The sequence below is a fragment of the Capra hircus genome, chromosome 4 (assembly GCF_001704415.2).
Source record: "Capra hircus breed San Clemente chromosome 4, ASM170441v1, whole genome shotgun sequence".
Classification (NCBI taxonomy): Eukaryota; Metazoa; Chordata; class Mammalia; order Artiodactyla; family Bovidae; genus Capra; species Capra hircus.
This window is the reverse complement of record NC_030811.1, coordinates 113,664,592-113,808,770: the sequence shown is the minus strand read 5'-3', so window position 1 is coordinate 113,808,770 and position 144,179 is coordinate 113,664,592.

Below are 144,179 nucleotides of genomic sequence, written 5' to 3'. Positions count from 1 at the left end.
GGAAAGGACACAGAAACAGGGCCATCCCAGGTGCTGGGTCCTTCCCCAAGGGATGCAGAACTGCCACACTGCAGTTCTTTTCAGTACTTTGAAAACACATGCAGAACATCTAAACTTCTCTATTTTAAATTTAGGAATGTACACACATGGGGTTCATTTATAATAAAATATTGAATGTATTTAGAGCAAAATCACAATATTACAACAAGAAGCCTTATCTGATTGATGGCTATAATAACTGAGGGGAGTGCTTGCACTGCAGGCCAAAGCTTCCTCTCATGCTTTGTTTGATATGTTTTCTCTTGTTAGCTTTTGGGGAACAGGGGAATGTTGAGATAGTTGCTGGTGTTAAAGGTAGTTTATTTTAAGTTAACCATTTATTTATGGCATTGATTTTTAATTATCTCAAAATATGATCATTATAGAGATATAACATACAGAAAAGCAAGTATTAATATAACAGGAAAATATAACTGAATCCAATACTCCAGAAGCAAAGATATGTATATAATTTCATGTTTCATCATGAATACTTAATTATGTGTATATACTTAGGTTATTATAACTATTTAACTAAAGTGGCATCTCTTACTCTACTGTATACAATTGGAAGATACTTTATAATTTGTTTTCATTTATGGAATATTCTTCTGTTTTGAGATATGTTGATAAAATTTGTGAATGACCAAGAATATTTTTATTTAACTCTTGTGGAAAATATATATTTTTTAATTTTTAAGATTATAAAATAATGTGATAAGTAATTGAGAAATGCATTCAACTATTGCTAGAAATTCTATTTTGGGGTCCAATGTTTAGAATTACTTAGAACAATACCTTAGAATTATTTATATATAGGTAAAATTTAAATGCTAAAATTTATATATAAATGCTATTTAATTTTAGCCAAACTACTGTAATGATCTAAGATATAAAATTATAGTATAAATTTATAATATAATTATATTGATGGTATTAGCATAGTAATATCAGATATAATTGAAGAATGCTAGATATTTAAGTTAAAAGTCATCACTATATTGTTATCTATATATTAATATTTCAAATAAGATTTTTCGGTGAATGTATTGTTCATGTATTTTCTTGATGTCTTTATACTGTTCTGTTGTTTTCTAGATTCATGGGATTCAATATAATCAAGATTATAGCTGTTTGTCTTATATATGTTTTGTTTCTGTTTGCCGTTTTCATCCTTTCTAAAGATGGTTTTGTTGGTGCTTTCTATCATGTCCCTAAAGAAATTTTAAAAATATATATATTTAGCCCAATCTACAAGTTTTGAAATTCAGTGTTGGTAACATGCTTTCAAAAATCTTGCTTGTGTCTAGTGGTCATGAATTTCTAACTGTTTTTAAACAGTCAGTTTTAAGATTAACTTGGTGCTGTCTGCACTGAACTGTGTGATGAGCTTCATGTTCTAATTGTTCCTACAGCATTTCAGAATAATTTATTAGCTTTTGGTCTGTTTGGAATGTAATGATGATTATATGGGTAGTTTTTGCATACACAGCTCTATGTCTGTTCCTGGAGTAAATATTTGACTCCATCTATTTTGGAAGCAACACAAGATATTTTGGTGATTGAACTTTAATCATGCCTAACACCAGTTAAAACAGTTTCTTTGGAAAATGTTTACTTCTGAAACTTCCAAGGTATCTTTCATATTTATTTAACCAGTTAAACCAGAAAATCATTTTGTTTGAATTTATTATAAGTATTATGGGGATATCTCTCACATGGTTTTAGACTGAGAACCAGAATGTATTGCTCCTCTGCCATTTGCTATCTTAAATAGGAGCAACAATAAGAAGAAAGAATAATGCCTTAGAGATGCTGCAAAATTAAATAATTTATTGCTTATCAGTCACTTCAGTCACTCAGTTGTGTCTGACTCTTTGTGACCCCATGGACTACAGCATCCAAGGTTTTCCTGTCCTTCACCACCTCCTGGAGTTTGCTCAAACTCATGTCCATCAAGTTGGTGATGCCATCCAACCATCTCATCCTCTGTCGTCCTCTTTTCCTCCTGCCTTCAATCTTTCCCAGCATCAGGGTCTTTTCCGTTGAATCAGTTCTTCACATCAGATGGCCAAAGTATTGGAGCTTTAGCTTCAGCATATGTCCTTCCAGTGAACATTCAGGACTGATTTCCTTTAGGTCTAACTGGTTTGATCTCCTTGCTTGTTTGATCCAAGGGACTCTCAAGAGTCTTCAACACTACAGTTCAAAAGCATCAATTCTTTGGCACTCAGCTTTCTTTGTGCTCCAACTCTCACATCCATACAATGTTTATACAAACGTTAATAAGATTTTCAGCAATGCTGGATAAATTCAATAGCAAAATTTTCATACTATGCATTAAATTAATAGATTTTGAGTCCTCTGATGTAAGAAAATGATATCTCTCAATACAATGGTCATAATTCATATATCTGATTATATATTGCAAGCACTTTGTGTTTTAAAATATAATTTTAATCACCATGTGTTTGTATGTCTATGAAACATCGAATCTTTTTTCATTACACTTTTGAACTAGTTATTTAAGTACAATGTTTATTTAAATGGGCCAAAGTACTAACTCTCATTATTTATGATTTTCTTTTAACTATTTCCTCAAGATTGTTAGATACACTATTACATTTTAAACTGCTAATATCTTCTTCTTTTTTGTGTTTCTTATTTTTTTTTAATTTTCTGCTTAAACTATATCATAATTTCAAAAAAATGAGATAATAATGATATAAATCACAGAAATATGGATATAAATGAGTTATAGGATTTGATCAAACAGAAGGAAAATTATAGTATGATCTAATAGCTAGTTTTGGTGAACTTAGGGAAAAATAGGCCTGGTCATGCACCAATGGTGGCAATGTAAATTTATATGTTGGTAATGCTCAGACTTTTCTGCCAGTTTTATAATACACATTTTTTCACATTATATATTTCTGAAATGAACATCATATAATAATTGAAAGCATCTTAAAATGTTTTATTCTATTCATTTAAACTAAAAAATAATTTCTTGCTAATGCAGTCAATAAAGGGTAAATTGTATCCTACAGAACTTATGAAAATCTTCCTTTGCCACTGCCTGATAAGATCAGGAATAGTCCAATCACAGAGCAACTGTGACTTTGTAAAATGCAGTATACAACATTTTCCCCATTAATATGTCTACTGTGCGTTTAATATTTGTGTGTTTTTTTCATTTACATACAAATAAATATGGCATGTAACTTAGTATTGCTTGCAGTTCAAAATAATGACAATTCATGGAATTAAATAGATGGCATCAAATAGAATCACAAAATGTAACTGATACTAGGCATGGATGTCTACTTCCAAAAGAGTGGGTTTGAACCCCTGCCTTACATCCTACATTTAAGGATGTGGAGAAAAGAGAACCCTCTTACACTGTTGGTGGGAATGCAAACTAGTACAGCCACTATGGAGAACAGTGTGGAGATTCCTTAAAAAACTGGAAATAGAACTGCCATACGACCCAGCAATCCCACTTCTGGGCATACACACCGAGGAAACCAAAATTGAGACACATGTACCACAATGTTCATTGCAGCACTGTTTACAATAGCCAGGACATGGAAGCAACCTAGATGTCCATTGGCAGATGAATGGATAAGAAAGCTGTGGTGCATATACACAATGGAATATTACTCAGTTATTGAAAAGAGTGTATTTGAATCAATTCTAATGAGGTGGATAAAACTGGAGCCTATTATACATAGTGAAGTAGGTCAGAAAGTAAAACACCAATACAGTAGATTAACACATATATATGGAATTTAGAAAGATGGTAAAGAAGACAGCAAAAGAGACACAGATATAAAGAACAGAATTTTGGACTCTCTGGGAGAAGGCGAGGGTGGGATGATTTGAGAGAATAACATTGAAACATGTATATTACCATATGTTAAATAGATCACCAATCCAAGTTCTAGGCATGAAACACAGCACTCAAAGCCGGTGCACTGGGACGACCCTGAGGGATGGGATGGGGAGGGAGATAGAAGGGGTTCAGAATGGGGGACACAGGTACACCTGTGAATGTGCATAATATATTTAGTCACTGCTGCTGCTACTGATGCTAAGTCGATTCAGTTGTGTCTGACTCTGTGCAACCCTATACACGGCAGCTCACCAGGCTCCCTCGTCCCTAGGATTCTCAAGGCAAGAACACTGGAGTGGGTTGCCATTTCCTTCTCCAGTGCATGAAAGTGAAGTCTCTCAGTCGTGTCCGACTCTTAGCGACCCCAGGCTGTGACCCCTGCAGCCTACCAGGCTCTTCTGTCCATGGGATTTTCCAGGCAAGGCTACTGGAGTGGCGTGCCATTGCCTTCTCTGTCTTTAGTCACTAGAGAAATACAAATGAAGATTACAAAGAAATAATACATCACATACCCTCAGTTCAGTTCAGTCACTCAGTCGTGTCTGACTCTTTGAGACCCCATGAACCACAGCACGCCAGGCCTCCCTGTCCATCACCATCTCCCAAAGTCCGCCAACCCCATGTCCATCAAATCGGTGATGACATCCAACCATCTCATCCTCTGTCATCCCCTACTCCTCCTGCCCTCAATCTTTCCCAGTATCAGGGTCTTTTCCAATGAGTCAGCTCTCCGTATCAGGTGGGCAAAGTATTGGCATTTAAGCTTCAACATCAGTCCTACCAATGAACACCCAGGACAGATCTCCTTTAGGATAGACTGGTTGGATCTCCTTGCAGTCCAAGGGACTCACAAGAGACTTTTCCAACACCACAGTTCAAAAGCATCACTTTTTCTGTGCTCAGCTTTCTTTATAGCCCAACTCTCACATCCATACATGACCACTGGAAAAAACCATAGCAATGAACAGTATGAAAAGGAAGAAATATAGGACACTGAAAGATGAACTTCCCAGGCCAGTAGGTGCCTGATATGCTGCTGGAGATCAGTGGAGAAATAACTCCAGAAAGAATGAAGGGATGGAGCCAAAGCAAAAACAATACCCAGTTGTCGATGGGACTGGGGATAGAAGCAAGGTCCGATGCTGTAAAGAGAAATATTGCATAGGAGCCTGGAATGTCAAGTCTGTGAATCAAGGCAAATTGGAAGGTGGTCAAACAGGAGATGACAAGAGTGAACACTGACATTAAGAATCAGCGAACTAAGATGGACTGGAATGGGTGAATTTAACTCAGATGACCATTATATCTACTATTGTGGGCAGGAATCCCTTAGAAGAAATGGAGTAGCCATCATAGTCAACAAAAGAGTCCAAAATGCAGTACTTGGATGCAATCTCAAAAATGACAGAATGATCTCTGTCCTTTTCCAAGGCAAACCATTCAATATCACAGTAAACCAAGTCTATGCCCTGACCAGTAACACTGAAGAAGCTGAAGTTGAACAGTTCTATGAAGACCTACAAGACCTTCTAGAACTATCACCCAAAAAAGATGTCCCTTTCATTATAGGGGACTGGAATGCAAAAGTAGGAGGTCAAGAAACACCTGGAGTAACAGGCAAATTTGGCCTTGGAGTACAAAATAAAGCATGGCAAAGGCTAATAGAGTTTTGCCAAGAGAACACACTGGTCATAGAAAACACCTTCTTCCAACAACACAAGAGAAGACTCTACACATGGACATCACCAGATGGTCAACACCGAAATCAGATTGATTATATTCTTTGCAGCCAAAGAAGAAAAAGCTCTGTATAGTTAGCAAAAACAAGACTGGGAGCTGACTGTGGCTCAGATCATGAACTCCTTATTGCCAAATTCAGACTGAAATTGAAGAAAATGGAGAAAACCACTAGAACATTCAGGTATCACCTAAATCACATACCCTAGGATGACTGCAATAAAGGTAATAGAAAATAACAAGTTATAGCTGAGGATGTGGAAAAGTTGGAGCCCTCATTCTTTCTGAGGGATATGTAAAATGTATTAGCCTTTTTGAAAATCTTTTGATAGAACCCAAAAAGTAAAACACAGTTACCCAGAAATATGACTCAGAAATTTTATTACTAGCTATATACCCCAAATATAAACATATGTTTTATATAAACATATGTACATTGTTGTACGTATCAGAAAGACTCAGAAACAACCTAAATATTCATCATTTGATGAAATGGATAAACAAATTTGGTGATGCAAACAATGGACTATTACTCATCCATAAAAAGGAACAACATACAGATACAGACATAACATTACCATAGGTAGAACTCAGGCTATATAATTTATCATGAGTGTCAACTTTAACAAATGAAGTTGAAAGCTGAGCTAAAAATGTGGTCAACACCCCACTTAACTGAAACATTCAAGTAACCCTATATATGTGAAACTGAAAGATATAAATTAGTAGATTGCTAAAGTAAGTTTGGGAAAGTGATATCTAGGCTTCAAAATACTCAACTCTATATGTCTTCATGTATCCAGAATAATTAGAAATTCCAAAAGATTCATCTCATTGATTGATAAGATTACATGCAAATTAGCTAGGAAATGTTCACCATTTTTGCCAGAGTTGTAAATATCCTAGTTTACAGAGGCTTTTATAATTGGGCTTGTTGGCATTGTTGTTTAATCGTCCACTTGTGTCCGACTCTGCCTCTTGAGAAATCTGTATGCAGGTCAGGAAGCAACAGTTAGAACTGGACGTGGAACAACAGACTGGTTCCAGATAGGAAAAGGGGAACATCAAGGCTGTATACTGTCACCCTGCTTATTTAACTTAAATGCTGAGTACATCATGAGATGTACCCCACAAGCTGGAGTCAAGATTGCCGGGAGAAATATCAATAACCTCAGATATGCAGATGACACCACCCTTATGGCAGAAAGTGAAGAGGGACTAAAAATCCTCTTGATGAAAGTGAAAGAGAAGAGTGAAAAAGTGGGCTTAAAGCTCAACATCCAGAAAACGAAGATTATGGCATCTGGTCCCATCACTTCATGGAAATAGATGGGGAAATAGTGGAAACAGTGTCAGACTTTATTTTGGGGGGCTCCAAAATCACTGCAGATGGTGACTGCAGCCATGAAATTAAAAGACGCTTACTCCTTGGAAGAAAAGTTATAACCAACATAGATAGCATATTCAAAAGCAGACACATTACTTTGCCAACAAAGGTCCATCTAGTCAAGGCTATGGCTTTTCCAGTGGTCATGTAGGGATGTGATAGTTGGACTGTGAAGAAGGCTGAGTGCTGAAGAACTGATGCTTTTTGAACTGTCGTGCTGGAGAAGACTCTTGAGAGTCCCTTGGACTGCAAGGAGATCCAACCAGTCCATTCTGAAGGAGATTAGCCCTGGGATTTCTTTGGAGGGAATGATGCTAAAGCTGAACCTCAAACACTGTGGCCATCTTATGTGAAGAGTTGACTCATTGGAAAAGACTCTGATGCTGGGAGGGATTGGGGGCAGGAGGAGAAGGGGACGACAGAGGATGAGATGGCTGGATGGCATCACTGACTCGATGGACGTGAGTCTGAGTGAACTCTGGGAGTTGGTGATGGACAGGGAGGCCTGGCGTGCTGCGATTCATGGGGTCACAAAGAGTCGGACACGACTGAGCAATGGAACTAAAATGAACTGTGTCTGACTCTTTGTGATCCCATGGACTGTAGCATGCCATGCTTTCCTGTCCCTCACCATCTCCAAAAGTTTGCCCAAGTTTATGAGCATAGCATTGGTGATGCCATCCAGCCATATCATCCTCTGACGCCCTCTCCTTCTTCTTCCCTCAATCTTTCCCAGCATCAGGGACTTTTCCAGTGAGTTGGCTGTTCATATAAAATGATCAAAGTAATGGAGCTCCAGCTTCAGCATCCATCCTTCCAATGAGTATTCAGGGCTGATTTTCCGTAAGATTGGTTTGATCTCCTTGCTATCCAAGGAACTCTCAGGTGTCTTCTCCAGCTTCTTGGCATACCCTAGCTAAAACATACCATATAACATCTTGTTTCTCATGACACATTCAAACCACAGAAATATCAAAGAGCATGTAGTTCAGTGTTTCAATTCTGAAAGAATCATTTGGCTTTTGTTAGTGATGGTGGTTGTGTTTGTTTAGTAAATATTAACTTATCCCCATCCTTGTCAAAGCAGTTATAATTCTTTAAGGATGAAGATTGCTTGCAGTAAGATTGGTCTCTTTCCAAACATGTATCTGAGATTCATATTTCAGTGATTCAGGCAATATGAACTCAGTCAATAGATCATATTCGTTTGAATCAAGAAATAATTTTTGTCTAATTAAATGAAAGGGTTAAATTATATGTATTTTTATTAGATAAATCTCAAAGTGTATCTTGAGTAAGTTGTAAGGGTACCTATGGTTCTGCAATAATAAGATATCCTTCTAAACTTGAGCTCTCTCTGTTCTTCAACTATAGGAAAATTCACTGGAAACAAACAAAATACATAAGTATATTATTTATAACATGAATAGAACAAATTATTTCTATCAGTAATGTGCAAGGTTAGTGTAATAATAATGTTTTTATTGACTGATAACATTATATGAGTCTCATGTGCACAACATTATTTCTGGTTCTGTTTACCAAAAATTGGGTTTCCATCCATCAGTGTACAGTTAACCCCTATACGCATTTCACCCTCCTCCACCATCCTTCCCCTCTGGTTACCACTACTCTGCTCTTTCTATATGTTCATCTTGGTTTGGTTTGTTTTATTTTCATTTATTTTATTTACATATGTCTGCATGTGTGCATTTATTTATTTGTTATATTCTTAAATGTAAGCATTTTCAAGGGAAAATGATGCTAATTTTTTATTAAGAATTATCTGACATTACACCTCAGCCTTTTGGCTAAGATCAATAATTATGTGACATATTTAGATATTTTATTTGTAAATCTATCAGGTTCCTTTTGATACACATTATATCCTTTAAAATCTAATAAATCATTTTCCTTTATGATACTACCTTTTTATTTTTAAAATGGACCACTAAAGCCATTCAAAGTGTAAGGTTAAATCAAGCCAAGGGAAACAAAGCAAGCTCTTACACTTAAGAAATATTACTGGTATATATACTATCATATTTAGCACATAGAATACTACGTTTGCATATTAAATGTTGATACTGCAGCCATGAAATTAAACGATGCTTATTCCTTGGAAGAAAAGTTATGACCAACCTAGATAGCATATTCAAAAGCAGAGACATTACTTTGCCGACTAAGGTCCGTCTAGTCAAGGCTATGGTTTTTCCTGTGGTCATGTATGGATGTGAGAGTTGGACTGTGAAGAAGGCTGAGCACCGAAGAATTGATGCTTTTGAACTGTGGTGTTGGAGAAGACTCTTGAGAGTCCCTTGGACTGCAAGGAGATCCAACCAGTCCATTCTGAAGGAGATCAACCCTGGTATTTCTTTGGAAGGAATGATGCTAAAGCTGAAACTCCAGTACTTTGGCCACCTCATGCGAAGAGTTGACTCATTGGAGAAGACTTTGATGCTGGGAGGGATTGCGGGCAGGAGGAGAAGGGGACGACAGAGGATGAGATGGCTGGATGGCATCACTGACTCGATGGACGTGAGTCTGAGTGAACTCTGGGAGTTGGTGATGGACAGGGAGGCCTGGCGTGCTGCGATTCATGGGGTCACAAAGAGTCGGACATGACTGAGCAACTGAACTGAACTGAACTGAACCATTTCTAAACATGTTATCCTTTTATGTTTTAAATATCTTTAGAAAAGAATAATTATTTATTATACATATAAGAATACCAGAAGAGGGGGGCTCGTTATTGGAAATATTTAAAAATATATAAAAAATCTTAGATTCAGGAGATTCTCAAAGTCTATGTGATCTTCTCCTCAGTCCTTTATTTTTTTATTTTTAAAATTGTTTTCCTTTGGAGTCCATTACCCTTATACTTTATTGTTCTTTTAAATTTTTATTGGAGCATAGTTTCAAAGCAACTATTGGAATGCTGCATTGATTTCTACTAGACAGCAAAGTGAATCAGCTATACATATACTTATATCCTGTCTTTTTTGGGTTTTCTTCCCATTTTGATCACCACAGAGCATTGAAAGTTCCCTGTGCTGTATAACATGTTTTCATTAGTTATCTATTATATAGACAGTAAAAATACTGTATGTATGTCAATCCCAGTCTCCCAATCCATCCCACAGTCCTTTACTTTTTGACATGAGAATCTGGTTCATCATATAATAGCATGATGTTGTTTATGGATCAAACTACGGAAGTAGCTATAAGTGCTATCTGTAATTGCTCTCTTTTAAAATTCATTTGACGGTTTTGATTTACCCGGGTTGCTCTTACACTAACAGCTTACATTAATTAATTAACTAATCTTATGCTTCCTGAATTCTTATAAATACACGTAAAACAGTAATTGCATTAGAGTAGACTGCCTTTAAAATACAACTGCCTGCTTTCTTGTGCAGCTTTAAGAATGACCACACAGGGACATTCATTTCCATTCTTCCTCCTTTTTCTCCTTTGTAGACCCAGAGACTCTGAATCATTTACCTGAAATCTCCATATATGACTGGCATGAAGTTTACACTATGAGTTTGGGTCTATAAGGCTTTTTTTAATTTTAAGATAATGAATTTCTTATGTTTCACTTAGAGTTCAGCTCAGCTGTGGCTTCAATACCCCTTACTTTTCTTACAGACACATTAGAAACTAGTAAAACAGAGGAAGAAATCCTGACCTTCAGTATATTATGGGTGTCACTAACACCCAACTCAATATTTTGTTTGTAAATATTGATTAAACCACACATATTGTGAAAATATGAAATGTTCTTTTTTAAAGAACAAAGCAGGAGGTATAACTCTCCCAGACTTCAGATAATACTACAAAGCTATAGTAATCAAAACAGTGTGATATTGGCACAGAAACAGACATAGGGATCAATAGAACTGAACAGAGGTGCAGAAATTGACCCACATACCTACAGACAATTAATCTTCAACAAAGGGGACAAGACTACACCATGGAGAAAACCTAGTCTCTTGAGTAAGTGGTGTTGGGAAAACTGGATAGTTACATGTAAATTAATGAAGTTAGAACTCCCCTTCACACTATACACACAAAAAATAAACTAAAAATAGCTTAAAGACTTGAATATAAGACAAGACACCATAAATCTCCTAGAAGAGAATATAGGCAAAACACAAATCATAGCGAAACTTTCTTACATCAGTCTCCCAAAGCAATAGAAATAAAAGCAAAAAGAAAAAAATGATACCTAATCAAACTGATAAGATTTTGCATAGCAAGGGAAACCATAAACAAAGTGAAAAAATAACCTACAGAATGGAAGAAAATATTTACTAGTGATGTGACTAACAAGTGCTTAATTTCCAAAGTATACAAACTGCTCATATAATTCAGTAACAACAACAACAACAACAAAAAAAACTCAATCAAAAGACAGACATTTCTTCAAAGAAGATATATTGCTGGTCAAAGAGCACAGAAAAATATGCTCAGCAACAATGATTATTAGAGATCAGACCAAAACTGCAAGGTACCGCCTCACACTGGCCAGGAGAGTGGTTGCTAAAAAGCCTATAGATAATCAATGCTGAATGACTGTGGAGAAAAGGGAACCCTCCTACACTGCTGGTGCAAATGTAAACTGGTGCAGCCACTCTGGTGAACAGTGTGGAGGGTCCTCAGAAAGCTCAAAAAAAACAGAGCTACCAGATTGAGGAATCTTACCCCTGGACATGTCTTCAGATAGAACTACAATTCAAAAATATACATACATTCCCAGGTTCATTGCAACATTATTCACAATAGCCAAGACATGGAAGCTACCTAAATGTCTATCAATAGATGCAAGAATAAAGAAGATGTGGAATGGAATATTAGCCATTGAGAACAATGAAATAATGCCATTTGCAGTGATGTGAATGGACCTAGAGATTATCATACTAAGCAAAATCATACTGAGAAAGACAAATATTATACAATATCACTTATATGTGGAATCTAAAATATGATACAAATAAACTTTGATGAAACAGAAACAGATGCATGGCCTTGTGAGAACAGAGAGAACAGACTTGTTGCCAAGGGGGAAGGGACTGGGGAGGGGTGAACTGGGAGTTTGGGATTAGCAAGTGCAAATTATTTTATACAGAATGGATAAACAACAAGGTCCTACTGCATAGCACAGGGAACCATATTCATGTGCTGTGATAAATCATAATGAAAAAGAATATACAAAAAATGCATATATGTATAACTGGATCATTGTGCTGTACAGCAAAAATTAATACCACATTGTAAATCAACTAAGCCTAAATAAAAATTTTTAAAAATATATCTCTTTTTAAATTTTCTACTCTGGGAATAATATGACTGGTTTTTATAGAACTAAGCATTCACTTAGCAGATGACCCAGCAATTGCACTTCAGGGCATTTATCCCAGTATGATGAAAAACAGTGTTCACTCAAAATCTTGCACACAAATGCTCATAGCATTTTTCATCATAGTAGGTTAAAAAAAAAAAAAAAACTGGAGCAACTTAGATGTCTCTAATTTTGACAACTGATTAAACAAACTGTGGAACATCCGAGCCATGGAATACAACTCGACACTGAAAAGCAACGAGCCAGTGATCCACACAGCAGCTTGGATGGATCTCAAAAGGTTTATTCCCAGAGAAAAGACTCAGTCTCAAAGGCTTCTTATTGCTTGATTTCATTTATATAATGCTCTGGAATGACAGAATCATAGAGATCAGAAGCCTATTAGTGGTTGTCAAGGCTTAGGATGTAGACTACAACAGAAGCAAGTCTGTTGACAAATGAACAGCCTGAGAGGTACTTGTGATGGGACAGTTCTGCATGCTGATTGGTTAGACTCACCTATACACAATAAATCTGCATAGAACTACACACATACACACACGCGCACAGAGCTCACACTCGTCGCGCATGCACACAAGTGTATGTGAAAATCAATAAACCGTGAATGAGCTCTGTGAACTGAAAACATTTATTACCCACAAGTTGAGGCTTTTGGACAGACTAAGGCAGGGTTTCTAAGCACCTCCTAATATGGTTTAAAAGAGTAGGGAAAAGAGACTGGCTTTGGGCTTTCATGGAGGCTGGGGATGGCACTGGGATGAAGGTTCCTGCCTGTGAATAAAGGCTTGAGCAGTGGGGGAAAGCCCCTCTGGCCTTCCCACCACTTTGCTTAGGTGTTGCCAGAAAGGAGAGGCAGTGGCGCCTGTAAGTGGTCAATCATCAAAATTAGATTCCAAGTCTTTATGGATTGATTTCAGACCCTCATTGTCAAAACTTTCTAAAGTGGTGTTTCACAAGTAGGCTTCTCTTGGTATCTGTAATAACAATTCTTGTGGGTTCTTTCTTTACACAGTGTTTTTTTCGGCTCCAAAATCACTGCAGATGGTGACTGCAGCCATGAAATTAAAAGACACTTACTCTTTGGAAGAAAAGTTATGACCAACTAGATAGCATATTCAAAAGCAGAGACATTACTTTGCCGACTAAGGTCTGTCTAGTCAAGGCTATGGTTATTCCAGTAGTCATGTGTGGACTGTGATGAAAGCTGAGCACCGAAGAATTGATGCTTTTGAACTGTGGTGTTGGAGAAGACTCTTGAGAGTCCCTTCCCTTGGACTGCAAGGAGATCCAACCAGTCCATTCTGAAGGAGATCAACCCTGGGATTTCCTTGGAAGGAACGATGCTAAAGTTGAAACTCCAGTACTTTGGCCACTTCATGCGAAGAGTTGACTCATTGGAAAAGACTTTGATGCTGGGAGGGATTGGGGGCAGGAGGAGAAGGGGACGACAGAGGATGAGATGGCTGGATGGCATCACTGACTCGATGGACGTGAGTCTGAGTGAACTCTGGGAGTTGGTGATGGACAGGGAGGCCTGGCGCGCTGCGATTCATGGGGTCGCAAAGAGTCAGATTCGACTGAGCGACTGAACTGAACTGAACTGAAGAAGAAGCTCATTAATTAGTTCTCCCTTCACTTATGACTTTAAGGAAGGGCAAGTGATCACTTGGATTTTTTGCTGGGATCTAAAGATAGAATTTAACGGAAGAAACCAACTATGGAGGAAGGGGGAATCAAGAATAAAAGGGAAAGAAGGAAAAAAGGAGCAGAGGTGGAGCTCTCTCCGTCTCTCCACCTCACCAAAAAGGAAAAAAAGAAACAAAAGAAAGGAAAGGAAGGAGTGGGGAGAAGCTAGTTGCCCCTTTACTGTAGGTGAGCACCCGCATCTCTTGGGCCACACCAATTACAGGATGCTCTGAGCTCCTCAGACATCTCCTCTGGGTGGCTTGGACTCCACCCTCCTGCAAGTTCTGAAAGTCTCCAAAACATGCATTGGAAAGAGCTACCACACTGAAAGTATTTTTTCTTTTTTTTTGAACTCTGTGGGAGAGGGAGAGGGTGGGATGATTTGGGAGAATGGCATTGAAACATGTATAATATCATATATGAAACGAATCACCAGTCCAGGTTCAATGCATTATACAGGATGCTTGGGGCTGGTGCACTGGGTTGACCCAGAGGGATGGTACTGGGAGGGAGGGGGGAGGGAGGTTCAGAATGGGGAACACACGTACACCCATGGCGGATTCATGTTGATGTATGGCAAAATCAATACAATATTGTAAAGTAATTAGCCTCCAATTAAAATAAATAAATTTATACTAAAAAAAGAAAATTTTACTTTGTTCTCATAGTTCATGCCTGTCACTTTTGAATATGTTATTTTTAAATTGCTAAGTTAATAGTGTCCACAGCTGCAAAATAACAGAGATAAACAAGCCTCTATAAATTACAGCAGTCAGGAAACACCACAAAGAGATACTATTTTTGCTGATAGTTGAAAAAGTTCCCTAAGTGACACCTGATGTGTGTCCTATTTGAGAAGACATATCACCCTCCCTTTTTCCTCCTCAAATATTTTGAAACAATGGCCTCCAACTGTCAAGCCTGCTCCTTCATACAAGTCTTTAGCTAGAATATTGTGTTCTCCGAGAAAACCGAGGACAGTTCATTATAAAAGGGCACAGGTAAAGAAATAAAAACTAAAAACAAAAAACAGGAAAAAAATGGAAACTTTAAATGTAAATAAAAGTACACAGGTAAAGGAATATAAAATGTACTTGATTTTTCAAAATAAATCAACTTACTTTGAAAAGGAACACATACAATCCTGGTGTTGACCAGACTTAGAGAAATCACAAGTCATTGCCAAGCTGAGAAGGAAAAGTCCCATTTGTTACTGCTTTAAGGTTAAGAGATCCCCTCTGTGGCTAGCTCTGAAGAGAATGCACCACACAGTAATTCACCAAGAGAAATATCCTGACCATGCATTTTGTTCCTCGTGTCATCCTGCCTTCATGTTGAGAATTGAATTTGGGCTTCTAGAAAGCAGGATAAGAAAATACTCTGAACATTTCAAATTGTTTCTGTTATTGAAATAAGGCTTTAGATGGAAGAGACCATTTGATGAGTTATTTGCTGCATGTTTGCATCAGTGAAAGAATTTGGAGTTCTGAACAGAAATCCTCCTCACCCAGTCTCTTATCCACATAGAAACATCCTCTGAAGTATGGAGTACAGCAAGCTTTTAGTGGCACAACTGACAATCAGCTGGAGGAATGTCTACCAGCCAAGACCCACTGATGCTTTTAGCTAAAAAGGGAGGTCCAATGAGTGAAGACAGAACAGGGCACTGCTGTCCCCCACAGAGAAACACAGAGGTTGCCTCACCTGTGACCAGCCATCCACATGCTCTCAAAGGAGCAGGATTCCAGCCAGAGAAAGTTGGCTGTTTAGTGAGTGTAAATCAGTAGAATCACCAATAGCTTTATTTTGTTTCTCCCAACGACTGTCTCTTGTTACTGATTCTCACTTTTCTGGAGGTATCGTTCATCAAGCAGATGCAACTGCACTTAATAAAAAGGTTTCAAAACAGCAGGAACAAAAAGCAGGTGCAACCTCTAACACTTCATGGTAAGATCTGGGCATATAAATAAGTATTAGATAAACTCATGATATTCACAAGCTTACCAACCAGTGGGAACTAGGCACCAACCTCCTAGAACAGAGCACACCTTCCAGAGAAGACAGTAACAAACAGTAATTTACTAGATTCTTGATGTTCAAGCTGGTTTTAGAAAAGGCAGAGGAACCAGAGATCAAATTGCCAATATCCGCTGGATCATGGAAAAAGCAAGAGAGTTCCAGGAAAACATCTATTTCTGCTTTATTGACTATGCCAAAGCCTTTGACTGTGTGGATCACAAGAAACTGTGGGAAATCCTGAGAGAGATGGGAATACCAGACCACCTGACCTGCCTCTTGAGAAACCTGTATGCAGGTCAGGAAGCAACAGTTAGAACTGGGCATGGAACAATAGACTGTTCCAAATAGGAAAAGGAGGACGTCAAGGCTGTATATTGTCACCCTGCTTATTTAACTTATATGCAGAGTACATCATGAGAAACGCTGGACTGGAAGAAACACAAGCTGGAATCAAGATTGATGGGAGAAATATCAATCACCTCAGATATGCAGATGACACCACCCTTATGGCAGAAAGTGAAAAGAAACTAAAAAGCCTCTTGAGGAAAGTGAAGGAGGAAAGTGAAAAAGTTGGCTTAAAGCTCAACACTCAGAAAACAAAGATCATGGCATCTGGTCCTATCACTTCATGGGAAATAGATGGGGAAACAGTGGAAACAGTGTCAGACTTTATTTTTGGGGGCTCCAAAATCACTGCAGATGGTGACTGCACCATGAAATTAAAAGACGCTTACTCCTTGGAAGAAAAGTTATGACCAACTAGATAGCATATTCAAAAGCAGAGACATTACTTTGCCGACTAAGGTCCGTCTAGTCAAGGCTATGGTTTTTCCTGTGGTCATGTATGGATGTGAGAGTTGGACTGTGAAGAAGGCTGAGCACTGAAGAATTGATGCTTTTGAACTGTGGTGTCAGAGAAGACTTTTGAGAGTTCCTTCCCTTGGACTGCAAGGAGATCCAACCAGTCCATTGTGAAGGAGATCAGCCCTGGGATTTCTTTGGAAGGAATGATGCTAAAGCTGAAACTCTAGTACTTTGGCCACCTCATGCGAAGAGTTGACTCATTGGAGAAGACTGATGCTGGGAGGGATTGGGGGAAGGAGGAGAAGGGGACGATAGAGGACGAGATGGCTGGATGGCATCACTGACTCGATGGACAGGAGTGTGAGTGAACTCTGGGAGTTGGTGATGGACAGGGAGGCCTGGCGTGCTGCGATTCATGGGATGGCAGAGAGTCGTACACTACTGAGCAATTGAACTGAAGGAAAGTCACCCCACCCAGAGCAATCACTGCTGCTGCATCTGTACCAATGGACTGTCCATCTGCCTGTTTATAGCACACTCTGAACCCCACAGATCCCTCCTAAGTAGTGAATAAAGAAAAAACAGAACCAGGTCAGGTATGTTAAAGAAGACTGTCCTAAACTCAGAATGTGTAGAAGACCATATTGTGGGGGATAAAATAATAGTGACATGAATAAATTACTATAAGAAATTGAAGAAAGTAAAATTCCTTGAAACCCAGTATTGCATAGCATAGAAGGAACATCACAGTATGGAATAGTTGATTTTTAGCTGAAAATAAGTAGAAAGTAGGGGTGACATTTTAGGTGGGATTAAGTTTAATTATCTTTAAATTACCATGTAATCTAGTCATTTAGATTCAGTGACTTAACTATATCAGCCTAACCTTCAGGGTACTTCATTCTCATCCTCTATTTTATTCCAGAAAGACTGGCTTTCATAGCTCAGGCAGTCCTGCAGTCATGTGGATTCCCTTTTCCCCCAGTACCACCTCATCTTTGCCTCTTTAAGCTGATTTTATGTCTTCCCTTAATTTCAAACTATCAAGACCCAGCTGACTATGAGGTCATTTTTTGGTGAAGTTTAGTTGATGTATAATATTATATAGGTTCCAGGTGCACAGTACTGTGAGCTATAATTTTTAAAGTGTGTACTCCAATTAGAGTTACAAAATTTGGCTATATTCCCCAGATTGTACGGTATATCCTTGTAGCTTACTTTATACACAACAGTTTGTATCTCTTACTCCCTTACCCTTGTTTTGCCCCTCCTCCTTCCCTCTCCCCACTAGGAAACACAAGCTTACTTTGTTCTCTAAAGCTGTGTCTGCTTCTATTTTGTTATATTCACCATCTTGTTTTATATTTATTATATCCCACATATAAGTAATATGATAAAGTATGTCTTTCTCTGACTTATTTCACTTAGCATGAAGCCCTCCAAGTCCATCCATGTTACTGAAAATGGCAAAATTTCATTCTTTCCTATGACTGAGTAGTATCTATTGTTACACAATTTTTATTTTTCTTGTATGCTGCTGCTGCTGCTGCTAAGTCGCTTCAGTCGTGTCCGACTCTGTGCAACCCCAGAGATGGCAGCCCACCAGGCTCCCCCGTCCCTGGGATTCTCCAGGCAAGAACACTGGAGTGGGTTGCCATTTCCTTCTCCAGTGCGTGAAAGTGAAAAGTGAAAGGGAAGTCACTCAGTCGTGTCCGACTCCCAGCGACCCCATGGACTACGGCCCACCAGGCTCCTCCGTCCATTGGATTTTCGAGGCAAGAGTGCTAGAGTGGGGTGCCATTGCCTTTCTCCGATTTTTTTTGTATATATATATATATATACACACAATTTTTATATACAATCTTTACACACTCATCTGTTGATAGACAGTTAAGTTGCTTCCATGTCTTGACTATTGCAAATAGTGCTGCTACAAACATTGAGAGGCATGCATTTTTTCAAATTAGTGCTCATGTTTCTTTTGGATACATATCTAGGTGTGGAGTTCCTGGGTCCTGTGATCTTTTGAGAAACCTTCATATTGTTTTCTGCAGGAACTGTACCAATCTACGTTCCCTTTTCTTCACATCCTCACTATTACTCGGTATTTGTGTTCTTCTTGATGACAGCCACCCTGTCAGGTGTGCAGTGATGGTTTTGATTTGCATTTCCCTGATGACCAGTGATATTGAGCAGCTTGTCACGTGCCTGTTGGCTATCTCTACATCTTCTTTGAAAAATATCTATTCAGATCCTCTCAGTATTTAATTGGGTTGTTTTCTTGGCATTGACATGTATGACCTTTCTATGTATTTTACATATTAACTCCTTATTAGTCAGGTGATATCATTTATAAGTATTTTCTCCAATTTAGTAGCCTGTCTTTTCATTTTGTTGATAGTTCCCTTTGTTAAGCAAAATCTGTTAGGTTTAATTAGGCCCCATTTGTTTATTTTTGCTTTTATTTCCTTTGCTCCAGTAGATCCAAGAATCTCCTAGAGGAAAGGGGGCAGAACACTCTTTGATATTTGAGATCTTTTTTTATTTCTCCAAGTGGATGACATCCACTCCACTCTGCACCATTGTTGCACTCAGCTTCTTACATGTTCCCGGAAAATAAAACATTTGTTTTACAGTGCAGAGAGTCATACGTTTGTTATTTTATGGACTAGAGTGTAGACACTTAATGTCAAGAATTTGCTATATTTTCATGAAATATTTTCTCATATCCTTGAATAAGCTAGATCATATATTTGTGAATATATTAGTAGCACATCTGCCCTATATATTAATATAATATCTTAGGATAGGACATGCAAAATTGAACTAGGAAACATTGAAAATACAGTTCAGAAGCTCAATTTCACATGCATTATATAATGCTCAAGTACTAATTAGGGGGGTAACTATCTCCTCTCATTCTTTTTAACTCCTCCCACTGAAATCTGCATTTTATATATTTGTTTCAACAAGATGTTGCTAAATTAGCTGGATTTTTTTGTTTTCAGAGTTAACTTCTTCCTGCTATTGAAACTAACCACTTCTTTGAAAACAGCAGTATTTATAAACCTAATTTCTTGTCCTATAATTATTACCTCAAAATCAGAAAGTTATTAACTGTAATTTAAAAAAATCTTAGATCATTTGACAAAGCAGTATAGTTTCTCTTATTGTCTATCTATATGATTTAAATCATATGTAATTTAAATGTCATATTGAACCAGGGTATCTTCCCAGCCCAGGTCATGGCAACCCAATATTATTAATAAGAAACATTATTAACAGCATAGATATTCACTCAATCAAATATTTCTTGATGACTTATAATAAGCACATTTTAAATTGCTTTATCATTACAAAGAAACATGAGAAAGATTGAGCCTCGTGTCAATTCATTTCAAGAACATGCAAACAGCAACATATTCCATGTTTTGTCAACTAATAAATTCTCCTGTGCAAAGGAGTTAATTTTGCAGTCTGCCAATCTTACATAAAACTGCTATGATTTTGAAAAAATTAAAGGAATGCTTTACCAAAATAAACTAGAGGAATTTCCCTGGTGGTCCAGTGAGTAAGTGGAGAAGGAAATGGAAACCCACTCCAGTATTCTTACCTGGAGAATCCCAGGGACAGAGGGGCCTCGTGGGCTGCCGTCTATGGGGTCGCACAGAGTTGGACATGACTGAAGCAACTTAGCAGCAGCAGCAGCCAGTGGTTTAGACTCTGAGCTTCCACTGTAGGGGGTGGGGGTGGGTTTGATCCCTGTTCTGGGAACTACGATCCCACATGCCATGTGGTACAGCCAAAAAAAAGTAAAAAATGTGTAATAATTGGGACAATTAAATAAGAACATTCATTTATGGATAGTCAGAAAACCCAAGGAGACCCTGCAGGTTTAGCAGTGTTTGTATTTTACTGAAACAGGATTTGAAATGTAGACTAAGCCAACATATTTGTATAATTTCAAGCAGTTACTCTATAATAAGTGTTTCCAGACACTTAAATCATTAGTAAAGGATTAATAAGGTCCCCTTAGGGACACTGACATTCCCATCACTTGAGAATTGTGTTTACACTGATGGGTGGGGGTCAGGGAGATATTCTTGGTCAAACTACACCACCAACAAATTTTGTTTTCTCTTAAGGATCTTTGCTAAAAGTAAGCCACACACACATACACACAGTTATCAGTAGTCAGATATAAAATAAATATGGCTTGATAAGGCAGGGTAGACAAGGCTAGATCTGGAGCCCTCACTGAATAGACAATGGCTCTATATCTGGTTTCCTTTATCATGCCGCTGGAAGAGGCTGGCTGGCCCATAGCATGGAGTAGACACTCTCACTACCCACAGCTCATAGAAGAGGGAAGTGAAGGAGTTCAGGAGGTCAGGATGGCTGCAGACCAGGAGTGGCATTACAGTCCTGCACCTGGGAAGGGAAGGCCCCGTGGGTCTTCAGAATCTCGGCAGTGGAGCCAGCAAGGTGGGCTCGCAAATATGCAAAATTCTCACAACAGTCTCCCAAACAGATGAGGGAGAAAGCCACTCCATCCATGTGTGGGGTTACCAGGCTGGCAATGAAGCTCAAGTGTCAGCCTCCTCATTTCATTTGCTCCTTTCAAGACCCTTGAATGCCCACAGCACTTGCTCACAAGTTTATACACATATTTGTACAAGATATTTTAACTGAAATTCCTTAAGATTGCTGCCCCTTACATTTCAGTAGATGTAGAACGGTATTACCGGAGAAGGCAATGGCAACCCACTCCAGTACTTTTGCCTAGAAAGTCCCATGGATGGAGGAGCCTGGTAGGCTGCAGTCCATGGGGTCGCTAAGAGTCAGACACGACTGAGCGACTTCACTTTCACGCATTGGAGAAGGAAATGGCAACCCACTCCAGGGTTCTTGCCTGGAGAATCCCAGGGACAGAGGTGCCTGTTGGGCTGCCATCTATGGGGTCGCACAGAGTCGGACATGACTGACGCGACTTAGCAGCAGAACGGCATTACGGTAGATTTGGAGCTCTACTAAAGGATACAACAAGATGCATGCAGCCCAGTGTATTGCTTCTGTGGTTCACCATTCTTGAATGATATTCTTGAACACCTAGGTCTCTGCTACCTGGCAGGAAGTGCAGTAAATTCCAGCAAGGTCTTCTCTCTGTGGATTTCCCTGACATTGTGGCAGGTGGGGCAGGGCCATTTATATACCCACAGCCTGGCAAGTGGGTGGTAAAGAATGTGATGTAAGGTTTGCAAAATACAGATATAGATTCTTATGCATTTGAATTTTTCCATGTCTTACAAGTTGTATACAGAAGAAAGTTGATGGAGAAGCTTCCTAACTTAACATAACCCTGAAACTTATACGACTTTGAAAAAAGAAGACTCCAAACTATCATTAATATTTTTTGATCAATCATGCTTGGAAAAGCCTCAATTATATTTTATTATATCTGAAAAACACATTGTCTTCCAAATAATTGCATATTATATGCAACTAAAATGAAGAAAAATTTTAAGTGTTTCAAGTAGTTTTGTTGATGAAAATATATTACTTGTCCAGATTTTGTGATATTTGTACTATTTGTCATCTTCTTAAATTTTGTGATTCATTGTGATATATTTTCTAACCTAAATTCATATTTATTTTTTTCACCTAAGATTTTTATATATGTGATTTTGTATTCTTTTCCTTAAGGAAGTCATCATAACTTCCTAAGTTTCAGTTCCCACAAAAACTGGATTTTCACTTTGACTTCCATGGTTTGGAGTAGAAATATGAGACAAAATAAAATCTTTCATTTGTTATTGTTTTTAGTGATTAAGATAAAAGTTGTGGACATGACCATGAAGACAATAACTAGGAATTGGGAGAATTCTGGAAACTTCCATGACCCCTTTGGAAGGACAGAAGTTTTTGCAGGAAGTATCTCATAGATGATAGGAACATTATTCTCAGCTGTGATTGCAGAGACAGTGGCACCGAAAGTGCATGTTTCCATCAGAGATTCACATTAATCCGGGAGATTGGTAGCTAGGATATTTGGGAAAAATGGGGTGAAGGTGGAATGCTATGATTTAGGAGAAGAAATAGCAAATGGTCAAGTTTGGGGCCAGATGTCAGATAGTCTGGAATATTCTGGAAAGAGAAGGTTCTGCAGTGTTAGCAACAAGACACTTTTAGACATTTTTGAGGGTGTGTTATGATTATCTGCACCTCTGGAATAAATTCTGCCCAGAAGTGCCAATTATAATGTCTCAAAATATTTGCCTTTCCCCCTCATGGGGCGCATGTGTGAGTCTTGCAGAAGTTATACCCGCTCAAAACAGAAGGAAAAGCAACTCGTTTTTTAAAATATAAACTTATAAAGAAATCAGATGCATTGAAGATTATTCTACAGATGTTTTCATACAGTTTAGTTTGAAAATGTTCCTAGTTATAACTAACTAGTCCTCAGCCACATTTGATCAGGGTGAATAGAGAATGAACTACTCATTAAGCAGTATTTTTACATGACAGAAAATTAGCATAACTTATCTTTTTCCTCCCCTTTTTTTAGTTTTTGGCCCAAGCTCAATACTTTATTTCACTCCCATCTGCTTATTTCCTTTGATGTTCTCCATAATAAGTGACAGTCACTTAGGTCTCTCAGCTCTCATTTGCACAAATAAAACCTGACAGAACTTTCATAAAATAATGTCAATACTATATCAAATTTCTCTCAACATAGGCCCATGCAGCTGCAGCAACTGCCAGGAACAAAAACTGCCTTCAACCATAATTTATACAATCAGAGACGGAGTGAAATGTTGTCCTTAAAAACAGCCCAGATACTCTAAAAACAGGATGATAAATCACCAACTCGTTGTTGACTTCCTTTTCTTCTTTTGCAGTCATTGGGAAAGTTCCGTTGTTTTTATTTGTTTCTTTCTTTGCCTTTTGCCCTGCTTCTGGGTAGTTTGCTTTATAAACATGATAGGTATTTGTCGAGATACACTCTCGAAACTAAATGACCAGATGGAAATAAATAAGCATTTGGATAGATTAAAATGTATTTATTTTTCTGTAATATGAAAAAAATTCCACAAATATTTTTTAGTATTTTAAAGTTGAAAATGACTCACTGCATAGAACATTCAAAAGAACTTAGAAACCAAGTCAGAAACGATAATATTCTCTCTTTGCAACAGTGAAGAAGAAGCGTGTGGACCATAGTACAAAAGCTGATGTTTGACCTGCAAGAAAGAGTTTGTTAAGAGCTGATCACTCTTTTATTCTCTATTTTTATTTGTGAGGAGAATTTGTGACTCTAGGATTATTTAAGTATCAAAATTAGAAGCTACAAACTTATCAAAATGGGAGTGAAGTGAAAGTGTTAGTTGCTCAGTTGTGTCCAACTCTTTACGACCCCATGGACTGTAGTCCACCAGGCTCCACTGTCCATGGGATTCTTCAGGCAAGAATCCTGGAATGGTAACCATTCCCTTCTCCAGGGGTTCTTGACCCAGGGATTGAACCCAGGTCTCCCGGAAGTTCTTAGTAAAATGAAATGGACGATACAGCTTCAAGACGTGGAGAATTGCAGCCTACAGTAGGAAGGAGGTCACAGGCGATGCTCTCTGACAAAGTCAACGTCACTGTTACTTCCACACTCAAGTGAATGTTAGGCCAGGATGGTGAGAAACTCAAGAACCAGGGAAGAAGTTCTAAGCATACTACAGATGTGACACAGCTATAGAAAAGAGACACTAGTGTGCAGGTCAACCTGGAAAGGGGAACGCATTTCCAGGAAGATGGGGGACACTGAGAAGTGGATGTGGAGAACTTAAATCTGAGAATCAGCATTGTCCATAGAATCAAAAGTAGGTTCAAGAAGTGGTCTAGAAATGCACTTCCTAAATGGTTTATGGAACACTCTCTTTTCCTAATAGTTTATAGAGTATTAGTCTACTGCAAAAATAAATTTAGAAAACTTGGTTGGTTTAAACAAGTTAGACATGATTTTCTTTTACAAGATTTATCAGAATCTTTAACACAGTCACACTGTGACATTCCTAATATACTGATTGTGTGTAAACTTCACATCTCTGACCACAGAGACCCTTTTTACAAATGCCTGTGAAATCTTCCAGAACTATTAGTTGAGTGCACAAAATCTGGAAAATCTAGAAACATCATTACATTACAATTTAATATTTGGTTTAGACATCAGTCATAAAATAGTGGAAGCAAACTGAGCTAGAATATGTTTAAAAAAACAAATTTAGTAAAATTCTACTAAGATTCACCACCACTCACCTACTGTATCTACATTTTCTTCTCAGGGACACAGTCTATTCAAAGGGCAAGAATTTCGCTAAAGAAGAATCACAAAACTTACTCTTGAGAACTAAGACAGGATGACTTTCATTTCCAAGCATCCTGACAGAGTTGACCAGGGTTCTGGGCTTGCTAAATCCTCAGGGGCAAAGTTCTCCATATCAAAGAGAGGCCAGGGGGAAAAGGATATCTGTAGACAGCATGCATACACCTGGGGCCTCCCTCAAGGCCCTCAGAAGTCATGGTTTGCAGCGATGATTTTTTTTTTTTTTCCTGATTTGGACCATGCAGAGAATTGAGGTCTTGGTTCCTGGTCAGGAGTGCTCTTGGGCTGGTTGGTGTGAGGCTTTATGGGACAGTGAGTCAGTCGTTAAGCCTTGGACAGCTAAGGTAAACAAAAATGGAAGAAAAAAATGGTACATCGTAGTTTGAAAAGTTAAAAGTTCAGGAGAAGCATCTCCTCAGAGCAAAGCTCAGTGACTCCTGGTACAACACTCCTGCCCTGCCTGGAAGTTGATCTGCCCAAGATAATTGAAACAAAGCTTTTTCTTAAGACACAAGGGGAGTTGCAAGGACTCTTGTGGATGCAAATGCTATACTAAAAGCCCACTGTCTTTTTTTATTGGAGTATAGTTGATTTACAAGTTGTGTTAGTTTCAGGTGTCCAGCAGAGTGAATCAACTATGTATATATACACACATATATCTGCTCTATTTTAGATTCTTTTATCATATAGCCATTACAGAGCATTGAGTAGAGTTTCCTGTGCTATACAGTAAGTCTTTATTAGTGTGTACATATCAATCCCAATCTCTCAACTTACCACTCCCCTCCCTTAACCCTGGTAACCATCATTTTATTTTTTACATCTGCAACTTTATTTTTGTTTTGTAAATAAGTTGTACACTTTTTTTTAGATTCCACATAAGAGAGATATAATATTATATGCATACTAAGAGTCTATAGTGTGCAGAGTTCACATATGCATGCTTTCTTCCACTTGTTTCATAAGAAACTCTATGAACAAGGACAGGATTTTTTATTTTTAGTTCATGTCTTTTATTAATCCACACACAGCTACTTGTCTTCTGATTTGCTGAAGCAACAGGTCAGACGACATTTGCCTTGATAATGGCTGTCAGAGTGGCAGTAAAGCTCCTGCACTGTATTCTTCTGAAGGTCACTCCAAGGAGAAAGGACAGAGTCTGCCGTTCTCACCCACCTAACAGTGTTTCTGGACAGCCAGGCTCATCTTTCTGTGATGCTTATCTCCTTGGGAGGGGGTAAGACTTCTTCCTCTTCTAGGCACCTTAACACTAGCACTTCTTAAAAACTTATAACCCTACCCACAAGGGCTCAATACAAGAAGCAGACTGGATCCCTTTGAGTGTCCTGGTCAAAGCATAAACATCTTCCCATTGCTTCCCAAGGAGATCAGTCTTTGCTGAGAAGGAGGAATTTTCTTCTGATACTAAATCTTTGCCTCTAACTTTTCTATTATATCTCAGGTTCAACCTCAAGGGTGTTGGTGTTCTTGTAGACTTTAAATGAAAGTTGCGTCTTGGCAGTGGTTCCTCCCAAGTTGAGGGAAACGAAGAGATGGACTAGATCTGGGGACACAGCAGAGGGCAATGGGTGGGTTGCTGGCCAAAGAGCTGGACAGAAATTTTATATAAAAGTCTCCCAATAAATGATTAAACATGAACATACTGAAAGGACAGTAGCATTATCTCATTGTTCCTGGAACACTAATGAATGTAAATACTTTGGCACTAATTTGTATGCTGATGTGCACAGGGTTTAGGGTATGTCTCATTCTTTTAATTTTTCTCTCTTTCTGTGATTTACATTCTCCTCAGTGAACAGCCTTCCCCTCCTCCTGAGCAGAATGTGCACACTCCATCCCACTGTGTGTCTGTTCTTTAAGAGCCTGAAACTTGTGATAAAATGCCCTGAATGCTGTACCCCAAAGAGCTCTCTTTTTAATTGAGTCTGAAACATAAATAATAAAAATATCTTTAATTCTGGAAAAGGATGACAATAGGAGGGAATTAATGGTAGGAACAAATAACAAGAAATGGGATTTATTAGTGCTAGAGTTTAGAAATTGTCAAGCAGAACAGTGCTGCTAGATATTTATATAAAACACCCTCTGCTGCTGGAGTTGTTGGTTGTTTTGGCTTTTGTCTTCAACTCGTAAGTCTGTCAAAAGAGAAGGATGTGAGAAGACATGAGGAATGCCTCTGAAAGTCACTGGGCTCAGCAACCCATCCTGGAAAGTGCAATTAGAACTGATGTTTGTTTATACATATATATGATGTATGTATATAATATGTCACTTTTCCAGGTTATCCTATCTATAGACCCTGGCAAATCTCTTTAAGTAGAAGCACACACACACTTGCAAACAAAAAACCTCAAACCTTTCTCTGTTTTTTCAGATATTTTTAGGACTATTTTACCTGGAGAAACTATAAAGGTTAAGTGGGCACTACTCCCAAGTTATAGTCTTGGGAGGTTTTGAAATTAGCAGTAGTTTCACAGCGCACTGTCATTAGCCAGAGAGCATCAGTACCATATACACCCTTTCAGGAGAGGGTTTGATAGCGTAGGACAACTGCCTTTGAACGTCAAAGGCCCAAAACTGGCATCAACTGCCTCGACATGACTGCATCCCCAAAGCTGCAAGGTCTACAGCATGAGCAGATGACAGAATGGCTCCTTCTGCTTGAGAGAGCCTGGGGTCTCAGAAGGAACCAGCACTCAAGTTCTCAACAGCTGGAAATGCACTCAGACTGCAAATTCAGAGAGGAAAATGAAATGAAAGTAGCACAATTACCAAAATGAACCAAGAAATGGGAAAAAGTACTTTATATGCCTGTAATTTTCCTCCCAGAAAAGAATTAGAAATGTTCACGTCTGCTTTCTTTGATTGCATCAAATGTTATAGCCATTGATTTACAATCATAGTGATGTACTTGCGGTGTCCTTCTACAAACTGGGGAACAGATACATGTCAAGGCCACTTCCGGAGGACTACTCTTTATGGCAAAACAGGAAGTATGCTTGATGACAAGAAAGGAAGTGCAGAAGCCCAATGTAGCCCATTCTCCAAACTGGGAAGAAATAGTAAAAGAGGAGGGAAACACAGATATTAACCAAGAAATGATAAGTAGAATGTGGAACATTTATCTGAAGTAATACTATAAAGTAATGAGAATGAAAGAGATACAGCTATATTTATCAACATAAATCAGCCTCCAAAGGGTCAAATGAAAGATGTCAAGCACAAGAGATGAGTCACAAGGATGACTCAGTTTACAGGAAGTGCACATACAAGCAGAATTAATTCTTAAAATGAAAAGTCACCATTGGGGTTGCCTGAGGGGTGGGAACACATTTCCAGGAATCTGAAGTGGGCTTTCTTGAAGTGAGCAAGGTTGTTTCTTGGCCATGTGCCAGTATTGGTCACATGACTATTTGCATTTTATAAAAATTCATTAATATGTGTATTTTTGATTTATGAACCTGTGTTTATATATACACACAGCTTATATATACATATCTTGGAAGAAAAGCTATGACAAACCAAGACAGCATATTAGAAAGCAGAAACATTACTTTGCTAACAAAGGTCCATATAGTCAAAGCTATGGTTTTTCCATTAATCGTGTATGGATGTTAGTTTTCCAACAAACTGTGGAAAATTCTTAGAGATAGGAATACCAGAACATCTGGCCTGCCTCCTGAGAAATCTGCATGCAGGTCAAGGAGCAACAGTTAGAACGGCACATGAAACAATGGATTGGTTCCAAATTGGGAAAGGATATTGTCAAGGCTGTATATTGTCCCCCTGATTATATAATTCTATGCAGAGTACATCATGGAAAATGCCAGGCTGGATGAAGCACAAGCTAGAATCAAGATTGCCAGGAGAAATATCAATAACATAAGATATGCAGATAACATCACCCTTAGGCAGAAAGTGAAGACGAACTAAAGAGCCTCTTGATAAAAGTGAAAGAGGAGAGTAAAAAGCTGGCTCAAAACTCAACACAGAAAAGCTAAGATCATGGGATCTGGTCCCATCATTTTATGGCAAATAGATGGAGAAACAATGGAAACGGTGACAGACTATTTTGGGGGGCTCCAAAATCACTGCAGATGGTGACTGCAGCCATGAAATTAAAAGACGCTTGCTTGTTGGAAGAAAAGCTATGACCAACCTAGACAGCATATTAAAAAACTGACAAAGGTCCATATAGTCAAAACTATGGTTTTTCCGTTAGTCATATATGGATGTGAGAGTTGGACCATAAAGAAAGTTGAGCACTGAAGAATTGATACTTTTGAACTGTGGTGTTGGAGAAGACTCTTGAGAGTCCCTTGGACTGCAAGGAGATCAAATTAGTCTATCCTAAAGGAAATCAGTCCTGAATATTCATTGGAAGGACTGATGCTGAAACTGAAGCTCCAATACTTTGGCCACCTGATGCGAAGAACTGATTCAACAGAAAAGACCCTGATGCTCGGAAAGACTGAAGGCAGGAGGAGAAGGGGATGACAGAGGATGAGATGGTTGGATGGCATCACCGATGTGATGGACATGAGTTTGACCAAGCTCTAGGAGTTGGTGATGGACAGAGAGGCCTGGCGTGCTGCAGTCCATGGGTCGCAAAGAGACATGACTGATCATCTGAACTGAACTGTGCATTATATATATATGTGTGTATACACAGTTATATATGTACACAGCATACACGTGTATACACAGCAGATATACATAACTGTGTACATACACACATACACACACACATATATATATATACACGTACCCTGATGTGTGCATAACACACCAATGAAATTTACAATGGAAGATGTTTTCCTCTTCATGAAGGTTTTATTTTATTAGAATCGCAGTAAATTTCTTATTAGAAATGGGATTTGCCCTATCACACACAAAAAGCATATGACCCACTTACATAAGCTTAAGCCAAATACATTGTACTTCCCAGAACACATGCTTTCAAAATTGATATTCAAATGGATTTCACAATATCTTAACTATCTAAATGTTTAAACAGATGATAGAATTCGAGTGTGAAACATTCAGCAAAAATTTAAAAGAAGTAAACATAGATAAATAGGACCCATCTCTGAGGAAAGATTAAGAGTGTGAAGATGAATAACTTCCCTGTGTATCCTATATATTTTTTTAATTGAACGATTTTGTATAAACCCACTGACTCAACCACGGCTATTAATAATAAGCGTCTGCTTTTCTCAGTACAATATATGAATGATCATCACGTCATCAGGAAAGATGGTTCCTTTGAGACGAAGACAAAGGAAATGGAAATAAATGTTACGAGCAAAGATTAAGTGATTTGGGCTTTTTGACAAATGGAAAAGTAAGTGAAAGATTTAATTCCATCTTTAACTTTAAATGGGTGATTACATGACCAACAAGTTGTCAACCTTCTTGTGTTTCCAAAGAAGTGGTGGGAGAACTTGTTTAATGTTGAAGCTTAAACCTGGCTGCAGTAGGAGAAATGGCCTGTTTGGTAACTGTGAGAGAGAGAATCAGGCTTCTCAGGTGGCGCCAGAGGTAAAGAACCTGCCTGCCAATGCAGGAGACTCTTACAAGACACAGGTCTGATCTCCCCCTTTGGAGGAGAATACTCCCTCTGGTATTCTTGCCAGAAGAATCCCATGGGCAGAGGAGCCTGGCAGGCTGCAGTCTCTAGCGGCACACAGAGTCAGACATGACTAAAGTGACTTAGCACGCAGCACAAGACAGAGAAAGGATCATATAAATAATTTCCAGGATTTCTGCAGGTAGGTCCACGATTGGTCCAAGAGACTGGAAGCCCTACTCCATGATCAGCACCCTGCCCAGGTAGTCCACAGGCAAATTTGCACCAGAATATTTGTAAAATTTCAACTTTTGCATAAAACTCCATCAAAATTGTGTCATATTATATAATATGTTCATTTATTGTAACATATTTCAAGTAATTAGTTTGATATTTTTTGTTTAGAAAACTTTGGAAAGCATAATAATTAAAGAAGATGTACCGTTCTTATTTTACGATACTCAGACTCTAAGTTTGAGAAACACTGGCTTGAATAATATTCATTTCCTAAAGGAAATATTTAGAAAAATAGCTTCTCATAAAGTACTGTTTTGTGAACAATCAGAGTAATGTTGCTGGAATTTTTTATATGTCAATATGAAGAACTTTATCTCATAAATATCTTTAAAAAGATGTGAAATTATACAAAATTTGGGGTACAGTGGCAATAAATATAAATTTCAGCTGACTCATACCTACGTAGATTTTCCTGCCATGACTTCCCCAGTGTGAAATGCAAAGGGTACCTCGTCTGTTACCACTTGTCCATACATTCTCAGAGGAACAGGAGCTCAGTCTGAGCCGCTTATTCAGTGAGTGCGAGTCAGTGGATTCATCCAACAGCTTTGTTTTTGTTTTTTTTTTCCTTACAACTACTGTCTTTTATTACAGGCTTGCTTGTTCTCAGTTTTCTGACTCTGGATTACATAACAGATAATCCCTTAGTCCCTTTGGACATTTTCAAAAGTTAATGAACAATGTCACTTTCTGATAGCAAAACATCTCAGTTCAAGTAACATCAAGCCTCTATTTTATGACCATGCCTCTTTGCTCAGCTCAGATCACACTCAGCCTTGAAACCTGTGATTTGAAAGATAATACCATTTATTCTACTGATTCCTTCCCTGTGATGTAAAGTGATTATTACCTAGCTCACAAAAAACAGTTTGAGAACCATAAATTTGGAGGAAACTTTGTGTGTATTAACATTCATGCTTTTGGCAATGAGTTGTCAAAAGTAATCATTGACATACCTGGCAAAAAGCACACTAGAATAAGGGGTCAACTAGCAACTACACTTGCAAACTACCACACAGTTGACCTCATCTCACACGCTAGCAAAGTAATGCTCAAAATTCTCCAGGCCAGGGTTCAACAGCACGTAAACTGAGAACTTCCAGATGTTCAAGCTGGATTTAGAAAGTGCAGAGGAACCAGAGATCAAATCACCAATGTCCACTGGATCATCAAAAAAGCAAGAGAGTTCCAGAAAAACATCTATTTCTGCTTTATTGACTACACCAAAGCCTTTGAATGTGTGGATCACAAAAAAAACTGTGGAAAATTCTTCAAGAAATGGGAATACCAGACCACCTGACCTGCCTCTTGAGAAATCTGTATGCAGGTCAGGAAGCAACAGTTAGAACTGGATGTGGAAAAACAGACTGGTTCCAAATTAGGAGGAGAACATCAAGGCTGCATATTGTCACCTTGCTTATTTAACTTCTATGTAGAGCACATCATGTGAAATGCCAGGCTGGATGAAACACAAGCTGGAATCAAGATTGCCGGGAGAAATATCAATAACCTCAGATATGCAGATGACACCATCCTTATGGCAGAAAGTGAAAAACTGAAGAGCCTCTTGATGAAAGTGAAAGAAGAAGTGGAAAAATTGGCTTAAAACTCAACATTCAGAAAACGAAGATCATGGCATCTGGTCCCATCACTTCATGGGAAATAGATGGGGAAACAGTGGAAACAGTGTCAGCCTTTATTTTGGGGGGCTCCAAAATCACTGCAGATGGTGACTGCAGCCATGAAATTAAAAGACACTTACTCTTTGGAAGGAAAGTTATGACCAACTTAGATAGCTTATTCAAAAGCAGAGACATTACTTTGCCAACAAAGGTCCATTTAGTCAAGGCTATGGTTTTTCCAGTGGTCATGTATGGATGTGAGAGTTGGACTGTGAAGAAAGCTGAGCGCCAAAGAATTGATGCTTTTGAACTGTGGTATTGGAGAAGACTCTTGAGAGTTCCTTGGACTGCAAGGAGATCCAACCAGTCCATCCTAAAGGAGATCAGTCCTGGGTGTTCTTTGGAAGGAATGATGCTAAAGCTGAAACTCCAGTACTTTGGCCACCTCATGAGAAGAGTTGACTCATTGGAAAAGATTCTGATGCTGGGAGGGACTGGGAGCAGGAGGAGAAGGGGACAACAGAGGATGAGATGGCTGGATGGCATCACCGACTCGATGGACGTGAGTTTGAGTGAACTCCAGGAGTTGATGATGGACAGGGAGGCCTGGCGTGCTGCAGTTCATGGGGTTGCAGAGTCGAACATGACTGAGCGACTGAACTGAACTGAACTGAACGAATCATTCAAACTCCAATTATCTTATATAAATAGATAAATACAAGTTTACTTTTCATAAGCTCCCCTTGAATTGCGGTTTGCCAATCATCTGTTGTGAATCATATTTAAATATAAAATGGACTTGCCTTTCAATTCCAAAGGGTTGAAAATAGCGCAGAGAATTTATTGGAGTCTGAAAGATGAAACTAGGTTCCCCACCCACTCTGTGTGTGACAGGCTGCAAGTAATCCATTGCTTATATTCTTGATCCTCTCACCTTTAAGGAAAATAATACAAAGACCATCTTAAGGGGGAATAGCACTGAAACATGTATACTATCATGTAAGAAACAAATCACCAGTCTATGTTCAATACAGGATACAGGATGCTTGGGGCTGGTGCACGGGGATGATCCAGAGAGATGATATGGGGTGGGAGGTGGGAGGGGGGTTCAGGATTGGGAACTCATGTGCACCCGTGGCGGATTCATGTCAATATATGGCAAAACCAATACAGTATTGTAAAGTAAAATAAAGTAAAAATAAAAAGTAAAAAGAAAAAGAAACAATGTTAATAGGAACTGTAAATTATCCCGTCAGTGACTCACATAACGTAGGAACAAAACAAATGATTTCTATGTTTTTTATTATTACCGTTATTTTTATTTGCATTTCCTCAAAAAGTAGTCCAAGATATGATCTTCTTAAATGTTTGCATTGCATTGATGTTAGCAGTTGGAGGACATATTTTATCTCCTTTAGATCAGGAAGGGTTATTTCTTGTTCATTAATGTTACAAATAATTATTAAGTAATTTATTTTGTCCGACATTCTAGTAAGAAATAGAATTTACTAGGGTTTTTGTTGATAATATGTTTACACTCTCAATATTAACAATAAAGCCTTTTATCTTAAATGTGTAGATCAAAGAGATTTTTCAGAAAACCAGAGTTACATCCCTCAATTTGAAACAGAAGCATGGAAACCTCAGAAAGATTAGCTGAAAACTAATTAGAATCAGGCATCTTAAATGTAACAGAAAATAAAATATTTCTTGGTAGAAATCCATAAAGATTCATCATAAGGATATAAATGAAGAAATGTTGAATAATTTAATTGCACTGAAGCAAATAGATAAATAAAACATGGATCCTGCTATGTGTCAAGAACTGTATAAACACCAGTTTTCGTATTTGTATAATAGACTGCCTGAGCTTTTGAGCATAGGAGATGTGTATTTTTCAAGCTTTGAGCAATAGAGTTTTAGTTTGAGTTTGTTTCTTAAGACATTACTCAACATTCTATCTCACTAGCAACTTTCTGTTAAGTTCCTGTAAGATGGATTTTTTTTTTTCCTTTGGATACTAACCTGCGTAGTTTCATCAGCTACTTATAGCCTTTGGGACCAACCCACCATCCAATAGAAAGTTCATGATCCAAAATCTTAAATTATCATTTTGATTGTTAGAAAAAAAGGTAGCAAGTTTTGATAGTGTTGCAAACTAATTTCACAACAAACATTTGAGCATCTTCTGTTTGCTGGAGCTTGTGCTAATGTATCACATTTCATTTTCATTATATATATTCTTTTTCATAATTTACTTAAGCCATTTCCAAACTTGTTCATATGTTACCGTGAAGAAAATATTGGTTCTCATTTACTTTAGTGTAGCTTATCTGACACTTTGTGATTTCAGTTATTTATATATGAATATCCATTGTACTTTTCCCATTAAATCTCAGTGTACCAGTAACAGTAAAGTGGTCTTGGAAAACAATTTTTGATAACTTAATTTCATAATAAGGAGGCTTTGAAGAATGAAGGAGACATATAGCTCTTTTACAGTATTGATTATGGGTGCATTGCATTGCCCAGGCAGTTATCTTCTACATTTATTGAGATTCTTTCTGACACAGTTTGAGGTGTAGGACTGCCTCCTTGGGGAAGAATATATATAAGAAAATTTCAAGGATAGAGTAGAAATTCAAAGAGCCATTTTCACATATATGCATGTCTCTTTGAAAAAAAAATAATTCCACAAAACTATTTTAAGATTAAACTGAAGGAAAGCACTTAGAATAATATTGCAGCCATTATAAATGGCATTGTAACCTGCATTTTCAAAGGCAGGCATTTCTTCTTAGAGCAGGAATCTTTTTAAAGGGGTCAAGTCAGAACCACAATTTGCCATGGTCCTGCCATTACTAGTTCCATGGCAACCTCAGAGAAACCTTGCTATCCCCGGGAAAAGGGGAAAGCTTTTATAAAGTAGAAATAGTCAGTTCCTTTTAGTGAATGACTTTCCATTCGGCTGGCTTTTTTTTTTAGCTGCTGTTGGGTTTTTGTTGTTTGTATTACCTGTTTGCTATAAATTTTCTCTAAACAAATTATAAGGCCAGGAATAAAACCTTAGAGGAAATCTAAAGGCTATAGAGGATCATTTTTATTTACAAATGCATAGCTCTAACTTGAAATTAAGACATGATGCTATATTAAAGTTAATTTTTAAATTGACAATTAACTTTGGAAATCACACAGAAAACTTAGCTCTGTTATTACAAATTTGAAACACTCTGTTCCCTACATAATTGAGTGAGTGAAGTCGCTCAGTTGTGTCCAGCTCTTTGTCGTCCCATGGACTGGATTGTAGCCTTCTAGGCAGGAACGCAGACAAGTGTTCCTGCCAGGCAAGAACACTGGAGTGGGGTGCCATTTCCTTCTCCAGGGGATCATCCTGACTCAGGGATCGAACCCGAGTCTCCTGCACTGCGGACAGACTTTTCACTGTCTGAGCCTTTTCCAATAAAATTATTGCTTTTTTACTGTGACTTTTGACTCTTTCAGTTCCTTAGCTGTGTAAATATTGCATTATGAATTTTTGTACAGCTTTGGATGAGTATGTGAAAACCTCAGGATATCACTCCCTCAATCTTTAAGCCTGCTTTTTTGTAAAACTGTGTACTATATGGTTTAAATGGAATGGTAAGTATGCCACTCACCACACAGTAGGTTTTCTATACATGTGGAATCATGTCTCTGATTATAGAAAGCATGTAGCACAGAAAAAAGCATTTTATACTGATAACAGGGAAAATGTTTCCGAGTAATCTACCAGAAAATAATCTTATAGAAAATGGTGTTTTCCCCCTGTTTAAGAAAAGACATGAATCTATAATCTGTTTCAAAATAAATTAACATCTATCTAAAATAAATGATTGATATTTTAGTTTAAAATTGTTTTTACTTTGAATTTATTTGCAAATTAATTTCTGTGTAAACATATGCAGTCCTTATTTGTGACGCTTATCCCACGTGTGTGTGTGTGTGTGTGTGTGTGTGTGTTATGAGGGGAAAATGTTTTTTGAGGAATAAATGGGAGAGAGTGAGGGTGGTAAATTTTGTTTGATATCAGTATAATTTTCCAATATTTGGAGATATTGAAATAGCACATACCAGTCTAATACCGTAGTTTTTAAAAAAATGGTATGAGTTGTTACCAAGGGTGAGAGGCAAGGGGACAATATACGTGTTTGGGATGAAGGGATGTGAACTACTATGCATAAAACAAATGAGGACAAAGATATATTGTTCAGCAAGGTAAATACAACCATTGTTGTATAATAACTTTAAATGGAATATAATCTATAAAAATCTTGAATCACTAGAGTATATACCTGAAACTAATATAGTAAATAAACTATCAGTTCAGTCACTCAGTCATGTCCAACTCTTTGTGACCCCATGGACTGCAGCATGCCAGGCTTCCCTCTCCATCATCAACTCCAGGAGCCTACTCAAACTCATGTCCATCGAGTCAGTGATGCCATTCAACCATCCTCATCCTCTGTGGTCACCTTCTCCTCCCACCTTCAATCTTTCCCAGCATCAGGGTCTTTTCCAAATGAGTCAATTCTTCTCATCAGGTGGTCAAAGTTTTGAAGTTTTAGCTTCATTGTTAGTCCTTTCAATGAATATTCAGGACTGATTGCCTTTAGGATGGACTAGTTGGATCTCCTTGCTGTCCAAGGGACTCTCAAGAGTCTTCTTCAACACCACAGTTCAAAAGCAACAATTCTTCAGCACTCAGCTTTCTTTATATTGCAACTCTCACACCCATGTGTGACTACTAAAAAGCCATAGATTTGACTAGATAGACCTTTTCTTGGTAAAGTAATGTTTCTGCGTCTTAATATGCTGTCTAGGTTGGTCATAGCTTTTCTTCCAAGGAGCAAGTGGTTTTTTTTTTTTTTAATATAATAAGAAGCAGTATGTACACATATTATTAAAAAAAATCCCAAACATATGACAGACACTAAGAAATAGATATTAGATCTAAGGGAAAATTCCACAAGACAGAGACTATCACAGACATTCTTCCAGTCTCAAAAGAGAAGTGGTAGAAATGTTTACAGAAACAGAATAGCCTAAGAAAACCACACACTTGTTCAGAAACTTAGAAGGTCCAGTTCAGAGAGTTGATGACTTGGTTCTCTACAGTGTGGCTGCTGCTAAGTCGCTTCAGTCGTGTCTGACTCTGTGCGACCCCATAGACGGCAGCCCACCAGGCTCCCACATCCCTGGGATTCTCCAGGCAAGAATCCTGGAGTGGGGTGCCATTGCCTGCTCTGCTACAATATGGAGACTCTACATAAGCACAAGTCATGAAGAAGAGGAAACTTCAAGATGAAAGTCATGCAGTTAAACATGAAAACTTCTACCAGAAACAGTAACTCAACCAGTTAGTTATAGCAGAATCAAGTTACCTATTGAATTTTACTTTTATTAAGAGCAAAAGAAATTATCAAAATCAAAAATTCTTCCTTTAGTGTTTATTTTACAGTGAAATAAATTATAATACTCAATATGATGTCCAAAAAAACTAATCATGATGCTTTGTCCCAGATACTGAAGCATTTCTGAGTCTCTATCAAGACTCTTTCACTTACTGCCAACATAAAATTAGGGTCACTGTGAATCTTACTGAGTCTTGCTCTTTTGATCTTGATGTGAAACTAAAAACCAATTAAAATCTTGGGATTGGCAACACTTTCTTTGGACATGAAATGCACTAACTCTAAAGAAAAAGTGATAAATCAAATTTTATTCAAATTAAATCATCTGCTGTCTAGAACACACCATTAAGAAAACAAAAAGTCCATGGGTTTATTTCTAGGCTGGCTTTCTATACTATTCCATTGATCTATATTTTTTTATTTTTGTGCCAATATTGTACTGTCTTGATGACTGTACCCTGGTAGTATAGTCTAAAATCAGGGAGCCAGATTCCTCCAGCTCCATTTTTCTTTAAGACCACTTTAATTGTTTAGGATCTTTTATGTTTCCATACAAATTTAAACAATTTTTGTTCTAGTTCTGTGAAAAATGTCATTGGTAATTTGATAGAAACATTGAAACTGTAGACTGTTTGAAGTAATATAGTCTTTTTTGCAATACTGATTCTTCTAATCCAAGAACATGGTATACCTTTCTATCTGTTTACGTCACCTTTGATTTTTTTTTTTGATTTGACAAAAGACTTACATCCATAATATATAAACTTACAATGAGATAGCAAGAAGACAAATAATCCAGTTAGAAAAGATGGGCAAAAAATTTGCAGACACCATCAGAAAAAGCGATATAAAAATGGCCAATAAGTATATGTAAAAATGCTCAATGAGATGATTAGATGGCTTTACTGACTCGATGGACATGAGTTTGAGCAAGCTCCAGGAGTTGGTGATGGACAAGGAAGCCTGGCATGCTGCAGTCCATGGGTTGCAAGGAGTCAGACATCACTGAGCAATTGATCTGAACTGATCATTGACCATGAGATTGAATTAAACCATATGACCTATGATTGCATACATCGGAAGAATTAAAACTGAAAAGAGAGTAGCTTAGAGATGGATGAACTTGCATGATTCTCACCTTTCCTTTCAAAAATTCTTTTACTCCCTGCTCATATCTGAGCTGGCTTCTCCCAAGGGATATTTGCACACAATCCTCGTTTCTGCTCAGTTTCTTGGGTAATCCAGCTAATATAGGAGAAGTCATAACTCAGACTAACAGGAAGGGATTTTAGAGCTGAATTAAACCCTGTCTGATAGTAGGCCAGAGCCCTTACCAGGTAATAACCTGAGTACATAGTGTTTCCATAATTATTCAAGTTTTAATCTATGAGTAACTGTAATATGGTACAGATACAAGCAGATGGTAAGAAATTGAGAAATTCATGGCTACATCATTTTTTTCTTTTTTGGTTAGGGTGTGATGATAAACTAAGAACTGTGAAATATAATAGAAGTTTGATAGTGCTGTATTTTTAGACACCTAGAATGATAGGCTCAGATCAAGTAATTGACAAGCTAATCAATCTAATCAATATTTTAAGCTAATCAATCTAATCAGTGCTCTAAGCTCTGAAAGGCATAAAGGGGCACGTTCCTTGTGGCTTTTCTGAACTCAGACTAAACATTTGGATGTTGCAGGGCTGCAGGAGGCAAGTGGTTTTCCATACTGAAGTCAGTGCTGTGATTAAAAATGAGCAAGGCTCTAAGTTTTGGGACGCAGATATTACGGTGAAGGGCCATGAAAATCTGGAACTCTCAAATGGGAAGGACCTCTCTGGCCACCCTTCTGGCCCCTTGCCTCCTCCTCAGAGGACCATAGCCCCCCTTATACGGAAAGTAACCTCACCTGCTGAAGGCACTGGTTCTCTAGCTGCCTCTCATGGGCCACTGCCACACCACAATTCAGCAGAACCTAAAGGTAAACATTTCTCCACACAGCCTATATGGGTAAAGAATTGCAGGAGTTGGTTAATATGTGCTAGCAGGAAGCAAGGAATTACATGAGAAAGTATTTCTGGAGCAAGAGGGTTGTCAAATACGAGGTTCCATGGGGAAAAAAAAATTTGACCTGGGATGATTCACACCATCTGTGGAACTTGATGTTCTGACAAAAATACTTAAAGCTGATTCTGATAATTTTATGGGGACACTCGCTTAGGGCCTGGACAAGAAAGTGGACTCTTATGAATGAACTTCCCTAAGAAACGGCAACCCACTCCAGTGTTCTTGCCTGGAGAATCCCAGGGATGGCAGAGCCTGGTGGGCTGCAGTCTATGGGGTCACACAGGGTCAGACATGACTGAAGCGACTTAGCAGCAGCAACACAATACTGAAAAGGAATAAAGACATCCAAGTTGGTGAGTACGTTAGATTTGGAGACTTTTGTAGGCATTACCTAAAACCTGTTTCCTCTGTGAGGTTGCAGAGACATTAACAAATCAAAATATTCATGGGTTCAAGCTAGAGGGCAGCTGACTGGGGTCTTGCTCAATTTATATAATCATTTAAGAGATGGCAGTCAGAAAGACCTTAGCTGCCACAATAAAAGCATTCAGTCCCTCATGCAAATTCCAGACATAATTTAGATTGCAACATTGATGGAAAATGAAATTCGTTGATTAAGGGGGAGCTCAGATCTTCTTTAGTAAGAGTTCAGCAACACCACCACAAAATTATGTAGTAATTATTCCTTTAGTCTTTCTCCAAAGAGACTTATGGCTATTTGTCAACTGTGTATTGGGTTCACAGACACACTCCTGAACTTTCAGATTGTTTATTATGAGCTTGAAGCTAAAATTTATCTCAAATGTTTGAAACCCTGGATGGATCCTCTGGCTAGACTGAGAGCTAAGAAGCCAGTTGACAAATCACTTTTTAGCTTGAATGTGTCCCATAATGTGCAATACATAGGATCATTCATCTACTCTGTGGCCATCTCTCTAGTTCATAGGTGTATAACTGAGATAGATGCCCTTAGCAACAGAGAATAGTTATGTTGGTTCATGGTCTGGAGCATGCATAATGGGGCTTTCCTTATGGTTCAGTGGTAAAGAATATGCCTTCCAGTGTAGGAGATGCGGGTTTGATCTCTGGGTCGGGAAGATCTCCTGGAGAAGGAAATGGCAAGCCACTCCAGTATTCTTGCCTGGAAAATTCCATGGACAGAGGAGCCTGGCTGGCTATAGTCCATGGGGTCCCACTGCACACAGGAAGAGCAAATCTTTGCCCACTGAGATAGTGACTCAGAGGCATTACTGCCTACTGGAGGGATTGTGGAAATTGTACCTCCTGGGAAATTTTTAAAGATGGTTGGTGTCTTAGTTTCGGCTGCTCAAACACAATATCATACACCAGATGGTTTAAAGAATATTTACTTCATACAGTTCTGCAGTCTGGGAAGTTCAAGGTCAAGGCACCAGGAGATTCAGTGCTGAATGAGGGCCCCCTTCCTGCCCTGCCAACAGCAGCAAGTCTTACAGCTTCACATGGCATCATGACTCTTCCCTTTCTTGCTACAAGCACACTCATTCCGTTCATGAGGGCTCCACTCTCACGACCTCATTTATTCTTTTATTTTCTAATTTTTTGGTCACTCCTGTTAGGGAAATTAAATAGTCTTGTTTAGACTTTGGAGACAAAGCAGAGCAAGTCTCTGACCTTGCTTCTGACCTGCCTGGACGCTGCCCTGACTGTGAGTGTCCTGACTGCCTGCCGTGAGTGCAAGCCTTGCAGCACTGAAGATAAAATAAGGAAGGAATCATGAGATTGCTGAGCCCTGGGAGGGAGTTTGGCCAACCAAGTACCAGAGTTAACAACATTCCCAGTTTTATAAGACAAAACACACAGCATTAACATGAAACGAGAGCTGCAATTTGCTCACAGATTGATGATGATATCAGTTTGCTTCCTGGGGTTGTAAGTGGAACTGCAATTTTTGAAGTCTCACCCACAGAGAGGATGTGCTGCTGGGACCTTTTCCCAGCTGGGAATCCAGACGTGCTGTGACAGGGACTCACCACTGCCAATTGAGTCTGGATGTTGGTCAAAACCCAGTTTGGTGATGTATCCTCTGCTGTTTCTATTTTTCTTTTCTTTCAATGTCAACATATTGAAAGTAAGCTAAATAATTCTCTGATAAATATTTATATTACTTGTATAGAATGAGTGGCTTACTTTGTTAACAAATCCTTTGAACCTGAGACAAAGTGAAAACTTTCTGCAAAACAATGCCACAAAACATGTGGAAACTTAGTTCCGTGACCAGGGATAGAATCTGTGCCCCCTGCAGCGGAAGACATATACATATAACATTTGCTATATGTACATTTTCTTTTTTTAATGTAAATTTATTTATTTTAATTGAAGGTTAATTACTTTACAATATTGTATTGGTTTTGCGATACATCAACATGAATCCGCCACAGGTATACATTTTCAATTTGTACAAATATAGCAAGTAGGTTAGAGAAGAATGTATCATCTTTTCACAATCTTGACATGCAGAACTTTTTATTGTTCAATGAATGTGTGTGTTCATTAGGCGCTCAGTCATGTCTGACTCTTCGGGGACCCCATGAGCTGTAGCCTGCTGTACCCTCCTCATGGAATTCTGCAGGAAAGAATATGCGTAGCCATCCCCTTCTCCAGGGGATCTTCCCCACTGAGGGATCTTGAATGGATCTCTTGAATTGCAGGTAGATTCTTTACCATTTGAACCACTAGGGAACCTCTGTTCAATGAATATTTGTTAATTGTTTTTTCAAATTTTGTCTTAGACACTTTTTTATGTTTGACCTAGCAGTAATTGAGAGTATTTCAAAATCTCCCAGATGATGTTGAATCGCCAGTTTCTTCCCATAGTTCTATTAAATTTACTTTGTTTATTTTAGGGTCACTCTAAAGATATAAACAACACAGTCATTATGGTGAATTGAAACCTATATAATATGCAAGCAATCTGTCTTACATTATGTCATAAAATCCACTTGATCTCCTTCCTGCCTTCAGCTGCTATTTTCCTGGAAAATATTGTTATACCTGTACTTTCAGCATTTCTATGTCCAATGTGTTATTCTTCTAGGAAGAGCATGCTATATTTATTTTCAGTCTGACAAGTTGTATTCTTGAACTGTCAAATTTTGTTTATTTGAATTTACGGTAAAGTTTGTTATCTCTGGAATTTTATCATCATACATTTGTTCTTTGCATTTGCTTCTCTTTTATTATGCTCTTGTTCTTTCTCCTATGATTTTAGAGAACAGCTATTGAAATACAACAAATACACAGATAAAGGCACTATCTTAAATGTGCAGCCTAATGAATTTCTACCCCGTTGAAGAACAAGAATATGTCAGTCTGGTGAAGCCTCTGCATATTGTATCCCAACTCTAAACTGTGTATACTTTGCAAAGATTTTTGTTGGTTAATATATCCTGATGTTCACCAATGATAGGTAAAATTTTTCTTTGTTTAAAATTGTATAAATATAATATATGCAATTTCTTCTTTTGTACCTGGTTTTAACTCAACATTATGTTTGAGTATGTGCCCTTTCTGGTACATGTAGGCATGATTCATTCACTTTCACTTTTTAATACATTATAATTTATATATACATTCTACTGTTGATGCACATGTATTGTTATCAGTTCTGGCCTCTTATGAACAATACAGTTACAGACATTGCTGTACATGTTTTGGGTTTTACCAGTTTACACTCTCATATATCTTTGCCGAATCATCTTGCCAAACACTTTCAGGCAGGACGGTAAAATAATCCTTTTTACATCTTATTTGGAAATGTGAGGTCTCTTGAGTCAAGTATGATTCCAGCAGCCTTTAGCTTAGGGCTATTTTTCACCCATCACTAAGTCAACATCCTTCCTTATACCTTGCCCAATGTTCCCTCAATTAGTCCCCTGGATTGCAAGGAAACCAAACCAGTCAATCCTAAAGGATATCAACCCTGAATAGTCATTGGAAGGACTGATGCTGAAGCTGAAGCTCCAATACTTTGGCCACCAGATGTGAAGAGCTGACTCACTGGAAAAGACCCTGATGCTGGGAAAGATTGAAGGCAAAAGAAGAAGGGGGTGACAGAGGATGATGAGATGGCTGGATGGCATCACCGACTCAATAGGCATGAATTTGAACAAACTCTGGAAGTTAGTGAAGGATGGGGGGCCTGGCATGCTGCAGTCCACGGGGTTGCAAAGAGTCAGAAACAATAAATGAACAACAACAACATCCAAGTTGGTTGGAATGTGAACCAAACCATCTCTGGTACTGACGATTTTCTTCAACCCTATAATGTGTGTTGTTGTTTTTTTTCTTCTCCTGGTATCAGTTTTCTCCCATGCAAGTGCTGAATTATCAAACGGAATCTAGAAGATCTTGAGCACAAAAATCCATAATGTTTGATTTTCAATTATATTTTTAAACAGCTGTTGGTCATAAATATATTGCATTTAGAACCAAAAGTCTTGCTGATATCTTTGATTTGATTGTATAGATTGTCTACAGAATAATTTGAATTTTCTTTTAAAATTTTCCATAAAAAATGATGAAACACTGGTTTATTTCATGTTTAAACAGTTTTTTTTAAAATATTTCTAATAAACTTGCTAAGATTTCCAGAATATTATTGAATATTGCAAATAAAAAGATTTATTAAAGACTACAATTCCATTCATCATTTCTTACTGAACTTTGTGTTTACTATAGATTATTCTGTACTGAATGCTTTTCAGGGTAAATGCAATTTTCTATCCCCAGTTTGCTATCAAATATCTTTCATTTGAATAGTTATTAAAAACATTTAATGCCTGTATCATGGTAAATTGTATTCTATAAAACCTTAAATTATTTTTTGGAATCTGTCCTTACTCTATCCTTTCTTGTCTTATTTTTTTTTTAATAAACAGTCCCTTTGAAATTTTTCTATGTATTGAATATTCTACTCACTTAAACTCTTAAATCTGAGAGTAATCTTTCATTATTTTTGTAAAATTCCCAGAAATTTTTATTGAATTCTATTTTTACACAATTAACTTTTTAAACTACAATAATTTAATCACATATATTTCAGATATTCTCACTGTATCTTTTATATCTTAGATTTTTTACATACATATATTTAATATAAAAAGGAGTATGTCAAGGCTGTATACTGTCACCCTGCTTATTTAACTTATATGCAGAGTACATCATGAGAAACGCTGTGCTGGAAGAAGCACAAGCTGGAATCAAGATTGCCAGGAGAAATATCAATCACCTCAGATATGCAGATGACATCACCCTTAGGGCAGAAAATGAAGAGGAACTAAAAAGCCTCTTGATGAAAGTGAAAGAGGAGAGTACAAAGATTGGCTTAAAGCTCAACATTCAGAAAACGCATCTGGTCCCATCACTTTATGGGAAATAGGTGGGGAAACAGTGGAAACAGTGTCAGACTTTATATATTGGGGCTTCAAAATCACTGCAGATGGTGACTGCACCATGAAATTAAAAGACGCTTACTCCTTGCAAGGAAAGTTATGATCAACCTAGATACCATACTCAAAAGCAGAGACATTACTTTGCCAACAAAGGTCCGTCTAGTCAAGGCTATGGTTTTTCCTGTGGTCATGTATGGATGTGAGAGTTGGACTGTGAAGAAAGCTGAGCGCTGAAGAATTGATGCTTTTGAACTGTGGTGTTGGAGAAGACTCTTGAGAGTCCCTTGGACTGCAAGGAGATCCAACCAGTCCATTCTGAAGGAGATCAACCGTGAGAATTCTTTGGAAGGAATGATGCTAAAGCTGAAGCTCCAGTACTTTGGCCACCTCATGCGAAGAATTGACTCATTGGAAAAGACTCTGATGCTGGGAGGGATTGGGGGCAGGAGGGAAAGGGGATGACAGAGGATGAGATGACTGGATGGCATCACCGACTCGATGGACGTGAGTCTGTGTGAACTCTGGGAGTTGGTGATGGACAGGGAGGCCTGGTGTGCTGCGATTCATGGGATCGCAAAGAGTCGGACACGACTGAGCAACTAAATGGAACTGAACTGATGATATTTGTATATGCATATTATGCTCATAGCGGTCAGTTCATAAATTCTTTCTGTAAAAAAATTTAATCTGTTGCTTGATCCAGTTATTAAATGCTTAATTCCAGCTATTGTACTTCATTTCTGGTAGTTTTTTCTTGTTCTATTTTGCGTTCTTATGTGTTTCATCATAGAATATGCTTTTCCACTTGATTCTCAGTCCTTCTTATATTTCTTCAATTATTTAAAGCAGTTTTATTTCATGGTACCTTTTATGTTATGTTCTTTTTATAGATTGTCCTATATCCTGATATTCCTGGAATGAGCATATTCCTGTTATTTTGTCTCTGATGAGTTTTGTTCCTGAAGAATCTTTACTTTGGCATTTTCTCTTTTATTTTACTGTTGTTGTTTGTTAACTCATTTTCAGTGGAGGATTTTTTGGTTGATTTGTTTGTTTATGTCATGCAAGACCTTTTGGCATCCCTGTGCATGTTTCTTCTCAGAGAAGTGTTGTTTCTGTCTCTCCGCATTACTGACATATAGTAACAAATACATTCACTCTTTCCAGGTCATCTGGTATCAACTGAGTATCTGGTATCAATTTAGACAATAACCATGAATACTGTATAATGCAATGATTTTAATTTCCTATGTGATTTATTTTTATTTTTTTGAATTTCTTTTAATAATCTTGGGCAGAAACATTGTGTATAGCCATGTATCTAGACTAGTAGAAATGGTTTGCTAGTTCCCCCTACACTGATGGAACAGCCCTGCTAGGTCCCAACTCAATTCTCAAGCTTTGTGCTTTCTTTGTTCCAGAGGTGTCCTGCTTCACATGCTTAGCGAGGTAGCTTTCAATTTCCACTCACTTAATATGGCCTTGGGAATATCTTAGTCTATGTCTACTTTTTGTTTATCCACAGTTACTCATGCTTTATCTGAAGGTTAAAAAAATTATGACAAAATGTTAGATTTATCATTCTGTGTTTATGTCTAAATTCAAACATGGGAAAATATTTATACAATAGCACATTTAGGAAGCAAAGAAATGATTGACAATCACTGCTTCAGCCATTCCCATTAAAATATATGATCAGAATTCACCACTGTATGGAGAGTGAATGGACAGTTGTTCTGTAGCTAAGTTGTGTCTGATGCTATGACCCCATGGACTGCAGCATGCAGGCTCCTTTTTCCACCACTATCTTTATTTGTATGGTAGGAGGACACAAACTTTTACGAAGCAATCAAATGCCAGGCATTATTGGTTGTATATTACTTGCTTTAATTAGGAATGGCTCCGTTAATCCGTATCCCCCTGTGAATAATGACCCTGAAGCACAGAGAAGAGCAATTTCGAAATAAGCTGTACTAGATAACTCACATTACTTATTTCAAACTTATTTTAAGTTTGTTCTAAGAAAATGAAAAAACTCTGACAGAAGAAATAGTGAGTGGTTTGCACTTGAGTTTCCCCAACACCATCATTACACATTTGAGGACTCTGTATTCCATCATTTTAAGTTATGGAATGGCACACCTGATATACCCACAGTAACTCATGACTCCACTCTTCATCAAAAATAAGCTGTTATGGAAAGTTCCATAAATTCAGCCTGTAGAATGTAGAAGGTTTCATTAAGTAAGATTTGGTGTGGGAATAACAGAGCTTTACTCATAAATACAATATGGATAAAATGAACTCTCCCAAGAAAGAAATAAATCAACTCTTAATTACATTGATGCAGTGGATGATACCATCTCATTATTAAAGAAGAAAATCAGTGTATACAAAAAATGTATTTTCATAATTTATAAGTACATATGCTGCTGAATTTTTAAAAATTTGTCCTGTTTAAAACCATAAAACAAATCTTTTATTCCTCAGTCTTTTGCCACAGAAGCAAACATCTCATTGAGTCCTTTTTATATGTGGAGACTAGAGGGATCTGGAACCATGTGTCAGAAATACTTTCCCTCATTTTAAATATATTGATCCTGTTACTCTGGTGACACTGATTCCATGAAGGGGTTGTTTAAATGCAGATAATTAGTTGTTGAGCCATACAAGCAAACCAATTGTCTCAGACTTTTAAAATGATACAGAAACTTAAATTATATTTTCTCAATAGAAATGATAGCTCACCCAGCCCTCTATGTCAAAAGGTTGGTTTAGAATTGGTGCTATAAGGGAGGCATTTCTTCATTTGTTTTGACCCTTCTAAAATTTGTTTCAAAAATGTCTTCCTGACTTTGATTTTCAGGTAAATTTCAATGAGAATCCATGCTGGTCAACAGTCCTCCTTGCCTGCCTGTAGGAGGCAATAATATACCCAAGAGTATAAACAAACCAAGGAAGAGTGTGGGAAACCTTCTTTCATTCTCTTTAGAAGGAAGCAGAGGAAGCTCATTAATAAATAAATGATGCCACAAGGGTTCTTATTCATCTTCTGTCATGTAATCCTACGAATTTGAAACATGTTTTATTTGGTCTTTGTTTTATTTAATGAAAAAGAAACCAGACCCAGAGACATTAGATAATTAGCTCAAGTTTAAACAGACATAGCTGGGACTTAAGTTCACTTTTGATTATAAAACCAATTATCTTCTCCTTCTAATATTATTTCTTGTATGTGTGTGATTTTCTTAATAAAAAAATAAATAGAAAGAGTGCAAATTTCTCTATGGTAAAAACGTGCTTCTACCTGGCAAAATAAAATGTATGATGCATGTGTGTGTGTTAGCCACTCAGTCATGTCCAACTCTTGTGACCCCACAGACTGTGGCCCACCAGGCTTCCCTGTCCATGAGATTCTCCAGGCAAGAATGCTGGAGTCGGTTGCCATTCCCTTCTCCAGAGGAACTTTCCAACCCAGGGATCGAACCCTGGTCTCCTGTATCACAGGCAGGTTTTTTACTGTGTGAGCCACAGGGAAGTCCTATATGATGCATAAGTTACTCAGTAATTTCCCATTCAAAAATAATCAAAGTACAGCAACAGAGACAACATGTTTTTGTCATTTGCTTTTTGGGTGGGATTTTAGTGGTCATTATGTACCATCCGTTCTTCAAATCGTTTTTACCTGTTAATTCATATACTCTACACTACACTTCCATGGGCTAGCCACTATTTAAAATCTTGGAAAATATTAGAACTTTTAAAAAGATTTTAAAATAAATGTTTAAACTATATACTTTTATGATATTCCAAATACATTTGAAATATTATAACTTTTCAAAATATTTTAAATTGGAAACATAAATTTATTTTTTTTAATTTTTATTTATTTATTTATTTTTTAAATTTTAAAATCTTTAATTCTAGCCCTTTTTAAAATGGAGAACTTGAGGCAGCATTGAGAGTGGGATTGGGCCGTGAGCCCAGAGCTTGTGACTTCGGTCTGGAGTCAGGGATCTTACACAGAACATTATCAGTTTCTCGCATTTATGGTTCACTGACTTTATATTTCAGTTCAGTTCAGTCACTCAGTGCTGTCCAACTCTTTGCGACCCCATGGACTGCAGCACGTCATACTTCCCTGCCCATCACCAACTTCCAGAGCTTGCTTAAACTCATGTCCATTGATCGGTGATGCCATCCAACCATCTCATCTTCTGTCATCCCCTTCTCTGCCTGCCTTCAATCTTTCCAAGCATCAGGGTCTTTTTCAATGAGCCAATTCTTCACATCAGAGGGCCAAAGAATTGGAGTTTCAGCTTCAACATCAGTCCTTCCAAAGAACACCCAGGACTGATCTCCTTTAGGATGGACTGGTTGGATCTCCTTGCAGTCCAAGGGACTCTCAAGAGTCTTCTGTAACACCACAGTTCAAAAGCATCAATTCATCGGCACTCAGCTTTCTTTATAGTCCACTTCTCAAATCCATACACGACTACTGGAAAAACCATAGCTGTGACTAGACTGACCTTGGTTGGCAAAGTCATGTCTCTGCTTTTTAACATGCTGTCTAGGTAGATCATAGCTTTTCTTCCAAGGAGCAAGCATCTTTTAATTTTATGGCTGCACTGACCATCTGCAGTGATTTTGGGACCGCAAAATATAAAGTCTCTCACTGTTTCCGTTGTTTCCTTATTTGCCATGAAGTGGTCGGACCAGATGCCATGATATTAGTTTTCTGAATGTTGAGTTTTTAGCCAACTTTTTCACTCTCCTCTTTCACTTTCATCAAGAGGCTTTTTAGTTCTTCTTCACTCTCTGCCACAGGGGTGGTATCATCTGCATATCTGAGGTTATTGATATTTCTCCCAGCAATCCTGATTCCACCTTGTGCTTCCTCCTGCCTGGCATTTTGCATGATGTATTCTGCGTATAAATTAAATAGAGAGAGACAATATACAGCCTTGACGTGCTCCTTTCCGGATTTGGAACCAGTCTGTTGTTCCATGTCCAGTTCTAATTGTTGCTTCTTGACCTGTATATACATTTCTCATGAGGCAGGTCAGGCGGTCTGGTATTCCCATCTCATTCAGAATTTTCCACAGTTTGTTTTGATCCACACAGTCAAAGGCTTTGGTGTAGTCAATAAAGTGAAAGTAGATGTTTTTTTTGGAACTCTCTTGCTTTTTTGATGTTCCAGCAGATGTTGGCAATTTGATCTCTGGTTCCTCTGCCTTTTCTAAAACCAGCTTGAACATCTGGAATTTCACAATTCATGTACTATTGAAGCCTAACTTAGAAAATTTTGAACATTACTTTGCTAGCGTGTGAGAGGAGTGCAATTGTGCCATAGTTTGAACATTCTTTGGCATCGACTGACTTTATATTTACTTATGAAATATTTTGTAAACAGGTTTTACAATTATTTGTAGAGTAATCTGTTGAGACATTAACTGAATGCTTGTCTGCAGTAGAGCTAAGTGTATAGAGTTACATACCTTCCTTTTCAGCAAATGTGATTCTCTTTGTATTTATCCTATTTGGGATTTATTGAGTTCCTTGGGTCTGTAACTTAATATATGCCATCAAATTTCAGATATTTTCTGTGTTTATGTTTTCCATTACTTTTTCCTGTCAATTTTTCCTCCTGCTCTATTTCCCATTATTCACAAGTTGGAACAAGTCTCTAAAGTTCTGTTCATTTTTCTTCAAAGTTTTTCTCTCTTGATTCAGATTAGATAATTTCTATCAGTATTTATTTAACTTTACTGATTCTTCCCCCTGATATCCCAATTTATTGCTGCAGCTATATAGTAACACCTTCATCTCAGATTTTATATATTTCAATTTTGGAATTCCCATTTTTTATACTCTCCATCCCTACTTGCTAACTCATTGTAAACAAATGTTCAATTATTTATGTAAATGTACTTGTATTTCTTTATTGAAACAGATTTATAGTAGCTGCCTTGAAGTCTTTTTTTTTTAATGTAACGTAGGCACAACTCAAATATTATCTTTATTAAAATTTTTCCCCCATGAGTATGGGATACAGTTTCCTGTTCCATCACAGTTCTTGCATTTTGGGTGAAAACTGGACTCTGATAACATATTATAGCAATTTGGCTTCCCAGATGGCTCAGTGGTAAAGATTCTGCCTGCAGTGCAGGAGACCCAAGTTCAGTCCCTGGGTTGGGAAGATCCCCTGGAGAAAGGAATGGCTATCCACTCCACTATTCTTGCCTGGCAAATTCCATGGATAGAGGAACCTGGTGGGCTATTGTCCAAAGAGTTGCAGAGAGTCGGTCATGAATGGGTGACTAACACTTAACAGTAACCATCATCTCTAATCTGTTTTCCTGATAGATCTTGATTATCAAGATCTATGCATGGCTTACAAAGCCATGTGCAGGTGCCAATGTTTTTGTTAAATTTGTTTTAGTTTCATTTGTTTATTTGTTTTAAAAATTTTAGCACATCCTTCTCGGAGGGTTGTTTATGGATCTGCATAGTCCAATGATCAACCATATTTCAGTATAGATTATACTACAGTACTGGATCAAGTGACCTTGCTGCTACTACTGCTAAGTAGCTTCAGTCATGTCCAACTCTTGGCGACCCCATAGACGGCAGCCCACCAGGCTCCCCCGTCCCTGGGATTCTCCAGGCAAGAACACTTGAGCGGGTTGCCATTTCCGTCTCCAATGCATGAAAGTGAAAAGTGAAAGTGAAGTCACTCAATCGTGTCCGACTCTTAGAGACCCCATGGACTGCAGCCCACCATGCTCCTCTGTCCATGGAATTTTCCAGGCAAGAGTACTGGAATGGAGTGCCATTGCCTTCTCCATCAAGTGACCTTAGGGAACAGCAAAAATAGTTCACAGTTATCCAGCTAAATGTTTACTTCTAAAAATTTTCATGCTAATTGTTGTGCTTTGTTTTCACTATCTAAAATGGGTAACATCAAAAATTATTCTCAAGAAGTTAGCCAAGTCGTTTGGAGGACTTGTGGTTGGTTACAAGACTACTGACAGAACAAATGTTATGCAGTCCTGCTCAAAATTAAATCTTTTAAAGGAAAAAAGTTGCATCTTTTTGTAGGTCTGAAGATTTGGTATCACCTGCTCTCAGCACTGTGAAGGAAGAGGTCACTGATGGCCTGATCTCAGTGCTGGGCTGCAAGGCTTCAGGTAGGAAGGACAATGAGGTGTTTAGACTCCATCATTTCCTTTCCTCCTGCTTCTCACTGTTTTCTCAATCCACCACTTCTTTAAAAAGGACTGAGATTCTATTATCACATATTTATCTCCCCAATTTGCTCTCTAAAGCTACCACTTTTCTTTTGTCATCTGCTTTCTTTCTTTTCTCTTCTTGATCCTTAGCAGTCTCTTTGAACTTTCTAGTAGATGTAGAGCTCAGTTTTGAGAGACTTATTTGCCTTGCCTAGAAGAGCCATCCCACATTTAAGGACAGGAAGGGCAGCGCTGAGGAGATACCCCTCATCCAAGGTAAGGAGCAGCAGCTGTGCTTTGCTGGAACAGCTGTGAAGAGATACCCCAGCCCAAGGTAAGAAAAACCCAAGTAAGATGGGAGGTGTTGCAAAGGGCATCAGAGGAAAGACACACTGAAACCATAATCACAGAAAACTAGTCAATCTAATCACACTAGGACCACAGCCTTGTCTAACTCAATGAAACCAAGACATGCCTGCAGGGCAACTCAAGATGGGCGGGTCATGGTGGAGAGGTCTGAAAGAATGTGGTTCACTGGAGAAGGGAATGGCAAACCACTTCAGTATTCTTGCCTTGAGAACCCCATGAACAGTATGAAAAGGCAAAATGATAGGATATTGAAAGAGGAACTCCCCAGGTCAGTGAAAGTGAAAGTGAAAGTGAAGTCATGTCCGACTCTTTGCGACCCCATGGACTGTAGCCTATAAGGCTCCTCTCTCCATGGGATTCTCCAGGTAAGAATACTGGAGTGGGTTGCCATTTCCTTCTCCAGGGGAATCTTCAGAACACAGGGATCAAACCCAGGTCTCCTGCATTGCAGGCAGGCACTTTAACCTCTAGGTGCCCAATATGCTACTGGAGATTCGTGCAGAAATAACTCTAGAAAGAATGAAGGGATAGACCCAAAGCAAAAACAATACCCAGCTGTGGATGTGACTGGTGATAGAAACAAGGTCCGATGCTGTAAAGAGCAATATTGCATAGGAACCTGGAATGTCAGGTCCATGAATCAAGGCAAATTGGAAGGGGTCAAACAGGAGATGGCAAGAGTGAACGTTGACATTCTAGGAGTCAGTGAACTAAAATGGACTGGAATGGGTGAATTTAACTCAGATGACCATTATATCTACTACTGCGGGCAGGAATCCCTCAGAAGAAATGGAGTAGCCATCATGGTCAACAAAAGGGTCCAAAGTGCAGTACTTGGATGCAATGTCAAAAATGACAGAATGATCTCTGTTCGTCTCCAAGGCAAACCATTCAAAATCATGGTAATCCAAGTCTATGCCCCAAACAGTAATGCTGAAGAAGCTGAAGTTGAACAGTTCTATGAAGACCTGCAAGACCGTTTAGAACTAACATCCAAAAAAGATGTCCTTTTCATTATAGGGGACTGGAATGCAAAAGTAGGAACTCAAGAAATACCTGGAGTAACAGGCAAATTTGGCCTTGGAATGCGGAATGAAGCAGGACAAAGACTATTAGAGTTTTGTCAAGAAAATGCACTGGTCATAGCAAACACCCTCTTCCAACAACACAAGAGAAGACTCTACATATGGACATCACTAGATGGTCAACACTGAAATTAGATTGATTATATTCTTTGCAGCCAAAGATACAGAAGCTCTATACAGTCAACAAAAACAAGACCAGGAGCTGACTGTGGCCCAGATCATGAACTCCTTATTACCAAATTCAGACTTAAATTGAAGAAAGTAGGGACAATCGCTAGACCATTCAAGTATGACCTAAATCAAATCCCTTATGATTATACAGTGGAAGTGGCCTAGATCTGATAGATAGAGTGCCTGATGAACTATGGAATGAGGTTCGTGACATTGTACAGGAGACAGGGATCAAGAACATCCCCATGGAAAAGAAATGCAAAAAGCAAAATGCCTGTCTGGGGAGGCCTTACAAATAGCTGTGAAAAGAAGAGAAGTGAAAAGCCAAGAAGAAAAGGAAAGATATAAGCATCTGAATACAGGGTTCCAAAGAATAGCAAGAAGAGATAAGAAAGCCTTCTTCAGCGATCGATGCAAAAGAAATAGAGGAAAAGAACAGAATGGGAACCACTAAAGATCTCTTCAAGAAAATCAGAGATACCAAGGGAATGTTTCATGCAAAGATGATATCAATAAAGGACAGAAATGGTATGGACCTAACAGAAGCAGAAGATATTAAGAAGAGGTGGCAAGAATACACAGAAGAACTCTACAAAAAAGATATACATGACCCGGATAATCACAATGGTGTGATCACTCATCTAGAGCCAGACATCCTGGAATGTGAAGTCAAGAGGGCCTTAGGAAGCATCACGACAAACAAAGCTAGTGGAGGTGATGGCATTCCAGTTGAGCTGTTTCAAATCCTGAAAGAGATGCTGTGAAAGTGCTGCACTCAATATGCCAGCAAATTTGGAAAACTCAGCAGTAGCCACAGGACTGGAAAAGGTCAATTTCATTCCAATCCAAAAGAAAGGCAATGCCAAACAATGCTCAAACTACCGCACAATTGCACTCATCTCACATGCTGGTAAAGTAATGCTCAAAATTCTCCAAGCCAGGTTTCAGCAATACATGAATCATGAACTTCCAGATGTTCAAGCTGGTTTTAGAAAAGCCAACGGAACCAGAGATCAAATTGCCAACATCTGCTGGATCATCAAAAAAGCAAGAGAGTTCCAGAAAAATATCTATTTCTGCTTTATTGACTATGCCAAAGCCTTTGACTGTGTGGATCACAACAAACTGTGAAAAATTCTGAAAGAGATGGGAATACCAGACCACCTGACCTGCCTCTTGAGAAAGCTATATGCAGGTCAGGAAGCAACAGTTAGAACTGGACATGGAACAACAGACTGGTTCCAGATAGGAAAAGGAGTACGTCAAGTCTGTATACTGTCACCCTGCTAATTTGACTTATATGCAGAGTACATCATGAGAAACACTGGGCTGGAAGAAGCACAAGCTGGAATCAAGATTGCCAGAAGAAATATCAGTCACCTCAAATGTGCAGATGATACCACTCTTATAGCAGAAAGTGAAGAGGAACTAAAAAGCCTGTTGATGAAAGTGAAAGAGGAGAGGGAAAAAGTTGGCTTAAAGCTCAACATTCAGAAAACGAAGATCATGGCATCCGGTCCCATCACTTCATGGGAAATAGATGGGGAAACAGTGTCAGACTCTATTTTGGGGGGCTTCAAAATCACTGTAGATGGTGATTGCCACAATGAGATTAAAGGACGTTTACTCCTTGGAAGAAAAGTTATCAACCTAGATAGCATATTGAAAAGCAGAGACATTACTTTGCCAACAAAGGTCTGTCTAGTCAAGGCTATGGTTTTTCCTGTGGTCATGTATGAATGTGAGAGTTGGACTGTGAAGAAAGCTGAGTGCCGAAGAATTGATGCTTTTGAACTGTGGTGTTGGAGAAGACTCTTGAGAGTCCCTTGGACAGCAAGGATATCCAACCAGTCCATTCTGAAGGAGATCAACCCTGGGACTTCTTTGGAAGGAATGATGCTAAAGCTGAAACTCCAGTACTTTGGCCACCTCATGCGAAGAATTGACTCATTGGAAAAGACTCTGATGCTGGGGGGGACTGGGGGCAGGAGGAGAAAGGGATGACAGAGGATGAGATGGCTGGATGGCATCGCTGACTTGGGACATGAGTCTGAGTGAACTCCGGGAGATGATGATGGACAGGGAGGCCTGGTGTGCTGTGATTCATGGGGTCACAAAGAGTCGGACATGACTGAGCAACTGAACTGAACTAAAGTTTTCCAACACTAGGCAGATATTAATATAACTTATAAAACAAGTCACTTGACTTTCACTGAAAAATGACTTATTGCCATGTTATATATCTCTTTTAAAACTATAACGTGGAACCCACAGTTTCGGTACTCATCAATTGTATAAAATTTGAGCTATCTTCTATAAAATACCAGTAAAATGTCAAAATAAGAATGTTACTCCTTTTTTTAGAATGCTACTCTTAAAATAGTCAAAAGTTGCATATTCTAGCAACTTGTTTTTTATGATTTTTCAAGCTTTTTTCCTACATATTGTTAGATTAATAGAAAGCCACAAATCTGCTCTGAGATTTTTGCATAGTACCAAAAATTGTTTTTAGAAATCAGAATTGAAAAATTGTTACTTTCCTTTGGAAAAATATGTTCCAAGTATTTGAAGGAAACACTAGAAGCTTTTTAAAGTTTTCCTGGAAATTGTGCCATCTTAAACTGTTTCTTGGCACAGTATTACTGTATGAAATTTTATTTTCCTTTGCTACTTATCCAATGGACCTATTATTTTGATTCTTATTTGTCTCAAGCTGCTTTGTAAGAAAATAATATGATCAACTACTCAGATACATACTTTAAAATGTATTTTCAATACCCATTTAGAGAATTAGAGAGATTTATCATCATCATCATTGATAACATCATCATTATAACTGCTTTCAGTTCAGTTCAGTTCCGTCTCTCATCGTGTCCAACTCTTTGAGACCCCACGAATCGCAGCACGCCAGGCCTCCCTGTCCATCACCAACTCCCAGAGTTCACTCAGATCTATGTCCATCGAGTCAGTGATGCCATCCAGCCATCTCATCCTCTGGCATCCCCTTCCCTCCTGCCCCCAATCCCTCCCAGCATCAGAGTCTTTTCCAGTGAGTCAACTCTTCGCATGAGGTGGCCAAAGTACTGGAGTTTCAGCTTCAGTATCATTCCTTCCAAAGAAATCCCAGGGCTGATCTTCAGAATGGACTGGTTGGCTCTCCTTGCAGTCCAAGGGACTCTCAAGAGTCTTCTCCAACACCACAGTTCAAAAGCATCAGTTCTCCGGCGCTCAGCCTTCTTCACAGTCCAACTTTCACATCCATACATGACCACTGGGAAAACCATAGCCTTGACTAGATGGACCTTAGTTCAGTTCACTCACTCAGTCGTGTCTGACTCTTTGCGACCCCATGAATCGCAGCACGCCAGGCCTCCCTGTCCATCACCATCTCCCAGAGTTCACTCAGACTCACGTCCATCGAGTCAGTGATGCCATCCAGCCATCTCATCCTCTGTCTTCCCTTTCTCCTCCTGCCTCCAATCCCTCCCAGCATCAAAGTCTTTTCCAATGATTCAACTCTTCGCATGAGGTGGCCAAAGTACTGGAGTTTCAGCTTTAGCATCATTCCTTCCAAAGAAATCCCAGGGCTGATCTCCTTCAGAATGGATTGGTTGGATCTCCTTGCAGTCCAAGGGACTCTCAAGAGTCTTCTCCACACCACAGTTCAAAAACATCGATTCTTTGGTGCTCAGCCTTCTTCACCGTCCAACTCTCACATCCATATATGGCCACTGGAAAAACCATAGCCTCGACTAGATGGACCTTAGTCGGCAGGTTAATGTCTCTGCTTTTGAATATGTTATCTAGGTTGCTTATAACTTTTCTTCCAAGGAGTAAGCGTCTTTTAATTTCATGGCTGCAAGCACCATCTGCAGTGATTTTGGAGCCCCCCAAAATAAAGTCTGACACTGTTTCTACTGTTTCCCCATCTATTTTCCATGAAGTGATAGGACTGGATGCCATGATCTTCGTTTTCTGAATGTTGAGTTTTAAGCCAACTTTTTCACTTTCCTCTTTCACTTTCATCAAGAGGCTTTTTAGTTCCTCTTCACTTTCTGCCATAAGGGTGGTGTCATCTGCCTATCTGAGGTGACTGATATTTCTTCTGGCAATCTTGATTCCAGCTTGTGTTTCTTCCAGTCCAGCGTTCCTCATGATGTACTCTGCATATAAGTTAAATAAGCAGGGTGACAGTATACAGCCTTGATGTACTCCTAGCCCAATATAACTCCTATTTCCTTGTTTTTACTGAAGTTTTCTTATATCCATGCCTACTTTGTCTATATTTCACTTCTGTATCAATGCGCCCCCTGCCCAAACCATTGTTATATCCTGACTATCACTTTCTTATCCTAGTAGTCCTTCTCTGTGATCCAACACAGAACCTGGAATATTTATTATAATAATAAATTCAGGAAGTGTTTGCATAGCTATTTTTGTAAGTGTTTGAGGGAGTATTTCAAGCACTCGGGTGGATCACAAAATTACACTGTGTAGTGGCTTTATTTAAACACTGACATTCCTTGATCTTTGATACATTTTTCACGTTAAAATGAAATCTGACACAAAGATTTTGTACAGCAAAGGAGCCCACCAACAAAACAAACCAAAAACTATCTAAGCATGAGATATTTGCAAATAAAACCACTGACAAAGGATTAATCTCCAAAATAACCAAGCAACTCAATAGCAAAGAACAAAAACAAAATAACCTAATCAAAGTCCAGGTTTGATGCATGATACTGGAATATTGGGGCTGGTGCACTGAGCTGACCCAGAGTGATGATACGGGGAGGGAGGAAGGAGGGGGGTTCAGGATGGGGAGCACGTGTATACCTGTGGCAGTTTCATGTTGATGTATGGCAAAACCAATACAATATTGTAAAGTAATTAACCTCCAATTAAAATAAATAAATTTATATTTTTAAAAAGATATAAATAGACATGTCTCCAAAGAAGACATATGATAGTCAAAAAGCACATGAAAAGATGCTCAAAATCATGATTATCAGAGAAATGCAAATCAAAACTACAATGAAGTAATACTTTACAGAGATCAGAATGGCCATCATCCAAAAGTCTACACACAATACATGCTAGAGAGTGTGTGGAAAAAAAGGAACACTTTTACACTGTTGGTGGAAATGTAACTTGGTACAGACATTGTGGAGAATGGTATGGAAGTTCCTTAAAAAACTAAAAGTAGAATTAACATAAGTTTTAGTTGTTCAATCGTGTCTGACTTTTTGCAACCCCATGGACTGTAGGAGCCACTAGGTTCCTCTGTCCGTGGAATTCTCCATGAAAAAATACTGGAGTGAGCAACCATTTCCTTCTCCAGGGGATATTCCTGTCCCAGGATTGAACCTAGGTTTCCTGCATTACAAGCAGATTCTTTACTGTCTGAGCCACCAGTTACAATAATCCCATTCCTTGGCACATACCTGGAGAAAATCATAATTTGAAAGCACACACACACACCCAATATTCATTGCAGCACTGTTTACAATAGCCAAGACATGGAAGCAACATAAATGTCCATGAACAGATAAATGGATAAAGAAGATGCCACACATATATAAATGGAGTATTACTCAGTCATAAAATGAATGAAATAATGCAGTTTGTAGCAGCAGGGATGGACCTAGAGATCGTCATGCTCAGTGAAGTCAAACAGAGAAAGATAAATTTGTATGATATATGGAATCTAAAAAAAATGGTGCAAATGAACTTATTTACAAAACAGATACAGAGTCACAGATGTAGAAAAAATATTATGGTTGCCAAAGGAGAAGAGGTGGGGCGGGGATAAACTGGGAGATTGGGATTTACATGTACACACTATTGTACATAAAATAAATAGAAAATAAGGACCTGCTGTATAGCACAGGAACTTTACTCAATACTTGTGATGACCTATTTGGGGAAAAAAATTCTAAAAAAGATTGGATATGTGTATATGAATAACTGATTTACTTTGCTGTACAGCAGAAACTAACACAGCATTTTAAATCATCTATACTCCAATAAAATTAATTTTAAAAAATAAAATAATAAAATTTAAGTGTACTAGCCTAAATCTATTTTATAATAAGTTGTAAAGTTGTAATCAATTAGATGACTTTATGATTTTGAATGAGCTTCATGTCATTTATCCCTTTACTTTTATGTACTTTTTAAGGTCTCTTCAATGTATTTTATTTATATGAGTTTAAAGTCTCTTTCTGTTTCCCTACCTATGAATTGTTTATGGTAACTTCAAACCCTCAGAGTTTATGGTTCTAAAATGGACTCTAAAGTGATGAACTGAAGAAATACAAAATTAATTCCATTAATTAGTAATCATTCAAAGGGAATGCAATCAACTAGGGAATCTACCAACTTGTAACTTAGCTGAGGGCTTTGCCTTGGCCTTGCGTGTTCTTTTAAGCATGTTAAAACACACACCATTTATCCCACATAAATCATCTCAGTGACAGCTGTTGACTAAATGTTTGTTGAAGAAAGCTTATTTTCTTTTAATTTCCAATAATTTTCTCTTAACATGAAATTTATTTTCATAAAATAAAATCGTTTCCTTTATGACCTCATTTACTACTAATAACTGTAGGACCTAATTTTTAAATTACATTAAAAAGGAGCTTAAAAGCATCTGAAATCAATTAGATGAGTCTTACAGTTTCTGCTTAGTTATTCTAAACCAAACTGAGCAGATATGACCTAAATCCCAATGAGCAAAGGGATTTTTTTTTTTTTTTGTCTTCAGACCCAGTCATGGACTTCCATACTAACTAATGCTTTTTAATACAGTATTGCTATTATAAATGAAGCAAGGAAGTCATTACTTTTCTGTAACAATTTGTATGGATTTATTACTTAATTAGTTTCTTACCTTTATCTGACAAGGGTTATTGAGTACAGCTTATACTTCTATAAAGCCAGAACAAAATCTAAGTAATCTTTTATAGAGTCCCACATTAAAATACAATATAACCAGACAGCAAAATGTATTAACACACCTCAGAGAGTTTTCAATTTGTCATATCTTTCAAGCAGTTGGAAAGATATGTATTCAAGAAGTGATTTATTTCCTGTGAGGGAGCAAAACCACTCAACAAAACATAAAATTAGTTATTTCTACTCAATTGAAAATGGTCAACACCTACACAGCACCATGTTAAGCTGCTCTGAAATGAGGCACTTTATGGGTAAGTAGAAATGGAGACCAGATAGTTATTAGAGGAAATAATACTAACCATAACACAGTGAGCATTGAAAATAACTCACAGAGAAGACTAGCTCCAAATCTGATATGTGTTAGAATTCAATAATATAATTGGTACTGTTGTGATTGCTATTATTTTCATATTTATCTATATTGTCTTATAATCACTAGAAGAACAAAGATATGTGTGGTAGTCAACATAGTCAAGGTAGACAGAGAAACAATCATATCCCAGGAAAATCTAGAACTCTTTAGGCAGAGAGGAGCATAAATTTGAATACAAATATTTACTTACCAAATATGAATATTATAGATTTTACCAACTGTCAAAAACTTCTCAGGTCTCTGGAAACTCGCTTACAAAATAGAGATGTAAACTGTCTGACAGTCTTGTTAGAATGATCCATTAATCTTTCCAAGAGTCTCTGTTGGTAATCTTGGAGTTCTTTACCTTTGGGAAAATAGCAATAAATGAAATAGAAAAAAAAAAAAGTAAAATCAGCACAAGCAAATTTAATTCTTTGAAATAAACAAATCTTTAGCTTGCCTCTTGGCAGGGAGTTGGGGGGACTCAAATTGTGGAAAACAATAATGATAGATGGACCATCACAATTAGCCTTAGAGAAATAATATGAATTATAGGGTAATACTATGAGCAGTTGTATACCAACAAACCTTATAACTGCTATATTTGTGTCTCTCCAAATTTCACACATTGAAACCTAATGCTCACTGAATTACCATTGGATGTGAAGCTTTTCAGGGGGTGATGAGACCATGAAAGCAGAGCCCCCATGAATGAGATTGGTGACCTCATAAAAGAGAACCCAGAGAGATCCCCCGCCTCCTTCCATCATGTGAGGACAAGGAAGGACAACAGTAGTTTATGAATAAAAATGTTATACTGTTTAGATCTTAACTCTGCCAGGACCATACTATTGGACCTTGTAGTTCCAGAATTGTAAGAAATAAATTTCTGTTGTTTACAAGCTCCCTGGTTTATGGCATTCTATTATAATAGACCTGGTCTAAGGAGATAACCTGGACGAAATTAACCAATCCCTAGAAAGACACAAAATTCTGAAACTGAATCCAGAGCAAACAGAAACTTTGAATAGATTTAAGAGATTGACTCAATGGACACGAGTTTGAGCAAACTCTGGGAGACAGTGAAGGACAGGGACACCTGGCACGCTGCAGTTCATGGGGTCACAGAGAGTCAGACACGACTTAGTGACTAAACAAGAAGAGACTGAACACATTTCCCCCAGAGAAAAGCTCAAGTCCAGACAGTTTCATTAGCAAAGTTTGCAAGCTTTTTAAGGAAGAATTATCAGTATTTTACAAATTCTTCCAAAAATAGAAAAGGAATAACTGCAGCCTAATTCATTCTAAGAAGTCAGTATTACCTTGATACCAAACCTAAGGAAAAAAAAAAAAATCGCAACATAGCACCAATATCTGTTATGAACAGACAAAAAAATCCGCAATAAAATGCTAGCAAACTGCATTCCACAGCATAAAAAGAAATTTATTCCTGGCAAGTATCATTGATACCAGGAATGCAAGGTTTGCATAATATACAAATATCAATAAATATATAATAGACAAAGTTAATATTATTAAGAGCAAAAGTATATGATCTCTTCTATGGTCTCATAGAAAGTTCTGCCCTGGGGGATATGGGGCATTCTAGTTCTGGGGTCCAGCACAAGGAAGATGAGCTCCAGGGGGAATGAGCAGGAGGGCTGCAGGAAGCCTGGACTCCACTCATATGACCCCCCAGTACTGACTTGTTCTGAAGGCAGGGTGGAGGGAATGGATGAGCATCACATCAGTGGCTGCCTGGTTACCCACAACCGCCCTAGCCTGTGCTCCAGCCTGAGCCATGCATGTGATCAAGTCCTGCTCATTTCACCTTGCACTTCTGCACGGGAGTGAGGGATGCCATGACTGGGAAGAGAGGCTGACCATGGGATGCTGGCTCTTACATGGTGGGCACATTGGGCTGGTCCAAATCTCCAAGACCAGCCCAACCACCAGCCCATAACCTCATTACACACTGACGGCCTACATGGGCCCACCTGCCTTACTGTAAGCACAGCTTCCCAACAGGGTCAGGTGGTGAAGGTTGCAGTGAATGATCCAGATGAGAAGGAAAAAGGAGTTGGAAGTTCAGCTGGTGCTGTTATTGATGATGCTTGCAGAGACGGTGCATTGGAGGCAGCTCAACATCTATGTCTATGTGTAGCCCATGGAGCCCATGCCCATCAAGAGCCCGAATGGGCCCCTTTTGCCCAGCACTGAGGCAAGGGGCCAGTGTGGAGAGATGGGAACATACACACTTAAAGGAAAAGAGTCCGCTCCGACCAGACTCTCAGGGCTTCTGCTCCAGTAACTTGAGATCTTACCCCTTCCGGGAAGGATGGTGACAGCCACTAAGCAGAGAAGAAACCCCAGTTCATAGCTACAGTCCTAAGCTTCCATATCCAGCTATACCTCCTACCAAGGTGTTAGCTGCCAGCACATCATGAGGAAGGACATAACTTGTACTCATATCAAATCCAGCTCTCCCACCAAAGGCATGGGCCACAGCTGGACTGTACAGTGAAGCTCCCACATAAGGACACCCCTCTAAGACCATGATAAGTAACTGTTCCACCTAAACCCACAGTCAAGCAAAATCAAAGAGAGGAACTGAACTCAATGGAGAAAGCAAGAGAAAAAGAACAATACAAATAATGAAACGGAAATAAACAATTTACTCAATTAAAAACTCAGAGCATTAGTGAGTACCAGTAGGGATGGGAAAGGAGGAGGGGAAGGTAGGCGTGAAGGGTTAACAGGTACAAACTACAAGGCATAAAGTAGAGAATCAACAGGAACAGGTACAGCACAGGGAAATAGGACATGTAGCCATTATTTTATAATGACTCTAAATGAAACACAATCTATATAAATATTCAATCACTGTGAATGTCAATTCTACACATGAAACAAATACAAAATTGCAAATACCCAAACTCCAATAAAAAAAAAACATTGCTAATATAAAATTTTTACAATGCTTACTATTTAATTTCTTATTCTACAAATAATGCATTATTATTATAGAATATTAGAAAATGAGGTGTTATGAAGAAAATTAATATGAAATTAATACTGTAATATGTTTGTGCATTTCTGTCCTGCATTTTTGTTATGTGAAAATATGCGTAACATAGAATGCACCATCTTGACCATTTTTAAGCCCACAATTCAGTGGTATTAAGTGCAATCACATTGCTGGATATAAGCATCTTTTAAAGTGAAAAAAAACTATGTATTTGAATCCTGAGTGATAAACCCTAGAAAAATATGTACACAACTTGGGAAGAAAAGCAAGAAAAGAGTGAAGTCAGAAGAGGTTTATTTATATACATTTATTGTGTGATATCTGTTTGTGTTTTTTTTTTAAGAGTTTTTCTAGAGTCCTACTGCTTTAAAGAAGTTCAGGCGTAACAATAGCTAAGAAATAGAACACTCAACCTCAGACTTCTGGTGATTGGAGGTAAAATGAGACACTGAAACAGCAAAGGCAGGTCTGCTCCCCAGGTAAGATCTTTGTGGAGTCCCTGGTCTTGTTCAGCACATCTTGGATTCAGAGCCAAGTGCTCACAGAAGTAACTGGGTGTGCACATCATATCCTGGGGAATAATGAACTGGCTGTCCAAAATAAATCCTCCCCTTTCTGATGTGTTAACATTCTGGCACCATGAAGAAAATCCCTTTAGAAAATTCACATGAGATCAGAAATTTTCTATTTTATACAAGTGAAAGAGAAGGGTGAAAGTGCTAGTCGCTCATTCATGTCCAACTCTTTGGGACCCAGTGGACTGTAATTTGTCAGTCTTCTCTGTCCGTGGGATTCTCCAGGCAAGAATACTGCAGTGGGTAGCTGCTCCCTCCTTCAGAGGGTCTTCCTGACCCAGGGATTGAACTTGAATCTCCTGCATTGCAGGCAGATTCTTTACCACCTGAGCCACCACGGAAGCCCATTTCATACAAGGCAAATAAAAAAGGGAGGGCTGAATTAAGTTTTCAAAGCTAATAGATTCCTGATTCCAATACCAAAAAGAAGAGTATAAAAAAGTAAGGCCAGTATCAATCTCATTGATTAATTTAAGTGTAAAAATTCTTAATAAAATAATTTTAAAATTCTAATCCGCAATATATACAAATAAACATTTGTGCATATTTATTCTCAGTATCAGAAATATAAATGAATGTAAATTTTTATTAACAGATTAATGCTTACAAAGCATGTGGTCAACCATGTAGATGCAGAAATCTGATACAAAAAAGCTAAAATATATTCATCATAAAAGTTATTGTTAACTTAGGAATCGGAAAGAATTCCTTCTGGTTGACAAAGATAACTGCCTGAACAATGTGGCAGGTATGTAAAAAAGTCTCTGAAAGATGCCTTTTGAGAAGGAGATCAGTCTTGGAAAGGAGCTTTTCCTATGAAGTGACCTAATACCCCCCAAACCTACTGGCAATTAGAGTATCCAGCAGTGTCTTCTTCATATCTGATAAACTTTTCCTGTTCTGAAGAATTCTCTCTCTTTAACTCAGGATAATGTCTTCAAGTTTCTGTTACTCTGATAAGCCTGATAAGCTCAGATGGTGAAATATGCCTGGGACCCAGTTTACCATGTGTTTTGAATGTGGCTCTCATTTTAGAAAGACTCTGAGTTTCCAGGATTTTAGATCAGTTATTTTTAATTTTCTATTAACGGAGACAGTAGCATGGTGTCAAGAAAAGGAAAGTAAGTAAAGGATAACTGTTTCTCCACTCACAACACTTCTCGTGTCAAGTGTTGAGGGTTTGCCCACACCAACCAGTTTTCCAATTCTGGACACCTGCTGGGTGCTGTGTTCCACACCAGCTGTTATCATCAGACTCTGCCGCTTAAGGGCTCAGCTCTAAAAACTTCTCCCACTTCAGATAACAATCACCGAGAATGGTCCTCAGAGCACTCACACTTCTATCCGACTTGGCAACAAACTCCCCTGCCTCAGGACTGCTAATTTTCTAGAACTGCTCAGATAAACGCTTTACATATGCTCACTGGTTTCTTACAAAAAATATCATAAAGGATACGGATGAAGAGTCAGACGAAGAGGGCCATAGAGCAAAAGGCCTGGAAAGGTCCAGGAATCAGGAGTTTCTGACCCTGGGTGAAGAAGTCCCTGTGTTCTGACAGAGAGATTGCCTCCAACAGACACTGAGGTGTCAGGTGGAACCCAAGAAAGGACTGGGACATATTTTGATGTGAATTAAATAGCCACTTAAAACTGATCATGCCATTGAGTTATTTAAGCAGCCATATATTTGGATCACATACTTGGCTTAGGTTAGCCCACAGGGCAGTCAGCTCCAGTTCTTTTCCATTCTCTTACATCAGATCTCTGCTGTGATGTGCTCAGTCATGTCCAACTCTCTGCAACCCCATGGACTGTAGCCCACCAGGCTCCTCAGTCCATGGAATTCTCCATGCAAGACTACTGGAATGGGTTGCCATTTCCTTCTCCAGGGGATCTTTCTGACCCAGGGATCAAACCCACATCTCCCGTGTCTTGTGCATTCCAGGTGAATTCTTTACCACTCTGCCACCTGGGAAGCCTCAGATCTCTGGGGTCTATTCAAGTCACACATGATGGCAAGCACATCTTTCCTTCTGGAACTTAACAGAGAAATTGCACAGGAATGGACTATGTGTTGCAGGAAGGAATTATTTATATAATTTTGAATAATTTTCCCCAGGAGAGAAGACAAGTAAAGCTGTGCATTTGTCCTCATTTGGACACTTTATGCATGCTCTCCTCCACTGAGAAAATGGAGGTCCACACACCTGGGAATTCTTTCTCTTCAGGGAGGGTCCTTGCTCATGTTGTTAGATATCTGGATCACATAGCTTTACTTTTAGAATGGTTCTAGAGTAGATGTCTTCTCAAATAGTTAAAAGATTTTTGGTATTATGGGGACCCACTGACTGTGATTGTGTGGTCCAAATAGAAAATCCAATTACTCATCTTATCCTGTGCTCTGGGCACACTCTTCTTATTTCACGTGTCACTGTTAGATCAACCAGATAGCACAACTGTCCTTTGCATGTTTTTAAAGTATTTTTTAATGCAGATCACTTTTAAAATTTGAGTTTGTTACAATATCACTTCTGTTTTACGTTTTGGGTTTTTGGCCTCAAAGCTGTGGGCTCTTAGTTCCACAACCAGGGGTCAAACGCACTTCCCTTGCATCAGAAAATGAAGTTCTGACGCTTGGATGGCCAGAGAAGTCCTGATGTTTGCACGTTTTTTCCTAAAAGAACATTGCAGTCACACGGCTCCATAATCTCGGCTCAAATAAGACCGTATCATCTCTCTAAAGAAGGCTTCTTCTACACTCACCTTTCACCTGGCCTATTCCTGTGCATGACTTATTTTGTAGTGGCCTTGGCATCGTCATAGATGCCGTACGCACTTTCCAAGGTTCCTTCAGGGTATTCTGATGTGACTATTTGATGCATGTCAGCCTCCTCTAACAGACTATGAAAGCTCTGACCCAAGAATCCTTGTTCGCTTGCTCATTCTTCTACACTCAGACCTCAAAACCAAAACTGACACCTGGTTCACAGCAAATGCTGTATGAAAACTTAACGAACAGATGAAGGTTTAAGCCTGCCCATGTCCATCCTAGAACTTTATATCTGAAAGAGGATTTAGTGGTTATGTAAAGATATTGCCTCATTTCACTGAGAGAAAAATGCTTGAAGAGCATATAGCTGACTTACAAAACTCTCTTACATATAGTGCTCAGTTCCTGAAATTTAAGCCTGCAAAATAAGAATTTAGCATTTTCAGTGTTTATTTTTAACTTGTTTTATTGAAGGATAGTTGATTTACAATGTTGTGTTAATGTCTACTGTACAACAAACTCACTCATTTATGCATATATATCCTTTTTAAATTAATTTTTATTGCAATATAGTTGCTTTACAATGTTGTGCTAGTTTCTCCTGTATAGCAACGTAAGTCAACTATACAAACACACACACATGCGTGTGCACACGCACACACACACACACACACACACACACACATATATAAAATCTCCCCTCATTTTTTTATTTCCTTCCTATTTAGATCACCACAGAGTACTGAGTTCCCTGTGTTGTACAATATGTTCTTATTAGTTGTCTATTTTATACAGAGTATCAATAGTGTATATATGTCAATTCCAATCTCCCAATTCAACCAACTTGATCCTCTCCCCATTGGTATCCATAGGTTTGTTCTCTATATTTCTTTATTTCTGTTTTGCAAGAAAGAGCATCTATACCAGTTTTTCTAGATTCCACATATATGCATTAATATACAGTATTTGTTTTCCTCTGTATGACTCACTTCACTCTGAAAGACAGTTTCTAGGTATACCCACATTTCTACAAATGATCCCCTTGCATTCATTTTTATGGTTGAATAATATTGCATTGTATATATGTACCACATCTTTATTCATTCCTCTGTTGATGAATATTAGGTTGCTTCCAATGTGTATTCTTTTCCATAGCTTTGCCCATTAGAGTTTGTTATAAGATATTGAAAATATTAATAGTTTCCTGTGCTATACAATAGAACCTTGTTTATCTATCCTACGTGTAGTATTTTTCATCTGCCGATCTCAGACTCCCAATCCTCCCCTGTACCAACTCTTTCATAGATAAATTCATTTGTGTAATATTTTAGATTCCACAAATAAATGATATCACATGATATTTGTCTTTTTCTGACTTACTTCATTTAATGTGATAATCTCTAGGTACAGCCATATTTCTACAAGCTATTTCTTTTTTATGGCTGAGTAGTATTCCTTTGTACACATGTACCACACCTCCATCCACTCATCTATCCATGGTTATTTAGATTGTTTCCATGACTTGGCTATTATAAATAAGTGCTTTTAATGCTTCAACATATTTTTAAAATTTCTAGCCTCACACTAAATATCCTGTGCATATTGACAATGTCATTGAACTTTGACATACAAAGGCAAATTCACTAGCTTGCATCTCTTTTGTCTTCTGTAGCTTATCCTGAGGTGAATCTACATGTCCTTATTATCAAGGAAAAGGACTTGAGTGCTAACTGTGAAATAAAGAAACCCTCTGGCTCCAAAGTCATACAACTGCAACAGAATTCAGTGTAATTCAGTGCTAACCTTGCCTCTTTGACACTGGGTTTTCATTAGGTAGGTGACTTCGGCCAGAGCCTGAGAGCTCAGGAAATTTTCCAAGTTAGTTTTTGACACTGCATATCTGTAATGTCATAAAAGATCTTCAAATACATAGAACAAAGTGATGGGTATTGAGAATAATAACAAAGGGGTAACAGCTATTATTTGTTAATCAGTTCCTTGATGTCAGGCACCATCTTAGTACTCTACCCACAACTCAAGATGAGTTTAACCTTGATTATCCACATTACCCAGATGAATGTGAAAGTGTTAGTTGCTCAGTCTGATTCTTTGTGACCCCATGGACCATATAGCCCACCAGTCTCCTCTGTTCATTGGATTCTCCAGGCAAGAATACTGGAGTGGGTAAGCCTTCCCTTCTCCAGGGAATCTTCCCAACTCAGAGATCAAACCCAGGTTTCCTGCATTGCAGGCAGATTCTTTACTATCTGAGCCACCCGTGAGGCCTATAGACTGTAGCCTGCCAGTCTCGTCTGTCCATGGGATTTCTCAGGCAAGAATACTGGAGTGGGTTGCCATTCCCTTCCCCAGGGGATCTTCCTAACTCAGGGATTGAAACTGTGTCTCCTGACACAGGAGATTATTTACCACTGAGCCCATGCCTCAGATCCTGACGACTTGACTGTGCTTACTCAGTGAATTCAGAAGCAAGGGTATTAACCAAGATCTTTGGTCACAGCAAATCTGAGCATGCAACACACTGGGAAGGAAAGCATGAACTGTGGTTGGTGAGATGATCATAATGATGGGAGTGTAAAAACTGGCCATAGTGCCTCTAGATAGGTAAATAGTGTGAGGATCATGACCTGTTTTCCTGGCCATTACAGATCTGTTAAAAGATGTTCTTAAACGTGTAAATGCTCCACATTCTACCTTATACACTTCCACTAGATTTCTGAGAATTTTCCAGAGATAGTTTTCAGAGGAGGACATATACATCTTTTCAGACTGATGAAAAGAAGGTAGGAACAAAGCAGGAAATTCTAGCAATGCCCGAGACAGGAGTTAATTATAAGACCAAGGAATGAATTACAGGGACAAGGAGTCAGAGGGGACCCTGAGCTGAAGACTGGAGCAGAGGATTCTCTTGTCAGAGCAGAACAGGTTTGATGAAGATGTTGATGATAGCGGAGAAGATAGCTGAACTCAAACATGGAAGGCAGTGGAACCCATGGGTTAAGAACTATGGGCTTGGAAGTGGTCTCTTTCACGTAGGCTCTGGAACTTTGTACCTGTGGGAACTTAAGACAAGTATTTAACTTATCCATACCTCAGTCTCCTTGTGTAGGAAAAAGTGGATTTTCAGTGGGAATGCTTTGATTGCCCAAATTGGCTTGAAAAGTGAAAGTGTTAGTCACTCAGTTGTGTCTGACTCCTTGCGAACCCAGGAAAGTAGCCTTCCAGGATCCTCTGTGCATGGAATTCTCCAGGCAAGAATAGTGGAGTGGGTTGCCATGCCCTTCCTGACTCAGGGATGGAACTCAGGTCTCCTGCATTGCAGGTGGATACTTTACCATCTGAGCCACCTGGGAAGTCCCAGATTGGCTTCAGTTCAATTCAGTTCAGTCGCTCAGTTGTGTCCAACTCTATGCGACCCCATGAATCACAGCATGCCAGGCCTCCCTGTCCATCACCGTCTCCCGGAGTTCACTCAGACTCACGCCCATCGAGTCAGTGATGCCATCCAGCCATCTCATCCTCAGTCGTACCCTTCTCCTCCTGCACCGAATCCCTTAGAGCATCAGAGTCTTTTCCAATGAGGTAATTCTTCGCATGAGGTGGCCAAAGAACTGGAACTTCAACTTTAGCATCATTCCTTCCAAAGAAATCCCAGGGTTGATCTCCTTCAGAATTGACTGGTTGAATCTCCTTGCAGTCCAAGGGACTCTCAAGAGTCTTCTCCAACACCAAAATTCAAAAGCATCAATTCTTTGGTGCTCAGCCTTCTTCACAGTCCAACTCTCACATCCATACATGGCCACTGGAAAAACCATAGCCTTGACTAGACGGACCTTAGTCGGCAGGGTAATGTCTCTGCTTTTGAATATATTATCTAGGTTGGTCGTAACTTTTCTTCCAAGGAGTAAGCGTCTTTTAATTTCATGGCTGCAGTCACCATCTGCAGTGATTTTGGAGCCCAAAAAATAAAATCTGACACTGTTTCTACTGTTTCCCTATCTATTTCCCATGAAGTGATGGGACCGGATGCCATGATCTTCGTTTTCTGAATGTTGAGCTTTAAGCCAACTTTTTCACTCTCCTCTTTTACTTTCATCAAGAGGCTTTTTAGTTCTTCTTCACTTTCTGCCATAAGGGTGGTGTTATCTGCATATCTGAGGTGATTGATATTTCTCCCGGCAATCTTGATTCCAGCTTGTGTTTCTTTCAGTCCAGCGTTTCTCATGATGTACTCTGCATATAAGTTAAATAAGCAGGGTGACAATATACAGCCTTGATGTGCTCCTTTTCCTATTTGGAACCAGTCTGTTGTTCCATGTCCAGTTCTAACTGTTGCTTCCTGACCTGCATACAGATTTCTCAATAGGCAGGTCAGGTGGTCTGGTATTCCCATCTCTTTCAGAATTTTCCACAGTTTATTGTGATCCACACAGTCAAACGCTTTGGCATAGTCAATAAAGCAGAAATAGATGTTTTCCTGGAATTCTCTTGCTTTTTTGATGATCCAGCAGATGTTGGCAATTTGATCTCTGGTTCCTTTGCTTTTTCTAAAAGCAGCTTGAACATCAGGGAGTTCACAATTCACGTATTGCTGAAACCTGGCTTGGAGAATTTTGAGCATTACTTTCCTAGCATGTGAAATGAGTGCAATTGTGTGGTAGTTTGAGCATTCTTTGGCATTGCCTGTCTTTGGAATTGGAATGAAAACTGACCTTTTCCAGTCCTGTGGCCACTGCTGAGTTTTCCAAATTTGCTGGCATATTGAGTGCAGCACTTTCACAGCATCATCTTTCAGCATTTGAAATAGCTCAACTGGAATTCCATCACCTCCACTAGCTTTGTTCGTAGTGATGCTTTCTAAGGCCCACTTGACTTCACATTCCAAGATGTCTGGCTCTAGATTAGTGATCACATCATCATGATTATCTGGGTCATGAAGATCTTTTTTGTACAGTTCTTCTGTGTATTCTTGCCACCTCTTCTTAATATCTTCTGCTTCTGTTAGGTCCATAACACTTCTGGCCTTTATCGAGCCCATCCTTGCATGAAATGTTCCCTTGGTATCTCTAATTTTCTTGAAGAGATCTTTAGTCTTTCCCATTCTGTTGTTTTCCTCTATTTCTTTGCATTGATTGCTCAAGAAGGCTTTCTTATCTCTTCTTTCTATTCTTTGGAACTCTGCATTCAGATGCTTATATCTTTCCTTTTCTCCTTGGCTTTTCGCCTCTCTTCTTTTAACAGCTATTTGTAAGGCCTCCCCTGACAGGCGTTTTGCTTTTTTGCATTTCTTTTCCTTGGGGATGGTCTTGATCTCTGTCTCCTGTACAATGTCAAGAACCTCATTCCATAGTTCATCAGGCACTCTATCTATCAGATCTAAGCCCTTAAATCTATTTCTCACTTCCACTATATGATCATAAGGGATTTGATTTAGGTCGTACCTGAATTGTTCAGTGGTTTTCCCTACTTTCTTCAATTTCAGTCTGAATTTGGTAATAAGGAGTTCATGATCTGAGCCACAGTCAGCTCCTGGTCTTGCTTTTGTTGACTGTATAGAGCTTCTCCATCTTTGGCTGCACAGAATATAATCAATCTGATTTCGTTGTTGACCATCTGATGATGTCCACGTGTAGAGTCTTCTCTTGTGTTGTTGGAAGAGGGTGTTTGCTATGACCAGTGCATTTTCTTGGCAAAACTCTATTAGTCTTTGCCCTGCTTCATTCTGCATTCCAAGGCCAAATTTACTCCAGGTGTTTCCTGACTTCCTACTTTTGCATTCCAGTCCCCTATAATGAAAAGGACATCTTTTTGGGGTGATAGTTCTAGAAGGTCTTGTAGGTCTTCATAAAACCGTTCAACTTCAGTTTCTTCAGCATTGCTGGTTGGGGCATGGACTTGGAGAACTGTGATATTGAATGGTTTGCCTTGGATACAAACAGATCATTTTGTCATTTTTGAGATTGCATCCAAGTACTGCATTTCGGACTCTTTTGTTGACCATGATGGCTACTCCAATTCTTCTGAGGGATTTCTGCCCACAGTAGTAGATATAATGGTCATCTGAGTTAAATTCACCCATTCCAGTCCATTTTAGTTTGCTGATTCCTAGAATGTCAATGATCACCCTTGCCATCTCTTGTCTGACCACTTCCAATTTGCCTTGATTCATGGACCTGACATTCCAGGTTCCTGTGCAATATTGGTCTTTACATCATAGGATCTTACTTCTATCACCAATCACATCCACAACTGGGTATTGTTTTTGCTTTGGCTGAGCAGGCACAGGAGGGCCTAGAGGAGCTATCCCACGTTGAAGGTCAGGAACGGTGGTGGTAAGGAGATACCCCTCATCCAAGGTAAGGAGCAGCAACTCTGCTTTGCTGGAGCAACCCTGAAGAGATACCCCATGCCCAAGGTAAGAGAAACCCACGTAAGATGGTAGGTGTTGCAAGAGGGCATCAGAGGGCAAACACACTGAAACCATACTCACAGAAAGCTAGTCAATCTAATCACACTAGGACCACAGCCTTGTCTAACTCAATGAAACCAAGCCCTTCCTGCGGGGCAACCCAAGATCGGCAGGTCATGGTGGAGAGGTCTGACAGAATGTGGTCCACTGGAGAAGGGAATGGCAAGCCACTTCAGCATTCTTGCCTTGAGAATCCCATGAATAGATTGGCTTAGTCAAAATAAAATGCTTTCTCTTACATACACACAGCCTGGAGGAAGTCATACTCTAGTCACCATGATCAGGGTTTTACCTTTTCTTATCTCTGCCTTCCTCTGTGCTGTCTGTATCCTGAGACCCAGTATCACCCTCAGGCCCTCTTAGAGCCCAGAGGATTGAAATCAGCTACATTATCCTGAATCTCATGAAGAACAAGGAATCCTTTCTCAAAAGACCATAGCAGCTGTCCCCTTCCAGGGAAACATGACTTCCTATAGGTCAGATTTGGACTTGATGCCCTTTCCAACATCTAACATGGGCAAGGTAACAGGGCTGTCCAAACTGGTTTAGCTTTCACACTTGTGACTAAGATGGAATCACTTCCCTGAGACAGGCAAAGAAGGACTGGAGCAAATCAGGTTGTTTGGGGAAGGAAAGAGGGAGAACTTGCTAGAGAAACACAGTACTTGTTGCCGGCAGTTGCTGTGAACCTTAAACAATGTAACACTTCACAGGGAGACAAGCGCTTCCAGGGACGCTTCTGCTCAGTAGGGTAGCACCGTCTGTCAGCTGCCAGCCCTGAGTCAGCACTTCCTCCAGGATAACTACCACCATTCTTCTGTGAAGGTAGACCCCACTTTGCAAGTGGAAAGAATAGAAACTCAAAAAGATGAAAGCATTACTCGGAGTTACAAGTAAAGTCAAGAAAAAAAGCTGGAGTTTTCATCTAGAACTGTCGAATGCAGAATTGATGGCCCACCATACTTTGGCTCAGAGTTTCCTCCACCTTAATTCCATGGACTTTGTAGGCTGCAATGATGATTCCCAGCCCCATGGGGCATCTGTGCTCCAACTTCCGATTTAGCGAAAGGAGCATCCGGAACAACAGAGTCTGAATGTTAAGGCTCCCTTGAGTCTAGCAGGGCTCCTCTACAGATCACTTTTATGTAGTTGAGTATTACAGAAAAGACTCTCATTATCTGCCTGTTTCTAATTAGCAAGGCACAAGGAATTTTGTCTATTATTCTTTCCTTCCCTAATGAAAAAAAAATCATTATCTTGCATTCATCAGTGAAAGAAGATTATGCCATGATGCAAACTGGTTGGCTAATAACAAAGAAATGTGAATGTGACTCATGTTAAGATACTTGCTGAAGAAGACCTGACTATCTACAATTTGCACTCTTAAAGTTCAGGAGATTTATAAGGTCAATTGCCCATCTGTACGTGGGAATCATTGCAATTATTTTGTCAGCAGTGAAATATTGCAGGTTTTTAAGATTCAATCTCATTTTGATAAACTGTTATTTCACTCATTTGATAAACAGTATAAGTAACACATCTGGTAGTGCCAGCATGTAAGCCCCAAAGGGAACACCCTCGCCTTCATTAAGAACTCCTAATTACCAGCAGATTCCGATAGAGCTGATCTGGAATTGCAGAAAGCTTACTTCTTGGTATGAACAACATAGCAACAATTGAATAACTTGAATTTTTGATCTGAGAAGGCAATTTTTTAAGACAAGGGATTCAAATACAACCTGACCCAGTGTCATTTTGGACTATGTAGCAAGTGTTCTTAGCAAAATATGTTACATTTCCACAGAGTTAAAAAAAAAAAAAGCAATGGATGCAATTCACTTTTCAAGTAACTTCATGTTTTAAGTTGAAAAGTCTTAGATTTTTGCCTTGAAATCACCCTGAAGCCAATTATGACTTTTTATGTATTCAGAATGGACTTTTTCAAAAGTTGTGAACTCAAGAAGAATGGTATGTGATTCAAATTCATTTTCTCATTTCCTGAGTCCTCAAGTAAGCTGTTTATGCCCACAGTGTGCTATCTAATTATGATAATATGGGTAATTATCACACACACACAATGTGTAGACTTGTGCCAGGCATTGTTCTGATCATTTATAATCATTAACTTGATCCTCACAACAATCTAATGAAGTAGGTACTAATAAATACCCAATTTAGAGATGACAGGGGAAAGGTACACAGAAAGATTAGTTTCCCCAAAGCCACCAGGGAAGTCAACATCAAAGCTGAGATAAGAATAGTGCCAGACAGATTCTAGCCTAAGGTATGTACTCAAGTCCATCTGTTAAATAAGTCAATGAATAAATAAAAGCATGAGAGGAATGAGGGCACAATTCAACTTTGATTGGTTTCTGGAATAATCCTTAATATTGACATAACTTTAGGATTCAGTGAGAATTTTATGTCCATTAGCTTATTTAGTATTTATCACAATCTTCTGATGAGGTAATAGGAACATCAGTTTACATATGGGAAAATCAACCATGAAAACTTTAAGATTTTTAGCCTGCATTCTTTGCATTAAAGCTGTCAGACAATTAGTCACAAGTGAGACCTGGTATAAGGCTTGTAGGGTGGTGCTAGTGTAAAGAAGCCTCTTGCCAATATAGGAGAGACCTGGGTTCTTAAGAGATGTAAGAAACCAGACTCTCTAGAATCTGAGCCACCAGGGAAACCCTGGTGGTGCAATGACTATATCTTGAGTAATTGCCTGGGGCAAATTATTGAAAGCTTACGTTATTGAAAGCTTACATTGTAACATGATTTGGTATTTGCCTGTGTGATTAGATGGCTCAACATATTGTACTACACAAATAGAATGACAACAGACCTAAATATGAGAAAAGGAAAGCTTTCAAGTAGTGCATAGACACTGTTTTTGCTATCGGTTTGTGTAGATATGTGTTGTTGTTGTTGTTCAGTTGCTCAGTTGTGTCTCACTCTTTGTGACCCTATGAACTGCAACACACCAGGCTTCCCTGTCTTTCACTATCTCCCAGAGTTTGCTCAAACTCATCTCTATTAAGTCAGTGATGCCATCCAATGATCTCAACCTCTGTTGTTCCCCTTCTCCTCCTGCCCCCAATCTTTCCCAGCATCAGAGTCTTTTCCAATGTGTTGGCTCTTCACATCAGGTGGCCAAAATATCCAAGTTTCAGCTTCAGCATGTCTTTCCAATGAATATTCAGGGTTGATTTCCTTTAGGATGGACTGGTTTGATCTCCTTGTAGTCCAAGGGACTCTCAAGAGTCTTCTTCAACACCGTAGTCAGAAAGCATCGATTCTGCAGTGCTCAGCCTTCTTTATGAACCAAGCCTCACATCAGTGCATGACCACTGGAAAAACCACAGCTTTGACTATAACTAAAAATGAAGCTTAAAGGCTTCATTAAAGTAGCAAGCAGAGCAATGTGAGAACACAGATAGAGGACTCAAGGTTTTTCCCAGGGAAAAAAGAACTGTTGATCTGATGAAATGGATCTAATATGATTTTTGAAAGAATAAGCAGAGCAGGAAGCAGGAAAACCATTGTGTGAAAGAGCAAGCCCTGCTCTGTGTCTGAAGCCTGTCATCATCCCCAGGAGATGGTGACAGATAGGGTGGCACACTGCAGTTCCTGGGGTCACAAAGAATCAAACATGACTTAGCAACTGAACAACAGCAATCATCCAAGCAGTCCTGATGGGTCCCACATCCATGTGCCCCAAAGCTCAGGGTCTTCCCTGGGTCCACTGCTATCACCCTCATCCCCACCAAATCATCTCCCATCTGGCTCCTTCCATAGCCTTCAAATCAATTCCTTTGCTTCTCTACTTGTCCACCTATTGCTTCCTTCTCAAATCAAATAATCAAAGTTATTTTTAAAATGTAAAACAAAACAATTCACTCACTGTCTTGAAATGTTTCAATGAGTTCCCATCAAAATGTGATAAAATTCAAATTTATTTTTTTTTACAATAAACTCTGATCCCCATCAGTTTTATGATCCCCCTGCCTGACTTCAGTTCACTAAGTCTGACAATGTTTGCCATACATGTATCTGTTAAATATTTCATGTTTATTACTCATTTAATACCTGTGCACTTTCCCTTAGGCTGAAAATGTTCTCCTACTGGACCTTCTTTGTATGGATTCTTCATAATTCAGTAATAAAGATCACAGTTGCTTTCTTAAAAAAGACTCTCCAATACCCTCCAATGCCTCGCTGAATACTCCCTCCCTCACTCATGAAAATCACTACATGTTCACCATCCTCCATTATTTATGACTTGAATGAGACCCCTCCCAAGAATATCATTTTCAACATCACTAGCAGATGAAGGAAGCCTGTCACTTTCAGGAGACCTTGCTCTGAATGCTGGCATGGAAGGAGCATGCGCAGTGCGGAGGATGTGGTGGTGGTGGTGCTGCTGCTGCTCAGTCACTTACGTCGTGTCCAGCTCTCCACAACCCCGTGGACCTTAGCCCACCAGGCTCCTTTTTTCCATGGAATTCTCTAGGCAAGGATGCTAGAGTGGGTTACCCTGCCCTCCTCCAGGTGATCTTCCCAACCCAGAGATCAAACTCATATCTCCTGTGTCCCATCTGCAAAGAATCCACTGCAGATGGATTCTTTACCTCTTGAGCCATCACGCACATGTAGGATGACACCTGCCCAGATTCCTCTCCATCCAACGTCTTTCCTGTTGCTCAAGATAGGTCCCAGGTAATGAAACTTTTAGAGTAACGTGGATCACATCTAGGCATGGACTAATACATGGCAGTTGTGAACTTTCTGGGCAATTCATTGCTGGCTGTCTGCAGTTCACTTGTAGACCTGGGCACAGCCCAGACCTGGGTTAATTTTGGTTCTGGGTGGAGGATACACCAGAAGACTTCATCTCAGCATCTAGTTTGCCTTGGGATTAGATGTGGGAGGGTGGCAGGGGAGGTATGGTATTTGTGATACCTCACATGTGGTTAGGAAGCCCATGGTATTTACAAATCACTGTATTTCTTTTCCTCAGCCACTTTGGAGCTACTCAATGCGTTGGCACTAAAAATCTCCTTTGTAGTGATGGTCTAGCCCAAGACTTGGGCCCTTCTGACTCTTTCTACCAGGCGAGGCTGACTGCTCTAGACAGGGGATGAAAATTTTCTAAAGTTCACAGATTGCTCAGGTGTTTATGTCATCCTTCTGCTGTTTGGCCAGCTACACAAGATAAAAATTATAAATTTAAGATAAAATATGTTTTGAAAAAGACACCGATTGATGTGAACACTCATATTCAGGATACAGAATAATTTCATCACCCCACAAAAGTTTCTTCCTAACCTCTTGTAGTGATTCTCCACCTGTTATGTCCTGGCCCCTGACGTTATCATTTCAGCTACATTTTATCTAGAACTTATTATGTAAGTTCTAGAATTTACAGGCTTCCTTCATCTGCTAGTGATGTTGAAAACGATATTCTTGGGAGGGGTCTCATTCAAGTCATAAATAATGGAGGATGGTGAACATGTAGTGATTTTCATGAGTGAGAGAGGGAGTATTCAGCGAGGCATTGGAGGGTATTGGAGAGTCTTTTTTGAGAAAGCAACTGTAATCTTTATTACTGAATTATGAAGAATCCATAAAAATATAATGGAATTGTACATTTTGTCTGTTTTCTGTCTGGAATATAGAACAGTTAGAGAGCTATCAAAAGGAGAATTCTATTTCTTAACCACTTACAATTAATCAGTGTCTCATCATGTTCTTGATTGGCTGAAACATGACTATTATCAAACAGAGTCCTGAGGAGGCAGTTTGGGGATATTTAGGGGAGATAAGAGAAAGGTACACATATCTTAAAGGTTTAAGTAAAAAGACACTTATGTGAATAAAAGAACTTGATTAAATTTCCTAAAATTAACAAAATATTTGAAATCTGTATTCCTTCCAAAAGCTTCTTGTCTCACTTATATCAGCCTAGAATTGATTTTGCTGGGTAGCATTTGCTTTTGATTGAGTAGGATCCCAATGGAAACCTTTTGGCAGATTTTCCAATGAAGAGACACAGTGTGAGAATGTTTTCTGCACTCATTTTCAGCCAATTTGGTCCAGGCATCTCTGAGGTGCTCCAGGTTACCCATGACTATGGAAACCGTTCTCGCTGAGGCAGTGTCTCCGTAATGAGATTCAGTCCAACCTAACAGAGGAAAATCAGTTGTAATACATGCATTGTTTGTGTTTAGAAATTTCAATAAGTGCACAGCTGCAAAAACTCTGTCTTAAAATAAAATAAAGTAAACCCAGATAGATGCCTTTATAAAGTGAAAAGTGGTATTAGGAAACTTCATGGTTTCAGGCCAGTGTCATATGCACTTACCAATACAATATTGTAAAGTAATTAGCCTCTGATTAAAATAAATAAATTTATATTAAAAAAAGAAATGCAGATGCACCTGTCTGAACTAAAATTTTTATCTAAACAACTGTACATTTTTTTTTTTCATGAAAATCACCTACATGCTTTCTGGGCTTGCCTTCTGTTTCATTTTATTTTCAGAAAAACACTTATTATTTCTTTGTGTTGACTAATTAGTTGGCTTTTTATTTCTGGTTTGGCAAATGCAGGTATTAGATGCCAGTATTATAGACTCCTAGAGACTATGACCAGATGCCCCAGAGTTTAATGAAAAGATATGAGGTTGAGGATGGAGGAGGATTCATATGTCTTCTCTGTAAATCATACATTTTGTACAGAGAAAATATGATTTGATCTTTCTGATCATTCATTATAGTCATTCTGACTAATTGTCTAGATTATGACATAATGTAAGTACATTATCTATGCTAAGTTACTTCAGTCATGTCCGACTCTGTGCGACCCCATAGATGGCAGCCCACCAGGCTCCCCCGTCCCTGGGATTCTCTAGGCAGGAATACTGGATTGGGTTGCCATTTCCTTCTCCAATGCATGAAAATGAAAAGTGAATGTGAAGTTGCTTAGTCGTGTCCAACTCTTAGTGATCCCATGGACTGCAGCCCACCAGGCTCCTCCATGCATGGGATTTTCCAGGCAAGAGGACTGGAGTGGTGCACAGAATAAATACCTTCTCCTACTATGCCTGTGATCTCAGTGGCTCAGTCATGTCTGAATCTTTGTGACCTCTGGACTGTAGCCCACCAGGTCCCTCTCCTACAATGTGCAGGTCCTAATTCACAAAACCTGTGCATGTTATCGTATATAACACAAAGGATTTGGCTTGTGTGACTGAGTTGAGTCTCTGAGATAAGAGGATTATTCTAGATTTAGGAGTGTGAACTCAATATGCCAGCAAATTGAGGGCTGTTAAAGGGCTGCACTCAATATGCCAGCATTTGGAAAACTCAACAGTGGCCGCAGGACTGGAAAAGGTCAGCTTTCATTCCAACCCCCAAAAAAGGCAATGCCAAAGAATGCTCAAACTACTGCACAATTGCACTCATTTCACACCCTAGCAAAGTAATAATGAAAATTCTCCAAGCTAGGCTTAATAGTATGTGAACCAAGAACTTCCAGATGTTCAAGCTGGGTTTAGAAAAAGCAGAGAAACCAGAGATCAAATTGCCAACATTCGTTGGGTCATCAAAAAAGCAAGAGAGTTCCAGAAAATCTGTATGCAGGTCAGGAAGCAACAGTTAGAACTGGACATGGAACAACAGACTGGTTTCAAATGGGAAAGAAGTACATCAAGGCTGTATATTGTCACCTTGCTTATTTAACTTATATTCAGAGTACATCATGTGAAATGCCAGACTGGATGAAGCACAAACTGGAATCAAGATTGTTGGGAGAAATATCAATAGCCTCAGATATGCAGATGACACCACTATTCTGGCAGAAAGCAAAGAGGAACTAAAGAGCCTCTTGATGAAATTGAAAGAGGAGAGTGAAAAAGCTGGCTTAAAACTAAACATTCAAAAAACAAAGAACATGACATCCAATCCCATCTCTTCATGGCAAGTAGATGGGGAAACAATGGAAACCATGACGGTCTTTATTTCCTTGGGCTCCAAAATCACTGCAGATGGTGACTGCACCCATGAAATTAAAAGATGCTTGCTCCTTGGAATAAAATCTATGACAAAACTAGATAGCATATTAAAAAGCAGACACATTACTTTACCGACAAAGATCCATCTAGTCAAAACTATGGTTCTTCCAGTCATCATGTATGGATGAGAGAGTTGGACCATAAAGAAAGCTGAGTCCCAAAGAATTGATGCTTTTGAACTGTGGTGTTGGAGAAGACTCCTGAGAGTTCTTTGGACTGCAGTGAGATCAAACCAGTCAATCCTAAAGAAAATCAACCCTGAGTATTCATTGGAAGGTCTGATGCTGAGACTGAAGCTCTAATATTTTGGCCACCTGTTGAAAAGAACTGACTCACTGGAAAAGACCTGCATGGTGGGAAACATTGAAGGCAGGAGGAGAAGGGGGCAACAGAGGATGAGGTGGTTGGATGGCATTACTGACTTAAAGGACATGAATTTGAGCAAGCTCTAGGAGTTGGTGATGGAAAGGGAAGCCTGGCATGCTGCAGTCCATGGGGTCACAAAGAGTCAGACACAGCTGAGTGACTGAATGGAACTAAGATGTGTTCATTGTAATCACTGTCTCAATCTATGGTTTATTCCTTCCTAGGTACTATTGCAGTCTTTCCAGGTGGCACTAGTGGTAAAGAACCCACCTGCCAATGCAGAAAACACAGGAGACGCAGGTTCGATCCCTGGGTCAGGAAGATCCTCTGGAGGAGGGTATGGCAACCCACTCCAGTATTCATGCCTGCAGAATCCCATGAACAGAGGAGTAGGGTGGGCTAAAGTGCATAGACTCGCAAGACTTGGACGTGACTGAGGGACTTAGCATGCATGTACTGGAACTATTGCAGTGCCCCTTCCCTGCTTATTTTCTATCAAACTATTGCTAAACCCCAGAAACCCACATTTCCATAAAAAAAAAACTTAGACAATGACTACAAACACCTGGGCTAATAGAAGAACAGCTGTGTGCTATGGCCATAATTGGTGTAAACTACCACCAGCTATTAAGAGTGGTAAGTACACTTTCAGAAAGTCTTGAGATTCCCTTTTCCTGAGTCAGGATTCATTCCTAGAAGAGCCAGTATATGTACTTACGGAAATAGGTTTTAATTGCCACAGCCCTAAACCTTATATTTTCACCCTAATATTGAGCTACTTCAATTTTCCCAAATTTACTGTTACAGTTACTATTTATATTTATTCTTTTTTTCAGGTATTCATTCATCATGGTTCATCCATTATGGGAAACAGTATGGAGTTTTCTTAAAAAAAAAAAAAAAACTAAAAATAGGACTATCACATGATCTTGCAATATGTCTTGTGGGTATTTATTTACCCAAAGGAAATGAAATCATAACCTCAAAGAAACAGCTGCACTTCCTGCTCAGTGCATTGTTAATCATAATATACAAGATCTGGAAATCATGGGTGGATGATTGATGGATGGATAACGAAACTGCAATATATAAAAAATGGAATATTGTTATGTCTTAAAAAGGGAAATCCTGCCATTTGCAACAACTTGAATGAACCTGGAGGACATTATACTAAGTAAAAGAAGCCAGGCGGGAAAGAAAATTGTATATGCATGATCTCATTTATACGTGTAATACTAAAATAACATAGTACACAGAAGCAGAAAGTAGAACAGTGGCTACCAGTAAAGAAGATGTGAGTAAATGTGGTAAAAAGCTGAAAAGTTGCAGTTATTTAGGGTAAATAATTCTAGAGACCTTAATGTACAGTATGATGACTATGTTATTAATCCTGGAAATTTGCTAAAAGGGTAGATTTCACTTGCTCTTATTACCTCAAAAATATGAAGATATAGTATATTAATTAGTCTCACTAATTAATTAGTAATCATTTTACTACTTATATGTATATTAAATGATCATGTTGTGCACCCTAAACATGTACAGTTTTACCTAAAGAAATAAAATAAGTAAATCTTTGAACTCAACTCATCCTGTGTTCAGAATAGCAATATACATTTCTTTGTATATTGCAGTTTGGTTATTTTACAATTTAACCACCTAGTTACCATTTTTTTCTAAACCCTCGTGCTTTCTGGAATTAAGAAATTTAAGGGTAAATTAAGAAATTGAAGGGTAAAATTAAGAATTTAAGGATAAAGATCATTGACTCTCTATCCTATCTAAGCCAGAGGCGGTTTGAGATTTACATTTTAATCCCTAATTACTGTAGCAAGTATCCTTTCCAGTTGTCCCATTATTTCTCAAAGCCACTTTAATCTTCTTACACTTTTGGTTTAATTATACTTCTGAAGTACTTGTCATTCATCCTTCTGTCTGAAAATTTATTCTATCTAATGTTATATTTAGATAAATATTTATATCCATATCTCTAGCATATAAACGTATCTGATGCCATGTAAAAATCCATCTGCATCAACCTCCCAATGAGAAACTCATCTGCTTCCTCATTAACCATGATATCAACATTCTTGTCATCAGCTTCAGTCTCACCCTGCAGCTGAGTTTTTCCTCTCAGAAAATGTGTAAAGTGAAAATTCATGAACGATAAACAAAATAAACACATTTTCTGGTGTCAGGGTTATTACCCATTCACTCCGTAACACTATTAATTCACAGAAAAGTTCTCACCAAGTTCATTCAATAAATCTTAGTTGATGTGTCTGCAGTATAATGACTCTTGATCTTCAGTCCTTCTTAAACTTTTCTCCTTCCTGCATTCCTGAAGGCTGGTCTCTCCTAAATTTCACCCCACCGATTGCCTTACTCATATAACTCTTGGTCAATCCTGAGTGTATCTCAGAGGAAATTGCAATCTGCTTGTTCCAATTGAGAAAAGTGAAGCAGGAAAGCATCCCAGGTGATATGCATTGGGGGTGGAGGTAGTGTTCTAACACAAGCACCTTCTTGTCCATCATGTCCACGCCCTTCTTCTTGCTTCTTGAGCGTGCTTCTTGATGTGGTTCTTACCCCGTCTCCAGTCTAGCTCCCCGCATCTCTCTGCATCCTCTCTTCTCTGCAGGCATGGCTGCGGTTACCAGTTTTGCAGTTGTTCCCAGATTTAGGAACCCAGCGCAGACCCTGTGCCTCAGGCTCATGGGCAGGCAATCATGACACAAATTCTTGAGATGTGTGACTGGCATCTCAAACCCAGACTGAACTCACTGTTTGTCTCAGCAACTTGCAATTCATTCTGTCCACGAGATCCAGTGTTCCATGCTGACCCAGGCTGCATACCTGGACGCTGTCTGATTCACTTCTCTCTCCTCCCCATCCCACCAGTCTCCAAGTCTGTTGTCTAAATATATTTTCTAGATATCTTAAGAATCCCTCTAATTCTCTCACACGGGAGTTTAGAGATGCATTGTTTCTTACTTTTTCTACTACAAGTAGAATCAAATCCCACTTCCTACGTTACCTTATTGAGTGATTATAAGCATCTTTCTTCTCCTTTGTGGGCTGGAATTATCTGACATGTAAAGTGGAAAACAATAATTATAGTCAATATTAATGTCATTTTCTCTGTGCCTAAGACCCTTATGTATGTCATCTTACTTGATTCTCAGGTGCACTGGAATTTTTTATAAGCCCATTTTATGGTAAAGGAGCCTGAGGCCCACGAGGATACAGGACATAATGGTCTCACAGCTGTTAAAGTGGCCTGCATAAACAACACAACATTGTAAAACTTTTTTAAAAAAATTGTGATTAAATAAAAGTGGCTTGGATTCTTAGGTAATATTACTTCAGTCTCTACCCTCCACATGAGGCTAGATGACATGTAAGGCAAAATTCCATACTTTTATATAGCTTTTTGGAAAGAGTATGAACACTGTAGCAATAAGACATTTGTTGTTGAGTTGCTAAGTCATGTCCGACTCTTTGACCCCATGGACTACAGCACACCAGGCTCCCTTGTCCTTCACTGTCTCCCAGGGCTTACTCAAACTCATGTCCATTGAGCTGGTTATGCCATCTAACCATCACATATACTGCTTTAATTATAAGTGTGCTGCTGCTGCTGCTGCTAAGTCGCTTCAGTCGTGTCTGACTCTGTGCGACCCCATAGATGACAGCCTACCAGGCTCTGCCGTCCCTGGGATTCTCCAGGCAAGCAACACTGGAGTGGGCTGCCATTTCCTTCTCCAATGCATGAAAGTGAAAAGTGAAAGTGAAGTCACTGAGTCGTGTCCAACTCCCAGCGACCCCATGGACTGCAGCCCACCAGGCTCCTCCATCCATGGGATTTTCCAGGCAAGAGTACTGGAGTGGGGTGCCATTGCCTTCTCCAATTATAGGTGTATCCCTTATAAACTGTGTGTGGCCATGAGAAATAGCTTTTCTTTCTGTGTTCGGGTCTTTTTTCCCATAAAGGGAGAGTAATAATTATATTTCACAACATTTGTAGCAGAAATTACAAGTTATCCTCCAAGATAAATTTGCCCTTGATAATAGAAGTTGTGATTTTTGATAGGGATGAGGCCACCAGAATATATTTTCCTCAAAACTAGGTGTGACCATAGGGTTAAATCTGTCCCAGGAAATTCAGAGAAAGTCGTGTATGATAGTTCCTGGAAATGTTCCTTAGAAAATTTCTGATAAAGATCTTTTTGGTTTGTTTGTTTTTTCCTTCTGATTAGCAGAATTTGATGACTAGAGCTGGAGCATTTATTTTATTTATTTATTTTCTTTTTTAATATAAATTTATATATTTTAATTGGAGGCTAATAACTTTACAATATTGTATTGGTTTTGCCATCAATTCAGTTCAGTCCCTCAGTCTGTCTGACTCTTTGTGACCCCAGGCACACCAGGTCTCCCTGTCCATCACCATCTCCCGGAGTTCACTCAGATTCATGTCCATCAAGTCCGTGATGCCATCCAGCCATCTCTTCCTCGGTCGTCCCCTTCTCCTCCTGCCCCCAATCCCTCCCAGCATCAGAGTCTTTTCCAATGAGTCAACTCTTCGCATGAGGTGGCCAAAGTACTGGAGCTTCAGCTTTAGCATCAGTCCTTCCAAAGAAATCCCTGGGTTGATCTCCTTCAGAATGGACTGGTTTGATCTCCTTGCAGTCCAAGGGACTCTCAAGAGTCTTCTCCAACAACCAGTTCAAAAGCATCAATTCTTCGGTGCTCAGCCTTCTTCACAGTCCAACTCTCACATCCATACATGACCAATGGAAAAACCATAGCCTTGACTAGACGGACCTTAGTCAGCAAAGTAATGTCTCTGCTTTTGAATATACTATCTAGGTTGGTCATAACTTTTCTTCCAAGGAGTAAGCGTCTTTTAATTTCATGGCTGCAGTCACCATCTGCAGTGATTTTGGAGCCCAAAAAAATAATGTCTGACACTGTTTCTACTGTTTGCCCATCTATTTCCCATGAAGTGATGGGACCGGATGCCATGATCTTCGTTTTCTGAATGTTGAGCTTTAAGCCAACTTTTTCACTCTCCTCTTTCATTTTCATCAAGATCAACATGAATCCTCCACAGGTGTACCCACGTTCCCCATCCTGAACCCCCCTCCCAGCTCCCTCCTCATACCATCCCTCTGGGTCATCCCAATGTACCAGCCCCAAGCATCCTGTATCATGCATTGAACCTGGACTGGCGATTCGTTTCCCATATGACATTATACATGTTTAACTGCCATTCTCCCAAATCATCCCACCCTCGCCCTCTCCAACAGAATCCAAAAGACTGTTCTATACATCTGTGTCTCAATAAACAAATGGGACCTAATTAAAATTAAAAGCTTCTGCACAACAAAGGAAACTATAAGCAAGGTGAAAAGACAGCCTTTAGAATAGGAGAAAATAATAGCAAATGAAGCAACTGACAAAGAATTAATCTCAAAAATATACAAGCAACTCCTGGAGCATTTATTTTAGGTGAAGCACAATTTGATCTTTTGAATGAAGGCTGTGCAGAGCAGAGTAATTGGATACAAGGAGTCTGGGATCTTAGTTACCTGTAGTAAAGTCACTACCAGGCTACCTACCTATGCACTGTAATGTAATAGAAAAATGCACTTACTTGTTAAGCTACATCAACTGCCTCTATCTTGTCCATCAAATGTAATGGACTACTCTTTCCCAGGTAGGAAAATTTATTTCCAGGCTAGCTTGTGAAAATCTAGCACAGCTTTCTTCTATTGGTTAACCAATATGTCCATTCTGTTTTTGGTTTTCTCGTGGCTGCCCAAGACTCATGTCTATGTTTATTTACTGACTGATTTCTTAAACTCAATACCCTCTGTATCTTCTCTTAACACAGCAAATGCCTCATGTCTGCCATTCTCCCCAAACCAGCATCCTAATGATATAAGTATCATATGAGATTGGTTCTGGATACTTAGAGATAGAATTTCTAGTTATATTTTTTATTTTGGTTTTAAGTTTAATGATTTTTTAGACAACCATAAAGTGTATGAAATTTGATTAATCATACTTGGAGCATATTCTGGGTTTATTTTTTCTTCTTCGTTAAATAAGAATATTGTGATTATGTCATCATGCTTGAAAGATATGTTCTCCAGATTTAAAATTATAGCCTCATCTTTTTTTCTTTCTTTGATACTTTAAAAAATATCACCGCATCGCCTTTTGCTATCTAGTGCTGCTGTTCGGAAGTTTGTCATTAGTCTGATTCCTATTAATTTTCTGTGAAATCCTCTTTCAGTCAAGCATTTAGACTTTTCACTTCTTTTTGTCTGAAATTTCACAATAATTCACCACTTTTTTTCATATTTCCTTTTGTAGATTTTAAATGGTCAATATGGCATTCTCATTTTCCTGGAAGTGGGGTTGATCGAGGGGTTTAGAGCACAGGCTCTGGTTCCCAGAACTGCCATTTGTTATATTACTATGGACACAGGACTCAAGGTCCTGGTGGCACCATTTTCTCACCTTTAAAATGGGAATAGGGGCCTCTCTGGTGGTCCCAGTGGTTAAGAATCTTCCTTCCAATGCAGGAGACATGGGTTCCATCCCTAGATTGGGAAGAAAATGGCAACCTGCTCCAGTATTCTTACCTGGGAAATCCCATGGATAAAGGAGACTGGCAGGCTACAGTCCATGGGGTTGCAAAAGAGTCAGACTCAGTGACTAAACGACAACAGCAGAAATTCACTCAATGTTGCAAATCATCATAGTTTAAATTAAAAAAAGAAAAGAAAGAAAGAGATATTGATGGGTCTAGTTCCTTATACTGAAAGAGAAATTATTTCAAAGACAAAGGATTTATAACTTTTAAATAAAAATGTAAAATAGGAAAACATTTTTAAAAATAAATTCAAGTATATCTCTCGTGTGACTCCCATGTGCCTCAACAGTTTAATTTGCATTTTAAGAACAGCATTTATGGGGGCAAATTAACCATCTTTCAGTCTCTCCACAAACCTACAGCCCACCTTCACATGCCCAGGAACATCAGAGATTTTGGCATGCACATTCTGTCCTCAGAGCAATAACCTGTTAAATTTTCAGTGTCCATTTTTGAAGGACTTTTCTGAAGTAGCATTTTTCATCAATGCTGGGGCCCATGGCATATTATGTCAATGATGAAGTACTATTACAGGATCGGGGTTACTCTGAAGTTTCACAGCATTTGAAATGTACATAATTCAAAGGAGAAAAATAATAAGGTATATTCTTGGCTGAAGTTTTCATCATCGATCACATGAGTTCATCATCACAAAGTTCATTCAAAGACAGAAAACAAATATGGATGCAAACCAAGTAAAAGCTAATGCAAATAAAGCTTTTCAGTTCAAAAGATTCTTTAGTGTAGGATCACAGTCTGTGGGAACAATGGAATTTTTTAACAGTTACATTTTTTTTTTCCTGGCAGCAATTTAGGTATTGAACATTTTCAAGTAACCATGTCCACATTTTATAATGTCATAGTCATTCTTAATCAATCTCATTTGGCTGCAGAAATATAATATCCCTCCATCATACTGCTCCATTCAGAGTGCGTGCTTGCATGATAACTCGCTTCAGTCGTGTCCAGCTCTTTGCCACTTCATGGACTATAATCCGCCAGGCTCCTCTGTCAATGGGATTCTCCAGGCAAGAATACTAGGCTGGGTTGCCATGCCCTCCTCCAGGGGATCTTCTTGACCCAGGAATCGAATTTGAGTCTCGTGTCTTCTGCACTGGAAAGCGGGTTCTTTACCACTAGCGCCACCTGGGAAGCCCTCCCTTCAGAGTAAGTAAGTAAGTAAGTGAAATCGCTCAGTTGTGTCCGACTCTTTTGAGACCCCATGGACTGTAGCCTACCAGGCTCCTCTGTCCATGGGATTTTCCAGGCAAGAATACTGGAGTGGGTTGCCATTTCCTTCTCCAGGGGATCTTCCCAACTCAGAGATCGAACCCGGTCTCCCACGTTGCAGGCAGACGCTTTACCCTCTGAGCCACCAGGGAAGCCTCAAGTACCTGCTAGAATTTAACTTCTTACTATCTAGACTGATTGTTGTAAAATTTAATGCTTATCCAAATCACCTGGCTGCTGCTGCTGCTGCTAAGTTGCTTCAGTGTGTCCGACTCTGTGTGACCCCATAGACAGCAGCCCACCAGGCTCAGCTGTCCCTGGGATTCTCCAGGCAAGAACACTGGAGTGGGTTGCCATTTCCTTCTCCAATGCATGAAAGTGAAAAGTCAAAGTGAAGTCGCTCAGTCATGTCCGACTCCTAGCGACCCATGGACTGCAGCCCACAAGGCTCCTAGGCCCATGCGATTTTCCAGGCAAGAGTACTGGAGTGGGGTGCCATCGCCTTCACCTGGAGGGTCTGTTAAATGATACAGTTTGGGGGCCTCATTTTGAATTTTCAATTTGGTTGTTCTGAAGTTCCATTTTAGCAGGTTTCTAGTTGGTGATGGTGCTCTTGGTCCAGATATAACACTTTTTAAATCATTGGTCTAGATTCCAAGATATTAATAAATTTTTAGTTATTATTGAAATCTTTAATTTTGCAGCTAAAATAACGCTGCAGCTAACATAATAATGTGAGGCCAAAAAATTACTAATGGCAGAGTCAAAACTCAGGTCAGTGAATCTTGCTTTGCTCTTATATTTTGGCCAACTGAATACTAACACTTATTATGTATCTCTCCTTATAGCCCGGCCACACTTGAACATTTCCTAATTTCCATCTGGTATTTACTTGACCCTTGACAGATGAATTTTCACCAAGCCCTGAGGAGCCTCTCCTTCTGTACCAAGCTAAACAAGCAGTGTACATTATGTAGTAGGAGGAGTCTGTCCACAGGCTTACTTAGACAGGTTTAACTTTCAGTTTGTCTAGAGATCAACTTAACATTCATTTCAAACTCCCATGCAGCCTTGGTAATAAAAACTCAATGCCCTGCCACCAAATGGTCATCTACAATGTATCTGAGTTCAAGGCAGCTACCAGGCTGCCAGCACACGGAGGGAAATATCCCTCTGAATCATTTATCTACACCAGTGCTGTGGAGATTTATAGAATTCCACTTGCTTTTCAGCTGTTCACACAAGCTCCTGCTCTGTATTATTCCTACTCTCAAAGACATCACTGTAGCCAGTTTCTGATCGTTACCTGCATCCTCCCATTGGAGTCAAAAGCATTATCACACTGCTCCTGGGCCACAGAAAATTAGGAAGGGTATCAGGCCCATTTGCCTATAAACATCTCTATAGTAGCCACTTATATTCTGGATATTTTTTCAATTCCTGTCTTCTTATTGGGTAGGAAGACCCAGTTCTAGCTGATGGTGGGTCATTGTCCCCTCGGGACAGGACTGGGGGGCCCAGGACACAAGACCATTTTTATTAGCAATCACAAGTTGGGGACCACACCTGATTCAGCAGGGAGTTGGCCTTATCCTGCACTATTGCTACGTTTTGAATGTTTCAAGTTATTCTGCATCTAGAAAAGTATTTTCCATGTTTTTTTTTTTAATATTAATATGTTTTCCTTAAAGAAAAGTCGACCTGCTTGGATTGAGGGTGAAGAGAAGGAGATTTAGGAAAAGCAACACTGATATCTCAGTACATTGCCTGCTACACTAGCAATCAAAGCTGGGCAAACCCTGGCCTGCTCACATATAGACAGCATCCTATGTGTGAGGACAGGTACACATAAGCACATATAGGCACACACAGGCACCACACATAGGCTTGTTGGTTCTTTTTCCAGTGGTCTCTGTTATTCAGTTCCTTCCCCAAATAAGACAGTTTGCAACATTTATTATAAATGCTCAGGAAAATCAGAAATATGGATATTTTGTGTTGGGGTAGTTTAAGAAGGTTTTGCAAGGGAGAAGCATGTAGGAGTCCTATTAGGGACAGAGCGTTTCAGCCTTGGGAGGCGAGCACAGGATGGTTGTGGTGCTGGGTGTTGGAACAGAAAGAACAGGGCGTGTGTTTTCATGAAACGGATTTGGAAGCCACCCATGTCCTTCCCTTCCAGGATGACACAGAAGCCCAGGGAGGGGAGTTACATCCTAGTGGCCAAGCTCCACCAGGGGAAAGGTAGGGGGCCCAAGATCTCCATCCCCACTGCCCCACACACCTTTACTAATCATGATTGAACTGGGTTAGAGTAGAGGAAGTAAAAGCAGGGTGAATAAGACGAATCCTGTGCTATCCAGAAAAGGAAATGAAGACAAAATAGGAAGACCTGGGGGATCAAACTGTAGTGAAGGGGAAGGACCAGGAGTAACCAGACCCTGAAACTCAGATTCTAGTAGATCCGTCAATTCTTGGGACCTGATCAACTCCAGGACTGCAGCAGGGGTCTCCACTCAGTCATTCCATCCCCTTCGGCACCCTCTCTGAGGAGTGCATTTTGACCCCCTTCACAGATGCAAAACGCAGCAACGATCAGGGTGGAGCCATACAGCAGGACAGGGCTGTCTGTTGGTTGGTGTCATACTCTTACTTACCCAGTTTTAAAAAATAAAGTGTTTGTCTATGTCCTCCAGAGTATTTCCGTTTCACAGATCATGTGAGGACATTTTAAAAAGAAAATATAAACCATTTTAAAAAGGAAAAACAATCATCTGCTGTTTTCAAATTTACTGATAACGGTCATTACTAACATGTTGATGTATATTTTGACAAACTTCTTCCTATGATGATCTGCATTTAGGAATAGGAATTATATGTGTGTATGTGGGTGTATATGTGTGTGTTTATATATATATCTATATAATATAAATACAGAGAGTTATTATATATATATATATTTATATATTGTTTCCAATCTTTAACTTGTATTACACTTTTTTGCCACCATCAATATATCTAAATACTGAAACCTCACTTTCACATTCTCTACAATATTCTGCTCTCTACTGAATTATGAACGGTTTCATTAGGTACACCTTACAGTTGTTACTCTTCACCTTTTTATTTTACATCATTTTATCTAGAGCATTTATAGTGTTCCTGCAACAATGCCTAACCACTGATATTTTATAGCCAGGACACCTGATGTCTCATTTTCATCTCTAGATGATCCAAAAAAATGTTTTATGGTTAAAATAAGAAAGCAATGTAACACCACCCCTATCTACTGTGACATTCCAGGCACTGTTGGCAGCATGGACCCACCACATCACCTTGGCTTGTTCTGGGCTCCCCCTAAAAACCACCAGCTATTTGGGTTACCTGGTGAACTGGCCAGAGTAACATACCCAAATGCTATCTCCAAAATGCATAGGAGCTTAGTTTTTAATGATTAAAAATTGAAATCAACCAAATAGTTATCAGCAGGATAAATTTAATTATTAATAGTAGTGGTTTATTAATTTTATGAACTAACATTCAGCAACAAAAGGAAAAAAATATGTTGGACATAAAGGCAGCCCCGATTACTGTAATAGGCAGAATCCATGATGATTAGTATGCAAAGATATATAGCCATAGCTAATGGATCATGGAAAATGAAGGGGTGATTTAGATGAAAAATGACTATGCTCTAAATGTGCATTAAAAAGTCATAATATTGTGATCAGAAAGCTTATGTTACGTTTCGCAATAGAAAATCTTAACCTCTATGACAGTTTTCAGATCTAAGTCAGAGCCCAAGGCCATCCAATTAAAGGATGCCCATGTTTCTTTGACAAAAGATCCTAAAAAATTATTGCAAGTATTTGAAGTACATAGTCTCCCAGTTCTTTTACAAAGGGGCGTGGCTCTTTTCCAAGACAACGATTTCTGGACAAAGCAAATCTGAAAGGATTTTTTTTCAGAGCTGGACAGTATGAACCTGAGCTCACTCGAATACAAGGGAACCATCAGAATTGCATGGCTTGGTGGCTCAGAGGTTAAAGCATCTGCCTGCAATGTGGGAGACCTGGGTTCGATCCCTGGGTTGGGAAGATCCCCTGGAGAAGGAAATGGCAACCCACTCCAGTATTCTTGCCTGGAGAATCCCATGGACGGAGGAGCCTGGTGGGCTACAGTCCACGGGGTCGCAAAGAGTCGGACATGCCTGAGCGACTTCACTCACTTTGGGTTGGGTACCTCGAAGGCCAGGTGACCAACTTATAATGCCTGTAAGTCCACCATACTGTTAAACATCCTGCACTTGAGTATGTAATTAAGATAAAACTACTTAACAGCAAGAAGAACCATCAAATTGTGTCCCAGAGTTCTCAAGAAAGATCTATCAAGACAGAGAGATGTATTAATTTACTAGGGCTGCCCTATCAGATTACAATTTAGATTGACTGACAACAGAGACGAGCTCTCTCAGAGTTCCAGAGGCTAGAAGTTTTGCGATCAAGGCATGGCGGGGTTGGTTTATTCTGGAGTCTCTGGGCAGAATCTGTTCCATGTTGCTCTCCTGCCTCTGGTGCTGCTGGCAGCCCTCTGCGTCCTCGGCTTATGGGCCCATCTCTCTGCCTCCACCCTCACCTGGACATCTCTTCTTTATGCAGCTCTGTCTCTGTTTTCTCTTCTTATATGCAACCAGGTTTGTATTAAGGCCCATCCTAATCTATAGGACCTCATCTTAACCTTACTACTTATACCTGCAAAGACCCTATTTCTAAATAGACATATTCTGAGTTTCCTGGTGGACATGAATTTTGGGGAGATGTTATTCAAACCACCTCTTCATCCAGCAAAAAGAGAAAATCAGGGACTTTCCTGGGGGGTCCAGTGGTTAAGACTCCTCACTTTCATTTCCAGAAGTACAGATTCAATCCCTGGTAGGGAAACTAAGATCTCACATGCTGTGCAGCCAATAAATAAATAAACCAAATGTACCTACTTAAAAAAAAAAAAGAGTGTTTGAAAAAGAGAGAGGATCAGTAGCAATAACATATCCCAGCACTGATCCCTCGGTGCAAACTGTTCCACTGGACAAACTTGATCTACAGCCTATTTTTGGAAATAAAGTTTTTTGAAATACAGCCACACTTTTAGCCATAGATAATTTATGGCTGCAGCATTCAGTAGTTGTGGCAGAAACCTTTGGACCTGCAAAGCCTAAAATCTTTATTATCTGGTCCTCTACACAAAACATTCGCCAACTCCCAACTCAAGGGATATGAAACTGGTGACTGGCATGATATCCTATCCAATTTCTGGCTCTTGCTAGAACTGTGGAATTGTCACAGATGAGGCAGAATTATTGTAAATGTAACCAGCTGGCACTGCCTTTTCTAATCACAGCTGCTGTGCCAATGGGGTACTTTACTGAAGCAGATCAATACAGCTTCCGGCACTCATCTGGGAAAGTGTAGTTCTTGATCCACCTCAGGAGGGTTGATCAAAAGCAGTTTGAAGGGAAGAGGTAGAGAGTTTGGGATGGACATGTACACTCTGCTATATTTAAAATGGATAATCAACAAGAATCTACTGTATAGCATATGGAGCTATGCACAATGTAATGTAGCAGCCTGGATGGGAGACGAGTTTCAGGGAGAAAAGATACAGGTGTATGTATGGCTAAGTCCCTTTGCTGTTCACCTGCAACTACCACAGCTTTGTTAAATGGGTATACACAAATACAAAATAAAAAATTTAAACAAGGAAAGAGTTTGACCTTCTATCTTTTCTTCCTTGGCATCTGTAAAGCTCCATGTGACTGCACTACACTAATAACGTCATCATACTGATTGGATATGGTGTGTAAAAATTGATACCATTAACATCTTATAGTATGGGGGAAACAGCAAAGGATTCATTGACCTCACATACTGGTGAAGGTTTACGTCTGCAGTGATCTTTGGTATGCCAGACTACCCCTCTATCAAAGAAAAGAAAAGTTGCATCTCGTGCAACAGAGAGAACATCAGTGCAGATCCCTAGATTTCTGAAGAAACCATGCCTCGAACAGCAAGAATAAGTAGCTCTCTGTATTATAAAACCACTCCTGCTCTCCTGCTGGATCCTAATCAAAACTTAACACCTGACCTTGGGGTACTGTGTATTTATGTTGCTAGGGCTACTGGGTTATTTCAGATTCACCCAATCATATATTTAAATATGCTGAAACATAAGCCATACAATTTACCTATGTTCGTGTTTAAGCACCAGCAATCCAAATCATATGATGAAATGGTATATTTGTAACTGGGCCCTCGGGTCCACAGAAAACTTAGGAATGGGGTGCCCAGATGCTAATTTCTATTTAACCCTAGTGGCAACTGGCAAAGGAGGAAAGGATGAGGATCAGGTCCACAGGTGAGTTGGTGTGATATTTTAGTTAACACAGAAAAGGATGATTCCCACATTTAGTGCAGCTGTAAAGGAAAGTCCAGCAAGTCTGGAAACATGGACAGCACTTGGTGTGGTGTCCCCAGGAGCCGGAAGACACGCCGGGAGAATGGAGTGGAGAGAACGGAATGGGGAAAGGAGTGGAAGCAAGACCGTCCCTTTCACATCCCTTCCAGGGCCCCACCTTAGGGATTTGCGTTTCCAGTTCTCCAGACCTTGGACCAGAGAGGTAAGGAGTCCTGATGCCCAGGAAGTGTACCCTGTCAATAGGGGAATGTAGGGGAGGTCGTCGCAGGTACACTTGGGTTCTTCGTGCCAGTGGGATTGTGAGGGCAAGGTATCCCAGTCATTACAAGGAGCTCAGGTTACTATTACACAACAGAGTCCAGAAGGATGCCAAGAGGCTGCGGCATCGTCCCTTGGGGGTGCCCTTTGTTATTTCTTTCTGAGTGATAATAGTGAATGTTTTGTAGAGCAGAAAGCCTCAAAGAGGGACAGCAACCACAGGTTCAGTTCCTCCCAGGATAAAGTCAAGACTACCTCTGAGGACTAGCAACCCCAAATAGACAAATTACCGGTGAAAGTGAGTGAAGAATAGACTGGGTGTTAGAGGGAAGTGTAATAAACATCCTCAGAGCCTCACCACCATATGCGGCATTAAGGACCACATCCCTTTGGCTGTTTGCCTTCAGGGTCTGCAACTGTGGTAACGTTTGCATGGACTCTGCAGCGGGCTGGTCTTGTATCCCCCTTTGGAAGAGGAAGAGCATCTCCCCACCTATGCTGAGTCTAGGTTGATCACTGTGGGATGAGAATACAGTGGGTGCCACAGGAAAACTAAATGGTGCAAGGGGTTGACTGGAACAGACCTAGTCCTGTTGAGGAGTGCTGAGGTTCCCTCAACTCTGTTGCCTCTTGTTCGTGTGACCATCAGCAGCTTCACTCCGGCCTCAGTCTGTGATGTGTGTGTCCTGCCCATGTGTGTTCTAGAGTTTCTCTATTTATAGCATGACATACAAAGCCACAGCAATTCCCCCGGAGTCCAAGCCCACAAAACCCAAAACTATGGATGTCTAACATGACATGAGATCATTTGGAGGTGGGAGACAGTACACAGGTCCTTTCTCTTCTGCCCTGAACAATCTGTCCCGCGATGCTTCCTGCACCTTCTGGGATATAATAACCCACATGGCAGTCACCTTGCTACATCTTACTTCCACAGTCTTCCTCACAGTCTGCTGTATTTCTTCATCCTTCAGCCCTGCTCCCTGGGATCACATTTCTAAATCAAATATCACATGTGAGACCCTTGCCTAAGATTCTGTTTTTCAGGGAACACAACCTGATAAAATGCCAGTGATTTATTATTAAATGAAACATGGCAAGTTTCAAAATATTACATAGCCTGTCTCCTCTATGGAGAAATATCTAGACATAGACACACATATACACACACAGAGAGGAATAGATAAACAGCAATATAGAAATATATGTTCTCAGTTTTTAATATAAAATATAAACTGTTTAATACAAACATAAACTGTAATGTTTTCATCCCAAGGAGGATATGCTGGTTTATGAGAGAATTTACAAAATTGTTACCATTTATCTGCAGGTAGAATACTTTGGAAAAAAAAATGCATTTCTTAGTAAACTAGAGTAAAGAAAAATATGGCTTTATTCTAGTTTACTAAAAATGGCCTAGATTTCTAAGGACAAAGCAAATTATCATTTAGACTCATCTTAATAGACATTTAAACTCATGAAATGAAATATCCTTAGCTCAAAGGGAAGATACTGAGAGAAAATCTATTTCTTTTTCTTGGGAACTGAACTAAAATTGTACATTTATTCTTTAATGTTTGCCTCATGACAGCCCCGTGGTGAAAGTGTCACAAATCTCTTCTACAGATAATGAGATTGCAAATGAGAAGGTGAGTTAACTTGGCCAGGTCTGTCCCCACATGGCAGAGTCAAGCTTCAGATCCAACTGTTTCTGATGCTGAGTCCTTGTCCTTATACCCTGGAGCTCATCGGGTCTAGCCCGAGGGGAAACTTCTAGAGCTTTGGTTATAAGAATGGTTCAGTCAAATGAAAGATGTGACCTGACATGAAAAGCCCCATAGTCTGACAGCAACTCTGGGAATTAGGAGATTCATGGTTTCATCCTCAGGCTTTTCTTAATGAATTTTGTGACCTTGAGCATCTGCCAACCAGTTGTGGGCTTCCTCACCTGTGAAATTAGGTGTTTGACCCAGGTTTTGCGTGAGTTGAAAATTTTCCTGTGGCTCTAAAAGTGTATGATTCTGTGGATAAAAAGCAACACCATCATGAGGCTTCTAAATGATAGGGGTGCAGGATTTACAGACGCTTCCCTGTGGCTCAGCAGGTAAATAATCCGCATACAATGCAGGAGACACAGGTTCAATCCCTGGGTCGGGAGGCTCCTCTGAAAGAGGCCATGACAACCCACTCAAGTATTCTTGCCTGGGAAATCCCATAGACAGAGGAGACTCATGGGTTCCAGTTCACACGGTCGCAGAGAGTCAGACACAACTGAGCTACTAAGCGAGCAAGTAAGCAGGAGTTGCAAAAAATAACTCACCAGAATTCATCAGAGGTGTCTAATGAATCATTTTCCTTATTGATAAGGTAAGAAATTTGAGTCATACATGTAAGCATGCAGAAAGAAATTGGAAAAACTGAAAACCAATACAATAAAAGTGAATAGTGAAATAAGGAGAAAATTTCCTCTGGCTTTAGCCTAATTAAGGGAGATATTGAAAGAAGAAGGCTTCCCTGGTGGTACTAGTGGTAAAGAACTTTCCTGTCAATGTAGGAGACATAAGAGACATGGGTTCAATCCCTGGGTCACAAAGATCCCCTGGAGGAGGGCATGTTCTTGCCTGGAGAATCCCACGGACAGAGAGGCATAGGGTCACAAAGAGTTGGACATAACTGAAGTGACTTAGCATGCATTGGAAGAAGACCTTCATACAAGATAAACTGCTTTGGGCATTATAACCAGCTGGATTTTATTGTTTCTCTTCCTTAACAACCTTGAACTATTTTTTGCCCTTTCATACACCTGAAATATGAAACAGAAGAAAAATGCTTCTTCAAAACCCCAAGGGAACAGATTAAATTTTTGTCCTTCTGCCTTTGTACTTTTATAGGATGAGAGCTATTCTTTGATTCTTCCTCAGGCAGGAATCCTCAGTGGAAGGTGTGTGTAAATAAACTGGTGAATGAGAGAATTACCAATGCTTTCCAGTGAATAACTGAGGCGAGACTGAGAGGCCAGCCTGGCTCCTGGGTGACTGTCTCTGGCTTGTTTGATTCTGTGTGATTTCCAAGACTTTCATTCCATGGCAGAGATGAGCCTACAGAGTTTGCTCTTCAATACAACTTTATATCTCTTCCAAGAGTTCCTGTGCACAAGTTTTAAAGAAGGAAGTACACCTTTGAAAAATAATCATCTTTTTGAAGATGGATTAAGATGATACATTTAATTAATATTGATTTATGTTGAACCAGAATAATAAAAAAATAAGCAGGGATTAATTAATCCAACAGATATATTGGACTACTGTATGGTGAATGCTGAGTTGCTTCGATCGTGTCTGACTCTTCTTGGACTGCAGCCCACCAGGCTCCACTGTCCATGGGATTCGCCAGGCAAGAATAGTGGAGTGGGTTGCCATTTTCTTCTCAACTACTGTATGCTACGGAGTGTAAAATTTAACACAGAGAAGAGAAAACTACTTTCTTGTCATTAATCTCTCCTCATTTTAGTCAAAAAAACATACGCAATTAACCACCACAAAATACAATAAGAGGTGTGCCTGAAGGAAGGTGTTCATAAAACATAGAAGTGTTTCTACACTTTTTTTTCAACTAGATATGATAGAGTTAAATTTTCCCATAAGTTCTGGAGCAGAAGCATGGTCCAAGCCACTTGCAAAACATGGATAAGAAATACTGTTTGCAGAAGAGTAAACAGAACACAGAAAACTAGGAAAGGGGTGGTTTCAGTGTCGAGAGGTCTGGGCTGTCTGAAAAACTGGGACCTGATTGTACAAAAGTCTTATTTATCAAATCAAGGAGTTTGGTCTATTCGTCAGAGCTTATAAACCATTTCAGTTTTCAAGTGGATGAGTAGCTGTAATTTAACATGTCCTTGAAGCCAACTTTACAAGAAATATCAGGGAAGGCTACTATGTTTTGGAAACTAGAAAAAAGTATGCTGCTGCTGCTGCTGTTAAGTCGCTTCAGTTGTGTCTGGCTCTGTGCGATCCCATAGATGGCAGCCCACCAGGCTCCTCCGTCCCAGGGATTCTCCAGCCAAGAAGACTGGAGTGGGTTGCCATTGCCTTCCCCAGTGCATGAAAGTGATAAGTGGAAATGAAGTTCAGTAGTGTCTGACTCTGTGTGACCCAGTAGACGGCAGCCCACCAGGCTCCTCCATCCCAGGGATTCTCCAGCCAAGAACACTGGAGTGGGTTGCCATTTCCTTCTCCAATGCATCCATGCTAAGTCACTTCAGTCGTGTAAGACTTTGTGAGACCCTATGGACAGCAGCCCACCAGGCTCCTCTGTCCACAGGATTCTCCAAGAAAGAGAACTGGAGTGGGTTGCCATTTCCTTCTCTAAAAAAAGTATGACTCAACCATAAAAAAGAATGAAATAATGCCATTTGCAGCAACATGGATGGACCTAGAGATTATCATACTAAGCAAAGTAAGTCAGAAAGAAGACAAATACTATATATCACTTATATGTGGAATCTAAAAAAAAAATGATACATATGAACTTATTTACAAAATGGGAACTAGAGTCACAGATATAGAAAACAAATTTATGGTTACAAAAGGGGAAGCAAGGTGAAGAGAAGGGATAAATTGAAGTTTAGATTAATATATCATGTACATATTGATACATATAAAACAGATAACCAACAAGGACCTACTTATGGCAAGGGAACTAAACATTTTCAATATCTTATAACTTATAATGTAAAAGAATTTGAAAAAGAATATATATACATATATAACTGAATCACTTAGATGTATCCCTGAACCTTACCACAACATTGTAAATAAATTACAAATCAATAAAAAAAAAATTTAAACCTGTTTTCAAATTTTGATTCCTCCAATTTCCTGTGGGACTCTTAAGCACATGACTTAACCACTTTGCAAATTAAGTTAATAAATCAGTGCCTTAATTTCCCATCTATAAGAAATCATTGTATTTTCTGGTCAGTTGCAGTGTATACACACTTTTTAGAGTCAGATGAAGCACAGTAATGTAATGTGCCTTTGCATGGCATATATCAGTCACTTGGTAAATCTGGGTGTGGGTGTGCTTTTCCTCTGAAGAGGGTACAGGTAGCTTGGATAGCAGAGAATAGCAAATTGATTAGGTCCAGTTGCTGTATGCATGGAGCTCTGTCAGTCACTCCTCGCCAGGCCACAGTGGCCATGCACAATCCTCCCACTCGCCTGGAAACCCAAGCTCTGGGCCCGCCTTTGTTCTTGCAGCCGGACTCCCACCACGCACAAGAGCTGGGAGCTGCTCCTTCCTTGAGCAGCTGAGCACGCATCCAGGAGAGGGTGATGGCCCCTGTGGCTCTGCCGCTTCTCATCTCATCACATTATATAACCTTCCGTGGCCATAAAATACTGTCAGAGTCCAGTGTGTGTGTTCTGTTCCCCGAGGCCACTCTGCCATCCACCAGATGCCTGTCGCCATTGTTTAAAATCTTGATCCTTGTCACTCACTTTCTGAGGCAGGAAAATATGCTCCCTGGCTTTCAGCTTGCCTGTATGTGGTCACAAAGTGGTCCAGCAAAAAGTCCAGCATTTATAAGTGTCTACTGTCAATCAAACTCTGATAAACAAAGGTCATAAGAGACTAATAGAGGAGACGTAAACAAATACAGATCATTGAAATGGAGGACCAGATAGAACTGCATAAAACAGCATACAGGCATTAAGTGTTGGCAGTCCCAAAGAGATATATTACTTCTAGACTTGAGCCAAACTAGAGTGAGGGCAATGTGGCTGCAGTGTACGTGTCAGTGAGAGCGGAGTGAAGGCAGGCAGAGAGTCAAAGACTGACACTGAGAAAAACAGAGCAAAATGAGAAGCGAAGCAGGTGGGCCTCCCTGGACCACGTGCTTACAGTGGCTGGCGGAGGTGCCTCTAGGGTGTTTGGGAGCCTGATGCCAACTTGCAGAATATTTCACAGGTTAAAAGTGGCGGACCAAGGTTTTTGACTCTCAGAAAAAAATTGTTGTTTCTTATAATAATATTCAAGCTGTGCTATGTTGAGTCCCTCCTACGCGTCACTGTTTTGCATGCAAACTTCATGAAATCCTTATGGAAACATTATCTGGGGTTGCTCTTGGGGAAACTGGGAGGAGAGGGTTGAGTGATTTGCCAAAGATCAGAGAGACTACCCGAGCTACCTGTACCTTCTTCAGAGGAAAAGCACACCCACACCCAGATTTTTCCAAATTTATCAAAAGCAAGGTAGGCTTCGTTTACTTGGCCACGTGTGAGCTCCATCTACCTGAACAAGTCTGGGATCACTCCCTGTGACACAATGTCCTTCCCCTCCCAGCCAACTCTCCCTACTGTTTGGAAATTATCCTGAAGGGCTAGATGCTGGCATCAAGGAACATAATATCATGGTCCTCAGGCTTATCCTAGGACAAACAACAGAAGGAAGAATAAAACATGCTTGGTCCACAGGACTGGAAAAGAGCCCTAAGACTTACCTTAATTAATATATCAGGAAAGTTAAGGAGAAAAAGAAGAGGAAAAAGCAAATCTGAAGTGTTTTATGAATAAAGCTCTAAAGAAGGCAACAGAATTGATTCACAAACCAATAAAAATGCTTAATGATGACTTAATGTTTCTAGTTAACTACTAAGTACTTGCCAGTGATTTTCTCCTTGAAAGAGTCATATCTCTAGTAACACAAATAGAAGTCTAATCATAAATAATACCTGCATGTCAGGTCTTCCATATGAAAACAAGATCAAGACTGTACTTTCTGTGGATGGAGTCTTGGCCTTTATCTACAGGGTGGAAACAGAGCCCTATTCATCTGCTAGATATTTATGCTAAAGGGTTTTCATAGCTAGCAGAAAACTTTCACATGTGCTAGCTTATCTTCGGGTATCTTCCCTGAGTGGCCACCAAGGAACCCAAGCTGGAGCTGGATCCCACGCGGTCCCAGCCTCTCGGAGTGGCTCTCGGGTCGGGCGCTGGGACCGAGCGAGCACGTGCAGCGCGGGGCTGGATCTCAACTCGACCCCTCCATGACCAGCGCAGAAACATGGGGCGCAGCTGAAAGGAGCTTCACGAAGTTGTCATTGAGCGCAATGCCGGCCTTACTATCAAAGATACTAAGACGAGTGGATATGGCTAAGGAAGTCGTGGACACGACCTGGGCATCAGAATTTCAAAGATAAGCATGGGTTGCAGAAGAAGGACCTTCAGGAGCTCAGTCACTTGGGTGCTCAGTGTTTGATGGAGCCTCACTCTGCCCAGGTTCTGGGGACAGTGCCCTGCAAGACAGCTGAGCTACAAAATAAAAAATGAGTCCCCAGGTCACTACTTTCTTGGAGTGTTCATGCTAGCAAAGCCACCAGTGACCATGAAATGACCTTTCAGCTCACCGTCAGCCCTTCCAGAATCCCAGCTCGTTCATGGACGACCTTGGTGAGGGGTGCCAGGCAGCTGATGCTGCAGGATGCATTGCTGAAACAGCCAGAAGTGCCAGGGTACCGTGAGGGTAAGGCAAACAAGAGGGCTGCCAAGACCCTGGGAAGAAGTGGGTGATGTGAGAACAGCACCGGGAGCCGAGGGGGGGGTGCTCCTGCAGCAAGGATCCTGCTGCCAGAGGCCAGACCGCTCCTGAAATCACACCCCACAGCCAGAGAGCCACTCCTGGGCCTGAAGCCCCAAGGCCGCCCTGGACCAGCAGTGGCAAGTGGCTTCTATTGGAAAGGTAAAGGAGATTCTCCCAGCTGGTGCTAATGGTAAAGAACCTTCCTACCAGTGCAGGAGGCGTAACAGACGGTTAGATCCCTGGGTAGAGAAGATTCCCTGGAGGAGGGCATGGCAGCCCACTCTAGCATTCTTGCATGGAGAATCTCATGGACAGAGGAACCTGGTGGGCTATAGTCCACAGGGTTTCAAAGAGTCAAATAGAACTGAAGCAACTTAGCAAAGAGCAGCTTATCTAGTATATATAACCATAACTATGTTGATGTTTACTGAGGGGGAGTGATATTATTGGGCGTGTCATAGAAAGAATAGATTGAGGACTAGAACAGAAGTTATTTTCATCAATAAACACTCAGGTCTCATTGTTTTGAATAAGAGTGCATTAGACTTGAGTGATAATTGTCGTCTTGTGGAGAATTTAACAAATTGCATTTACGTGCAACGTTGACTCTGAATATTAGTTGTACCAAACACTTACTAATGGTCACTATTTAGCAAGTCAATTAAATCTTGATTTTATCATAGAAAAAAAATCTAGATCATAACCATGACCTATCAGTTCAGTTCAGTTCAGTCACTCAGTTGTGTCCAACTATTTGCGACCCCATGGACTGCAGCACTCCAGGCCTCCCTGTCCGTCACCAAGTCCTGACGTTTACCTAAACTCAAGTCCATTGAGTCAGTGATGCTATCCAACCATCATATCCTCTGTCATCCCCTTCTCTTCCTGCCTTCAATCTTTCCCAGAATCAGGACCTTTGCAAATGAGTCGGCTCTTCGCATCAGGTGGCCAAACTATTGGAGTTTCAGCTTCAACATCAGTCCTTCCAATGAACATTCAGGACTGATTTCCTTTAGGATGGACTGGTTGGATCTCCTTGCAGTCCAAGGGACTCTCAAGAGTCTTCTCCAACACCACAGTTCAAAAGTATCAATTCTTTTGCCCTCAGGTTGCCTTATAGTCCAACTCTCACATCCATACATGACCAATGGAAAAACCATAGCCTTGATTAGATGGACCTTTGTTGGCAAAGTAATGTCTCTGCTTTTGAATATGCTATCTAGGTTGGCCATAACTTTTCTTCCAAGGAGTGAGTGTCTTTTAATTTCATAACTACAGTCACCATCTGCAATGATTTTGGAGCTGCACAAAGTAAAGTCAGCCACTGTTTCCACTGTTTCCCCATCTATTTGCCATGAAGTGATGGGACCGGATGCCATGATCTTCGTTTTCTGAATGTTGAGTTTTAAGCCAACTTTTTCACTCCCCTCTTTCAGTTTCATCAAGATGCTCTTCAGTTCCTCTTCACTTTCTGCCATAAGGGTGGTGTCATCTGCATATCTGAGGTGATTGATATTTCTCCCAGCCATCTTGATTCAGCTTGTGCTTCATCCAGTCTGGCATTCCTCATGATGTACTCTGCATATAAGTTAAATAAACAGGGTGACAATATACAGCCTTGATACACTCCTTTTCCTATTTGGAACCAGTCTGTTGTTCCATGTCCAGTTCCAACTGTTGCTTCCTGATCTGCATACAGGTTTCTCAAGAGGCAGGTCAGGTGGTCTGATATTCCAATCTCTTGAAGAATTTTCCACAGTTTATTGTGATCCACACAGTCAAAGGCTTTGGCATAGTTAATAAAGTAGAGGTAGATGTTTTTCTGGAACTCTCTTGCTTTTTCCATGATCTGGTGGATGTTGGCAATTTGATCTCTGGTTCCTCTGCCTTTTCTAAAACCAGCTTGAACATCTGGAAGTTCATGGTTCACACAGTGTTGAAGCCTGGCTTGGAGAATTTTGAGCTACCACTCATTACATCGCCATTGTGGGAGATGAGTGCAATTGTGTGGTAGTTTGAGCATTCTTTGGCATTGCCTTTCTTTGGGATTGGAATGAAAAGTGACCTTTTCCAGTCCTGTGCCCACTGCTGAGTTTTCCAAATTTGCTGGCATATTGAGTGCAGCACTTTCACAGCATCATCTTTCAGGATTTGAAACAGCTCAACTGGAATTCCATCACCTCCACTAGCTTTGTTCATAGTGATGCTTCCTAAGGCCCACTTGACTTCGCATTCCAGGATGTCTGGCTCTAGGTGGGTGATCACACCATCGTGGTTATCTCCGTCATTAATTTTTTTTGGTATAATTATTCTGTGTATTCTTGCCATCTCCTCTTAATATTTTCTGCTTCTGTTAGGTCGATACCATTTCTGTCCTTTATTTGCCCATCTTTGCATGAAATGTTCCCTCGGTATCTCCAATTTTCTTGAAGAGAGCTCTAGTCTTTCCCATTTTATTGCTTTCCTCTATTTCTTTGCACTGATCACTGAAAAAGGCTTTCTTATCTCTCCTTGCTATTCTTTGGAATTCTGCATTCAAATGGGTATATCTTTCATCTTCTCCTTTGTTTTTCACTTCTCTTCTTTTCACAGATATTTGTAAGGCCTCCTCAGACAGCCATTTTGCTTTTATGCATTTGTTTTTCTTGGGGATGATCTTGCTCCCTGTCTCCTGTACAATGTCACCAACCTCTGTCCATAGTTCATCAGGTACTCTTTCTATCAGATCTAGTCCCAGAAATCTATTTCCAACTTCCACTGTATAATTGTAAGGGATTTGATTAAGATCATACCTAAATGGTCTAGTGGTTTTCCCTACTTTCTTCAATTTAAGTCTGAATGTGGCAATAAGGAGTTCATGATCTGAGCCACAGTCAGCTCCTGGTCTTGTTTTTGTTGACTGTATAGAGCTTCTCCATCTTTGGCTGCAAAGAATATAATCAATCTGATTTTGGCGTTGACCATCTGGTGATGTCCATGTGTAGAGTCTTCTCTTGCGTTGTTGGAAGAGGGTGTTTGCTGTAACCAGTACATTCTCTTGGCAAAACTCTATGAGCCTTTGCCCTGCTTCATTCTGTACTGCAAGGACAAATTTGCCTGTTACTCCAGGTATCTCTTGACTTCCTACTTTTGCATTCCAGTCCCCTATTATGAAAAATATATCTTTTTTTGGGTGTTAGTTCTAAAAGGTCTTGTAGTTCTTCATAGAACTATTCAATGTCAGCTTCTTCAGCATTACTGGTTGAGGCATAGACTTGAATTACCATGATATTGAATAGGTTGATTTGGAAATGAACAGAGATCATTCTGTTGTTTTTAAGATTGCATCCAAGTACTGTATTTTGGACTCTTTTGTTGACCATGATGGCTACTCCATTTCTTCTAAGGGATTCCTGCCCACAATAGTAGATATAATGGTCATCTGAGTTAAATTCATCTGTTCCAGTCCATTTTGGTTCACTGATTACTAAAATGCCGACGTTCACTCTTGCCATCTCCTGTTTGACCACTTCCAATTTGCTTTGATTCATGGACCTGACATTCCAGGTTCCTATACAATATTGCTCTTTACAGCATTGGACCTTGCTTCCATACCATGCCCTATAGTGAGAAGTAACTGAGCTATCTGAATTTCGCAAATATGCTGGTGGCTTATCCAAGAAGATGGAGGTGTGTGTGTGTGTGTGCATATTTTCTTTACCCATTCATCCATCAGTGGGCACTTCAGTTGCTTCCATATCTTGGCTACTGTAAATAATGCCACAGTGAATATAGGGATGCATATATTAGTGTTTTTAAATTTGAAATTGTTGTTTTCATTTTCTTCAGATAAGATGAGAAACAAGAAATGCTTATAGGATCTAGTAACAAGTATCCCCCAGTAGGGCAAAGACCAGACCTCCTAAATATTACTTCAGTAAAGTAGTCCTGCTTTATGCCATCTACAATTAAACACTCTTGCTGTTTTTATTTCCACCGATATTTAATTTGACCTACTTGCTATTATCTATCATTTCACCATGATATAAAGCCTTGAGAGCAAAACCAATGTTATTTTAATTTTTTGCCATATGCAAACTTCTCCACAGTGTATACTACTTATAGTAAACAATGAATAAATGTTTTTAAGTGTGAAGTATGACGGAAAAGTGATGGTGTTTAACGAGTGCTCATTAGTGCTATTTTAATATTTTTGTTTTGTCCTAGCAGTATAAATCCAAGAAAGTGTATACTAATGCAAATGTAATTTTTTGGAGTGAATATGTTTTGGAAGATTTTTTTTTTTGCTTTTTTTAAAATACAAATTTATTTATTTTAATTGGAGGTGAAGATCTTTTTAAATGTTTCAATTTAATCTATTAAAAACTATTTTCCAGAATTTTAATGAGCCAGAACTTGAGATATTGCCAAAATACACACTGAAGCAAAGGCATTAAAAAGTCGAGTCAAGTATAACACTAAAGGGAAAAGTTTATGGTGATCTATGCTTTTGCACAACTTCTTGCTCATTTGCCAGGATCCTAACCCTGCAACTTGATACCCTCCGTCTGCCCATGATTCCTTTCTGCTTCCCTCTTTGGGAAATCGTGGGGTCTCAGAGGTGGTGCTGCCCCTCCATGTCTTGCTGTTATTCGGAGGGGTTCACTGCTCTGGGTGTCTGGGCCACACAGCCAGAATTTGATTTATAAAGTTTATTTCAAGTGCACCAGAATAGCAGTTCATTACTGAGAGGCTTAGAGAAGTTTGATAGGCATTCTCTGTAAATTATGATTAATCATTTAATCACAGCATCCTTGATGAATTTTGGGGTGGCCTCATGAAGGAATAGATGAACACTCTGGTTTAAGAACCAAACTGAATCCGTCTGAGGCTGAATTCTTCATTTCAGATAGAGAACAAGGTTGATTTCTGCCAGTTCCAAAATGTATATGTGAATATCTGTCTAGGGAGTATGACATTTCACTGGCATTACAGGCTGAAAATCCAGGAAGTAAAAAATAATAATAATGCTTTGTACAACCAAGATCATGCTAGCTCTAGAGCCCCCATTTTTCAAATAGAGAAAAAATTAAGTTGAACTAGTACACTTTGATTCTTTATTCAAATTCAACTCATTATTTCATTCACTGTCCAATTTAAATTCTACTTCTCCCTGATTTCTTCCCCTTCTGAAGCTGTTTCTCTTTCTCTTTTTCCTAGTGCTGCTTTTACATTATAGGTTTTCTGGGTCTTGTAAGGAGGAAGATGATTGCTCACAAAATTGACTCCAGAGTAGCAAGATAAGGTGCATCTTTGGCATGTAAGGCTGCTGCCATAGTTACTAGCTGTTCTGACATTTTTGGTTGAGCAGGCCATTGTAAAGTTAATAACATATTCTGCCAAGCAGACTAGACTTTGACTTATTTGAGTCACTATAGATCACTGCAGATTTTATTGCTATGTATGGGGCCTTTCTGATGCCTGTAAAAATGTGTAAACTAATTAACTTAAAAAAAAATAAATGAGATGAGGCATTAAGCTGCCTTCAAAATGACTTCTAATCCTTGTTAACTTAAATATGTCACTTTTAAACCAATATGTTAGTGTAAATTTTAGGGGGTGAGTAAATGTTTTGCACTAAGTCCATGTGTGTCATTTTTTTTTAATAGAAAATGGTGTGCGTGATTCTTATTATACACTGCCAAATTAGGTGCTAATTAACACTATTGCCGTCTACAGGAGTGCAAACAAGCCCGAATAAGTTAGTCATCAATTTCAACAACTAAGAGAAGGTAAGGAGTTCAGAAAAAGAACTTGGAGACTGTTCAGAGCATAGAATTTCACAGGGAACAGTTCATGCACTTGAAACTCCCATTTCATAACAATCTTCTCACCAATGAGAAACTGAAGTCATTTTGGCAAGACCAACCCCCGATGAGCTTAGGTTTTATTGAAAAAAGTGACATGAGATCCATCACTGTCAGCAAGAATCTTATTACAGACATATTTAAACAAGAAACACAGTCTTGGAGAATGTGCCCATATGTATATGTAGCAAATGCTTGTCAAGTGTATTCCCCTACTTTTAGTTTATAGGTGACAAAATAAGCCATATGAAACAGTTTCAACTTTAGAAGAATTTATTGAAACCATAAAATCTTATTTTCAAACAATTACACTCAAAAATCAGAGATTTTTTACAATATGACTTATGTAAAGCTACACATTTTCTTAATACTTATTATTTACTAGCAATTTAGATATATTTTAATACATAAACAATAAAAAATTAAAAGTTTCCCTGCAATCATCCCATTCTAAAAATTAAAAATTTTTACCTGCATGCATATGATGTTTTCAGATAGCTCAGGTAGTAAAGAACCCACCTGCAATGCGGGAGACTCTGGTTCAATTCCTGGGTTGGGAAGATCCCCTGGAGAAGGGATAGGCAGCCCACTCCAGTATTCTTGCCTGGAGAATCCCCATGGACAGAGGATCTTCGTGGGCTACAGTCCATAGGGTCACAAAGAGTCAGACACAACTGAACGACTAAGCACAGCACAGCACAGCATATGATGTTTTCAGTTGTAATTATAGTTTATGAATACATTTGTGTTCAAATTAATAAAAGTAAATTTTTCTGAATAAGTCATACATAAAAATTTTTCTGCTCATTTCTTTTCATAATTTAATTACATTCCATTCAGTTAAATTTATTTTTTCAACTTAGCATTTACTCTGTACCATGAATTATGGTACAGAGTAAATGCCAAATCTAACAAAATAGGTAAATTCCGCTTTTCTAATTTTGAATATTTTAATATATTTTTATTACTATTATAAATAACAATTAGTTAACTTATGCATGCCCAAAACATTTTTCCTTCTTAAGTTTGATTATTTTTCTTAAAGAATCTTCTTGAAAATTAGTGGAGTTTAAAAAATTTTTACTATGTTCTGATTAACAATTTCACAATTTTGCTGGTGGTACACTAATCATAATGGGAGGTATCATTATTAAACTTATAACATCTTTCAGAAATTTTAACATTTTTCACCCAAGGTTAGCAGTCTCAATGAGATAAAACAGTAAAATCTGGAAACTTCTTCGTAACAGCTGATCATAGGAAGATAAAGTTTATTTATGGGCATGGGAGAAGCTCTTCAATGCTGTAAGTTTCTGATCCATGCCAGGGGAAAATATAATTGAGTATATTGAAAGCTTGTGCTTTTTGATAGCATAATAAAATTTCCTTTTTTGGTAATAAAATTCACTGCAATAATTGATTAAAGTAAGAAAGCAGAGATAAGTAAAGGGAAAGGGATGAAGCAGGATGAGAGAGACAAGACAGAGAAGTCGACAGAGGAAAGGCAATAGAAAAGATAAGATGGTTGAAAAAAGGAGTCATTTTCTGTTATTAAGGGAAAGGCAGGGTGAAAGGGATGACAATGAACAGTGACAGAAGGAAAGCATCACGATTCCTTTACTCATCACCTAGTGCCCCAGTAGTCATGCGGCTAAGTCACTTCAGTCATGTCCGACTCTGTGCGACCCCATAGGCAGCAGCCCACCAGGCTCCCCCGTCCCTGGGATTCTCCAGGCAAGAACACTGGAGTGGGTTGCCATTTCCTTCTCCAATGCAGGAAAGTGAAAAGTGAAAGTGAAATCGCTCAGTCCTGTCCGACCCTCTGCGACCCCATGTACTGCAGCCTTCCAAGCTCCTCCATCCATGGGGTTTTCCAGGCAAGAGTACTGGAGTGGGGTGCCATTGCCTTCTCCCCAGTAGTCATGGTCTGTGGTTAATGAACGTACTTAATTTTAATTGGAGGATTATATGGATGTGAGAGTTGGACTGTGAAGAAAGCTGAGCACCGAAGAATTGATGCTTTTGAACTTTGGTGTTGGAGAAGACTCTTGAGAGTCCCTTGGACTGCAAGGAGATCCAACCAGTCCATTTTAAAGGAAATCTGTCCTGAATATTCATTGGAAGGACTGATGTTGAAGCTGAAACTTCAATAGTTCGGTTACCTGATGTGAAGAGGAGCTGACTCATTTGAAAAGACCTTGATGCTGGGAAAGATTGAAGGCATGAGAAGAGGAGGACAGAGGATAAGATGATTGGATGGCATCACCAACTCAATAGACATGAGTTGGAATAAACTATGGGAGTTGGTGACGGACAGGGAAGCCTGGAGTGCTGCAGCCCATGGGGTCGGAAAGAGTCAGACACGACTGAGCAACTGAACTGAACTGAACTAAATTGATTACTTTATTGTGTTGTGTTGGTTTCTATCATGTATCAACATGAACCATGGCCTATGTTTAGACCCTGTAAGTCTTGACTGAGGACCTGGGAGAAGTAGGAGGGTCTCCAGTAAAGCCCTGGCCAGGCTGTCGGGTATACTGATGCCCTCCACAGGTGAGAGCAGAAAGGCACTGACTCTCCTGGTTAGAGACATGTGGGAAAGGCAGAACAAAATTCTACCACAGCAGAACTCCTGGAAGTGAGGGCAGGATGGTACTGCCGCTGCTGCTAAGTCTCTTTGGTCGTTTCCGACTCTTTGCAATCCCACGGACTGTAGCCCACCAGGCTTCTCTGTCCATGGAGATTATCCAGGCAAGAATCCTGAGTGGGTTGCCTCGTCCTCCTCCAGGATGGTACTCAGTTCAGTTCAGTTCAATTCAGTCACCCAGTCTTATCTGACTCTTTGTGACCCCATGAATCACAGCACACCAGGCCTCCCTGTCCATCACCAACTCTCAGAGTTCACTACAGGGAAGCAAAGGATAACAATCTTGTTGATGGCCCTAATTTCTTAGATAAATCTATATCCTGGTCCATTTGGTTCTTTAATGGCAGAACAGGAGTGTTACAAGAGCTAGCACAAGGCATGAGAAGCCTTTGAATATAAGCCTTTCAACTGCATTTGACACCTTCCTTTGCTTCTGGTTTTAAGGGCTATTGGGAAAGTATAGGCAAGAACTTGGTAGGATTTATATGAACTTGGATGGAGAAGGAAATGGCAACCCACTCCAGTGTTCTTGCCTGGAGAATCCCAGGGATGGGGGAGCCTGGTGGGCTGCCATCTATGGGGTCGCACAGAGTCGGACGCGACTGAAGCGACTTAGTAGTAGTAGTATATGAACTTAGATAGATTCTGTTTCAATTATTTGTCCTATATCTGGGGAATTTTTAGCTGCAAGTCCTATACAATGTCAAGAGTCCTTACCTGAGTATGCATGGAATATAAGAGAGGAGAAAAAGGTACATCCAAGGCATACATTGCTCAATTATGAATAGAGGCATCTTCTGGAACATCAAGAAAGAGTCACTTGATGAGCATTTAATACTGCAATTCCATTTGCAGAGTAAGTCTCTCTCTATTGAAATCACAGAGGTAGTATCACAGAGCAGTAAGGGATGTTTCTCAGTCAAGGGCTCAAGGGTCACAGTTAAGGGCTGGGGGATAAGGGAACATTTGTAGGTTATTTGAGATAATTTCCACCTGTACAGTATGTTACTCTAGGGAAAGTTGAGTACAGTTGTCAGAGTTTAATGCAGGAGGGGTAGCACCTGCATCTATTAAGATTTAATGAGGATGGTCATCTAAAATTTATAAATATTTCAATTTGAGAGATTAAGGATATGGTTGGATACTGGGCACTATTTTCTTCCACAGAACACCTTCATTGATCTGAGCCAAGGGATTTCTCTTTGTCTTTGTTTTCTTTTATTAGATGGGAATACTTTTTTAGTGTCCTTTTTGTTTATAATTTCAAGTGGGGTGGGGGGACACCTTGCTATTTGAACTACAGTGATTCACATTTATTTTGGGTTCTTTCTCATTTTTATTCTAAAACCTTTTAAAACTGTTCTTCCCTGTGTTGTAGTTCAGCTGAAGGGACTATATCTCACTGTAATTTTTTTTTTCAAATTAATTCTCCAAGTTCAGGTTTAATTCCATTGATGAGATGCGATGAGAAACCTGCTGTTACATAAGCCCCTCCTTTCACTCTCGAGTGTTGTCAGAAGGTATTTTCTAATCTATCCTGAAAATCTCCTATAATTTCATTGTCTTTCTGGCTTACTTAATTGAAGTTTTATCCAACCCATTTTTTATTGGAAATGTTTTAGGTATATCTTTTAAGAGATTCTGATCTACTTTTCTGGCCTTTCTGTTTTGCTTGGTCATTGCTTTTGACCCATCCTGAGGTTTATTTATTTATTTCTGTTTTGGGATGAGCTGGATCTTCATTACTGTGCGTGGGCTTTCTCTAGTTGTGATTGGAGAGAGGCACTGCTCTCTGGTTGGGATTTGGGCTTCTCCTTGGAGAGGCTTCTCTTGCTACGGATCAGGGGCTCTAGGTGCATGGGCTTCGGTAGAGATAGAACCTAACATCCCCTGCACTGGCAGGCAAATTCGTAACCACTGGACCACCAGCAAAGTCCCCTCTGAGGTTTATTGTAAAGGAAAGGCTCCTGTATCTCTTTCCAGGTCAGTCCAATCAGCTTTATCATACAGAAGCAACCAGTATGGCTGTGATCAACACATGTGCCAGTTGATATAGGTTGGATGGCCCTGGGTTATATGTACCCAAAAGAATTCTAAATTCTCCTGTGCATATTCACTGGGTTATTAAGATTTATCAAAATCTTTCATTATAACTCTTAAATTGAGCTTGGACCCAAGGCTTAAATTCTACACTGGTCAGTGCACAACTCATGAGCATGGCTCATGGGCAGGGCAGGTCCTTAGAGGCAGCTCCACTGGGGGCTTTTAGGAGAGCTGTTTGGGAAAAGTAGAAGGAAAGATACACGAAAAGAGGAGAGAAGCCTCAACCTGAAACAAATGGATTGTGATATATTTTCCAGCAAAGATAGGTATATCCGTGGTCAACAGAGAATTACAATTCAGGATCTGAAAGCATAGCTAGTCTCATGCACTTCCCTGCACAGCAAGGGAGGAAGGAAACGTTTATGGGGGGAAAGAAGGTGGGCAGGTTTAGTGAACAGAGTCTGTGGCTTGTCGCTGGCTGAGTCCCTGCTGAGAAAGAGAAGTGGTCTCTGTTCTTCCTGTCGATTGGCCTCTGTCTAAGGGAATGAGGATTCCCCTTTCAGTCTCCTGACTCTATGTGTTTGATGTTTTTGTTTTTTATTTTTACAGAGAAGATGTAAAGTAGGGAGATCAGCATAGGAGGGAAGTGGGGCAGTTGGATGCAGGAAGGTGAAGGGAAGATTTGAGGGAAATATGTTTAATTTTTTCTTGTTTAAGGTTGTCACATTGCTCACTACCTTTGGCCACACACTGTTTTGGTGAAGCAATTTTTAATTCAGAATTGCATTTGGAGGCCTCTGCATAACAATCAAGAAATACTATCCATTGGGCTAACAAGGTCTGATTCCCTTCCTTTTCAAGTTACCTCTCAAATGAACAATGTGGCTCAAATCCAATGTCCCCAAGTGTCGACACTGAAGGCCTAGGTCCACTTGGCGAATGGGGTTCTATGTGGTTTAGAAAGAGAGGCACAAGAATTGGGACAGTAAAGAGAGGACAGATAAGAAGCAGAGTTCACCCAGGCAGAGAGGAGGAGTTGATGACAGGACCCCTGGCCATGGCAGCTGTCAGTCGGAACATGATGCTTGAGCACTTCCTGTCTCAGGGCCGACCCTGAGGGTGGGTCTCCTCCAAACCCAGACCCGGCAGGTGGAAAACCAAAGTTCTGTCTAAATCCAAAGCCAGGCTTTCAGGACACACAATCGAGGCAGAAGCAGAATCCCATCCAGTTTTATTTGACCCATGGTAAAGTTTGTCCAAGTGAAACAGCAGTTCTCATAGGAACCAAAAGCCCACTGGATGATGACCCTGCCTCAGACAACAAGCTTATAGGGCCTGTGACTCTCCGTATGACAAACAACACTTTTAGACTCAGCCCAATACCAAAACAGAAACACCAAAGGCAGCAAAGTGGAAGGAAGAAGAATACCCTGAACAAAGGAAACAGATAACAAAACCTGGTACAAACTAAGAATAAAGAGCTGAGGCACTCAAAGCAAAGAACACAGTTCAGACTCTTTGCTGTCTTTCCACGTCTTCCTGGCCTTGGCAAGCAGTGAGCAGCGGGGCAACAGGGGCCTCTGTGATACCACATTGGGTTGAAGACCAGGGTCTAAAGTGATGGGAAGTGAAACTGGACCTCACTGGAGCCTTCATCACTAACTGTGAAAATAAATGAAGACCAACCAAATGGAAATAAGTCGTGGCTATTTATTCAGAGCTTGTTAGAGCAAGAGGGTCAGCTACCATTATTTGTGTTTTCATAGAGACAAAAAGGCAGCAGAGGAGTGGGAAAGCTTTACAGTGCAAAAAAGCTTTACAGTGGAAAAAGGAAGCCCTATTTGCCTCTGTGTTGGTTCTAATTAAAAAGTTGGAAGTGGGGCCAAAAACTAAAGAGGCTATCAGTTATCAATCATAAGTGATCACCCAGGGACACTCATTAGAGAAGTTAGTGTTTAACATTCTGAAGTATTTAGCAATCAGACTTCGTAAAGTCTGACTTTTAGCAGGCTGCTTTCTGGGTTGTTTATTGTAAATAATAGTGTTGGTCTTCAAGGCAGGTTGCTGTATGTTGGAAGTCATATTTTTATGTATGGTCTGGTCCTTGTCTGTATAATCAGTCTCTCATGGGGTAGAGAAAATCAGTTTCAGCAGCTACCTTTGTCCTTAATCCTGATAAAGCTTTTCTCACCTTAAATATTCAAACTAAGTCATTACCAAATACCTTACCATTCCATGCAAACCTCAAAAAAATTGAAAATCTAAACTAATATTTCTGATACGTGGCGAAGCAGCCATTGCTCACTTTTCTAAGAGAAAGCCTTGCCTGGATACCATCATGAGCTGGTGGGAGTTACAGTGACAGGCTTGTATAAAAAGTCTTTTAATTTATTAGCTGGCAATGAAAGAACAGAGAAATCCATCCTGCAAATGGAAGGTTGTTCAAAATCTCCTTACTTTTATGGAGGAAGAAGAAAAGAGCTCTTTCCCAAGTCTTTTCTTATTTTTTGTTTCTCCTTCTCAAACTTCAAGTGCAAATTCAAGTTTGTGTATTTCACATACTGTCAAATGTCAACATCAGTAATCTATACAAGCCCCCCACTCTTGCCATTGGGCCTCTTAAGGTGAGTATTAGCGTCCTGTTCTGTTTGATCAATATCTTTCCCAAGAGAGTTGTTAAATATTTTGAGTATCATTCTATGTGCAGCTGTTAAGCTTAAGTTTTTTTTTTAATAAAGTACATTTTTAGTGTATATATATTTTTATTTTATGTAAATAAAATTACACATAATAGGAACTTCGCTTCTTACTATTTTTTTTTTCGCTACGCACAATACTTTTGAGATCCATCCATGCTCCTGAGTGGACACCTAATCCATTTCTTCTGTCAGATAGCAGATGCTGTTCTGTCCCTTTGCTGGCTGTTTTCACCTGGGACACATGCCCACCTGGATGCATAGTGATGTTGACTGCGAGGTTCTCGCCCCTGTACGATGTACAGCATGCATATGTGCTCAGTCATGTCCGATTCTTTGGGACTCTGTGGATTGTAGCTTCTAGGCTTCTAGGTCCATGGGATTCTTCAGACAGGAATACTGGAGTGCATTGTCATTTCCCCTTCCAGGGGATCTTCCTGACCCAGGGATCGAACCCAGGGCCTCCTGAGTTGCAGGCAGATTCTTTTCCGCTGAACCATCAGGGAAAACCCCCTCACCCCTGTACTCTTCTCTAAAGCAATGCCCTGGACTGAGGTGAGCCATGTTGGTCTGAGGATATGAGATTATACATCCTCTTCTCACCTCCAGGTCAGCACTACCAACCAGTGTGAAGGCGTAGGCTCCTCTGATAAGACCAACTGAACTCTGGCACTATGTACGCTCCAGGGCACCCCACAGATGAGGCTGGTGCTCCCCCTCTCCAGAAACATGTATTTTCCCAGCCCCCTCACTTTTCCATACAGTTTTTCAACAAATCATTGCATGAGAATCAACATTTCAAGGTCTGCTTCCAGAGAACCACACCAAAGACAGGGAGTGTTCTAACTGTGTATCTGCTGCACTTTACATGTATATCCAGGTAGCTTTCAACTCCTCACCAACATAAACTTTCTAATGAATACACCTACAAACCTGTTTGACATTTTATTTTTTGTATGCACTCTCGGGAGTGGAATTCTTGAGTCATGCCATGTGCTACACTTTACATAACTAAGTACTTCCTGCTGGCTCTACTGGTATAATTCCATATGTCTCTACACCCACTCTGGAGGCTTAAAGACCCTTTAATTAATGTTGAAAAATCTGTTTTGATATCGGCCCCCACCTTCTGCCATTAAGATTAATGACCAAAATAAGAAATTTCATGCCTTGACCTTGTTTATCTAATCAACAAATTTATTGGTTCTTATTTAAATCAAATTATGTGTACATGGTATATGGGTTTGAGTAATAGCATGTTTTTGTTGAATTATGTCAGCGTGGCACCACCTCATGTAAATTCCTCCTGTGCATATTTTCCTTTCAATATCTCCATCCTTAACTCCCCAAATGACCAGGGAACTGTATCAATGATGCTCATATGTTTAATTCATTCAAATGACAGTTTTTAGAAGACTGATTCTAAGTAAGTGCATCCCAATAAGTGCACGCACGCTATGGCAGGTACTATTGGGCTCTAGGGAAACAAAATTTTAATAAATAAATCTTACTTCATTTGACTCCTTGGTTGAGTCAGCATTTAAATTGGAAATAAATCTAATGATTTAGTTCAAATTAACAAGGGGTGTGGTTAACCTCTTGGACAGCTAACCAATGAAAGTTAACCGAAGCAGAGTGGTGGTTATGGCCTTATAGTCCCCACATCAAGTGGAGTCAGCACATGGCTCATTTGGTCAGATTCCTCTGCTCTTTCTATGGCAAAAACAGAATTAAAGTCTTAGGGAGAGAAAGTGAACATCCTGCAGCGACAAAACTTCTGAGATTATTTATGTTTAGTTTCGTGGTCCTAACTAGTCCACTTTAGCGTGACAATGCACTTTAACACTTCAGTGCTAGCGATTCACAACTGCATCAATCAAGATAACCCAGGCACCCATTAAACATTTCATGATTGTTCACTGTTTTCCAAGCAACCACAACCCTCATTTTTTCCATTGTTAGCTCATGTCACGCTTCCAGCTGGAGACTGCATAGAGTTCCTGCCCTTTTCAATCCAGGTTTTGCCCAAGTCACAGTCATTTATCTGCACCCCATTCTTTGAGTTTTGGGTGTTGTTATGATTATTTCAACTTCCTCCACTATATGTGTTATCCTTTCCTTGCAGATAAATTGTTCCAATGATAGCTCTGTTTTATTTATTGAAGTATAGTTGCTTTATAGTGTTGTGTTAGTTTTTGCTGCATGGCAAAAAATTGGCTATATATATACATATATCCTCTCTTTTCTGGGTTTCCTTCCAATTTGGTCATCACAGAGCTTTGAGTAGAGTTCTCTGTGCTACACAGCAAGTTCTCATTAGTTATCTCTTTTATACATATTAGTATATAAATGTCAGTCACAATTTCTCAGTTCGTCCCACCCCCTATTCCCCTCTCTTTGTCCACACATTTGTTATCTATGCCTGTGTTTCTATTTCTGCCTTGTAAACAGATTCATCTGTACCATTTTTATAGATTCCACAGATATGTGTTAATATATTGTATTTGTTTTTCTCTTTATGGCTTAATTCACTCTGTATGGCAGACTCTAGGTCCATCCACGTCTCTACAAACGATCCAATTTCATTCCTTTTATGATTGAGTAAAATTCCATTATATATATGTGACACACCTTCTTTGTCCTTTCCTCTGTTGATGGGCACTATGTTGCTTCCATATCCCGTATTGTGAATAGTGCTGTGAGGAAGGGGTGCATGTGTCTTTTTTTAAATTTAAATTTATTTATTTTAATTGGAGGCTAATTACTTTACAATATTGTATTGGTTTTTCCATACATCAACATGAATCTGCCACGGGTATACACATGTTCCCCATCCCGAAGCCCCCTCCCTCCTCCCTCCCCGTACCGTCCCTCTGGGTCATCCCAGTGCACCAACCCTGACCATTCGATGCATGTGTCTTTTTGAATTATGGTTTTATCCACGTATATGTCCCAGATAGTGGGAGTCTGTGTCATATGGCAGTTCTATTTTTAGTGCCTCAAAGAACCTTCATACATGGTTCTCCATAGTAGCTGTATCAATTTACATTCCCCCCAAAAGTGAAGGTATGGGAAAAAAGGGAGCCCTCTTGCAATGATAGCTCTTAACTCTGCCTCCAGGCTTTAGGTTAGCCCTTTCCAAACTGGGAGTTATGTCATAGTTGCTTAGGAGTTCTGAAAAAGTACAGGTTTTCTGATACTTCCCCTAGAGACTTTGACTTGGCATGTCATGTAGAGTTTGGGGAACTGTATATTTTGAAAATGATTTCTACCCTATCTGTGGATGACCTTACTCACCAGCCTAGTAAGTTCACCTTTACCCTATGCCTTGAGCCTAACAGAGCTAACAACTACTATCCAGACAAATTTCCCCCAGTGCCACCCTGGCCCCAGTGAATCCCCAATTCCCAAACAGACATAAAGTCATTTTCTTCCACAAATACTCAGTTCTGCAAAAGAACAATGCTCTGGAATCATAGGGGTGCCACAATTTGTTCATGGATGGAAGCCAGACCCAAAACTTCCTCCTTGCTCCCAGTTAATTCATCCTTATGAGAAAAGCTCAAGTCAGCAAGAGCCTGAAACAATGTGTAGGACACTAGTATTCATCCCCTTAAAGAACAGTGCATCCTCTATATATTATTAGTTATTTACTATTGTCCTTACTAAAGAAGAGATTTTGGATTCCAAAATATGAACTTACAAGAACCTAGTTACAAGGCGTTAGACAACCATCTATTAGATAATAGGTAGCCTTACAACCCAGTTGATCAGAAAACTTTGCCCTAGTAATAAGTCAAAAACTCAGTCACTTCAGTCACACAGACATGTCAGACTTTTTGCAACCCCATTAACTGCAGCATGCCAGACTTCCCTGTTCTTCATCAACTCCTGGAGCTTACTCAAACTCATGACGATTGAGTTGGTGGTGCTATCCAACCATCTCATCCTCTGTCATTCCCTTCTCCTCCTGCCTTCAATCTTTCCCAGCATCAGGGTCTTTTTCAATGAGTCAGTTGTTCGCATCAGGTGGCCACAGTGCTGCAGTTTCAGCTTCAGCATCAGTCCTTATAATGAATATTCAGGGCTGATTTCTTTTAGGATGGACTGGTTGGATCTCCTTGCAGTCCAAGGGACTCTCAAGACTTCTCCAACACCACAGTTCAAAACCATCAATTCTTTGGTGCTCAGCATTATTTGTAGTCCAACTCTCACATCCATACATGGCTACTAGAAAAACATAGCTCTGAATAGACAGAGTTTTGTTGGCAAAGTAATGTCTCTGCTTCTTCATATGCTGTCTAGGTTGGTCATAACTTTTCTTTCAAGGAGCAAGCATCTTTTAATTTCACAGCTGCAGTTACCATCTGCACTGACTTTGGAGCCCCCCCAAAAAATAAAGTCTCTCACTGTTTCCATTGTTTCCCCATCTATTTGCCATGAAGTGATGGGACTGGGATGCCATGATCTTAGTTTTCTGAATGTTGAGGTTTAAGCCAACTTTTTCACTGTCCTCTTTAATTTCCACCAAGAGGTTCTTTAGTTATTCTTTGCTTTCTATAATAAGGGTGGTGTCGCTTGCATATCTAAGATCATTTATATTTCTCCTGGCAATCTTGATTCCAGCTTGTGCTTCATCCAGCCCAGCATTTCTCATGATGTACTCTGCATATAAGTTAAATAATCAGGGTGACAATATACAGTCTTGACATACTCCTTTTGTTATTTGGAACCCATCTGTTGTTACATGTCCAGTTCCAACTGTTGCTTCTCAACCTGCATACAGATTTCTCAGGAGGCAGGTCAGGTGGCCTAGTATTCCCATCTCTTTAAGAATTTTCCACAGTTTGTTTGATCCACACAGGCAAAGATTTGTTGTAGTCAAGAAAGCAGAAGTAGATGTTTTTCTGGAATTCTCTTGCTTTTTCAATGATCCAGCAGGTGTTGGCAATTTGACCTCTGCCTTTTCTAAAACGAGCTTGAACATCTGGAAGTTCACAGTTTACATACTGTTCAAGCCTGGCTTGGAGAACTTTGAGCATTACTTTGCTAGTGTATGAGATGAGTGCAATTGTGTGGTAGTTTGAACATTCTTTGGCATTGTCCTTCTTTGGGATTGGAGTGAAAAGTGACCTTTTCCAGTCCTGTGGCCACTGCTGAGTTTTCCAAATTAGATGGTATATTGAGTGTAGCGATTTTAAATAGCTCAGCTGAAATTCCGTCACCTCCAATAGCTTTGTTCATAGTGATGCTTCCTAAGGCCCACTTGACTTCACATTCCAGGATGTCTGGCTCTAGGTGAGTGATCACAATATTGTAATTATCTGGGTCATGAAGACCTTTTTTGTATAGTTCTTCTGTGTATTCTTGCCACCTCTTCTTAATATCTTCTGCTTCTGTTAGGTCCAGACCATTTCTGTCCTTTATTGTGCCCATCTTTGCGTGAAATTTTCCCTTGGTGTCTCTAGTTTTCTTGAAGAGATCTCTCAGTTCAGTTCAGTTCAGTCGCTCAGTCATGTCTTTCGCAATTCTAATGCTTTCCTCTACTTCTTTGCACTGATCTCTGAGGGAAGCTTTCCTATCTCTCCTTGGAACTTTGCATTCAAATGAGTATCTTTCCTTTTCTCCTTTGCCTTTAGCTTCTCTTCTTTACTCAGCTATTTGTAAGACCTCCTCAGACAACCATTTTGCCTTGTTGGATTTCTTTTTCTTCCAGTTGGTCTTGATCACTGCCTCCTGTAAAAAGTCACGAACCTCCATCCACAGTTCTTCAGGCACTCTGTCTATCAGATATAATCCTTTGAATGTATTTGTCACTTCCACTGTATAAACATAAAGGATTTGATTTAAGTTATATCTGAATGGTCTAGTGTCTTTCCCTACTCTTCAATTTAAGTCAGAATTTTGCAATAAGAATTTCATGATCTGACCCACAGTCATCTCCCAGTCTTGCTTTTGCTGACTGTATAGAGAGTCTCCATCTTTGGCTGCAAAAAAATATAATCGATCTGGTTTTGGTGGTTACCATTAGGCGATGTCCATATGTAGAGTCTTCTCTTGTGTTGTTGGAAGAGGATGTTTGCTATGACCAGTGCGTTCTCTTGGCAAAATTCTGTTACTCTTTGTCCTGCTTCATTTTGTACTCCAAGGCCAAATTTGTCTATTAAGTCAAAGACTACCAGGTACCTAAATATTGCCTCACATGCTGTTGTGACACTTGTAGATACTAAAATATGTAACTAATCTAATTTATAAGATTCTGGTCCTACTCAGCTTGGATTCCTTCTTCCTCTCTCTTCTGTGGCTCCTGCTGAAGTTCAGGTCTGGGGTGCACACATGACCTTATTCTTTTCAATGTTCATAACACTTGGACATGTTTTCATACCTCTGATTCTGTAACATAAGGAGCATAACCCATGATTAAAACAAAGAATGATCCAACAATTATATCTATTGCAAAGTTGTCTATAAACAAATGAAATCAAACCAACAGTTCAATAGTAGGATAAGTGATGATATATTTTTTTTAATTGGCATTTCATGTAGCCATTAGATAAGACCTGATTGGTAATGTTAATGACAATAGTGGTCTGAAAGAAACAGGATACAATACATATACAGTGTGGTCTCAAATATTTTAAAGTCTATATAAATTGTGATCACTTTTAAACTTTTTATTCTGAACTAATTTTTATATTTAAATAAAGTTACAAAAAATACACAGCTGTCTCATGTCCCTCACCAGACTCCGTCTAATTCAGCATCTTATGCCACTGCAATGCAATCATCAAGCACAAGGAATTCATTTGCTCTGTGTGCTGTGCTTATTGGTATTTTCTAACTCTTTTCTATCTTCAAAATTCATAGAATCAGTATGGACTAATTCAGTAATCAAAAATATTATAAGTGTCGTGAGGGGAAAGATCAGTTCTGGTCAAGAGAAATGTAAATCAGAAATAGTGAATTATGATGAACTACAAAACAAGCTACATCCTGCAGGTCTTTTGGTCAGTGACTAAACTTTGTTTTTGGATGAGTCTTTGCTATACATTGAAACGACGTTTCTGAAAATATACACTGTCTGTATACTCTTTGTTGTAACTCCATCAAATTCCTTGTCAAATTTACTCCAGTATCCACCTGATGTACAAAGTTGGTTAATACTCACCTGATTTACAAAGTTGGTTCTCCGTCTTGGTGAAGTCAGCCCTTTATGTCTACATTCTCTCTTGATTGATTGTATAAAATCTCATGTATCTTAGAAGACAAACGTTCATATCATGAATTCGATAAACCCACTTAACCTAAAAGTATTGCTCTATAAGTGGAGATTGATAATTCCCTTTATGCTCCGATGTAATAATACATTCACTACATTTTATTATAATCTAAACTACTTTATGTGACAAAGGAAATATTATTATTCAATTTCAGACACCTTTTAAAACCAATTTTTAAATTCGTCTTCAATTAGAACTTACAACAGTTTATTAGAAAATGTGTATGTGTAACCTACAGGTTATAGAGCAATTTAAGTTTGGACCTTTAGGACCTATAGTGCCCCTTAAAAATGCTAATTAAAATGCTAACGCTAAACAAACAAAAATGTTAATTTGTGGTTAAAGAAAAGTAAAACGCTAGCACCAAGACACTTGAAAGATAAGAGAGAAATGCAGATCAGTTTCTTCAATGTTCAACTTGGCTATAAAATTGGTCCAAAGTAATCCAGAGTTCTGGAGAAAGATGAGCTTCACGGTGAAAGGAGCCTGATGCTTTAAGGGAGGATACAGAGGCTTGTCTGCTGACACCATGATGAAGGCAGGCATGTCACTGTTACATGAGCAGGAAATAAATTTCTACTGTCTGACACTCTAGAGCTAGACTCATAACTACTGTGGGTCCCAGATGAAAATGTGAAATGCCTTCTTCAAATATCATGATAAAATCTTTTTTTTCTTTTACAGTCTCAATCTGTCATGGGATTTTCTAAGTTGCTGTTTAATGCTGCACTCCTTTGAGCACCAGAACACCTACAGGACAAACAAATAAAATGCTGCCAACTCTCTCAGGTAATAGGCAGGATGTTTATAAAGACAAAGATGTTGATGGTAAGAGGATCAGTCTTTAGGCTGAATACACAGAACAGATGCCTCAGTAGCAGAAGTTATAACTACAAGCATTATAAGCATTCATTATAAATGCTTCTCTAGCACTGCCTAACAAACTTGAACAAGCAAGACACAAGGGAAAACTTACTTCACACAACTTATCTGTATCCCAGGATAAAGCTTAAGAATATTTATAGAAAAAAATAGAGTCATCAACCAGGGAAAAATTCACAATGTCTTGCATTCGATTGAGATAACCAGACATTTAAAGAAGTAGAACATTTGAATCAAATGAAGAGAAGAATCTATCAAGAAAACTAATTCAGATCTGGCACAAATGTTAGAATTAAGAAAAGAAAATAAGCTATTCTATATTTGTGTTCGTAAAGTTAAGGAGATACAAATATGAAATAAGACCCAAATCACACTCGTAGAAATGAAGGTAACAAAAACTGAGATAAAAGATCATTGATCAAAATAACACTGAATTCAACATTGCAGAATAAACAATTAGTGAAGAAGGCATAGAAATGGAAACCACTCAAATGAAAGATAAAAAAATGATTTTTTTTTAAGAGATGAAGAGTTTAGGAGAAACTTCAAGCAGTTTAATGTATATGTAATTAGAATCCCAAAAGAAGAGAAGTAAAATGACAAAAAATATTTTAAATAATAATGAGTGAGAGTTAAAACTCTAATAGAAACTAAAAAATCATAGTTTGAAAAATCTTAACAATATTCAAGTATAAGAAATATGAAAATAGATTCTCGGTCTGGAAGATGGCAGAGAAATAGGATGGGGAGACCACTTTTTCCCCCACAAATTCATCAAAAGAACATTTAAACGCTGAGTAAATTCCACAAAACAACTTCTGAATGCCAGCAGAGAACATTAGGCACCCAGAAAAGCAGCCCATTGTCTTCGAAAGGAGGTAGGAAAAAATATGAAAGACAAAAAGAGACACAAAAGAGGTAGGGATGGAGCTCCATCCTGGGAAGGGAGTCTTGCAAAGAAAGAAGTTTCCAAACACCAGGAAGCACTCTCACTTCCAAGTCTGTGGCGAGCCTTGGAACCACAGAGGGCAACATAACTCGGAGGAAAAATAAATAAATAATTAAAATGCACAGATTATGAGACCAACGGTAACTCCCCCAGTGGAGAAGCAGCACAGACGTCTGCACTCACCACTAGCAAGCAGGGGCTGGGCAGGGAGGCGCGGGCTGCATTGCTTAGAGTAAGGATCTGGCCTGAATGCCCCAAGCACAATCTGAGCAAACTAACTTGGGATAGCAAACCAGACTGAGGGATAGCTACCACACAAAAAGCCCTAGCCTAAGACACTGCCAGGCCCGCTCACAGAACAAAGGACTGAGCAGAGCTAGCCGGCTGCAGACCACCCCCCTCCGGTGACTGGCAGCCAGAGCCCGAAGGTGGCAATCCTGGCCCCAGAGAGGCATTATCTACCAAACTGCAAGCAGGCTTCATTGCTAACCAAGACTTCTTGGGATTCTGGACGGTCATCATCCGCCTGAGAAGGTGCACCAGTTGTACTCCCAGAAAACCAAGTGGCAGGGACACGGGAGGCAGGAAGTCACAGCGACTGCACTCACCAAACACCTCATCACCTGAGTAGCTTAGACCTGGGAAGAGCACAAAACGCAGGGCCAACTGAGTCTGCGCCTCTGAGGACTACCCGAGTGCCTGAACCTGAGCGGCTTAGACCTGGGAGGTGCATGCAGCCTGGGGCCCTCCTCGGACGGTTCCCAGCAGAGCAACCTAGAGCCTGAGCAGTGTGGGCAGGGAAGGCATATGCTCCATGAACGGGGGCAGGCCCAGTGTGGCTGAAACACTGCCAGCACCCACCAGTGTTATTCGTTTGCAGTTCCTCCCTCCCCACAGCGCCACTGAATAAGTGAGCCTAAAAATGTGTCCATCACCGCCCCCTTGTGTCAAGGCGGAAATCAGACATTGAAGAGACCAGTAAACAGAAGAAGCTAAAACAGAAGGAACCTCCTTGGAAGTGACAGGTGCAATAGATTAAAACCCTGTATTTGTACTGACTACATAGGAAGGGACCTATAGATCTTGAGAAATATAAGCCAGACCAAGGAACTATCTGAAAATGAACTGACCCTACACTGCACACAACAATATCAAAGATAGTCCTAGATATATTTTTTATAATTTTTGCTATCATTCTTTATTTGTTTTAATTTTGTAATTTAAAAAAATTTCTTTTTTAATTTAAGTCCTCTATTACTCCTTTAACTTACGTCAAGTCTGTATACTGTCACCCTGCTTATTTAACTTCTATGCAGAGAAACATGAGAAATGCTGGGCTGGAAGAAACACAAGCTGGAATCAAGATTGCCAGGAGAAATATCAATAACCTCAGATATGCAGATGACACCACCCTTATGGCAAAAAATGAAGAGGAGCTAAAAAGCCTCTTGATGAAAGTGAAAGAGGAGAGTGAAAAAGTTGGCTTAAAGCTCAACATTCAGAAAACGAAGATCATGGAATCTGGTCCCATCACTTCTGGGGAATAGATGGGGAAACAGTGGAAACAGTGTCAGACTTTATTTTGGGGGGCTCCAAAATCACTGCAGATGTCGACTCCAGACACAGAATTAAAAGACTCTTACTCCTTGGAAAGAAAGTTATGACCAACTTAGATAGCATATTCAAAAGCAGATACATTACTTTGCCAACAAAGGTCCGTCTAGTCAAGGCTATGGTTTTTCCAGTAGTCATGTGTGGATGTGAGAGTTGGACTGTGAAGATAACCAAGCACTGAAGAATTGATGCTTTTGAACTGTGGTGTTAGAGAAGACTCTTGAGAGTCCCTTGGACTGCAAGGAGATCCAACCAGTCCATTCTAAAGGAGATCAGTCCTGGGTGTTCTTTGGAAGGAGTGATGCTAAAGCTGAAACTCCAATACTTTGGCCACCTCATGTGAAGAGTTGACTCATTGGAAAAGACTCTGATGCTGGGAGGGATTGAGGGCAGGAGGAGAAGGGGATGCCAGAGGATGAGATGGCTGGATGGCATCACCGACTTGATGGACGTGAGTTTGAGTGAACTCCGGGAGTTGGTAATGGACAGGGAGGCCTGGCATGCTGCAGTTCATGGGGTCACAGAGAGTCAGACATGACTGAGTGACTGAACTGATTACTTTCCCCGAAAAAAGAAGAAAAGAGAGAGAGAGACCCTAGTTTTTAAAGCAAACTTCATATATATATATATATATATATATATATATATATAATTTTTGTGACTTTGGTTTTTTTTTTCTTTTCTTTAATATTGTATTTTTGAAAATCCCACCTCTACTCTAGCTTTTTAATCTTTGGTTTTTGGTATTTGTTATTAATTTTAAGAACCCAATCTTCAGTACCTATTTTTAATTGCGAGTGAGATTACTGGCTTGACTGCTCTCTCCTCCTTTGGATTCTCCTTTCTCCACCAGGTCGCCTCTATCTCCTCCCTCCCCCTTCTCTTCTCTATCCAACTCTTTGAATCTGTATGTGTGTTCCAGACAGTGGAGAACATTTAGGGAACTGATTACTGGCTGGATCTGTCTCTCTCCTTTGATTCCCCCCTTTATCCTCCTGGCCACTTCTGCCTCCTTCCTCCCTCTTCTCTTTTCTGTATAACTCCATGAGCATTTCTGAGCAGTCCAGACGGTTGAGTGCACATAAGGAAGTGATTACTGGCTAGCTTGCTCTCTCCTCTTTTGATCTCACCTCATCTCATTTGGGTCACCGCTAACCCCCTCCTCCCTCTTCTCTTCTCCATGTAACTCTGTGAACCTCTCTGGGTGTCCCTCACTGTGGAGAAACTTTTCATCTTTAACCTAGATGTTTTATCAATGGTACTGTATAGATGGAGAAGTCTTGAGGCTACTGTAAAAATAAGACTGAAAACCAGAAGCAGGAGGCTTAAGCCCAAATCCTGAGAACACCAGAGAACTCCTGACTCCAGGGGACATTAATCGACAGGAGCTAATCAAACGCCTCCATACCTACACTGAAACCAAGCTCCACCCAAGGGCCAACAAGATCCAGAGTAAGACATACCATGCAACCTCTCCAGCAACACAGGAACACAGCCCTGAGCTTCAATATATAGGCTGTCCAATGTCACTCCAAACTCACTGACACCTCATAACTCATTACTGGACACTTCATTGCACTCCAGAGAGAAGAAATCCACCTCCACCCACCAGAACACTGACACAAGCTTCCCTAACCAGGAAGCCTTGACAAGCCACCCATACAACCGCACCCACAGTGAGGAAACTTTACAATAAAGAGAAATCCACAAGCTGCCAGAATACAGAAAGGCACCCCAAACACAGCAATATAAACAAGATAAAGAGACAGAGGAATACCCAGCAGGTAAAGGAACAGGATAAATGCCCAGCAAACCAAACAGAAGAGGAAGAGATAGGGAATCTACCAGATAAAGAATTCTGAATAATGATAGGGAAAATGATCCAAAATCTTGAAATCAAAATGGAATCACAGATAAATAGCCTGGAGACAAGGAATCAGATAATGCAGGAAAGGTTTAACAAAGACTTAGAAGAAATAAAAAAGAGTCAATATATAATGAATAATGCAATCAATGAGATCAGAAACACTCTGGAGGGAACAAATAGTAGAATAATGGAAGCAGAAGATAGGATTAGTGAAGTAAAGATGGAATGGTATAAATAAATGAATCAGAGAGGAAAAAAGATAAACAAATTAAAAGAAATGAGGACAATCTCAGAGACCTCTGGGACAATGTTAAACATACCAACATTCGAATCATAGGAGTCCCAAAAGAAGACAAAAAGAAAGACCATGAGAAAATATTTGAGGAGATAGTAGTTGAAAACGTCCCTAAAATGGAAAGGAAATAATCACCCAAGTCCAAGAAACCCAAAGAGTCCCCAACAGGATAAACCCTAGGTGAAACACCCCTGGACACATATTAATCAAATTAACAAAGATCAAACACAAAGAACAAATATTAAAAGCAGCAAGGGAAAAACAACAAAGAACACACAAGGGGATTCCCATAAGAATAACAGCTGATCTTTCAATAGAAACTCTTCAGGCCAGGAAGGAATGGCAGGACATACTTAAAGTGATGAAAGAGAAAAACCTACAACCCAGATTACTGTGCCCAGCAAGGATCTCATTCAGATATGAAGGAGAAATCAAAAGCTTTACAAACAAGCAAAAGCTGAGAGAATCCAGCACCACCAAACCAGCTCTCCAACAAATGCTAAAGAGCTGCTAAACCAGCTCTCCAACAAACGCTCTCCAACAAATGCTTTCCAAGAAATGCTCTCCAACAAATACACAAAAAGGGTGTATAAACTCGAATCCAAAACAATAAAGTAAATGGCAACGGGATCATACTTATCAATAATTACCTTAAACGTAAATGGGTTGAATGCCCCAACCAAAAGACAAAGACTGGCTGAATGGATACAAAAACAAGACCCATATATATATTGTCTACAAGAGACCCACCTCAAAACAACGGACACATACAGACTGAAAGTGAAGGGCTGGAAAAAGATATTCCACGCAAATAGAGACCAAAAGAAAGCAGGAGTAGCAATACTCATATCAGATAAAATAGACTTTAAAACAAAGGCTGTGAAAAGGGACAAAAAAAGGACACTACATAATGATCAAAGGATCAATCCGAGAAGACAAAACAATTATAAATATATATGCACCTAACATAGGAGCACCGCAATATGTAAGACGAATGCTAACAAGTATGAAAGGGGAAATTAACAATAACACAATAATAGTGGGAGACTTTAATACCCCACTCACACCTATGGATAGATCAGCTAAACAGAAAACACAAACTTTAAATGATAAAATAGACCAGTTAGACCTAATAGATATCTATAGGACATTTCACCCCAAAACAATGAATTGCACCTTTATCTCAAGTGCACACAGAACCTTCTCCAGGATAAATCACATACTGGGCCATAAATCTGGCCTTGATAATTCAAAAAAATTGAAATCATTCCAAGCATCTTTTCTGACCACAATGCAGTAAGATTAGATCTCAATTACAGGAGAAAAACTATTAAAAATTCCAACATATGGAGACTGAACAACATGCTGCTGAATAACCAACGAATCATAGAATAAGTCAAAAAAGAATTTAAAATATGCATAGAAACGAATGAAAAGGAAAACACAACCCAAAACCTGTGGGACCCTGTAAAAGCAGTGCTAAGGGGACGGTTCATAGCAATACAGACGTACCTCAAGAAACAAGGAAAAAGTCAAATAAATAACCCAATTCTACACCTAAAGCAACTAGAAGAAATGAAGAACCCCAGGGTTAGTAAAAGGAAGCAAATCTTAAAAATTAGGGCAGAAATAAATGCAAAAGAAACAAAAGAGACCATAGCCAAAATCAACAAAGCCAAAAGCTGGTTCTTTGAGAGATTAAATTAAATTGGCAAACCATTAGCCAGACCCATCAAGAAACAAGGGAGTAAAATCAAATCAACAAAATTAGAAATGAAAATGGAGAGATCACAACAGACAACACCAAAATACAAAGGATCATAAGAGACTACTATCAGCAATTATATGCCAATAAAATGGACAACGTGGAAGAAATGGACAAATTCTTAGAAAAGTACAACTTTCCAAAACTGAACCAGGAAGAAATAGAAAATCTTAACAGACCCATCACAAGCATGGAAATTGAAACTGTAATCAGAAATCTTCCAGCAAACAAAAGCCCAGGTCCAGACGGCTTCACAGCTGAATTCTACCAAAACTTTCGAGAAAAGCTAACACCTATCCTACTCAAACTCTTCCAGAAAATTGCAGAGGAAGGTAAACTTCCAAACTCATTCTATGAGGCCACCATCACCCTAATACTAAAGATGCCACAAAGATGTCACAAGAAAAGAAAACTACAGGCCAATATCACTGATGAACATAGATGCAAAAATCCTTAACAAAATTCTAGTTATCAGAATCCAACAATACATTAAACAGATCATACACCATAACCAAGTGGGCTTTATCCCAGGGATTCAAGGATTCTTCAAAATCCGCAAATCAATCAATGTAATACACCACATTAACAAATTGAAAACTAAAAGCCATAAGATTATCTCAATAGATGCAGAGAAAGCCTTTGACAAACTTCAACATCTATTTATGATAAAAACTCTCCAGAAAGCAGGAATAGAAGGAACATACCTTAACATATTAAAAGCAATATATGACAAACCCACAGCAAACATTATCCTCAACGGTGAAAAATTGAAAGCATTTCCCCTAAAGTCAGGAACAAGACAAGGGTGCCCACTTTCGCCACTACTACTCAACATAGTTTTGGAAGTTTTGGCCACAGCAATCAGAGCAGAAAAAGAAATAAAAGGAATCCAAATTGGAAAATCAGAAGTAAAACTCTCTCTGTTTGCAGATGACATGATCCTCTCCATAGAAAACCCTAAAGACTCCACCAGAAAATTACTAGAGCTAATCAAAGAATATAGTAAAGTTGCAGGATATAAAATCAACACACAGAATTACCTTGCATTCCTATACACTGCTGCTGCTGCTGCTGCTGCTAAGTCACTTCAGTCATGTCCGACTCTGTGTGACCCCATAGACAGCAGCCCACCAGGCTCCCCCGTCCCTGAGATTCTCCAGGCAAGAACACTGGAGTGGCTTGCCATTTCCTTCTCCAATGCATGAAAGTGAAAAGTGAAAGTGAAGTCACTCAGCAATGTCCAACCCTCAGCAACCCCATGGACTGCAGCCTTCCAGGCCCCTCCGTCCATGGGATTCTCCAGGCAGGAGTACTGAAGTGGGGTGCCATTGCCTTCTCCATTCCTGTACACTAATAATGAGGAAATAGAAAGAGAAATTAAGAAAACAATTCCATTTACCATTGCAGTGAAAAGAATAAAATACTTAGGAATATATTTACCTAAAGAAACTAAAGACCTATATATAGATAACTATAAAACACTGGTGAAAGAAATCAAAGAGAACACTAATAGATGGAGAAATATACCATGTTCAAGGATTGGAAGAATCAATATAGTGAAAATGAGTATACTACCCAAAGCAATCTATAGATTCAACGCAATCCCCATCAAGCTACCAGCAGTATTTTTCACAGAGCTAGAACAAATAATTTCAAGATTTGTATGGAAATACAAAAAACCTCAAATAGCCAAAGCAATCTTGAGAACGAAGAAGGGAACTGGAGGAATCAACCTGCATGACTTCAGGCTCTACTACAAAGCCACAGTCATTAAGACAGTATGGTACTGGCACAAAGACAGAAATATAGATCAATGGAATAAAATAGAAAGCCCAGAGATAAATCCATGCACCTATGGACACCTTATCTTTGACAATGAGGCAAGAATATACAATGGAGAAATGACAATCTCCTTAACAAGTGGTGCTGGGAAAACTGGTCAACCACTTGCAAAAGAATGAAACTAAAACACTTTCTAACACCATACACAAAAATAAACTCAAAATGGATTAAAGATCTAAACATAAGACCAGAAACTATAAAACTCCTAGAGGAGAACATAGGCAAAACACTCTGACATAAATCACAGCAGGATCGTCTATGACCAACCTCCCAGAATATTGGAAATAAAGGCAAAAATAAACAAATGAGACCTAATCAAAATTAAAAGCTTCTGCACAACAAATGAAACTCTAAGCATGGTGAAAAGACAGCCTTCAGAATGGGAGAAAATAATAACAAATGAAGCAACTGACAAAGAACTAATCTCAAAAATATACAAGCAATTCCTGCAGCTCAATTCCATAAAAATAAATGACCCAATCAAAAAATGGGCCAAAGAACTAAACAGACAGTTCTCCAAACAGAGAATTCTTCACATCCAGATGGCTAACAAACACATGAAAAGACGCTCAACATCACTCATTATCAGAGAAATGCAAATCAAAACCACAATGAGGTACCATCTCACACCAGTCAGAATTGCTGCTATCCACATATCTAAAAGCAATAAATGCTGGAGAGGGTGTGGAGATAAGGGAACCCTGCTACACTACTGGTGGGAATGCAAACTAGTACAGCCACTATGGAGAACAGTGTGGAGATTCCTTAAAAAATTGCAAATAGAACTGCCTTATGACCCAGCAATCCCACTGTTGGGCATACACACTGAGGAAACCACAATTGTAAGAGACAAGTGTACCCCAATATTTCATCACAACACTGTTTATAATAGCCAGGACATGGAAACAACCTAGATGTCCATCAGCAGATGAATGGATTAGAAATCTGTGGTAAATATACACAATGGAGTATTCAGTTCAGTTCAGTTGCTCAATCGTGTCTGACTCTGTGACCCCATGAATCGCAGCACGCCAGGCCTCCCTGTCCATCACCATCTCCTGGAGTTCACTCAGACTCACGTCCATCAAGTCCGTGATGCCATCCAGCCATCTCATCCTCTGTCATCCCCTTCTCCTCCTGCCCCCAATCTCTCCCAGCATCAGAGTCTTTTCCAATGAGTCAACTCTGCATGAGGTGGCCAAAATACTGGAGTTTCAGCTTCAGCATCATTCCCTCCAAAGAAACCCAGGGCTGATCTCCTTCAGAATGGACTGGTTGGATCTCCTTGCAGTCCAAGAGACTCTCAAGAGTCTTCTCCAACACCACAGTTCAAAAGCATCAATTCTTCGGTGCTTGGTTATCTTCACAGTCCAACTCTCACATACATACATGACCACTTACTCAGCTGTTAAAAAGAATACATCTGAATCAGTTCTAATGGAGTGGATGAAACTGAAGCTTATTGTACAGAGTGAAGTAAGCCAGAAAGAAAAACACCAATACAGTATATTAATGCATATATATGGAATTTAGAAAGATGGTAATGATAACCCTGTATGTGAGACAGCAAAAGAGACACAGATGTATAGAACAGTCTTTTGGACTCTGTGGGAGAGGGAGAGGGTGGGATGATTTGGGAGAATGGCATTGAAACATGTATAATATCATATATGAAACGAAACACCAGTCCAGGTTTGATGCAGGATACAGGATGCTCGGGGCTAGTCCACTGGGATGACCCAGAGGGATTGTATCGGGAAGGAGGTCAGAGGGGGATCGGGATAGGGAACACGTGTACACCTGTGGCGGATTCATGTTGATGTCTGGGAAAACCAATACAATATTGAAAAGTAATTAGCCTCCAATTAAAGTAAATAAATTTATATTTAAAAAAAGAAATATGAAAATATATTAAAGCATTATTTTATTCATGTTGTTCAAAACCAGTGAAAGAGAATAATCTATAACCAGATAAAATAAATGGCACATTATATGCAGAGGAACAAAAATGGTGAGAAAATAGGTTAGATTCTTCAAAGGAAACAATGCATCCTAGAGGACAACAGAGCCATTCAAGTTGTGGAAGAAAAATTAAAAGGTGCCAACTTAGAAAAATATTTTAAAAACAAGAGCAAACAAAGTTTTTTTTTTTTTTTAATGTACAACAGAATTGATCAGCCACAGGTTTTCAGATAGAAAGAAATAACATTTGGAAATATGTATATATACAAATGAGTAAAGACATCTAAAATGGTAAGCACATCAATAACTATATGAGATATTTTTCTTTTCTTATTTAAGTACTTTTTAATATTTAAATATAAGACTGTATGCTTAGTCACTCAGTCATGTTCGACTCTGTGACCCTATAGACTGTAGCCTACCAGGCTTCTCAGCCCATGGGATTCTCCAGGCAAGGCAACTGGAGTGGTTTCCATGTCCCCCTCCAAGGGATCTTCCCACCCCAAAGACTGAAGCCAGGTCACCCACAGTTAAGATGCATTCTTTACCAACAGCCACCAGGGAAGACTATAAATAATGTACTCTTTGGTTTGTAACAGATGTACCAGTAAAATTATAATAAAATGGCATGAAATTCAGTAAAGAAGAAGTTATAATGTGCTTATACTATAAATAGTTGGTATAACATCATTTAAATGCTGGTAGTGATAAAGATGTAGAACATAAATTCTAAAAACAAACAACCCACTATTTTTTTAAAGTTGTATAATTAGTAAGCCAAATAACAAAATGAAATCAAATTATAAAGTGCACTCAAGTTATTCAAAATAAGGCATAAAAAACGGGAAAGTGGAATCACAAAATAAGACACACTAAAAGAAAAATTGTAGCATGATAGGCTTAAAGATGACTAAGCTTATAATCACATTAAATGTAAACTAAATACTTCAATTAAAATAGAGATTGTTGCATTGTTTCCAAAATCAAAATAACCTAACACTGTTTGTAAGATATGTATATTAAATAAAATTCATTAAAATGTTAAAAATAAAAAAATTGAAAGTTATACCATTCTAGTCTCAATAAAAAAATATGCTAAAATAGCGAAGTAGATTTCAAATAAAAAAATTTACTAGGAATAAGCAACGTCTTGTAATAATAAAAAACTCTTATGGCAGAAAGTGAAGAAGAACTAAAGTGCTTCTTGATGAAAGTGAAAGAGGAGAATTAAAAAGTTGGCTTAAACCTCAACGTTCAGAAAACTAAGATCATGGCATCCAGTCCCATCACTTCATGGCAAATAGATGGGGAAACAGTGGCTGACTTTATTTTTCTGGGCTCCAAAATCGCAGCAGATGATGATTGCAGCCATGAAATTAAAAGACGCTTGCTCCTTGGAAGGAAAGTTATGACCAACCTAGATAGCATATTCAAAAGCAGAGACATTACTTTGCCAACGAAGGTCCGTCTAGTCAAGGCTATGGTTTTTCCAGTGGTCATGTATGGATTTGAGAGTTGGACTATAAAGAAAGCTGAGCACTAAAGAACTGATGCTTTTGAATTGTGGTGTTGGAGAAGACTCTTGAGAGTCCCTTGGACTGCTAGGAGATCCAACCAGTCCATCCTAAAGGAGATCAGTCCTGGGTTTTCATTGGAAGGACTGATGTTGAAGCTGAAACTCCAATACTTTGGCCACCTGATGCGAAGGGCTGACTCATTTAAAAAGACCCTGATGCTGGGAAAGATTGAGGGCAGGAGGAGAAAGGGACCACAGAGGATAAGATGGTTGGATGGCATCACCAACTCAATGGACATGGGTTTGGGTGGACTCTGGGAGTTGATGATGGACAGGGAGGCTTGGCATGCTGCAGTCCATGGGGTTGCAAAGAGTCAGACACGACTGAGTGACTGAACTGAACTGAACTGTAATAATAAATGAGCCAACTGATCAAGAGAAGATAAAAATCCTTAAAGTTTATGTACATAACAGCAATTTTTCAAATACATGAAACAAAAACTGATAGACATATAAGGAGAAATAGACAAACCCACCACAAAAGGTTTCAATAGTCTCTCAATAAATGATAGGAAAAATAGACACAAAATCCATGAAGATATGGAAGACTTGAACAACACTATCGACTAATGAGACTTAATGGACATTTATAGAACATTATCAACATCAGAAGATTGCATATTATTTTTAAATTCACACAGACCATCTATCCAGCCAGATTATATTCAGGACTATGAACAAGTATAAATCAATTGAAAAGGATTAAAGTAGAATTAAATTAATTAAAAATCAACACTAGAGGATATTGGGGAAATCATCAGTTATTTGAATATAAATCAAACTTCTAAATAACACATAAGTCAAGAGAAGAAGTCAAAATGGAAATAAAGGATTTTGAACTGAAGGAATGAAAACACAACCTGATAGTATTAATATCTGTAGGATGCCACTAAGCAGTATTTGAAAGTTCCCTCTATAGTACATTTCTGTGCTTATTTCTATACTAGGGAAAAAAGACAAGTCTTAAGACAATAGCCTCCAATTCCACTTTCAAAAAAAAAAAAAATAGAAAAAGATGAACAAATGAAACACAAAGTAAATAGAAGAAAAATAATAATAAAGATCATAGGGGAAATCAAAGAAATTGAAAAACAAAAGAGAAAGTTAACGAAACCAAAATCAGTCAGTTTAGGGAAAAAAATTTCAAGCTGCCAATATTCAGAACAAAAGAGGAAATACCAGTACAGATTCCAAGCTATTAAACTGATAATAACATTAATGAACAGCTTAATGCCTGGATAATTCAGATGAATTTCAACAATCCTTGGAAGTCACATGCTCACTCAGTGTATTAGGTAACCAGATAACTATACATTTATTGAAGAAACTCTATCTGTGGGTAAGTCCCTTCCCACACAGAAAACTATAGGTCCAGACACATCCACTGAAAATGCATTAAGGAAGAAATATCAATTCTAACAGAAACAATTCCATAAAATTAGAGTGGGAAATAATTTCCAACTCATTCTATGAGGCCGGCATTACACTGATACCAAAAGGAGGCAAAATTATTATAAGAAAAGAATGTCACAGACCAATTTTCTCATAAATGTGGAAGCAAAAACTCTAAATATAATATTTACAAATAAATCCAATATATAGAAGAGGATAATACATCATGATCTAGTGGCTTTCTATTATTTCTTATAAGTGTTTGTAAATCTACAGTTGAATCTTACAAGATAAAAGTTTAATTAAAAAAAAATTCCAGCAGGTAATTGTTTTGGTATAATTTGTCAAACCAATTCAAAAATTCATATGAAAAATACAGAGAACATAGAAAATGTTCTCTTTTGTGTCAATTTTTCCTAACATTTTTAGAAAAATTAAAACGACTCTCAGAAAGAAAGGAAGTGGATTATAACTTATACTTTATTACTTATAAAGTAATCAGGACAATGTGTCTAGTGCTTAATATAGATTAATAGATCAACTGACCTGAATAGAAAGTCCAGAAGTAGTTTGATGCAGATTCCAAAGAATATCAAGGAGAGATAAGAAAGCAATGTGATCAATGCAAAGAAATAGAGGAAACAATAAAATGGGACGACTACAGATCTCTTCAGGAAAATTAGAGATACCAAGGGAATAGTTCATGCAAAGACGGGCTCAATAAAGGACAGAAATGGTATGGACCTAACAGAAGTAGAACATATTAAGAAAAGGTGGCAAGAATACACAGAAGAACTGTACAAAAAAAGATCTTCATGACCCAGATAATCATTCAGCAGTGATGGAAAACTCAGAAGTGGCCACAGGACTAGAAAAGGTCAGTTTTCATTCCAGTCCCAAAGAGGGCAATGCTAAAGAATAATCAAACTACCGCACATTTGCACTCATCTCATACAGTAGCGAAGTAATGCTCAAAATTCTCCAAGCCAGGCTTCAACAGTACATGAACCGTGAACTTCCTGATGTTCAAGCTGGATTTAGAAAAGGCAGAGGAACCAGAGATCAAATTGTCAAGATCTGCTGGATCATTAATAAAGCAAGAGAGTTCCAGAAAAACATCTACTTCTGCTTTATTGGCAATGCCAAAGCCTTTGACTGTGTGGATCAAAACAAATTATGGAAAATTCTGAAAGAGATGGGAATACTAGACCACCTGACTTGCCTCCTGAGAAATCTGTATGCAGGTAAAGAAGCAACAGTTATTTTTGTGTACGGTGTTAGAAAGTGATCTAGTTTCATTCTTTTACAAGTGGTTGACCAGTTTTCCCAGCACCACTTGTTAAAGAGATTGTCTTTACTCCATTGTATATTCTTGCCTCCTTTGTCAAAGATAAGGTGTCCATATGTGTGTGGATTTATCTCTGGGCTTTCTATTTTGTTCCATTGATCTATATGTCTGTCTTTGTGCCAGTACCATACTGTCTTGATGACTGTGGCTTTGTAGTAGAGCCTGAAGTCAGGCAAAAATAAACTCAAAATGGATTAAAGATCTAAATGTAAGATCAGAAACTATAAAACTCCTAGAGGAGAACATAGGCAAAACACTCTCAGACATAAATCACAGCAGGATCCTCTATGATCCACCTCCCAGAATTCTGGAAATAAAAGCAAAAATAAACAAATGGGATCTAATTAAAATTAAAAGCTTCTGTACAACAAAGGAAAATATAAGCAAGGTGAAAAGACAGCCTTCTGAATGGGAGAAAATAATAGCAAATGAAACAACTGACAAACAACTAATCTCAAAAATATACAAGCAACTTCTGCAGCTCAATTCCAGAAAAATAAACGACCCAATCAAAAAATGGGCCAAAGAACTAAAAAGACATTTCTCCAAAGAAGACATACGGATGGCTAACAAACACATGAAAAGATGCTCAACATCACTCATTATTAGAGAAATGCAAATCAAAACCACAATGAGGTACCACTTCACACCAGTCAGAATGGCTGCGATCCAAAAATCTGCAAGCAATAAATGCTGGAGAGGGTGTGGAGAAAAGGGAACCCTCCTACACTGTTGGTGGGAATGCAAACTAGTACAGCCACTATGGAGAACAGTGTGGAGATTCCTTAAAAAATTGCAAATAGAACTACCTTATGACCCAGCAATCCCACTTCTGGGCATACACACGGAGGAAACCAGAATTGAAAGAGACACATGTACCCCAATGTTCATCGCAGCACTGTTTATAATAGCCAGGACATGGAAACAACCTAGATGTCCATCAGCAGATGAATGGATAAGAAAGCTGTGGTACATATACACAATGGAGTATTACTCAGCCGTTAAAAAGAATTCATTTGAATCAGTTCTGATGAGATGGATGAAACTGGAGCCAATTATACAGAGTGAAGTAAGCCAGAAAGAAAAACACCAATACAGTATACTAACACATATATATGGAATTTAGGAAGATGGCAATGACGACCCTGTATGCAAGACAGGATAAAAGACACAGATGTGTATAACGGACTTTTGGACTCAGAGGGAGAGGGAGAGGGTGGGACGATTTGGGAGAATGGGAATTCTAACATGTATACTGTCATGTAAGAATTGAATCGCCAGTCCATGTCTGACGTAGGGTGCAGCTTGCTTGGGGCAGGTGCATGGGGATGACCCAGAGAGATGTTGTGGGGAGGGAGGTGGGAGGGGGGTTCATGTTTGGGAACACATGTAAGAATTTAAGATTTTAAAATTTAAAAAAAAAAATAAATAAATTAAAAAAAAAAAAAAAGAAGCAACAGTTAGAACTGGATATAAAACAACAGACTAGCTCCAACTTGGGAAAGGAGTATGTCAAGACTGTATATTGTCACCGTGCTTATTTAACTTATATGCTGAGTACATCATGTGAAATGCCAGGCTGGGTGAAGCACAAGCTGGAATCAAGATTGGCTGGAGAAATATAAATAACCTCAGATATGCAGATGACACCATCCTTATGGCAGAAAGTGAAGAAGAACTAAAGAGCCTCTTGATGAAAGTGAAAGAGGAGAGTGAAAAAGTTGGCTTAAATCTCAACATTTAGAAAACTAGATCATGGATCCAGTCCCATCACTTCATGGGAAATAGATGGGGAAACAATGGAAACAGTGAGAGACTGTATTTTGAGGGCTCATAATCACTGCAGATGGTAACTGCAGCCATGAAATTAAAAGATGCTTGCTCCTTGGAAGAAAAGCTATGACCAACCTAGACAGCATATTAAAAATAAAAGACATTGTTTTGCCAACCAAGGTCCATCTAGTCAAAGCAAAAAAATTTTTTTTCAGTAGGCATGTATGGATGTGAGAGTTGGACCATAAGAAAGCTGAGAGCTGAAGTATTGATGCCTTTGAACTGTGGTGTTGGAGAAGACTCTTGAGAGTCCCCTGGACTGCAAGGAGAGCCATCCAGTCATTTCTAAAGGAAGTCAGTCCTGAATATTCATTAGAAGGACTGATGTTGAAGCTGAAACTCCAAAACTTTGGTCACCCGTTGCAAAGAAGCGACTCACTGGAAAAGATCCTGATGCTTGGAAAGATTGAAGGCAGGAGGAGAAGGGGATGACAGAGGATGCAGTGGTTGGATGGCATCACCGAGGTGATGTACATGAGTTTGAGTAGGCTCCAGTAGTTGGTGATGTACAGGGAAGCCTGGCGTGCTATAGTCCATGGGGTCGCAAAGAGTCAGACATGACTGAATGACTGAACTGAACTGAACCGAACTGATGTGGACAACTCATCTTTGATACTTATGAAAAAGAAGTTCAATGGAAAACAAATTGTATTTTCTACAAATGCTGGTGTTAACTACTGGATATCCACTTACAAAAAATAAACTTGGATTTATACCTCATATCATACACAAAATTAATTCAAAAATTATAATAGACTGAAAGATACGGCAAATAAGACAAACTAAAACAGTAAGACTTTTAGAAGAAAATACAACAGAAAATTTCACTGATATTTGTTCAAACAGATTCTCCCTAAGCTCTTAACTTTCCTTTTTTTAAGTTCATATTTTGACTGTGATGGTGGTT